The sequence below is a fragment of the Poecile atricapillus genome, chromosome 16 (assembly GCF_030490865.1).
Source record: "Poecile atricapillus isolate bPoeAtr1 chromosome 16, bPoeAtr1.hap1, whole genome shotgun sequence".
Taxonomy (NCBI): domain Eukaryota; kingdom Metazoa; phylum Chordata; class Aves; order Passeriformes; family Paridae; genus Poecile; species Poecile atricapillus.
Window position 1 is genome coordinate 9,736,412 of NC_081264.1, and position 140,103 is coordinate 9,876,514.

Sequence of the window (140,103 nt, forward strand, 5' to 3'; positions counted from 1 at the left end):
GCAAATTCCCATTTTTCTGGAGCACTCTGTGCCCAGGCAGCCCCTCTGATGGCACTGGGAGCACTGGATGTGCTCAGCCCCCTCCACTTCAGAGCTCAGCAGGGCTCTCCAAAGAGCTGGAATCACTTCCCTTTTCTGGACCCAGCTTTTTATTTCCTGGTGGTCCCTGATGATCCCTGCTGCTTGGCTCTGAGCAGGACACATTTCACCAAAGATTAGGATTCTTCTTCTCCAAATCTTTACCCCAGCATATGGACCCAAATCCTAATTCTTCCACAGTGGTCAAAACATGGCAACACTCAGTCTCATTTTTGCTTCCATGGTTGAATTTCTGCTTTCTAAGGGCTGTAATCAGCATCACCTTTCCAGAAGAAATCCCTGCTCACCTGGCCTTGCCATTTTTCAGCTTTTTGGTGTTTTTCTCCTCCAAAGTTTTGAACTTTGCTTTCCCAAATTGTTTAACAAGTAATGTTTAATGATGGGAAATGACTTGGAGCTGCAGAAAAGCCCCTCCCACCTGGCAAACTGTGAAATGCAGTTTGCAGACGGAGCCTCCCCTTTGGTCCACGTTGGATAAACTGAAGCCTTTGTTGGGGAGCTGCTTAAAGGGTGGAGTTTGAATTTCCAAAATGTGGGAAGGGCAGGATTTTCTGCCCTGCTGCATCTCCAGTGAGTGATCACAGGGCAGAGTCCAGGCTCGGCCTCGGCCTTTCCCAGCAGCCATCGTAAGACGCAAGGACACGAGAGTCCTGTCCCGACTTCTGACACAGCCGTGGGCTTTGCACTCCCATTTTGTGCTCAGAAGGATAAGCCAAGCTCAGCTCAGCTCACCTGGCTCATCCAGCCCCTGTCTGTCACCCCCAGCCAAGGAAATTCCGTGTGGGATGGATCGGGCTCAGGCGGGGAGCGCTGAGGGAAGCTCCGTCCCTGCAGGCCCAGCATGGCTGGGTTCACCAGTCGGGTTTCTGTGGGATTTGGAGCTGCTCTGAGGCTGTCTGGCAGTTCCAGCAGGGCTCAGAGGGAGGAGAACACCACGAGGGATCCCTCCATGTCCCCCAGTGCCACCCCAAAGCGTGTCCCCACAGGCAGCAGCCAGGCCTGGCCTCACCGTGTCCTTCCATGCCCCTTCTCCTCCTTCTCGACACATTCTGAACCTGAGCACTCGCTTCAAGCTGATCCCAAGTTTATTTTGGAGCTGGATCAGCCTCCCCTGAGGCCAGGCCCGTGGCTGCCTCCTGCCCAAGTGGCTCTCTCAGGGCAGCCTTTATCTCTTTGAAGATTAGGGGGCTTTAACATGTCTTTAAAGTGAATTTCATCCCCCCCCCCCCACTCCTCTGTTTTATTATGATAATTGATGACCAGCAAACTTTTCTTTTCCTTTATCTCTTAAATATGTTTCTTTACCCTTAAAAATGCAATATTTCTTTTAACTGGGAATATGGATGGGTCTGTGTGGAATGGGGCTGCCTTGGAATCATCTGTCAATTTGATCATGTAAAGCCTCTGTTTTCAGCTGGCATCCAGTGCAGATTTCAAAGCTGTGACTCACCCCTTCTTTGCAGAGTTAGGAGGGAAAAAAACAAGGCAATCAAAAAAAAAAAATTAAAAATAAATGTTTTCCAAGTGGTCAATTGCTGAGTTTTAATTTTGAGCCTCTGTATCAGGGAGTTTTGGTGTGTGTGTTCAGGAAGGATTAAAAGCGCTAAAAGATTTCAGTAGCAGGGCCTACAAAATGAATGGTTGGCCTTGGAAAGAGGAGGTTAGAAGAAATAAAATTATTGTAAATGAAAGGGCAAAATTCAAAGTTTTTTAACAAAGGATAAGGCAGGAAAGGGGAAGTCATGATGATAATTTAATATATAGTCAAAACATTGTATTTGAGTATAATGTAGATAAACTCATCTAGCAAATGCTTGGAACTGGAACTGCCTTTTCCCTCCCTGCAATAACTGTACAAATAACTAAATAAATCCATATCTAATGGATAAATATATAACTGTAAATCTAAATAACTAAAATAAACCCATTCTCAGACACAGAGGACATGTTAAACTGAAACCCAGATATTTACTCTGAACATGTGAACATGTATTTTTTTAAAGCAAATTTTCCCCCTCAGTTTATATCACTTGACCTAAAATGCCATTTTCATCAGTGTGATCACAGCTCCTCTGGGAACCAGTCTGTGTTTGCTGGGCCTGATACCCCAGCCCAGAGTAGCCCAGGGCTCTGAGGGCTCCCAGGAGGTGACAGTGGCTCTGTGCTCCTGCCACCAGTGGTTTCTGTCCCAGAATCCCAGGATTTCCCCAAGCCAAGTCTCCAAATGGTGTCAGGAGAGAGGGTGAGCAGCAGCTCTGGCTTGTCAGAGATTTTTACCTTATCCTGGGCATCTTAAATCCACGAGGAGGCATTAAAGATGAGCATTTGTGAAGCCTGAGGAGCACCAGTGATGCTTCTGGGGCAGGATGATTCCAGCAGCAGGGATGATTCCTAAGGGCTCAGGGCTTGGCATGCCATGGCTGGCAGTGCCAACTTCCAGTGCCTTATTCCAGAATATCCCGCTCCAGGATGGGGTGAGCCCAGCTCCCTGCAGGCTTTGGGAGGTGGAGATGGGGTGAATCCCATGGATGTTTGTGTTTGGAAGCTCCCACTGGGATCACGCTGTGCTGGGAGCACATGGGACCCAGCAAGGCAGAGTCACCTCATGATTAAACCACAGAATCACAGAACTGTTGGGTTGAAAGGGACTTCAAAAAATGTCTCATTCCACCCCTGCCATGGCAGGCACACCTTCCACTAGACCAGGCTGCTCCAAGCCCCATCCAGCCTGGCCTTGAACACTTCCAAGGATGGGACAAACCACCTCTAACACCTCAAAGACCCCAGAAAAACCATGGGGCAGCAGAGCTGGGGTGGAGCTGGGGGTCAGGAGGTGGGTGGGATGCAGAAGCTCTCAGAGCACAAATCAGGACATTTTAAACCCAAATTTGCAAGCAGCTGCTGATGGGAAGCCCTTCATGATGCCGAGAAAAGCTGGGATTTGATGGCTGCTCAACCTCTGCAGTCAAGAGTGAGAGGGATGAGAAATGGAGAGATCCCACGTGTCCACTCTCATTTACTGAATTTACCATTCCTTGCACCAAGGCAGTGTCTGGAATTATTCCTTTCCTCAAGCAGTGATGTTTTCTCAGGTGTTTTGCAGGTTGGCACCTCCAGCCTCTCTTCTGGACCTGTGTGGGGATTGCTCCTTCCCAGCTCTGCCGGCTCTTCAGCCCACAGTGATCACCTGAAGTGAGCCCCACTCACCTTCCCTTTGCCATTGCACTGCCAAAGGCTGCTTGCTCAAAAATTCACACCAAGCTCCACTTAGAAACAGCTTCAATGCTTTCTGAGCCTCAGGAGACCAAGAGCTGGTCACCAGAAATGTGCCAGGGGTTCTTACACCCTCTGAATGCTGCCTAGACCTGCTGAGAGCAGCAAATTAGCAAAATTAGTATTTTTCAAAATATGGTGCAGCATGGCTGGCAAACCCAAAGTGAAGTAGAAGATGGGACGGGGAGTGAACATTGGAAGGGGACAGTGGGGTAAACAGAGAGGAAGGAGAGCAGAACTACCAGACTGAGCCCAGAGTCTGGGTCTAAGAACAGGATCTTTGTGGTGACTCTGCATTCTCTGACTGCTTTCCATGAGTGAACTGTTGCTACTGATGCAGTTTGGTCCTGCACACACCCATCTCCTCTTGGGAAAGGTGATGGAGGTGGAACAAGAGTTTGGAAAGCAGAGCCTGAGTCAGGCAGAGCTGGGAGAAGCTCTCCTGAAATCCCCCCTGAGCAGTGAGGCACCCTCTGCTATCAGGAGGCTTTTGGGGGCTCCTCCAGCAGTAGCAACTGGCTCAGGCTGGATCTGAGCCTGTGGAATTAGGGATGAAAAGCTGCATTACAGGTCCAGGGAGCCCACCCAGGGCCCTCCAGCCGGCAGAGTGCCAGCATGAGGATGGATCCAAGGGCCATTGAAAGCCCTCATCCAGCGTATATTTGGTTTGTCTTGTGTGACACAGAGAACCTGAGTTATTATTTGATCCTGCTCTGAGTAATAACCAGATAAATGGGCCTGCGGATTTCCAAATAAACATTTTAATAAATGAGGGGGGAATTAAAGGAGAGCTGCTCCCCCCCTCTCCCCTGCTGCCAATATTAATGTTCAAATGAAGGCAGGCAGTGTCTAACAGAGCCCCGTGTACTGTAAATACATTTCTTGCACTGTCACATATAAACACAGCAGAGACGGAGATCAAAAGGTCTCGCTGTGCCGAGCAGAGCCGTGTGATGAAGTGAACATGTTGCTTTGTGCCTGGGGTGGGGTGATGGGACGCCTGAGAATAACAGACTGGCTGGAGACGGAGCAGCCCAGAAGGCCTGGGGGGCCTCAAAGGGGAAAAAAAAAAAAAAATCCCCACTAGCAGCAGGAAAAATAAATAATTCCGTTATCTCTGATGAATTTCTGCCTTTGATCTGGCTTTTCCTCTCCCTCGCGCTGCCTTCTCGTTCCCTCTTCTCCCCCTTGCTCGCAGCCCCCCCAGCTCCCCTTCGGACAATTTTTGCCCCCCTTTCCCCTCTGGGTTTGATTTATCCACGGCGGGCTCGGGGAGCCTGATGGGCTCTGATGGATGGGCAGAACTCGTCTGCCCAGCCCTGGCCCCGGCGTCTGCCAGGACATCCCTGCTTTCCTTTCATTCCTGGGAACCCGGAGAGCCCCGCGGGGCAGCCCCGGGCGCTGCATTCGCTCCGGGGCTTGTGCTTCCCCTGGGGAAGATGCTTTAGAGCCTCTCCCAAAGCCCAGCCTTCCCCATGCCGGGGTTATTCAGCTTAACCCTGACAGCTGCTAAATAATTGGGTGTTTCTTCCACGGCCAGTGCCTCCTTCCTGAGCCACATGGGTGCCTCTGATATTTCCCTGCAGCATTTGCCAGCAGAAAAAGAATAAAGGTGGGGTTTGGAAGCGGCAGAGTGGGGTTGGGATGGTGGAAGAGCCTGCTGAGGGGATGGATGGGGAGCAGGGATGGGATGTGGTGGGATTCACTCCCCTCAGGGCTCCTCACTGAGCCACTGGGATGGTCCTTGCAAGGACAAGACAGAGGAGCAATGCCAAAAAATCGCTTGCCCGCACCTTAGGCTCAGCTCAGCTCTGAAAGTCAGGTCTTAGAGAGGCCCAAATCACAGAAAAAGTCAGCACAAGGGAGTGACTCAGTCAGTGCCCAGGTGGAGATGTCCTTTAAAAACCTGAATTTTTCTCTCCATGCTTAATAATCCATCAAAACCACCCCATGGGCCTGTTGCAAACCCCCACCCCTGCTCTGCAGCTACAAAGGCAACAAAATTGTGTGGCTCAGGCTGGAAGAAGCTCTCAGGAGATGTAACAACCCCCCTGGGCAAATCCCTCATGCTCCATCCACTGTCCCACCCCTGTCCTGATGCATTCCCTGTTTCCTACTACTCAAACCCAAAATTCACACAGAGCCTTGACCACTGGTTTGATAAAAGGTCCATTAAAAAACTGCCTTGCAGCTTTGCTTTGACATCTCCTGTCTCCCAGCCCAGCTGGTTAAACCCTTTGTTTCTACCTCACATTTAATATGAACCATTTTCCTAAACCCCCTGTGGAATACAGGACATTTCTGATCCAAGCACATAGATCCAGCCCAGCTTGGACAGATGTTCCCTTCCTCTCTATTTCTTCATGCCTGTGGTGCTGTTCTGGTTGATCATTCCTGATTTTCCATCCTCTGGAGATGTCTCAACAATGGCAATCTCTCCCTTTGGGCTCTTTGGCCCTAAATGAACATAAGTTCATTTTTTCAGAAGATGATAATTTTAAAAATTGATACTTTAAAAATCATCTTTGGTGATTTGTATTTTAAGGTGTTTACATCGATACAGAGTTCACTCATCCACTCCCTTTTGCAAAATCCTCTGTCCTACAATCCTTTTCTTTATGCAATTCCCTATTTTTGCTACCTATGAAAAGAAGTTTTTGCATGGAAGAATTTTAAAGATTTTTGTCCAGTGTGCTCATGGAACCTGCTGGCAGTGAAATCCCCCCAGATTTCTCATCATCACCAAAAACTACATAACCCTTGAAAATTCCTACATAACCAATATTATAAAACCCTAAAATCAGTCTCACTGATCCTGCTGAGCACCGTGCAGGCCCTTCCTGCCCTTAATGCTCCCAGCAAGGGCGAAGAACAAAAATCACAAGGAGAGGAAATAACTCCGGTAAGAGCCCGGAGCAGGTTGGAAGCAGAGCTGGGAGGAGAAATTTGGTCTCTCCAAGTATTTTTTGTGGAGCTGCAAGGTGAACAGTAGCAATTCCAGCGCCAGGGAAGGTCACATCCAGCCCCTGGAATCATCCAGATGTGCTTTGAAGACATCCAGAGATGGCAAATCCATCACTTCCCATGGAGAGCTGTGCCAGAGTTAATCACCCTCACTTAAATATGCGTGCCTTGGCTTTGCTTGGAATTTGCAGGGCTTCAGCTTTTGATTTCAGTTTTCCTTGCAGAACACAGAACCTTCCTGGCCTGACACCCTGCCTTGGAGAGCTTTTCTGGGCTGCTTATCTTGGATGCTTGATTGATTCACTTTTTTTCTACAGATTAATGCAAAACTCTGCTCTCCCATCACAATCTCCTTTATTAAGAAGGAATCAAGAATTGCCCTTCTAATTTAAATAAATAGATATATTTCCTTACCCATGAATATTAATTTTGCCATTCAAAAAAAAAAGTTCTGATTTAAATAGATTTCCCCAGCCACTGGATTTCTCTAAAATGATCATTTGCAAAAAAACACCCAACAATCAACAATCAGGGAGGTGCCCACTGTGTTTGTGTGGCAACATTTTGATTCTTTGGGTTTCACTTGTCCATGTTTCCATGGTAAATACAATACTATTTAGGGAAAATGCTTTTTAAATGTCATTTTATTTCCAGCCATGCATCACACACCAACTGTAGGACTCCACACACTGGACAGATACGAGGAAGTTGATCTCCACTCTGATTTTAACAAAGAATGGGATGTCCTGATGAGCACAGCAGGTAAAACACCCAGGAGGGAAGGAGAGAGAATTAATTAGCTGGACAAGCTAGCAGTAATTAGAGAAAGGGCAGGACTTTCCCTCCCTGGGGTGGTAAATCCCATATAAAGCCCAGGGACTGCAGTAGCTGCTGAAATGCTGCATTGGGTGCTGGCAAGGTGAGCATTCCCTGGGCTCAGTGGAGTTCTTTCCCACAGGGAGAAGGGGTAGGAAGGTGTTGTTTGCTTGACTGTGTTATTTTTGGGGTAGAAATGCCCTGCCCTGGGTGCTGCTGGTGTTTGGGAAGCAGCATTCAGAGGGATGCCCTGCAGGAAATGCTGGGCCCAGGGACAGAGTAAAGCTGAGTTGATTCCATGGAGTCCCTTCCTCAGGCTGAGGCTGCTTCGTGCTTTTTGTTCCTGCTCCAGCCAGGGCAGGAGCTAACACACAAAACCGACTGGATAATCCCTAAAAATCCTCAGAGCCTCTGCCCTGGGGCTTGGCTGGCTCCAGAACAACAAGTGGGAAGGCAACATGGATGTGTTGAGCTCCAGTTTTGGGGTATTCCCTTTCTTGCTCTCCCAAATCGAGGTGAAGCAGGTTCCAGGGGCTGAGTGAGGCCTCTGCCCCAGCGCCCTTCACTCAGCTGAGCTGGGTCTGGCGTGTCCCTGAGCCCTGCTGGGGACCAGGCACCACGATGAGGGTTTATGCCTTCCCTCCCCACCTTCAGAGGTTTCCTGGTTTTGGGAAAAGCCCTCAAACTCTTTGGATGAAGCAGCCCTTGGTGAGCAGAGCACTCAGGGGCAGCAGCAGCAGCACAAGCCTGCTCTGTGAAATAACTCCTCTAGCACAGATTTCTTGGGAAGTGACCCGAAACCTCTGAGGTTTTAACTCCAGAAGGTTTTTACTGTGCTTTAACTCCCTGAACCTACCTGAGGCTTTGCTGCCCCTGATTTTCGGGCTCCATGGCACAGTGGAGGTGAAGCTCTGGGAGATGCTGGGGACCAGCTGAGCAGGCTGGAGCTCCCTCCCAGCTGCTTGGAGCAGCAGCCTGAGGAGGAGATCAAACATCTGGGAAGGAGCAGCTTGGTGTGCACTTTGCTGAGTGACTCTCCTAAAGAGCCCAGGGCCTGGCGGGGAGCGGCCGCGCTCGGCCACCGCGCCGGAGCCTTATCTCTCCCCCAAACATCAGAGACCTGATCTTGCTCCTGAGGCCAGGACCTGACAGCTTTGTACATTAGCACTTTTTTAAAGTGATGTCCACTTTTGAAATAGTACCTGTCCCAAGAGTGGTCACTTCATTTGACAAATGCCAGTGATGACAGCTGGACGTTACAAACTCCAGCCCAGCTCACACAGAGCTCAGGGGGGAGAGCCGTGCTCCCCTCGGCTGCTGGAGTTATTTGGATGTGGTGCCCACCCTGAGCCCACAGCCATGGTCTGAGGCCAGTTTGGACCTCAGATAAGGACAGTGCCCATGGGATAGGTGCCTGGATCCATCCATGATTTGATCCATCATCAAATGGGGCAGCTGAAGGCAGGCTGAGAAGGTAAATGGGGATTTTCCCAAAAGAACAATGGGGTTTTGCCACCCTCTGTCTGCTCAGAGCAAGGAGTGAAGCCAGGCAGAAAACCCACTCATCTCCTCCTCACACAGGAAGGTTTGAGCTGAAAGTTTCTGGATGAGGCTCCAGCTCCAAAGCAGTCCCTGGATATGTTTTGCCCTGGAGAGATCTGGCTCGGGTGGCCAAAGGGACTTGTCTGGCTCCATGGGGCTGCTGTGGGCACTGTGCTGAAGAGCTGGGGCAGCCTGGGTGAGCTGAGACAGGGCTGAGAGACCCCACAGCTGAGAATTCCCTCCCTGCTCTGCAGAGCCTGCCAAGTGCCCTTGTGCTGTTTCTGGCCCATCCAAGTCAGCACTAAAAGCTGCGCTGAAACAGCACGACTGAAGTGACAAATAAAGAAAGCTGGGAAACACCACAATTTGGGTTGCTTGATTAATTTTCTGCCTTTTATTTAAATAGGAGGTTAAATACATCCTCTCCCTTGGACTGTGGTGCCCTGCTGAGGATTTCTCTGACAGATGCCTGGGGGTGCCACAGTGATGTTCGGTGTGAATGGGCGACTCACAGCCCCTGGCTGAGGGGTGCTGGGAGCAGCTGGGATTTTCTGGCCACTTGCCTGCACTGTGGGATGCCCACCCACTGCTGGAAAAGTGAATTCTCAGCCCTGGAATTCAGCCCTGGAACAGGCTGTGGAGAGGAGCAGAGGGAGCACCTGGCTGTCAGCAGTGCTCATTGGGGTCTTTTCTGTGGCTACTGAGCCTCTCCCCAAAGTTTCCCATATTATTCCCATATTCCCAGCAGGATTTCCTAGAGAACAAGATGTGGCTGGGTGTGTGAATGCTGTGCTCTGGGAAACACCAGCTTTTCCCAAAGTCTGTGTGTTTACCCCCGCAATGCTGCGGCTCACGGGCAGCAGCAGCTGGACCTTGGACACCTCAAGGCAGCCAGGGACTCCTCCCAAAACCCTTGAGCATAGAAACATTTTCAGATAGAAGCAGACAAAACCAATATTTTTTGGGAAGCTCAGGCACAGCTGAGCTCTTCTCTTGCTGATGGACAGAAGGAAGGGGTTTAAGTGCTCTTCAGGCATCTCCCTGGCCACTGTCTCTGCCCTGTGGGTTGATGTTCCCCTTTTCCCTGCATCTCTGGCTCTCCAATTTGGTCCCACACTCTTTCTCCTCTTGCAGCCCTCTCTCACCTTAAAAAAAATGTTCATAAAGAATAATAAGATATTCAAAAAGAATATCAGAAGCTGATAAAAGAAAATGATCCACAAGGATCTTCAAGTCCAGCTCCTGGCCTTACACAGTCCAGCCCCAATAATGCTACCCCGTGTTGGAATGGGGGGAACAGGTGCATGGAGAGGTGTCACCCTGGGAAAGGATGGGTGTCCCTGCTCCCAGCTGGCCCAGGAAAGTGCTCCAGGCTCCTTTGTGCCCCTGGCAAATGGGGACTCTCAGAAACTTGTTCCAAACCCATCATCTTTTGGGAAATTGTGGGTGGGAAGTGGGAATTGCATGAATTTGTTCTCCCTTCACAGGCTCTCAGATGTTTTCCCCAAGCAGCAGCTCGATGTCTTGTAGCCATCCCTGCACCTCTTGGTGCCCACCTTCCCATGCAGCTGCCACATCTCCCTCCACCTCCTCACCTCCACCGAGACCCAAGTTATGATGTGAAACTTGAACACTTCTGGACAACTGGCACAGCCCAAGCTGAGCCTGCAATTTCCTGGCTCATAAAAACACGAGCTTCCTTCAGGCCCAGGTCTCTGCCAGGTCACACTGATCCAAGTCCCACACCACCTCCCCAAGGCCTCTCCACCCCCAAAATATTTTGTGACACCAGCTATGAGCTTGATTTTTCCTTTTTTTTTTTTTTTTTATTGTTCCATATGTTGGAGACACATGGAAAAATGCATAGGAGAAATCCCCTCAGTCAGGGAGCAAAAAGCCCCCAAGTTTACAGGGTGTTGCAAATAATCTGAGGCAAAACAAATGTTTAAGGCTGCCTCAACTGCCAATTTTGAGTGCATTGTTTTAAATCTGGGAAAACAGGCCAAGGGGCAGTTGTTAATGGGCCAGTAATTTTCTTCCTTTCTAGGCACCCCAGAGCAACAAATATCAAATATTCCTTGGGAAAGGAATCAAGTGTGGGGGCCTTTTTTATTGAACATCTCCAAAGCCTTCATTGCCTCGCCCTTGGAGCGCTGCTGCTTCCAGCGAGGAGCTTTTACAAGCAATAACCTGTTTGGGAAGCAGAGCAGGGAAGCCACACGGCCCAGTTTGCAGCTCATTGTTGGGGCTGGCTTTTACAAGCCACAGTGGGGGCTCCCAACAGCCCAGCTTTTTGTAGCCCAGTCCATTAAACACGGCAAGCAGAGCTAAAGAGCGGCGGGGGACGGAGCCCCCGGGGATCCTGCTGAGCCAAGCCCTCTCCTCCTGTAATAAACTCAGCAGCATCCCTCTTAGCATTCCAGCAGCGAGCAGCCTGGCCACAGAGGCTAATGTATTGCTGAAGGGAAGGTCAAGTGTGAAAAGAGCCAGGGTTGGGATTTTTCCACAGGGTTTGGTTGCTGCTACAAGAGCAGTTGGCCAAAATGCTGCTGGTTCTGATAACGAGCCAAGCTTTGTGTGTGTGACTTTGGGATCCTTGCTGAGGTTTCTGTTTCTGAGATCTTGTGGATGGTACATCGGTGTGCAGTCCAGGAGGTGTGACAGGACCCAGGGAATGGCTGGAGCGGTGTCAGGGGAGGTTTAGGATGGATTTCAGGAGCAGGTTCTTCCTCCAGAGGGTGCTGGGCACTGCCCAGGCTCCCCAGGGAATGGACACGTCCCCAAAGCTCCAGAAGCATTTGGACAACGCTCCCAGGGACAGGGTGGGATTGTTGGGGTGTCCTGGGGTGTTCTGGTGGCCAGAAGTTGGATTTGATGGCTTTTGAAAGTCCCTTTGCACTCAGGATATTCTGTGTGTGCTGGGCAATGTCCCCAGCCCCGGTTCCCACAGACCCATCTCTCCCTGGACTCAGCGTGGCTGTGCTGGCTCTGGTGGGAACACCAACATTTCCTGCAAAGTGCCTCAAACAAAGCCAACCCGAATTTTGGGGATCTGTTATTTCTCTTTTGGGCTGGAGGAGAAGGAAGGGCTGTTGTGTCCCAGCATCAGGTGAGGGGCTCTCGCCCTGTGGTGCTGTTGGTGCCGTGAGAGGGGTGGTACAGGAAAGAGGGGAGACAAAGGGATAAAGCACTTGGTTTTTACAAGTCCCAGGTGCCCTCCCTGTGTGCCAAGGGCACAGGCACTCCCTGTCTTGCTCACTTGCTGGATTTGCTGGAGTTTTCCCAATAAACAGCCACCCAGAGCAATGAAATTCTTCCCTCAGCTCCAGCCCTTCCCCTCTCAGGCATGGAATTCCTGCCTGCTGGGCTTGGAGATCACCTGGCTGGGGCACAACTGATGTGGACTTAGTGGGGGGCAGAAAAAACAAACAAACCACAACTTTTCACATTAAATTTGGCCTGGCTGAACCCTCTGGTGTCCTTCCTCTGCAGGGGCTGCCCTTGGTTCTCAGCTGCTGTCACTTGAGCTGAACATCTTCGTCTCATCAGAAGAGGACCCATGTCTTCTTGTCCTTCCCCCAGAGCTTTTGGTGTGTCACATGGAGGCTTTTACCTGTTGGCAGCTCCTTTTCTCCCTGCCAAGGCTGGGGGAGGGAAAGGAGTCGTTGGACAATGCCCAAGGACTGTGGGCTAACACCGAGGCTGGTTGAGTTTTCATCAGTGTTTTTAGTCAGGAAAAATAGAGATCTGACAATCTGGGAGTGCTGTGGGAGCTCCAGGCACATTGCTGGAGAAAAGTGAATTTCCCCTTGAATCCAAACTGTTCACCTCTAGTGTTTGCAGAATTGTCCTGTCTCCTGTCTGCTTTGGGGCAACCTTGTCATTTAATTGCTTTTTATCTTTGATTTTGAGGTTTTTGTTTGAATTACATTGGAGGAAAAATGCCTTGAGTCTGTGCTTTAAATAAATTTCTGATTTATTTACTTGCAAGCCCAGTGTGTTCTGGTGTGAATTGTGATAATTCCACTCAATCCCTGTCTGTGGTAATTCAGCTGCACATTTTTCTGTACGGGTACCTGCTATCATCCCATCCTTGGAAGTGTCCAAAGCCAGGCTAGACAGGGCTTGGAGAAACCTGGGATAGTGGAAGGTGTCCCTGTCCATGGCAGTGATTGAAATGAGATATTTAAGGTCCTGTCCAATCCAAACCACTCCATTATTCTATTGCACTCCTGAGGCAGAAAGCTTAAAATTACGAGTCTGAAAACCGCTTCTTTTTTATCTAAAAGAGTCTGGGTTGCAGTTCTCCGTGCAAACGGAAATTTAAGGAGGAATAATGGTCCTTCAGGCCTGTGTTCAGGACTGGACAGGGATGCTGTGCCGAGCATCCCGTGCTCCAGCGCTGAGTGCCGCAGCCGGGGGTTGCCATGGGGACGGGACAAGAGCCAGCCTGGGATGCGATTGGGTCCCCCCCGATGCTGCCGGGGAGGAGGGGCCGTGGCCGGGGACCCCTCGGGGCGCTGCCCCAGCCCCTCTGGAGCCGCGGCCCCGTTCTCGGGGGGCTCGGGGCGAAGGGGGCGGGTGACACCTTGTGGTGGCGGCTCCTCGCCGGGGCTGTGCCGGCAGAGCAGAGCCTGCCCAGCCATTCCGCTCAAATCCCGGCGGCTGCCACGGGAAGACATCCCCTGGGAGCTTTCCTGGCCGGGCACAGCCGCGGTGGGAGGATGGAGCTAAGCCAGGAAGCTCCAGGAAGCCCCGGTGTCCTGCAGGAGGCTAAAAGCCATTTTTTAACCCCTTGTGCCAGTCAGGATCCGTGCCGGGCAGTGAAAATTTCAGCCACCCTGACCAGCACAGCTGTGGATGGATTTTCCTGGGCTCCTGCCTTGCTGGGAACACGGGGTGCCCAGTCTGGCCCATCCTGTTCCCACACAGGGGATCCAAACCTGCTTGGCTCTAGGATCCAACGGGACCTGTCTGCTGTGGGATGTCAGGGAAGCCAGAAATATCAGCTCTGGAAACCCTCAGGAGGCAGAGGGCTGTCTGTCAGGGGATGTTAAACACCAGAGCTTGGAGATAACTCGGGATGAGATGTCCCTGGATCAGCAGCAGCTGAGGCTGGAATAACTCTGTGCATGCATCGCTCCCTTGCCTGAGTGCCTGACTCTGGCTGGTGTGAGGAGGATGCTGAGCTCTCCAGGTGTCCAGACCGGCTCCTTGCTGCTGGTTTTTATGGGCTTTGTGTCTTTTGGGAAACTTTTCATTCCCAGAGGTTGAGATAAAACATTAGAGCTCTGAAAATTCCTCAAACTGCAGGCAATTCCCTTCCCTGTGCTCCAGCACGGGGAGGAGGGACAAGCACTCTGCTTTCCTGGGAAATGGGGAGGTTTGGAAGCATTTGGCTCTTTGAGGTGCTTATCCTGTGTGGCAAAATGTTCATCCGTGGGAAAGGGAGGGTGGTTTGGACTGGGAGTTTTTATTCCACTTAAGTGTAGCTTGGCTCCTGGCTCCCAGCACCCTCCTGCCACTGTCGTGGTCCCCGTGAGTGACAGGGACCTGCCTCCTCTGGGATGCTGAGGGAGCAACCAGCAATTCCTGGTGTGTCCATCCCTCCAGCTGCAGAGAATTCCAGCAGAAGTCAAGGAATAAAGAGGCCCAGGGGGGTTTGGTATCTGGAGGTCACTGGGCTCCTTCTCTTTGGCTCAGACATCCCTTCCCTGGCTGCCAGCAGGTCCCTCCCCTGCTCCGTGTGTGAGTTTGGTGGCACAAGGTCCCTGGTTTGAGTCTCTTTTTGGGGTGGCACCTCCCTGGTTCACCCAGCTCCGGGTGGGAGCAGGACGTGGAGAGCAGCTGGGATTTTGTATTCGATGGGGGACTGTAGATACTTCAATGCTGAATTAATCAAGTGGATTTTGTAGTGCTGGAGGGAAGGAGATATGGAGTGAGACCCTGCTTTGGGGGTCGTGGTTCTCTTTCCCCTCATGAACCCCTGATGGGGGGCAGGTTGTCTCCACAGAGGCTTTTGAGAGCTCCTCTCTGGGCAGCTGAGTTGATGGGCAGTTAATGATTCGAGAGGGATGGAAAGGTTTAACTCTACCCTGCCTCAGCCACCATTTTTCTGGTCGGGTGGGCAGGAGGCTTAAAATGCCACTTTGGCTGGCAGAGAGATGGGGGCCAGGGGAAGGGCAAAGAAAAAAGCTTTTATTTCCAAAAATAACTCCAGAACAAAACGAAGGGGGCAGAGGGCAAGCAGGGAAACAGAGAAGTGCCTTCTCCAGGGACCAGCCCTGGAGTTCTCATCCTCTGAGCAGGAAAGCTTGGCTGTATTAAAGACAGTCCCCAGCTGCAGAGCTAAAACAGGCACGTGTGAGAGCAGCAGGGGATGGTGGCACCGCACTGCCCTTCCTCCACTGGATGTTCCAAGCTGAGCATCCTCCCAACAAACTCTTCTTTTCTGGTTAGTCAGGGCTGGGACACACTGGGACGTGGCCATGGCACCTCTCCCTGCCTTGCCTCTGGTGATGCCTCAGCTGCTTCCCACCCCCAGCCCTGCCGTGACTCTGGCACAGGGAATGAGAGGGGGCTGAGCGGCTCCTGTGCTCCCTCAGCCATGGCTGTGCTGCTCCAGGCCCATGGATGTGGCTCCTGGAGGTGAAGAATGGCATTCCCCGAGGCTGGGGAAGGCTTGGGGTGTTCACCAGGCTCAGCAGACAGGGAGCAGGAGTTGGGATCTGCTGGGCACAGATCCAAGCAGAGCTGGGGACCTCTGAGGACATCTGAGGGCTGGGGACACATCTCCAGCCCCCTCACAGAGCAGGGTTTGATTTGGACAGAGGGAAATGCCTGTGATGGTCATGGGGAGCTCTGACTGGAAGTGTTACAGGTGGGACAGGAGGAACCTCCTGCTTTATTGGCTTTTTTTTTGTCCCACCCCATTTGATCTAAACACTCATTTCCCACCCTCAGGAACTCAGGGCTCCTTGAAGAACCCGTTCTCTCCAGCTTGGCACTGAGCCTGCCACATCCCCCCTGTCAGAGGGAACAATCCCTGATCCCTGAGACCCAGGAGCTGGCAGCTTTTGAGCACCAGGACACGGGGGAAAATGGAAAAATTCCTGCACCAAAATGGCAAAAAGTCAGAATAACAGCCCAGAGAGGATCTCCTGGCCAAGAGCAGCATCCCTGCAGGGCACTGAGGCCTGGTGAGCACAGGGGCTGTCCTTGCTCCCTGAGCCCTGCTCTGTGAGTGTCCTTGCCTGTATGTCCCAGTGCCTGATGCTGCAAAAGCCTCTTCCCTGCACAGAGCCCTCCCACCACAAATGGGACTTTCAAAGGGAGATGCAGGGGGTATTTCTCAGAGCAAGTGTTGGTTGGGTATTGAATTGTCAGTGCTGGCCAGGAAATGCTGCTATTCCTTCCCTTCCCAGAGCTGGGAGATGATAAACACTGGGGACTGCCTCCATTCAGCTGTGATCCATCAAAGAGGGGGGGCCTGGCCCCAGAGAGGGGGTGAGGGGAGGTCAGTGATTGTGTAAACAGGCACTTTAGAGTTCACCCCGAGCTGGTATTACTGTAATTCATTAGAGGTGTCAGCCTGCTTTGTAGTTCCTCGCTTGGAGAGCCTCTTGCCTGGCAGCTTCCAGCATCCAGCCTTGCCAGCAGAAAAATAAACCTTTGCAGGAGGCAAAGTTGCAGTTGCAGCACCACCCTTAAATAAAATAAAAATGAAAAAGTGAGGTTTGGTGTCTCTGCTCATTTCCTGGCCAGGCTTTACTGCAGTCACAGAGGCTCCTCGTGCAGTGGGGAATCTGGGCTTGGAGAAGGCTCTTTGCTCCTGCCAAACACATGGAAGTGAGGTGCAGCGTGGTGCCTGACCACCACTGCTGGAATTAAGGGGTTTGTTAGGGGAAACAGCATGAGGGCACAGAACACACTGTGCTCTCCTACAGCTAGCACTTGCTTTGAGGAATTCCAAACCCTTTCTAGGCAGGACCTCGGGGATCACAGGAGCCTCTCCCTGTGGGCTGATCCACCTGTGTGGAGCCTCCTTTCCATCTTGGAGCAAACCACCTGCGCCAAACCTCACCAAATCAACATCTTTGTTCTGCCCAGGGTGAGGAACAGGCTCCTCTGCAGCCCCACCTGGATGCTGGGCTTGGCAGGGAGCTTGGTGCCACTTGTCAGCATCTGGGGAGGGAGTAGGGAGCCTGCCAAGCCCTGGAGGAGGAGAAGGGCTGGAGCTCTGTCCCCTGCTGGAACAGCTTGTTCTGCTCCCCTCGCCAGCTCACGCTGCTGCAATGCTTCACCAGCACAAAAGGACATTCAAATTCCACCCCCCCAGCAGGGAGGAAGCCCAGCATGGGATATAAACTACCAGAGGTGTCCAGGGAGGGGCTCATGTGCAGGCTACAAACCCTAGGGAAGATGGAGCACTGTGGGGACAGCTCCACCAGCTCAGGTGGGTGTCCTGGCACAGGGCTGGTGATGCTGAAGACAAAGAGAGATGGAGAAAAGTGATGTTCCACCCACCCAGAGGGTAATAACAGCTCCCCTTCCAGCCAAAATATCCCTGCAGGTGTGGCTGGTACAGCAGAGGCAGGATGCTGCAGATGGAGGTGCTGGCTGGCTGCTCCTCCCTGGATCCTGCACCTGTGCCCAGGGTGCAGAACACTCCCCAAGAGGGATTAAAGCCTCAGCCGAGTGCTGGCAGGACATGAGCTGAGGACTGGGAGTCCTCTGCGGGTCCTGCTGGGCTCTCCAGTTTGGAGGGTGTCACTGTGTGCATCCTGGTCACATCCAAGGTCACCTCCCAGTGATGGTGCGAAGATCTGAGAGGAACAGGCAAAAAAATGCAGAGAATTCGGCTCTGCAAATGTGAGGGCCTGGTGAATCCCTCTACAGAACTGGACATCATCATCATCCTCCAGGTGACACAGCAGCCTTAGGTTTGCAGGTCTCAGGCACTAATGAGCCGCACTAATGAAGGTTTCTCCTCCCCTGGGGTACCTGTTTGCTCTCACCAAACCCATGCTAAGGGAGATGCAATGTGGTGCCCGACTATGCTGAAGAGAACAGACCCCCCCCCACTGCTGAAATTCCAAAATTGGCTCAGTTGAAGGCTGGATTTGATGATCTTGGAGGCCTTTTCCCACCTTAATGATACCATAATGCCAAACAAATGACTATTAACTCAGGTGACAATTTCCATTTCTCCCTTATCTGCCTCCTAAATGCCACAATCTGCTCCAATCCCCCCTCTCCACTCACCAAACTCATTGCTGTGATATCAGAGTGCTGCATTCCCAAATAAATCCAACCTCTCCCGCCCTGCTGCCAGGAAACGTGTGTGAAACATTCCGAGATGGACCCATTCCTGATGCCTTGGAGCTGGAACGAGAGAAGTGGCAGCTCCCAACTCTGTAATTGCTAATAAACCATCTGGCCTTGCTTGTTTTAATTGTGTGCTGCTCCCACGGAGGGTCACAGAGGAGAGGGGGTGCCCTACATTCCCCCACGTGGCGTTTCCCCAGGGATAACTGTGCCGTGCAGGGATCCCAACTGCAGGATCCCAAGGCAGGCAGGTGCTTCCAACATTGCCCTGCTCAGCCTCTCCGAGAGGGAAAAGCGTTTGTGAGACTCATCTGGTGGAGGGGAGGCAGAGGAGGGAGTTCAGCCGGGGTAGGTGGCCAGTCCTCGGTGGGGGCTGCCCCGTGGCCTCGTGTCACAGCCGTCCCCTGTCACATCGGGCCCTCCCCGCGCTGCTGTCACCGAGTGTGGCACTCCCGAGGTGGCAGCGGTGGCCTGTCACCCTGTGCTGCCTCAGAGCAGCCTGAGCAGTGCCCAGCGCTGTCCCCTCGCCTCCCACAGCTGTCTGTCCCTCACTGCTGCCTCTCCGAGATTCCCCCTGCGCCCATGCCTGGTGTCAGCTCTGCTTTGCCCGGCTGGGATGGGATGGGATGGGAGCCAAGGGTTGATTCCACAGCTCGGGAAGCCTCTGGTCACTTCCATAACCCCCACAAAAGTGAGGGTCCTTGGGTTGTCCTCGGTGCTGGAGCACAGATAGTCCAGGTGTGGCATGGGGAGGCTGTGGTGGCACTCTGGCTGTGTCACCCTGTGCCTCAGTTTCCCTCCCTGCTCTTTGGTGCAGGACGTGGCTGTAGTGGGGGCTGTGGATCTCGGTTTGTGGGGGATATTTTGGCAGGTGAGCCCTTCAGGCTGGGGCTTGTATGATGTGACTGTGCCTGTGGGGACGTGGCAGTGCTGATCACAGCATCCCTCCTGCCCTATTGACGCTTTCTGGGGGCTCATTTTTCTGGCAAGTCTTTCCAAGGAGTCTTCAGGTTCATTCGCTCCCTGGGAAGACCCAGCACCTCCTCAGCCCCATATTCTGTGGCTCTGGCACAGGGACACCCCATTCATTCCCTGCCTGCTGCTTATCCTGGTCTGGAATGGGCCACCTGTGGGGAAAAGGAGACTCGGGAGGAGCTTCCTGCTGTCCACAGCTCCCTGAACAGAGGCTGGAGCCAGGTGGAGGTTGGTCTTTCCCCCCAGGTAATAACTGACAGAGAGGAAACAGCCTCAAGTTGCACTGGAGGAGGTTTAGATTGGATGTTAAGGAAAATTTCTGCATGGAAAGAGTTGTCAAGCACTGGCTCAGGATAGTGGTGGAATCTGGAGGAATTTAAAAGATGGGTGAATGTGGCACTGAAGGATGTGGTTCCCATAACCTTGCAGAGTTTTTCCAATCTAAATGATCCCATGAGCTCAGCCATCCCCACTCACCAGGCAGCCTTGGGGGATCTCAGCCCTCAGCCACCCCTCCCTGCTTCCAATTTCCCTCTGTGCCACCCCCATCAGCTCTTAAACCTCAAACTCTCCATCCACCCCAAAAAAAAATGCTCATCCCTACCAGATTCCCAGCCTGGTGCACGAGCATTTTCATGCCTTTATTTTCCCAGGGTTTGCTGATAAATCGTGTCTCCGTCCCCCGGCCGCGATGGACTCATTATCAGGCACCGCAGGGCGAGGAAGCGACCTGTGACCCTCCCGGGGACACGGGCTGACCCCGAGGGAGCCGCCCTTATCGGCCCTTTTTAAAAGCTTCCCTTTTTAACATGCCAGAGGAGCCTCGGCCAAGCCTCAATAGCCACGGGGAGGAGGAAGGTGAGTCCAGGCAGGGCGAGGGGCTGCAGAAAGCATCAGGCACGTGGGGTGGGATTATTCCTGCTGGGAATGGAGGGTGTTCCTGAGGTTGGGAAGAGCTGGAGTGAAACCCATCCTCTGGAAGAGCCGAGTGGTGCAGTGGAGAGGGGCTGGGTGTAGCTCGGGGGAGGCTGGGCTTGACAAACGCCTTGCCGGGGTCCACCTGCTCCTCCAGCCAGGCTCCCCACCGGGATTATCAGGAAAAGCCGCCGGGAGATAAGAGCGGCCGCGGGGGAAGGTGACACGGGACATCCTTGGCATCGGGGCCGCCCTGCACCGCCACCCACACACCTGGGAGGGAGCAGGGGCTGGGCTGTGTCCCCGCTGTCCCCAAACCCCGGCTGCCTGTCAGGAGGGGCCGATCTGTCTTGCCTTTTCCTCCCAGCTGTTTTTAGAGCAAATGACCTTTCCATCCATCTTTTTGGAGGTGATAAAAGTCTCAGGGCATCGCTGCCCCTCTTTTCCTTCAGCTCCCTCTCCAGGGAGGAGCTGCAGGGTTTGGAGGGTGCCGGGATGATGGAGAAGCGAGGCAGAGATGGGAATCCCGTTTGTTGTTGCAGAGAGGATAACGCCGTGCTCAGGACAGAGCCCTGGGGCAGATGGAGCAGCCCCGCTCCCCTCACCCCGCCGGGACACGGATCCATCCCTCTGACGGGCTGAGGGCTCTCCCTGTGTGGGTCCCTGAGCGACCCCCCAGCTCCCCAGCAAGGATTAGCCGCGATGGGTTTTTGCCAAGTCCCGGCTGTCACTGTGTTCCCACCTTTGATCAGGAGTCGGCATTCCTGAAGTGCTCCATCTCCCACATGTTACGCTGATCAAAGGCAGCCGTTGCCTGGACCCTCCCCTGAGCCCATTTGCACACACACACACACCCAAAAATACAGAAATGAAGGAAACTCAAGGCGGTGGAAGAGGTGATGGATGAAGGAGAGACCCAGCAAGGGCAGCAGCAGGAAAATCCCTCTCTTCATGGAGGCTCCCATCCACACCCACCAGGAAGGCTGGTGGGGAGTCTGTCAAGGTCTGAGGGGAAATGTTGCTTGGAACAGCTTGGAAAATGAGTTGGACCTTATCTGTCACCTGGAGGAAACAGTGTGCTGGGTGGGTGACAGCAGCAGCCTGGGCCAGCTGCAGCAGAACACAGCCAACATCTCCCCCAGCTTTAGGTGAGGTCAAGAGAGAGCCTGGATCGAGCTTTCCTTTAATCCCACCCCAGTCTTGGCAGTGTGTGTGTGTGTGTGCTCAGTGCCAAAGCCCAGCCCAGCCCCTCTGGAGAACCATGGAAGGCTCTGCTGGGAGACCTGTGGGCCATGATGGGTGGAGTGATGCCAGGAGGGATTTGATCTCATGGATCATCTCCTTCAGCTCTGCCAGCCACCACCATCCACAGCTCCAGAGGGAGAGGAGGAAGGTCTGAGACCTGCTCTGGTGGTGGCTCCTCTCCTGGGCAGGTGTGGTCCCATCAACTGTTCTGGCAGATGAATTAATTATTAATTATTACAGATGGGGTTTAACCTCTGTTCCCCAGCTTCTGTAATGCAAAGCACTTGGATTATCTGGATTTCCAAGTCCTTTGTGCATCCTCCTCCATAGCAAGTCAAGCTGGCATCAGCAGCTTGATTGTGCCCGATGTGAGGGGGAAAATCCCTCCTGCCCTTCCTCATCCTCTCCCTCATCTGCTGATCCTCAGCATTGCAGTTCAGCTGGAAGGCTTTGAAAAGACACAATCTCCACCAAAAATCCTGCAGGCAAAAAGAGGGCAGAGAGCAGGAGCATGGACACACTTCCAGCCTGTCCCCTTAGCTGCAGGTTCAGGTGAGGGTAGGTGTGCTCCGAAGCCAAATGGTGCTGCCCACAGTGACACTGCAGCAGTCACACCCCCAGGCAAGGACAGGATCCTTGCACCATCCTGTCCCTCTAGCAGAGGATCTGGCAGGCCAGGCTGGGCAGAATCCCAGGGATGAAGCCCTTCACAAGGGCAATTTCTCCTCCTCCTCCTCGTCCTCCCTTGGCTCCATCCCGTTGTGCAGCACACAGTAGGGACAAGTGTTCCGGGCACTGCCTTTCCAAGCACCTGCTGTATCATTAAAAGCAGCCTTTTATCTCCTTCAGGACCATCAGGACAATTTGCTCACACAAGGAGGCTCTGGCCATCTCCCCTCCCAAAATTTAATGTCTCCAGCAGCAAAACCGAGGAGTTTCAGGCAGAATTTCCCATGGTGCTGTTATTAAAATAATGTTACCCACTGAAGCAGGGTCAGCACACCAAAAGCAGGCTGTGAGTGTTGCTGGGTCCCATTCATCCCTGTCCTTGCTGCTATCTGTGGGTTAATTTAGCCACCAGAAGGTCCCCAGCCAGGTGACAGCCCTCTGCAGAAACACCCTGAGGCTGAATTCTGCTTATTTCCCATATCTAAAAGAAGAGGACTCAAGGTCTGGGTGCCAAGGAAACCGAACACCTTGAGTTTCTGCCATGGAGGGGGGTGTGGGTACACTCAGAACCCCTCACAGCCCCCAGAGCTGCTCAGCAGCATCCCATGAGCACCAGAGAGGCTGCCTGGCATCTGTCACAGCCAAGGTGACCCGGGCTCAGAGGGATCTTTTACCTTCCCTGTTCACCTCCAGGAGCGTCCGGCGGTGGCCGAGGCACTCCCGATCCGACAGGCATGAAGGGCACCCCGGGGCTGTGCTCGTCCTCCTCGGCAGGGCTGGCAGTGCCAGGGCTGTCCAGGACAGGACACCACAGCACAGCAGCTGCTCTGGCTCGGGGTCACTGCTCTGCCTGCCTGGCATGGCATGGCATGGGTGGCACCTGGAGAAGTTGGGGGAAACCTCCGGTGCCCCTTTGGACACTGTGGGGGCCACAGAGCAAGAGAAGCATCTCTCCAAACACCACAGCAGCCTTTGCATCTGACCTCTGCCTTCTCATACCCAGGGGCAGGCAGGCTCTGCAGCAGCTTCTTTCTTTTCTTTCCTTCTCAGTAGCACTTTCCCCACCCCCCTGCCCTCACACCCCAGAGCACAACATCCCTTTGTCCCTCTGCCCACACCTGCCTCCCTCCCATCCCCACAGAGCGATGGCCCTGATGCCGTGGTCCCCTGCTTTCCAAAGCTCAGTTCCCTGGCTGCAGGCAGCCCATAATAGCAGCTCACAGCCAGGTGACCCCTGCTCTTTGGCACTGAGGGGCTGGGCAAACCCTCCAACAGCTTCCCTGGCTGGAATTCACTGGGACCTCATCCTGCCCTTCCTCCGTGGCTGATGGAGCCGTGGGTGCTCCTCTGTGCCCAGCACGGATCTGGAGAGTGGGGGAGAAGGGACAGTTGTCACCTGGACCCTGCCACCAGTCTTTGGGGACCCCAACATGGAGCGGGGAGACAGCAGACAAATGTGGGGCTCTCTCTGGACAGCACCTGGCTGGGGGGATGTGTCACCTTTGCTGGGCCTGTCACCTCCCAGTCACCCTCTGCCTCTTGCTGCTCTAAGCCAGTTCAGGAAACAAAGCCTGGGCACAACCCTTTCCCTTTCCCTGCCCCACCCAGATGCCACCTGCATCCACCCCAGCACTGCTGTGGGGACAGGTGACACACAGTGACACCGGGATGGGGGTGTCTCATACTGCTGTCATCAAAGACAGCAGTTTCCACAGGGAAAAACATCCCAAATAATTTGTTTGGACTCTTTCCCTGCCTCTATTTTAGAGCATGGGCTGGGTGATCTGCCCCCAGTGAGCCACCCACACTGGCTCACAGTGCCTGGTTGGTCTCCTTCCTGTGCTCTGTGCCAGCAGCAGAAGGGTTAAGGATGATTTTCAGAGCAGCCATTCAAGCACTGGGAACTTTCCAAAATGCCCTTTGAGCCTTCTCAGGACAGGGCCTCAGTTTCCCTCATCTGCCCAGGGCTGGGATCTCAGGTTGGAACTGAGCCTGCCTTGGGGAAGGCTCTTCCGTGGTGCAGCACAACCCCCTGCTGAAGGGGCAACTCTCTTATCTCTCTGATCCCCTTAAAATCCCCAGTTTTCCAGAAAAAGGATGTTCCCAATCCTACATCTGCAAACTTAAAATCTTGAGGAGCAGAACCCACAAAGGAAATCAAATCTGAAGTCAGCATGTGTAAATCTTGTGCTTCTGTACTGAAGCTTTGCACCTAGGGAGGGATAAAATCAGTTGTTTTCAATTAAGTGAGAGCAGCAGAGCTGAATATCTCCATGGTCTTTGCCAAACCCACGTTCCTGCGTTGGCCACTGCAATCAAGAGTCAGTTGGGTACCTGGCCCGGTCTCAGTAAAGCAGTGCTCCCCCAAACTTCCTGGAGAAGAGGCTCTTTCTGATCCCAGTCATCCTTGGGGGTCACACCTGTAGCAACCGAGCACTGGGGCCAAGCTCCCACCTGGGCAAAATCAGCCCTGATTGCAGAAAAGGCACTGAGGAGGCAAACTGCAGCCCCAGGCACAGCTGTGGGGGGAGGTGAGGCCCTACACTGAGCACAAGGGCCTGACACAGCCAGGCTCCATCCCTGTCCAGCAGGCAGGAACAGCCAAGGTCAGCGCTGGGCAGGAGCTGGACACTGCTGCCAGCTGCACGCAGCAGGTGAGGGGGACACGGGGAGGGAGCCAGGGGGACAAGTGACAGGAGTGACAAGGGCAAGGTCTGGATGCATTAGTGATGGCGTGAGGGTCCTGTCAGTGCCAGCCTTCATCCCAAGTGACAGCCCTGACAGCCTGGCCAAGGACGAGGCAGGAGCAGAGGGTGAGGGGGGAGGGAGCTGGCTCCCTGTGCTGTGACACCTCCCAGAGAGCCCTTGAAGGGCAGGAGAAGGGACAAAGGAGCAGCTCTCCTGGGAGCCCCAGGGCTGTGGGGAGAGAGGGGCTTGTGCTGTGCACTGTCCCTCTGAGCAGGGCACCGATGGTGTTCCCAGAGCATCCCGCTCTCTCCTGCTCCCCCTGCCCTGAGCCTGGCCTTCTCCTCTGCTCTGCCTCCCTGGAAAACGCATTTCCCTTGCTGTTCACCCCGGGGGAGAGCAGAGCTGCACCCCAATCCTGCCTGGACACTGCCATGTGGCTGGCTTGGGGTTGTCTCCCTGCTGCCTTCAGCCTTTGGGATGGGCTCAGGCAGCTGGAGCAGCCTCAAAGGGGCATAAGGAGATGGTGTGAGGGGGGTGGAATTGCTCCAAGTCATCCCTGGGGTAACTCCAAACTGTGACAAGAGTGAGTGAGGGCTGCTGCTGAAGCACAGAGCTGTCCCGAGCATCTCCCTCTGGGAATAAAGGTGTGAAGTTGGATTTCTTGGCTCGTGTGAGACAAGCAGAGCAGGGCTGAGGGGCTGTGAGCAGGAGCAGATGCTTGAAGAACAGTTCTGCTCCCCCTGATATGCTCAGCCTCCAGCAATAGATCATGGAAGCATAAAATATCCTGAGTTGTAAGGGACCTACAGGAATAATGGACTCCAACTTTGGGCCCCCCTCTGGCAGGAAGAGCCTTTTTTCCTGATATCCAAGCTAACTGTCCCCTGGCACAGCTCCGGCTGTTCCCTCGGCTCACAGCAGAGATTGGAGCTGCCCCTCATGGAGAAGCTGTAGGTGGACGTGCAGTGCTCAGTAACCCTCAAGGGATTTATTTCATGATTTTTGCTCTCTTTAATCCTTCAGAGCTCTCACAACATCCTCTGGCTGTGGGGATATTTAGCTGTCCCTTGGAGGGAAGCTGCTTTTATTCATCAGAGTGGTTTGGATTTGAAGGGGCCTTAAAGCCCATCTCATTCCACCCCCTGCCATGGGCAAGGACACCTTCCACTGCCTCAGGCTGCTCCAAGCCCCGTCCAACCTGGCACCTTGAATATATTCAGGGATCCAGTTTCCCTGGGCCAAGCCCTCTGTCCCCCTTCCCTCCTCGCTCCCTCATGACTTTTAGCCGTGACATCGAGGTCCTCAGCGCCATCCCCCCGCGCAAACTCAGCATCTCTGGAGGGGCTTTGGCTCAGCGGCCGCCCGGAGTCCGGAGCGGCGGGCGCGGAGCTCCCTCCTGCGGCACTGCCGAGCAGCGCGGACGGGCCGGGAAGCTGCAGCCGCGCTCTGAGGGACAACCCGAGGGTGATCACCCCCTCCCCACCCCGCTGCCCTGCCCTCCCCGCCGCTGCCTGTCCCCGGTGCCCCAGCGCTGCTCCCGCGGGCCCGGCCCCGCAGGCCCCGTTGCTAAGGGGCCGTTGCTAAGGACCAACATCCGGGTCCCGCCCGCGCATGCGCGGTACCGCCCGCGGACCACGTGACCCGGGGAAGATGGCGGCGCCCGTGGCGCGGCGTGCGCGGCGCTGAGCGCTCCCTCCTTGGCTCCCGGCGCTGCCATGTCGCGGCTTATCGTGAAGAATCTCCCCAATGGGGTGAGGCGTCTGTGCGGTGGCGGGGGTGCGGGGCCTAGGATGGGTGTGAGGAGACGCTGAGAGGGGAAGCGGGATGCCGGGCAGGGAGAGGCACCGGCAGGGGAGCGTATGGTGGGGATGGGGGAGAGTGAGGAGACCGCCTGCGAGAGAAGGTTTGAAGTGGTGGGAGGATGAGGTTTTGAGGGGGAGCGGCGAATGTCCCGGGGGAAGGGGCTGTGAGGGGATCCGGGCTCGTGGTCAGTGCTGGGGTGGGGAACACGGGGACGCTTCTGGGGGGAGAATGGTGGGAGAGCTCCTGGAGGAGTGAGGAAGGGCAGGAAGCAGCAGGAGCGGCACGGGCTGGGCGGGCGGCAGCCCCTCAGGGTGGGCAGTGGGTCTGGTTGTGGTCACTGTGCCCCCCTCGTTGTCCGGGAGCTGGGGGCGGGTGCCCTCGGTGCTGCTGTGCCCGGCGGGATCCCGCCCTGTTCCCCATCCCGTGTGCGGATTCGCGGGGAAGATGAACAGCTTTGGTGGCTGAAACAGGGGTTTGGTTCACAACGTGGCTCCTGCAGCCTTCCAGAAGCTGCTTGAGACAGAATATTTTGGGGTGGACTTGTCCTCAGAGCCTCTCTGTGGCTGATTTCCCTTCCTTTCCCAGATGAAGGAGGAGCGCTTCAGGAAGCTCTTTGCTGCCTTTGGCACGCTCACTGATTGCTGCCTCAAGTACACCAAGGATGGAAGGTTCCGGAAATTCGGCTTCATTGGCTACAAGTCTGAGGATGAAGCTCAAACAGCCCTGAACCACTTCAACAAAAGCTTCATAGACACTTCCAGAGTCACAGTGAGCTGATCTCTACAAATATCTCCCTGGGATTCTTAAGGAATGGGATCTTAGGAAGAGATTCCTCCCTGAGAGGGTGGGCAGGCCCTGGCACAGGGTGCCCAGAGCAGCTGTGGCTGCCCCTGGATCCCTGGCAGTGTCCAAGGCCAGGCTGGACAGGGTTTGGAGCAGCCTGGGGCAGTGGAAGGTGTCCCTGGCCATGGCAGGGGTGGCACTTTAAGGCCCCTTGCAATCCAAGCCATCCCTGGATTCTGTGCCTGTCCACTCCTGGCTTTCCCATGGTGATTGAGTGTGCAGCTCTGTGCTTTTAAAACAAACTGTAAAATGTTCCTGCACACACCCTCCATCCCATCAGGGTTACAATAACTCCTGAGTGCAGTTAGCCAGCAGTTACAGCCCAGGCTGCTGAGCATGTGTTCATTAAAGACCTGACTCATTGCAGGTGGAGTTGTGCAAGTCTTTTGGTGACCCTACAAAACCCAAAGCCTGGAGCAAGCACTCTCAGAAGGCCCCTGCCTCAGAAAAGCAGACCAAGCAGCCCTTGGCAAGTGTTCCTGCAGGCACAAAGAAGGTGAGTCTGGCCTGATTCCTGGAGGCTCTGATGTGTGGCAGTGCCAGAGAAGGGTGGCCTGGGCTGTGGGGAAGGGGGCAGAGCTGCTGGGACAGCGTGTGCTGGAGTCCTGGTGCTGCTGTTTCCTGCCTCAGGGTCTCTGTTCCTGTGCTGTTGGGTCACCTGGAATTGCCTGTGCTTCTAATAAATCTCTCTGGGTTTTTTCCCAAGGATAAAAAGAAGAAAGATCCAGTGGATAACTTAAAGGAGGTGAGTTGAGGTTGGATTGCTGTCCCTGCATTCTTGCTGCTGAATAGTTCCTTTCTGTCCTGCTTTCCATGCTGTTAATTCAGGCTGGGACAGCCCAGTTCTATTGTAAAAATTTATTTTAACAACCCCAGTGTAGGGGTCCAACTTTTTAATGGTCAGCTATTCCTGTGAGCACACATTGCATCCAGGTCAGTTCTGTTGCAGCAGTCCTGGGCTTTAACCATTTGTGAGCTTTGTCACATTTAACTTACCTGGTTTTTCCTCATTTTATTGTTTTGTTTTCCTCTTTGAAGTACTTTCTAAACATCAATTATAAAAAAAAAGAGTAGGAATGGGACACCTTGAGAAGACTTTAATCATGTTGTCAGTGTAGATTGAGCTCCCCTTAAGGGATTTTTTGTTTTACACTGCTGGAAATGAGGTGATATCTTGGATTTCAGATTCACTATGAGTCTCTCTTCACAGCTTGTCTTTTTTCCCACCCCTCACAGCTGGAGGAAGATAAAACATTCCAGGAGTTCCTGGTGGTTCACCAGAAGAGGTCCCAGGTGGCCACTTGGGCTAATGACACTTTGGCAGAGCAGCCCAAGAAGGGAAAGTCAGCAGCAGCTGATTACCTTAACTTTGATTCAGATGAGTCTGAGGAGCTGAGTGAGGATGGGGATGAAGCCTCTGAAGATGAGGAGGAGATGAAAGGTACCCGAGGGAGCTGTCACCCTTTGCTTGTCTCAGGCACAGGGACTGTGAGTGACAGGGTTGGACTCAGTGTCACCAGGAGAGTGGGGTCTCACCTTTCTTGCTGGGAATGTCTGGGTTTTTCCCCAAATTTGGGGAAATGTGGCAAATGCAGTGTGTGTTATTCAGGGGGGTGGCATTTGTGCTTTCCCAGTGTCATAGGGAGGAGTAACAAGGCAAACATCTGCAGCTTTCCTTCAAGTGCTTTGCTACTTGCAGCCCCTTTCATCTGCAGGATTTCCAGGGCTGGATGTGGTTTCTGTGGGTTTAGGGACCTGTGGGTGTCTGTCAACTTGTCTGGTTTGCCTTTGATGCACATTTCTGGGAATTGAACCTGCCAGGGTTGGTGGGAAGGGACTCCTGGCTCCTGAGAGGAAACCTGGAGTAGTGGGTTCATTCTGAAGCCTCACAAGTCTGGGCTGCAGTGTGGTGTGTGTATTTTAGAATTCAGTGTCCCTGCAGCAGGGATGGGTGTGGGTTTGGAGCTCTTCTCCCTCCCTCCATGGCATTTCCTCAGGCTGTTCTGGTGGAGCGAGTGGTGCTTTCCCTGCTGCTCCTCATCTCTCCTTGGGTAACTCAAATGTAGGTGTGATTGTGTCCTTTTCCCTGTAAAACTAAACACCTGAAACCCTTCTCTGGGGCCTGCTTGGGGTATTTAGTTAAAATTGTGACAGAATAGTTTTTCCTGGAGTACCTCAAACCCCCTTCTAACATGTTTTATACATGAACTGTTGCCTTGAAATCCAGGCTCAGTCTGGAGGTGCCAGGATGAAATTGTTCTGCTGTTCTCAAGCCTTTCCCATGGAAAAGGTAGAGGATAGGGAGGTGATGGTCATGATTGTGTCAGTTTTCAGCTTTTTCCTGGCCTGGGGGGAGAGCAGCAGCATCTCTATGAGAAAACCTCTCTGCTCTCTCCTCTCTGCCAGGAAAGAAAGAAGGGAAGAAGGCAGCTACCAGCAAAGACCTCTCAGATATGGATTACCTGAAATCTAAAGTGGTGAAGGATTCTTCCTCCTCATCCAGTACAGAGGAAGAAACAGAGACTGAGGAGGAAGAAGAGGAAAGTGAGACTGAGGAGGATTCAGGCATTGCAGAAACACACCCAGAGAAAAGGGAGAAGCCAAAAGCCCAACAAACAGAGCAAAAAACACCAGCAGGGAAGAAGAAAAAAGGATCCACACTAAAGGTACAGCAGAATTAGACTTCTGTCTTCTTTGAAGCAGCAGCTTTATGGATGGCAGGTGTCTGTCAGTCCCTGCAGGGATGAGCTGACAGCCTGGGAAGGCTGCAGGGCCCACTGGGTACCAGCTTTCTTGGCATTCCTGGTGTGACCCATTTACAAATCTTGTTGAATCTCCTCAGGGCTGACTAAATTCCCAAAGATGAGGCTTGCTGCTTGTGCCCTTTTCAGAGTTTTTTTTTCCAGGAAATGCTGTCCTGGAAACAGCAGAACTCTGATTTTCATGGCAGTGCAACTTCAGCTGGCACCTCCTGCCCCAGGCTGCTGCAGCAGCAGTGGGAATCTCCTGATCTTCCCTCCCACTCTTCAACCTCCTGTTTGTTGGCCAAGCCCAGCTGGTTGTGCTGTGATTTTTGTTCTTTCATTCAGCTTTTTCTCCCTTTTCTTCACTCCCCTCTGTGCAGGGCAGCTCAGGGGAAGCCAGCACTCCATTCACGGTGAAACTTCGTGGGGCCCCCTCGAACATCACTGAGGCAAGTTTTTTTTCCCAGCTGGGGAGGGGGGCTCAGGGGTGTCTCAGAGTGTACCTCTGCGAGATGTTTGCAGAAAATTGTCACTTCTCACTCTTCTGAGGGTTGTGTGGGTGATCAGGGGAACTTCTGTGCAGAGATCTCTTTGTTGAGCGGGGTGTTTTATATATAAAAACCTAAGCCTGTAACTTGCTGCTTCCTGTATCTGAGAACTTACTCAAGCAATTCTAATTCTTCCCACAGCAAAAAATTCGGGAATTTTTCTTCCCTCTGAAGCCAGTGGCAATCCGGATGGGAAAAAAGGCCCAGGGGAAGAATTCAGGTAAGAGCTGTGTGTGGAAGGGGGGTGGGATCTGTGAGTTTGGGGACCTCTTGATCACCCCTCTGCTCTTGTAGTCTGCAGTTCCAAATCCCTGGCTCATGGCCTGATTCTGTGAGACCTTTCTGTGACTTTGCAGCTCTCCTGCCCTACTTGCTGCCCACAGGATGCCGTGGGCAGAGTAATGTTGGCTGTGCTCCCTTAGGAGTAGCAGCAAGAGCCTTTTTTTATTGAGCTGCATCCAGAATTTTCTATTCTAACCACCCTAAACCATGCCAAGGAAAAGCCTGTTCCTCTGGGATAGCTGCAGCAGCCCAGGGCACTGTGCTGATTTGTGTGAGCAGGTCCTTGGAGCTTTGCTCTGTGCTCTTTTCCTTTCATACTCCAACAAGGGATGCACCTTTTATTTGCTCTTGGGAGCACCTGTGAAAGCCTCCTCCAGCTGCTAAGTCAAATTTTTTTGATTTGTATATAGAGAATAAGCTTTGAAAAGGCAGCCTTCCAGTCTGACATGGCCATTTCCAGGCTGGATTGAAACTTTTCATGGGAGCTGAATGCTCTGTCTATCGGAATCTATATTAAAGCAAGCCCAATTCACCCTTAATTACCCAATTAGTGGTTGTGTGTGTTCCCCACATGATGCTCAGTTGAACCTTCCCTTCCTCCAAGGTTACATCTTTGTTGACTTGAAGAGTGAAGCAGAAATGCAAAGGGCCTTGAAGCGGAAAAAAGAATTCCTGGGTAAGGGCTGTTTGTTCCTCCTCGTTCCAGCCGTGGGAGCTCAGCTGCTCGAGTGTTCCCTGCACAAGTAGCTCCTGTGATTGGAGTTTTTCCCAGGCAGATGGGGGGTTGTTCCTTGGGATAAATCAGGTGCTGTGACAGGAGTGGGGTTTTGGGACCCTCGTGTTTTGCCGTGTGCTTGAGGTGGTTCTTGCTGGGGTAAAAATAACTCTGCTCGAGTCCAGCTTTGTACAGACAGCGCTGCAAGGCTGGGCTGGAGCCCTGGGCTTGGCCTAAGCCTTGGGGTAACTTCTGAAATTCTGTTTGCAGATGTTGTGTGTGGAGTGGGAATGGCTGCTTGGTCTAGGCTGGGGGTCCCTGAAAGGAAAGGGGGTTGGTGTTGATACCCTGATTTTTATGAACACTGACTCTTACAACCCCACCTCCCCCTTATTTTTGAGTCCTGCTCGGAGCCCGTGGGGCTGTAATTGTGTCTAACCCTGGGCTCTTTGTGATGCCACAAGTTTTAGCTTTCACCTTACCCAGATTGCATGCTGCATTAGTTTATAACTCTGAGCTTCATGTAAAGTGTCAGCAAGTTCTCCTCACAGCTCAGTCAGACAAAACAATCCTTTTCCAGCCCCAGAACCAAGGACACCATTGCAGCTTCAGGCCCAAACAGTATTAACAACAGCAAATTGAGAAGAGCAATCTGGGAGGATTCTTTATAACCTGAATATTCTTTATAACCTGAAGCTGTAATTGGACAATTAATTTACTGAAGTGTGAAAACTCATGACCGAGTGTCCGTCTTGAGTGGAGCCTCAGCCAGGCTCTTGGACTGCCCAAGGTGCATCCTTGGAAGACCTTTTAATAAATCCCTGCTTTATTCCCTTAGCTCTGTCAAGCCTCTGTTCTAGGCAGCCTGTCAAGGCATTGCTTGCACACAGGGGTTGTTTGTTCATGGCCTTGGGAAGCTTCCAACATCCCTCTGTGTTGTTTGGGGGTCAGGTGGACGCTGTGTGGAGGTTTCCCGGTGCAGGAACACCACAAAAGAAACTGTCCCAGCAAAACCTGAGCACCAGCCCTGGCAAAGGAGGCTGAGGGATGATGAGGAGGAAGAGGACTTGTCTGAATCAGGGAGGCTCTTTGTCAGGAATCTGCCGTTCACCAGCACGGAGCAGGACTTGGAGAAGATCTTTTCGAAGTACGGTGAGTGTGCCACAGGACTGGAGCTTGCAGGGCAACGCCTTTCCTTTGTCCAGAGGTTTTCCTGCTGGGTGGGAGTGGACAAAGCTCCATGTCCCATATCTCTTGGATGTGGCCCAGCTCCCATCATCTTCATTTTCTGGTGTGATAATGTGAGCCTGCTTGGCAGGAGGCTTCCTGCAGGTTGGAGGTCAATCCTTGAGATCCACATGACATTCCAAACAATACCTCCAAATTAAACACGTTTAAGGTTATCTTGGCATCCTGGGGCAGAGAGGGTGATGTTGTGGGAGTCTCTATCCCTGACTGAAGCTGAAGGCAGCTGCTCAGAGCTCGCCTGGTTTGTGTCACCTGTCAGAGCCCATGAGCTGCCACACCTGGACTTGGGGTGCTTGTGCTGGGCCCTCCTTGTCCCTCTGCAGCTCCTGGCCCAGGCTGGTGGCTCAGCACACATCCAGAGCTGCTCCTCTCATCCCTGCTTGTGTCTGGGAGGTGCCAGTTGAGAGCTGTGCAGGGACATCTGTGACCACCAAGCCTTCCCTCCTGCAGGACCCCTCTCGGAGATCCACTTCCCCATAGACAAACTCACCAAGAAACCCAAAGGATTTGCTTTCATCACCTACATGCTCCCTGAGCATGCTGTGAAGGCCCTGGCAGAGCTGGATGGGCAGGTGTTCCAGGTACAGCAGCTGGTGCTTTTCCTGTGCTTTGGTGGGAATGATTGGGAATGTGGCTCAGAGTTTGCTTCTGGGCTTTGTTAAAAAGCTTGAGGCTCTCCTGCAGGCTCTTTTGGGTAGAGTAGCTTGCTTTGAACAGCTTGGCAGACACCAAAATCCTGGTAGAGATGGGGAAGGTGCTCTGAGTCTGTCTGGCTGCATGGCTGCTTGGACTTGAAGCTGTGCTCCTTTGGGAAGGAAAATTCCCTCCTTCCACCAAGGTCTGACCAGAAAAGGTGCCAGGAAATTTCCTCCACATGGACATCTGTGGATTATTCCAGAGCTGCTGAAACTCCTCTTCCTATCTTGCAGGGCAGAATGATGCATCTTTTACCCTCCACCATCAAAAAGGAAAAAATGGAAGATGGAGATACAGAAGAGTCTTCCTCCTACAAAAAGCACAAAGAGGCCAAGGACAAAGCCAACAGTGCCAGGTAGAACTGGGAATTCCAGATTCCCAGGAAGTGGCAGGAATGGCTGTGGGATCTGCACAGGGGCTGTAGAGGTGCCCAGAGTTGATGAAGCATTTGCTGTGCAGCTCTGTTTCCTTTCTCTCTTACCTACCTGACTCCTCTGCCCATGTAGCTGCAGTAGCTCAGTGGGCAGCAGAAATTTGGAGCAACAGGGGTTTGAATGGCTTTGGTATGAGTTACTTCTCTAGTAAGGGTTAGTCTGATTCTGTAACTCTTCAGGGGAGTGGTTTCAGATCAGTTGGGCCTTTCTCCTCTGCTTGGCCACCTATAATTCTAAGTCTTGTAGCAGCTTTTTCTTGCTGTGGGACAAATCAGTTTGAAAGAAGTGGCTGATACTTTTTGTCTTGAGGGGAAAGAGTACAACCTTGCTTGCATGGGGTTTGTGGGTTTAGGAAACCGGTTGGAAAGGTGTGTTCCTCTGAGCCAGTACCTGAACTTCAGCTGCAGAGCTGTGACCAGTCAGGTCTGGGGAAGCAGAGCTCAGCTGCCTGCACTGCTTTCTGTTTGCTCTCCAGTCACATCTCCCTCATCCTGTCCCTTCTCTAGGTATCTTCCACCCTTCTTGCCCTCTCTCTTCACCCTGCCTGCTCATGGTGGTGCTCAGAGCTGCTTTTTCCCAGGATTATTGCCTAGAGGGGCCCCATGACTGACCCTGGCTGTGTTTTCTCTCTCCAGCTCCCACAACTGGAACACGCTGTTTGTGGGGACGAACGCTGTGGCTGATGCCATGGCCCACAAGTACAACGCTTCCAAAAGCCAAGTGCTGGATGCTGTGAGTTGGGTTGTGGTGGATCAGCTGGGGTGGGACATCACTTTCCTGCCTGTTTCTTGGTGGGCAGGACCTTCCTGGGTTTGTACAGGAAAAGCCTCAGTGCATTCATGGGCACCACACAGGCTGAGGCCTGTGGTGCTGTAGCACCTCTGTGAGGTCTGAGCCTACTGATCCCTTGGTCCCCAGCCTTCCTTCCCACTCTGCTTTCCTGTGGCTGAATTTTGCATTTCTACATAACTGGAAGTTGGGTGGGAATTTACACCCTAAAGCTCAGTTCCTTTCTGGAAACTTCATTTTACTTTGGGATGTATTCGAATTCCAATTTCCAGTGCAATTTCCAGCAGCTCCAGAGGAGCTGGAGCATTTTACCCTCAAGCTGCCTGCCACATTCCCTTTGCAAGTGCTTCTGAGAGCAGCAGGTGACTGAATTCTTGCCTGCAGGAGAGCAAAGACAGCGTGGCAGTGAGAGTGGCTCTGGGAGAAACGGAGCTGGTCCAGGAAATCCGCCGGTTCCTCATGGAAAACGGAGTCAGCCTGGATTCCTTCAGCCAGGTGAGAGGTTCAGCTGGAGGCACCAATGGGGATCCATCTCTTCTAGTCCTGGTGTTCTCAGCTCTCTTGGGAATTGGTAGTTGAATCCTCAGCATCGTGCAGGATTGAACCCTCCCTGATGAGTTAGGAAATGTATCCATTTGAAAATGCAGCTGCCCTCGGGTTGGGTGAGATCCATAACGTGATGGCTTTGGGATGGTGGGCAGTTTGCTGTAGGCAGGGAAGGAGCCCTGTGGATCTCCATACATGAGATGTGGTTGTAGTGGGATGTGGATTTTGCAGGGAGCGTTTCCTAAGTGACCGTCGGCCCTTTTGGAAAGGGAAAAGGAGTGACACGGAGAGAGGGAGAGCACAGCCTGTCAGATCCAGAAAACTGCTGGGTTTGCTCTCTTTCATCCCATATTGTTTCTTTCCCTGCTGGCTGTGTCAGGCTGCTGGTGAGAGGAGCAAGACAGTGATCCTGGTGAAGAACCTCCCGGCCAGCACGAGCGCCATGGAGCTGGAGGAGCTCTTTGGCAAACACGGCAGCCTGGGCCGGGTGCTGCTGCCAGAGGGAGGCATCACAGCCATCGTGGAGTTCCTGGAGCCCACAGAGGCCAAGCAAGCCTTCACCAGGCTGGCCTACTCCAAGGTGGGGGCACTGCCTGGGGAGTGGGACCTTGGTGAGTTGGGAAGCTGTGGAAGGGCTCACTCTGAGTGTGAGGGGCACGGGGAGTTATCCCAGAGGCACCGACGTCCCAGCCTTTGGATTTAGGGAGGTGCCTGGTACAGCAGAGCAGGGCTCAGCCTGCAGAGGATGCTGGAGAAGGGGCTGTGACACAGCTGGAGGATTTCTTTTCCCTTTCACAATCCAGGAGTGACCCATGGCAGGCTGTGGTCCTGTAAGGCTGGATCCTTTTGTGACAGAGTTTAGGCTGTGGTCCTGTAAGGCTGGATCCTTTAGTGGCAGAGTTTAGCCACTTGAAAAGGTCACTCAGCTTTTCCACTGCTGTTTTCCATCACAGAATGAGGTGAAAATGAAGCTGAGAGAGTTTTTCATTCGAGCCTTGCCTTTCACTCCTCATTTCTCTCCTTCTCATTTCTTCTCTTCACAGTTTCATTCAGTGCCCCTGTACCTGGAGTGGGCTCCAATGGGGGTTTTCCTCAGCCCAGCCCCTCAGAAAAAAAAAGCTGGGGTTCCAGGAAAGGAGGATGAAGCAGGGCTGGTACCAGGTAAGAACTTTGACTGACTTGCTGGAGGTCTCTGTGATTCTCTGCTGTTGTGTCAAGCCCCAGGATATGTTTTGTCCAGGTGACTTCCCACTGTGAGGGCTGATCTCCCCATCCCAGGGGCTCCCCCACAGTTTAAATGGGCAGCTCCCCTAAAATTTGGCTTTGTTGTATCTTACAAAGTTGGATTTTTTCTTCTTGTTTCAGGTGAAGCTATGAAAGACTCAGAGGAAGCAGCGACACAGGAAGAAGAGGAGGAAGAAGAAGAAGAGGAGGAGGAAGAAAATATTCCTGGGTGTACCTTGTTCATCAAAAACCTGAACTTTGCCACCACAGAAGACACACTGAAGGAGGTGAGCAGTCAGGACACAGTGTTTAAAGGATTTCAGCAGCAGCCAGTGTGACCTAGTGAGAGATGAGAGAGCACTGGGTTCTACTGGGACTGGTAACATCACTCCAGGTGTCAGTTAAGACAAATGCATCTGGAACTGTTTTGATGGGGTTTAATTCCACCCAGAGACAGGTGGAGGCAGTAGGAAATCTTTTAACATTCCTGATTTCTCATGTTTTCTGTAATGCTCTTCCTTGGGACAGGCGCTGCTGCAGCTCTGCCACTGCTTTGTGTGTGAGAGGCAGTGAATAAATAAATGATGATTTCTGAATGTGCTCTTCCCCTCAGCTTCTGCTGACATTGTGCTGCCTTGTGCTGCTTCACCTCAACAGAGCACCTGGGAGTGTGGCATTCCTGGAGTTATGTGGGGTGTTAATACCAAAATAAGGAAAAACAGCTGAATTTCCCATCTCTGGCACTTCTTGTAGCTGTGTAAAATGCCACATTCCATGGCCCCAGAATCCTGGATCTGTGAGACTGCCTAGAGACTCTGGTCCAGCTGAGGACAGATAAATGTCCAGTGGAGGGCTGGGATTTCTGGCTTTACAAGGGAGTCAAATAAATAGTTTGCTACCTTCTAGCCCCCCATTTTTGGGAAGAGCTGTGCTCTAGGGACATCACAGGCACCACCCACCCTTAAGGCCTCTCCCTGGCTGAGGGCATCTTGTAATCCAGAGTGTTCCTGCAGAGCCATCTCAGATCTCTCACCCCTTCTGAGGGGTGGTGGAGGATTTCTGGGAATGTGTGTGTCTCCATATCTTTAGAACTGTTTGTGTACATTTGTACAGAGGTAATTTGGTGAGGAAAGGCTCAGCTGCACTGCCTGGCAGGTGTGTGCTGGGGGAGGTGGGCCACGCTGGCAGCTGAGTTGTGAGCCAGTGTCAAAGGGAACTGAATCACGTGTCCCAATTCCTTGCAGACGTTTTCCAAAGTGGGAGCCCTGAAGAGCTGCACAATATCCAAGAAGAAAGACAAAGCAGGTACTCTAGATGTTGCTGTTCAATTCCTTCCCTCAGCTTCTTGCTGAGGGCTCAGGTGTGGCGTTGTTTCAGCATTCATCTGCCTGAGCATTTGTGTTCCTGCTGGCAAATGCCTCAGCGCTTCCAGAAGCATTCCCGTCGAAATGGCTGCAAGCAGCAACCAAACCTTGCCCCAGGGTTGGGTCTAGAATGTTAAGCTCCATGGTGGGATTTGTGGAGATTGACCTTCTCTTGAGATGGGAGAAGCCAAACTCCTTCAGGATCACAGAAGAGAGTGGGATGCTGACAGGAGCCGGTGCCCTATGATGATTAAACCCGGCATTATCCTGGAAATGGCCAGATCCTCAAGGATGTCTGGCTGAGAGCTGTGCTGAGTGGGCTTGGTTTGCCTTCTCCCTGCCAGCCCTGAGCCCCCCAGGCTGCAGGGAGGAGTGGCTGTGCCTGCTGTTGGCTGCTCTTGCTTCCTGAAGAGCTGGATTAAGGCAAGCCCTGGCTGGAGGAGCTGTGGCTTCTCTGGGAGCTGCACAGCTTCGTGGCATTTCCCCTTGACAGAGCTTCCCTGTCAATGTGATATGTGAAAACTCAGATTCACTGGGAGATAAAGTGAATTCTTCAGTTCTGCTGGTGGGTCTGGCTGTGGGTCTGAGCAGGCAGCACAAAGTGTGGGCTGATCTTGTAGCACCTGATCCCTTCTGGCACGGGGGGTCATCTCTACACTCTGCCACTACTGAGGTGCTGAAGATGAAAATGGGGTGGTGTTTTCTCCCCCTCACTATTAATTGTCCCTTCATTCTGGCTCCTGAATTAGGCAGCGTGTTCCTCAGGGGTGTGGTGTGACTGCAGGTGCTGCAAACCTTTGCTGTGCAGGGAGGGGAGGAGATGTCTCTCCTTTGTTGTGGAGGTGGCAGCTGCCCACCCCAGCTTATGGAATGTCTGTTTCCACAGGGGGATCGCTTCCCCTGATTGTGACCAGCACTTGCTTTGCAGTGTTTTCTTTAAGGAAGCTGCACTGAGATGATAAAAAGCAAAACATGGATTCTGTGTGCAGCATCTGTTATCCCCTCTTCACATCAGCACCAAAACCAGCTGGTCCAGAGCAGTGCCTTGCTCAGAAAACTCAGCCTGCTCATGAGGAGCATCCAAAGTCCAGCCATGGACAGGCTGGCCCTTCTCATGGGATATTAAGCTTTTGCCCCCCCAGCTTTGGCAATCAGTGCTTGCTCCTGGTTTGGTTTTATCATTTATATCATCACTGCTTTCTTAACAAGTCCCCTTTCTCTCCCAGGCACTTTGCTTTCCATGGGCTTTGGATTTGTGGAGTACAAGAAGCCAGAGAGTGCCCAGAAAGCCCTGCGCCAGCTCCAGGTGAGCCTGAGCCTGCCAGGCTGGAATTCTTTCCAGAGGCTTGGATGAACCTGGCAGTTCAAAACCTAGCTGAAGGTGTCAGTGCTGTGGGTTGCACTGGACAGGAGGAGAAGCCTCTAAAATGGGCCAGGTTTTTGTGGGAAGAGGGTTTGTAAAAGGACAGAACGGTTGAAAAGTTCTGTTTCTTAGTGCTGGTCCAACCTGGAAATCCCAGAAAATGTACAAGGACTGAACTTTCTTGAGTTTTCCTGTCAGGTGCCCCTTGCAGGGGGCAGAGACCCAGATATCCCCTCTCAGAACAATCACTGATTAATGTTTATTTAGTGCTGTTTTAACTTCTATTTCTTTTATATATTTATTTCTATTAATGATATCCTTTTTTCCTGCTGTTTCTCTGTTTGAACTCCCAGGGCTGCACTGTGGATGGCCACAAGCTGGAAGTGAAGCTCTCAGAGAGAGCTGTCAGGTAAGGCTCACCTCTCACCTCAGTTACAATCCAGCTGCAGTAATCCTTGGGAATTTCTTCCCTTCTTCCCCAGCATCTGCATCCTGAGGGATGTGACCAGGACTGCTCCAGCTGTTGAACACATCAGCCTTTGCTCTGCTTTACTCAGAGTCAGTTTTGCTTGAAAGGAACAAATAAAATTTTAAAAAAAGAGGAATGAGCTGAAGTGGGGCCCCAAAACTGAGCCCAAAACCAGGCAGAATTTTCCTCCCTGCTCAAGGAAGAATCCTCTGCTTTGGGGAGAGGTCAGGCAGCACTGCGAGTTGCCAGGGGTTTAACAAGTTCTTGGAGAGAAATCCTGTCTGAGTAATGAAGTCTTTTTACCTGTTCACATGAGAGAACAGGAGCTTAAGAATAATATTCAAAGCAAGACAAAACCAAGTCTCCTGCTTGATAATAAAGTTTGTATTTACCTCCTTTTCCCTGGGCAACCAGGCACTGAGGAGATGGTTACATGTGAGTGAATTTACTTGGAATCAGCCTTGGTTTTTAGGGATTCCTTCCTAGTTTTTGCTCAGCACAGAATATTCTAACTGCAAAATTGCAAGTTAATCCAGATATTTGAATGTTGGCACCTAAGCACCGTCTTTAGACACTCTGGAAACCCTACTGCAAGCAATATCTGTTAAATGTCAAAATTTGTTTGAAAATCTGGTTCCTGGGGACCACGAGCAGTCTGACAGCTCCCTGTGTCTTCACTTTGTATTTGAGTTCTTTCATAAACCATTTTTATCCAGTTTGATTTTGAAAATCCCTTCAGCAGGTATCCAGGCCACAATGGGAAGTGCTTTGCTTTATGGAATAAGCTGCTGTCTTTTGTGTTAGGTAAATTCTGACCTTGTCCAAATGCAATACAATTCCAGAGGTAAAAAAAAAAATTAATACTCTGTTACAAAATTTCATTTGCTGTTTTATAACCCAGTAAGAAAAAGAATCAAAATTAGCCTACATTAAGCTAATTTTTCAAAATATATTCATTAATGCATTCTCCTGACAATGAAAGGGCAAGATTTGGTGACAAAACATGAGTTAATGGCAAATCTGAGTTGAGGACTTAAATTGTAGCAAGATGGACTATTTAATTTTCAGATGTAGGATTTAAAGGTGTTGGGAATTTGATCTTTCTTGGTGTCCTGTGACTGTCACAACCAAGGATGCCAGTGTAAGCTGGTGCCTCAGTTTTCCACTTTCCAAATCCTGAGGGAGCCACAGTTCCAAGGGAATTTGCTGCCCTGTGTTCTTTACCTGCCTTTCCTGTTGGCTTCCAGGCCTGCTGTGAAATCAGCCCGAAAGAAACAGATTGCCAAGAAGCAGAAAACCTCCAAGATCCTGGTCCGAAACATCCCCTTCCAGGCCACTGTCAGGGAAATCAGGGAACTCTTCAGGTAGGAAAACGCTTTGCTGGGTCTGTGGGTTACTCTGAGGGGAGCTGCTGGGATTTTCATACATAGTCTTTCTCAGATTGTAAATATTGGGAATTTTTTGTTGTTTTTGTGGAAGAAAACAAGGATTTTGGGATCACCTCTGTGATCTGTGTCCCCTCAGCCTTTTGTGCTGTGGTTTAAGCCTTGCTCCATCCTGAAAAATAAGGGAGACTTTGTGAGAGGAAAATCATCTTTACTGCTCCCAGGACAAGAATGCTTTGCTCACTGCCCCAGGCCATGGTCCCTGCTCTGCTGTTGGTTTGTAGGTGGGATTTTTCTGCCAGCTCCCATCCACAGGGTGCTGTGTTGGAGCTGGCCTCTGTGAGCCTGTCCTAGCAGAAGTTGGGTGCTTTTGTCACAGCTGGGGCGTTTCTTTCCAAAGGGGAGCTTTGGGGTATTGCTTAACCCTTTAAAACCTCCTCAGAGCATGAAGCGAAAAGCCCCTGGCAGTGATTTGTTTGTGTTCACAGAATTCCAAGTCCTTTATTTGTGTGAAGGTGTGTTTCCTGGGAGGCTGTGAGGAAAGCTCTGTGTCACAGCACTCACTTGGGATGAATCCCAGGGATTTCACTGAAGGCAAAGCCTGGCTTGGCTTTTGGACAGAGGTGTGATGATGGTCACAACAACGAGATGCCTCTAGAAGAGCAAAAGGATTTTTTTGTGCTGTGCAGCTTGGATGCTTTTACTTCAATTCTACCCTGAGGGATTGAGGCAGAAGCCCCCAGGGGCTGGCAGTGCCCATGCTGAGTTTCCTCAGCAGTGGAGCTCTGCTAATTTAAATCCCAACACTCTGAGCTACAGACGTGACCCTCACAAAGCTCCAGCCAGCAAAGCCAGGACAGAGGTGAAGTTCAAGGCGCTGGGAGGGTTTGTACATCACAGGCACGGAGCCTGTGGGGGGTTTTTGGTGTGGGCTTTTTCCCTCCTGTCTTGTCTAACACCTCAGAGCTGTGGAGAGGAGGGGCTGGGGAGCATCTGATGAATATTGCAGGGAATGTGCAGCTCCCAGCTGGTGACAGCGCTCTCGGAGCATCCCTTTCCTTCACCTGGGGTATTCTGAGCTGGGGCTTTATCCTCAAAACAAAAACCAGCAGCTTGTGGGGACACATTCCTTTCATTCCTGCCATCTCCCCTCTGGAGCAGCCAAAACCAGGCACAACAGGGCACTGCCCACCACCTCACCCTCCTGGACTGCTTTCTTTGTGCCTTTAAATCAGCTGCCTTTGCTCTGGAGCTTCGGGCTTGCTCTGCATTTAGAACCTGCCTGAGTTTGTCTTTTGTTCGGGATTTCTTGGGAATGGCAAGCAGTCCTTGGCAGTGGAAGGGCTGGCAGGGCTGCAGGGGGCACTCTTAGCCTGCCCAGGACAGCCAGCCTGGGGACAGCAAGGGACAGCCAGCCTGGGGACCACCAGGCCACTCAGCCAGGCATCACCACACAGGGTGACAGCCCCAGGCCCCAGGTTTTACAGCATGAGCATCTTCCCTATTGTTTCACCTGCTCCAGAGCCACCTTCCAGCTGTGCAGCAGGAGAAAAAAAAAATATCTATTTTTAAATTAATATTTCTTTCTTTTTAAATTAATATTTCTTTCTTTTTAAATTAATATTTCTTTTTAAATTCATATTTCTTTATTTTTAAATTCATGTTTCTTCATTTTAAAATTTGTGTATTTTTAAATTTAAAAATATTTATTTTTAAAATAATATTTATTAATATTTTAATAAATATTAATTTTAATATAAATAATAATTTAAAATATTAATATATGTGTGTTTATTTTATGTGAACACACATATTGTGTACATCCATGCAGAATCTATGTATATGTATGTATTACCCCAGAAAAATACATAGATTATGCCAATATTGTTGAAAAAAAAAATCTATAACACATTATGTGTGTGTAGATATATTTATTTTTCCCCCCAAACAAATATTTCCATGTTTTGAGCTTTGTCAAGGAACTCAGTCCCCCTTCTCAAATGGCCCCCCAGAAGGTGTTGATGACCCTGGAACAGCAAAACAAGGGAGCTGGGTGCCCTGAGCAGTGGATTTTTCAAGGTGTGCTGTACCTGCCCAGCACTGGCAGTTCAGGGATCCCTGCCCTGGCTGGTTTTCCACTTTTGGATCTTGTTGTTTATGGATCTGTCACTGAAATATCCCTACAGCAGCTTGGAGGAACCTCTTCCTTTTGGAATTTGGGGACCCAGGTTGTTTCTTGGATTGGAGAAAGGTGGTGCTTAATTAAGGTGTTTGAGGGGAGTCAGGAATGTTCTGATCAACAGCTCAGGTCCTCTGCCTGCAACATAATCCTCTTTTAGCAATTCCACAAGCCTCAGGTGCTGCCCTGCTCCCACCGCAGCCCCAGTGGCTTTGCTGGGGTGTGACACTGGTTCAGAGCATGTCCTGCCACGTTCTCCTGGAGGTTCTGGCCTCTCTTGCACCCTCAAGGGATTTATTTATCTTTTTTTTTTTTTTTTTTTTTAAAGATAGGTGTTACCTCCTTCAGAGGGAGAAATGCTGTTCAATTATAGGGGCTGCTTTTGGGCAAGGTGTGAAGATTAAGCTTTTGTGGGTGTGTTTTTTTCACCCATTTTTGTTCTTGATTAGCTCCCACTCTTCTCTTTACTACCTGGAAAAACAACAAAAGGTAAATGGTGCTTAGTTCTTTGCAAAGAGCCACAGTTAGGGGAGGAGAGACAAAGGGATTGCTATCCCATGAGCACTGCTAATTTTTGCTTCCAAATTGTGGGGCTTTCATGGCAAGACTTTTTTATTTGATTTTTTTTTTTTTTTTTCAAAAGGAACTCTAGTCGTGGCAAGCTGAATTGGAATCTGTGAAAGGCCACACTTTCACAGATTGGAGCCCTGGCAATTTCTGAAAATTGGGCTCCTTTAAGAATCTATCACATGAGATCCATGCAGCCTTCATTGAGAGTTCCAATTAACTCTTTGTTTCAGAGCATCCCCTTCCATCCTCCTTCCCTCTGCCTTGCACCAGCTCCATGAAGATTGAAAATCTGGCTGTTTTGCAAGTAGTTTATAATGCTCTGATGAGATGGGGGTTTAATTTTCCTCAAAAAGGGAATGATAAAATTTAGAAAAATGCTTCCTAAAAGATTCCTGCCCAATCTAAGGCAGCCTGGGGGATGGACACAGTCCAGAGTTTGGCAGAGCTGCTGCTCATCCCACCAAAGGATGCAGTGCTTGGAGTTGTGTTTTTGGGGGATGAAGTTTCTTCTTTCCTTTGCACAATATATATGAGAACTTACCCTTCTGGTTTTATCTTTGATTTCTCTGCAATTTGCAGCAATTGTTAGTTCCAGCCCTCCCCTGCCAATTAGCTGTGGCAGACAAAATTCAGAGGGAGGTCAGACTTGGTGTGGAAGGTGTTTTATCGTCCCTCTGGCCATCCCTGGCCTTGCACCTGTAGGACCTGCAGTCAAACACCTTGCACAAAGCTGTTAAATCACAAAATCATTATCAGCTGGGAGAGTGGACTTTAGTTTGACTAAAGAAGCAGCGAGCAGAAAAGCGATTGAAAGGTATTGCAGAGCAAAGAACAGGTTATCTGTGTATTTATCTCCATATTCTGATTTTCCTACAGAGAAAGTAACACTGCTTCTTGCAAAGACCTTTGGGGGTGGGTGTCTCTTTTAATTTTAATTCCTTTGCTGACTGTTTTCTCTGTCTTGACAAAGACATGGCATTTATTGCACCTGGCAAAGCAAGTGGCTGGGCCTGATTAGGAGGAAAAAGAACTGTTCCTTCTGATGGAGGGGAAAAGTGAAGTGGGACAAGACTTGGGAGTCAGCCCCTTCTGGGAGAAGAAAAAAAAAAATCTCTGCAGGGAGATGCAGTGGATAAACTGGCAGAGTTGTTTTTTTTTCTTTTTTTTACGCAGTCTTTATGAAGTTAATTTTATAAGATGATGCCTTTCACTTCTTCTGACCTATTATAATAAAGTGTAGTTACCAGAATGGGCTTTTCATTTCCCATTATAAAGGACACGGTGGGATAATGAATCCGTCTGCCAGACATGCTTGCTGTTCACACCTTTCTCCCAGTAATGGAGTCTACATGACTGGAGACAATTTTTCCTTCCCCTGTTGAAGATGTGGAAAATCTGTGCTGGTGAAAGACACAGGAGGAGGAAAAAAAATTGAGGAAAAACGTGAGTTTGTTAAGCAAGTGCTGGGCAGAGTTAATTAGAGCATTCCATGCAAACAGAATGTCCAGTGCTGCCAGGATTGCTGGGTTTCACTTTTAAAACCTTCAATATTGTGCTAGAAATGGCTCAGAACCAATTGCTGCTGCTGCTTAGCTGCTTGACTTTTGTTTCTGTGCTGTCCCCCTGCAGTCAGATGGCCCAAGGGCTTGGGGACAGCTGCAGAAGTCACTGGGAGCATCTCCCTGGGGTTTGAGGGGGGCAGCACAGGGGGCTGCAGGTGCTGGATGACATCTGGAGAAGCCAGGAGGAGACATGTGAGCCAGGACAGAGCTGCTGGTGTGCTGGGGTGGCAGGAGGAACAGGCAGAGCAGGGGAATCACTGAACTCCCCTGGAGCACTGACACTTCTGCTTGGCACTGGGTGCTCTGCTTGCAAGAAGGGAGTGCCCAAAAATGAGTGTTGGAGAAGCAGAAAGCCCCTGGGGAAGCAGCCAGGCCCCAGGGCTTGGATCCCACCTTCCTGGGCTGCCCTGAGCGCTGGAAGGGCCGTGCAGTGTGCACCTGGCCTGGAGGAACACGCTCAGGTGGAAAGCTGTCACGAGCAGAGCAGGGAGCAGAAGGTGTTTCGGTGCTCAGGTGTGGAATGGCAGCTGGGAGGTGCCTCTCAGTTTGGTGTGGGGGTGAGGGGGATCACCACACCGTGTTCCCCAGGGCCAGGAGCTCTCCAAAGCCCTCCCCAGGCTCCTGCTCCAGGGGTTATCACGTGCTGCTCAGCATCCCAGCGCTGTGTGTGGGTGTTCTGTGGTGTTTCCAGCACTGGGCTGCATTCCCAAGCCTTGTCCTTTGGGATAACAACATTTTAAGGCTCCCTTCTCCATGCTGGGAGCTCTGGGCCAGGGCTGCTCCCGAGGCACCAGGTGATGGCACAGAGGATGTGGTGCCTGCCTTAACGCTGGATTCCAGCTCCTCACTGGAATGCAGGGGCTGTGCTGGGCTGCTGAGTGGCTGAGGAGGAGCTTGGCTGGCCCTGGGAGCTGCAGGATGCTCCTCAGGATTGAGGTTTTCCACCCTGGCATGAAGCTGTCCCTGTCACCCTTTGGCTGTGGGCTCCCACCCCTGCTGTTTGAAGGTTCTTGCAAGAATTGCACCTTTGGATGTGTTGAGTTTGTTTTTTGGAAGAAAGGGAGCTGCCTGGTTGATGGCTCCCTCTGTCCTGGCTGAAGAGCTCAGCTGTTTGCTTTCAGTGCCTTTGGGCTGTGATGGCAGCACAAGGCAGATGTGGAGCTGCTGGAGCGAGGCCAGAGCTGATGGAAGGGCTGGGAGACACAGGAGAGAAGGTTCCAGGGACACCTCAGAGCCCCTTCCAGGGCCTAAAAGTGCTCCAGGAGAGCTGGAGAGGGACTGGGGACAAGGCACAGGACACAGGGAATGGCTTCCCACTGCCAGAGGGCAGGGAGAGATGGGATTGGCAAGGAATTGCCCCATGAGGGTGAGGAACCCCTGGCACAGGCTGCCCCCCTGAACCACCCCGTGCCCTCTGCTCTCCCACACCTTTGGATTGTGTGCCCTGCATCTCCTGCACTGCTGATCCCAGCTGCATCCCTGCAGCCTCTTACCAATCCTGCTGTTTCCATGGCCAAACTGCAGTGCCAGGAGATGTTGCACAGGGTGCAGGAGCTTTTTGGGAAGCCAAAAAATGTGCACCGGCCTCATCAGCTGTAGGTGGGAATACAGGGACCTGCTGGGCTGCTTTATTTCTCTTACTGTTTCAAACAGCATAAATTAAACTCCTTTTAATTTTTTTCCCCCCCTTTTTGAAGTCCTCTCCTCATGGACTGGAATCCCAAACACAGCAGAATTGGGTTGATATTCAGAGCCCAGAAATGGAGCTGGCCACTTTAATTTGGCCACTCTCCAAAGCGAGCCATGGGGTGGGGGAGAGGGAAATGGGTTTGCAGTGCTGTTTTTCAGTTTGAATCATAAAGGTGTTTAACATAGATAAGGAAGTGTTTAACTCTGTGTTATCTTAGCAAAGTTGCTTTAAAAGGTGGCTCTTCCCAAGAGCAGAAGGAAGATTTTTTTATTTTTTTTTTCCAGCACATCCTTTTCCTGATATTCATTACATACTTGATTTTTACATTTCTTTTTCTCCCCTTTTCTGCTCTTCACATACTCCAGGTCCTTTTCTGCCCACCCAAAAGCTGGATTTGTCCTGTGCAAATGAAGGGAATTTCAGGGCTGCTTCCTCCAGACTCCTGCCACAGCACCTCTCTCCAGGGCATCCAGCCGAGCTTCCTGAGGGAACTTTAATTAGTTTTCTACACAAATTCCTCTGCTCAGCAGCGTGGAGGGGCTCAGGGAGGTGGAGTGAGGTGGGGAAGGGGCTGCTTTTGGAATGTCTTGTTCAAATGCCTCTCTGGGGTTCTGCTGTGGGGTTTTTGCCATTTTTTCAGTGCAAAAGAATTTCACATGTGGGCAGGTGGTTTTCCAGAGGGAGCAAAACCAAAGCCTGCTTGTGCTGTGGCCTGGAAATAACCCACTCAGGGTTCTTAGTGTTACAAGGTCTCTTTTTATCTGAATTAAGAAGAGTATGTGTGTGTCTAAGAAAGGAAAAACATAGGTTTTGGGGTTGATGCCGAATTTTGCCCCAAAAGGCGATGAATAACTGTCTAAGAGACGCAGTTTAAGTCAGATAGACAGGAGGTATTTTATTAGCAACGTGCACGTTGGGGAAATCTCTAAAGGGAGTTTTCCAAAGTCTTACAACAAAAGCATGCCTTTTATACAGTTTAGGTTTGGAATTACATCATATCAATGCATATTCATATGGGGCGTGCCGTAGGCGGGGCGTGGGCGGAAACTTCTATTTTGAGGATCTTTTCGGGGGTCGTTCCGGTCGGCCTTCATCGTGGGCGAGGGTCTCCGAGGAGTCTTCCTCCTTAAACTTTTGAACTTCTTTCCAAATTTGGTCCTTTCCCGGTGTAGTTGGCCGAGTTCCCAACCTCCTAGGGCCAACTTATCATATTGACATTAGGCATGCTTTAGCTTCGGCTTAAATTACGCTTAGTCCGGTGATTTTTTTTATCCTTCTCTTTCCCTCCTGTCGTTGTGTTTATTACTTCCAGATGTTCCCTTCATATTCTATGTTTTAACCCATTATTTCTCGAAGGCTATCTATTTTATGGCTTCATTCCCCCCTTTTCTTATGACTTACGAATTCTTTCGTCAAGGTCTGATCCTAAGAGTGCTGATGTCTAATCCTAAGAGCGCTGATGCGCTCGTACCATAGCCCAAACCATTTGGGTCCTTTTCATTATGATCCTTAGCTTCCACCACATAAAAATATTTGTAAAAGTTAAAACCAACAAGGCTCCAACTACCAATATCATTGGGGGCACCAGGTAATTGAAAACCTGTGTGGCTGTTGGGGAAAATCCTGTGAAGATATCCCACCAATGATGCTGGCCTACTTGTTCTACTTCGGTGAGGACATTCTTTATTCTTTCTGAATCATGTTCTACCTGCCATACCATCCGTGTAGTTGTTTGATTCACTCTTTGCACCAATTCCTTTACTTTAGGGTGTGCAAGCATTGCTTTGAGAATTTTGACATCCATCCCTATTTGCAATTCTGGTATTTCTCGATACAGGTTAAAATCTGTGTTAATTAGCTGTTGAGTAGTTATTGGGACAGTATAATGAAAATCGCAACCCACTACTTTGGTAAAGTTGCATACACAAAAGTTAGTATTGTTAGTTTCCTCTTGGCAATTATCTATAGTGACATTGTCACAGGCTGTCCGTACGCAAGCACACCCATTCCCTATATAGTAAACTTGTGACTGTGTTCGATTACGCAAAAGCACTTCAAAGGTGCACACTCTATTTTCAGCATCTAAGCATAAATCTTCTGCCTCTACTACAGCGTTTTCGCAAACATAACCTAGCTGTCCTCTAGGAATACATGCTTCTGTGCTAACCGATTGCCACTTATTTTTGATATAATCATAACTGGCCCAAACATTGTTTGCATTCCGCTGGTGGAGTGGTTTCTTGGGGCAAGTCTTTGGGGCTGTGATCCGGTTGGATCTTCCCGGAAATCACTCCACCGACATGAAATTGGGCCCTTTTGCTGCCTCCAAATAGTGGGCTTACCCATTTTTACCGGACTAAAGGTAATTAAGTTATGTTCGGATGCTGACTTCCCCAAGGATCGAATTGTCAATACTAGCTGCTTTGTTCTTCCTTCCACTGAGTCAAGCTCTCGACACCCAATTTGGATTTGGTCTCCCTTGTATGCTACCATGGAAGATTGATGCCATAATTTACTTGCGTATGGCTGATTGTTACGTAGGGCATATACCTCGAAATAGGGTCCCTTCGCTCCCCATTCCGGGTGGGTACACTGGTGTGCGTGAGACCATGGATCTATCGGGTCAGAGTCTCGGGGAAGAACTATACTTATCGAGAGTCCAATGATCAGGGTTGAAAGGGCTTGAGGTGAAGTCAAGGTCATGATGTCCGTTCCTCTTGTTTACTCTCTGGAGCTTTCTTGACCCGCGAGTAATGAATCCACGTAGGTCGCTCCTTGATCCGGACCGCGGTGAAGGTAGTCAGCAGCACTTGGAAAGGTCCTTCCCACTTCTCTTGTAGGGGTTTTCCTAAAAGATTCTTAACATACACCCAATCACCGGGGTTAAACGGATGCAATTTACAATCAGGTTGTTTAGGTTGGTGCTCTATTACCACGGTAGCATTCTTATCCAATTGTTTCCCCACTGTAATTACATAATCATAAATGTACTGGTTACCGATTTGGCCTATGGCATCCCCGTTTACAACTTGCATAGCATAAGGTCTACCATACAGGATTTCGAATGGGCTTAGCTTCTCTTTTGACCTTGGTTTGACTCTCAGCCTCAGCAGAGCAATAGGCAAGGCTTGATACCATAATGCTTTGCTTATTGCTCTCACCACTTTCGCACAGAAGTGTGTACCCCTATCCGAGGAAATACTCTTCGGTACCCCAAACCGCGGAATGATTTCATTCAACAGTATTTCGGTCACTTCTCTTTCCTTGTTTGTCCTGCAAGGGAATGCTTCAGGCCACCCAGAAAATGTATCAGTTAATACCAACAAATATCGGAGCCCCCCCTTTTCTTGGGAGCTCAGAAAAATCAATTTGCCATACTTCACCTGGGAATTTACCTCGACTTATGGCTCCTTGGTGTATCTTGGTTCCCGTATTCGGGTTATTTCTCAGGCACCGTTCGCACTGGGATGTTACGTGCTTTATAGTAGTAAATAATTTCGGTCCTGCTATCCTGGTTTGCAAATATTGGTAAAGCGGATCCAAACCCCAATGGGCCTTCTCATGTTCTGCTTTTACAAACTGCCACATCACATTTCCTGGTACTACTAACTGTCCTGTTTCCAATTGACCCTAACCATTTTCTAATATTTTGCCCTTATTTCTTTGAATCCATTTATGGTCTGATTCCTGGTAATCTGGCTTGATACTGATATCCAGGTCTCCTGGTATTAGGGCCATTATTCCCACTTCCCTAGACTTTGTGGCAGCCAATTTGGCCTCTGTATCTGCCTTTCTATTTCCTATTTCTGGAATAGTATTGCCTTTCAGATGTCCCTTACAATGCATTATGGCCACTTGAGCTGGGAGTTGGACCGCCTCTAGCAATCGCAGAACCTCTTCTGCATGTTTGACTGTTTTTCCTTGTGTAGTCAACAGTCCTCTTTCTTTCCAGATGGCCCCATGAGCATGTACAACAGAAAAGGCATATTTAGAGTCTGTCCATATATTGATTTGCATATTCTCTGCCAATTCCAGAGCTCGAGTCAGAGCTATCAGTTCTGCCTTCTGGGCTGAAGTTCCTGTGGGTAAGGGGTTCGACTCAATTACCCTTTCTGTAGTAGTGACCGCATAACCAGCCATTCTTACTCCTTGCTTCACGAAGCTGCTGCCATCTGAGAACCAGTTGTCCGCATCTTCGAACGGCTCTTCTTTGAGGTCCGGGCGACTGGAATAGACAGCTTCAATTGTCTCCAGGTAGTCGTGTTCGATGGGTTCTGCCGGGGCTCTTCCTTCTAGAAATGAAGCTGGGTTCACAATGTTAGTTCCCTGAATGGTTACGTCATCTGATTCAGCCAGAACGGCCTGGTATTTTAGGAATCTGGAAGGCGACAACCAATGGTTGCCTTTCTGTTCCAGCACAGCTGACACGGTGTGGGATACTAGTACAGTCACCTTTTGGCCCAGCGTGAGCTTCCTGGCCTCTTCTATGTTAATTATCACTGCGGCCACTGCCCTCGGACAGCCTGGCCATCCTTTGCTTACTTCATCCAATCGCTTAGAGAAGTAGGCCACAGCTCTCTTGTGCGGTCCCAGCTGCTGTGCTAGGACTCCTAAGGCCATCCCTTGTCGTTCGTGGGAGAACAGCCAGAATGGTTTTGATACGTCTGGGAGACCTAAGGCTGGTGCTCTCATTAGTTCCATCTTCAACTTCTTGAAGGCTTCTTCTGCCTCGGGAGTCCAAACTAGGATGCTCTTAGCCTCCTTCAACAAATCATACAGTGGTTTAGCGAGTATCCCGTACTGGTAGATCCATAACCGACACCAACCTGTCATCCCAAAAAGGCGCGCAGATCTCTCACCGTCTCTGGTTTGGGCATCTGGCAGATGGCCTCTTTCCTAGCTGCTCCCAGGGATCGCTGTCCTCTGGAGACTTCGTATCCCAGGTACACCACTTGTGTCTGTACCAGCTGTGCTTTCTGTCGAGAGACTCGATATCCATTTAAACCCAGGAAATTCAGCAAGGAAATGGTCCATTCAATGCATTCTTCCTCTGTCGCTGTTGCTATTAGGAGGTCGTCTACGTACTGCAGAAGGGTGCCATCTCCCAGCGGCCTTTCCCACTGTTCTAGTTCCTTGGCTAACTGATTCCCAAAAATCGTAGGGGAATTGCACCACCCTTGGGGCAACACTGTCCAGGTGAGTTGGGTCTTTCTTCCACTATCTACAGATTCCCACTCAAAGGCAAAAATCTTTTGACTCTCGAGAGCTAAGGGGAGGCAAAAGAACGCGTCTTTTAAATCTAATACGGTGAACCAGGCCAAATTCTCCTTCAGTCTGGTCAAAAGCGTGTATGGGTTAGCAACTACCGGATGCAATGCCTTAGTTATTTCATTTACTGCTCTCAGATCCTGGACTAACCTATAGGTTCCATTAGGTTTCTTGACTGGCAGGATTGGTGTATTAAAATCTGATTCGCATTCTACCAATAACCCCAGTTCCATAAACCTTCTGATTGTGGGCTCAATCCCTTTCCTATCTTCTATCCTCAGAGGGTATTGTTTCTTTCTCACCGGTTTTGTCCCAGCTTTAAGTTCAACGACAATCGGTGCTGCTTGTTTTGATTTTCCAGGTATATCAGTAGCCCACACCAATGGGTACATCTTGCTCAGGATTTGCTCGAAATTGTGGCTTTCAGGTTTAGGCTCCACACAACTGATCGTTAGGCTTAGAGCTGTAATCAGTTGTTCTTCATTTACTTGAAACTCCAATTGGTCTTTGTTAAACTTTATTACGGCCCCCAAGTTCTCCAATAAGTCTCTCCCTAGTAGGGGTTTTGGTGAATTTGGTAAATACAGGAACTGATGAATTCCCATTTGCTTCCCAATTTTGTATTTAATGGGTTTCAAAAGTAAGCCTTTTCTGGTTGGCCTGTTGCTCCCACAACTTGCACAAATTCATCACTTTTAGGTACAAATTCTTGATTTAAAACCGAAAAGGTTGCTCCCGTATCAATCAAAAAGTCTAATTCCTTTTTACCCTCCCCTAGCTCTATACTGCACTAGCCGTTGATAGTGTTCCGCGTTGCCCGGGTCCCACTCTGGTTTACTGCTGGGAAAATTATCTTCTAGTCTCCCCGATAATAGTTGGGCATGTCGCCTCCCCGTTTCCAATACGAGTTCCCTTTCCGTATCTGTCAACTCTGACAACATCACTTCTATATCCTCCCAATCAATATCTAAGTTCTTTGCCATTAGTTCAAACCTCTTTGCTACTCCCTCTGGATTCCTCCTGAAGTTCCTTGCCTCATCCCTCCAATTGTTCAAATCACTCGTCGAGAATGGCACCTTTACTCTAGTCTTTTCCCCTACCATTGGCATAACTTGTCGGAGAGGAGCTATCGTGCGATTCCCTTTCTCCCCTTGCTTTGCTTCCCCCCGTGCCACAGATCTGGTGTAATACGAGTGACTGGTCCCCTCCCCGGGATTTTCTTCCTGTGCCTCAATGCTTTCCCTATTCTTTCTCTTCTCTTTCTTCTTTCCCCCTTCTTGCTCTTCATTTTCCTCTCCTATCTCTATCACACAATCCATCCGATTCTCATCCTGCGTCTGTCGCCTCTTTTGTATCTGCCAGCTCTTATCCTGTCCCGGGCTGCGGTTCCTCTCATCCTCTGCTCCCCCTCCACTTCTCTTATCCTCTATCTGAATTACTATGTTCAGTTTCTGTGAGTTACTCTCTGCCTCCCTTTCGCATGCCTCATTATCATTCTTCTTGCTGTATCTCAATTTAGGGACGTCGCCTCCCGGTGAATTGCTTTTATCCCCAGTCCTTGGTGCACTGGTTTCCATTCTACAGACGCCTCCATTTCTGGAGGTGTTGCTATCTCCATATGGACTGAGCTCGGGTATGCTACGTGCCTCCCTTCGGCTCTCTGCTTCTGACCCACTGCCTTCCTCCCCCTCAACCTCCAGTGTGGGTGGGCTGTCAGCATCCATGTAGCTCCCTGACCCCTGTGGACTATCTAGTCCCTGAGGGTTGTTTTTTCTCCCGTCAATCTCTGATTTTAATGGGCTGCCCTCCTTCCAACCCCGGACTCCCTCCCAGGTCCTTCCAATGCTTTAGGATGCACCCTAAGGGGGTTTTCATATTTACGTCCTTACTCTGTTGACCTCCCATGACTATCCCCTGTATCTGCGTTTTCTGTTAACCGAAACAGTCCCTCTCTCGCAACCACGATATGCTGATATATTTTAACACTTCATGCACACAATCTCAATCGCTTCGTCCGTTTCCGACCTGGCTTCTCGCGAAGAACAGGAAATGCGGAGCAGGACTCCCTCTCGCTTCGCAGCTACGCTGCGTCTCACTCACCCTCACATACAACACACACTTATAAAATAAAATTGTTTTACCAGGTTTTGTCACAAAAAAAGTCGCCCTCAAACTGTGAAGTACCGGCTTCCCAAATTCAAGGCACGTAGACAGCACAATGCGCGTTTCAGTCTATTACATAAAGAGTGACAAGATGTCTCCTATAAAACTTTGCAACAAACACATAAAACGAACACACAAAACACATACAAACACCAATGGTACCAAAACCTATGACACAAAACACATACAAACACCAATGGTACCAAAACCTATGACACAAAACACATACAAACACCAATGGTACCAAAACCTATGACACAAAACACATACAAACACCAATGGTACCAAAACCTATGACACAAAACACATACAAACACCAATGGTACCAAAACCTATGATGTCCGAGATATCGAACACAAATGGTACCAATTAGGGACAAACACCAATAGTACCAAAACCTATGATGTCCGAGATATCGAACACAAATGGTACCAATTAGGGACAAACACCAATAGTACCAAAACCTATGATGTCCGAGATATCGAACACAAATGGTACCAATTAGGGATTTTTACCAGGGCGTCCCCTGGTTTACCCTTCGGTGGTCACGTCTGACCCCCGTGTCCCAATAAAGCGCTTTAAACCAAAACCAATAAACAATTAAAAATACCTCTTAATTGGAGCAGGAGATGCAGGGAATCCTTCCTCTGCCGAAGAGCGCTGGTCCGGGAGGGGAGTCTCTTCTGACAAAAATCCGTCAGGGGCCCCAGAGGGTCCCGGCCCCGGACCGGCTCTTCGGAGGGAACCCCTCAAAGTCTGAGTCTCCTGTTTCGTCCCATCTGGGTCGCCAGAACTGATGCCGAATTTTGCCCCAAAAGGCGATGAATAACTGTCTAAGAGACGCAGTTTAAGTCAGATAGACAGGAGGTATTTTATTAGCAACGTGCACGTTGGGGAAATCTCTAAAGGGAGTTTTCCAAAGTCTTACAACAAAAGCATGCCTTTTATACAGTTTAGGTTTGGAATTACATCATATCAATGCATATTCATATGGGGCGTGCCGTAGGCGGGGCGTGGGCGGAAACTTCTATTTTGAGGATCTTTTCGGGGGTCGTTCCGGTCGGCCTTCATCGTGGGCGAGGGTCTCCGAGGAGTCTTCCTCCTTAAACTTTTGAACTTCTTTCCAAATTTGGTCCTTTCCCGGTGTAGTTGGCCGAGTTCCCAACCTCCTAGGGCCAACTTATCATATTGACATTAGGCATGCTTTAGCTTCGGCTTAAATTACGCTTAGTCCGGTGATTTTTTTTATCCTTCTCTTTCCCTCCTGTCGTTGTGTTTATTACTTCCAGATGTTCCCTTCATATTCTATGTTTTAACCCATTATTTCTCGAAGGCTATCTATTTTATGGCTTCAGGGTTTTTTGCCTTATCTTGTGGCCAGTTCTTGTTCATTGCCAGAGTTGGCCCTCTGGGGGCTGGCAGCTGGGGCATTGCACAATCTGTACTGTTGAAATCACACTGGACTGACTTTTGAGCTTGTGTCTCAGCCTTTCATCAAGGTACAGTCAAGATGATTATTTCCTTGCTCTTACAGTTCCTCTGTCTGTTGGATTTCTTAGCTCCAGTTCTTTCCTGGTGCTGTTGATCCTTCCACCCCCCCCATCTTTCACTTGTGTGGGTATTTTTCAGTCTCACTTCACGAGAAGGTCCTGAACAAGCCTCTAATGAATCACAGCTTTCTCCTCACGATGACATCGTGTCCTTTATTTGCATCTCTGTTTGCATCATTACTTTTTTAACCTCATGCCTGCTGCAGCCTTTCTCCCTCTCTCAATCCAGGAGATTTTCAGCCTTGGGATGTGATTGCAATTAAAGCCCTTCCATTGCACAGTCTCTCACCCCCCTGAGGCAGTCCCTGTGCCCAGGGCCTTTGAACTGTGCTGGCTTCTGCAGCTGCTGGCACCAGCAGCATTTCTGTCTGCACGCTGCTCTTCCTGAAGAAATCAAGTTAAGGCTGATCAGGACGACCATCTGTCTTCTCACCTCTCTTTCCTCTTCTCCCCCAGCAGTATCCTGAGCACTTCAGGCATCTGGTAGAGGACAGGAGATCTTAAATTTGCTGCAGTTAAGTACAGGAGGAAGCTCCTGAGCCTTGTCCTCTCAGGAAGGTGCTGCTGTGGGACTGACTTACCAGGCACCCGGGGATTCACACCAGCTGCCTGTGAAGATGGGATGTTTTTCCTGCCCACATTTCCTTTTATTAGGTACCAGGGAAGCTGGAAAACCACTTCTTGTTGTGCTGCCCATCAGTGCTCTGTGTACATCAGGCTGTCCCCTCATGGGTGGGCTCTGGGCCTTGCCCAGGGGTGTTTGGAGGACAGGTTTGGACCTCCTTCAGCCCCTCATCTTTTCCACTTTTTTGACATCTCTTTGTGAAACCTCACGTGGAAAAGCAGCACTGTTGACTTCTCCAAGCCCAGGAGTGCCAGTCTCAGCATCTCAACAGGCTGGGGCTGCTCACAAGCAGCACCACTGAGACTTGTGCCGAAATCCACCCTGTAAATCCCATTTCAGGTGGGCTGCACGGCCCTTCTCTGCTTCTCTTCAACCCAGCTCTTGCTCTTCCCACTCTTTGATCTCGTGCCAGCAGCTGAGGGGTTAAAAGAGTCTGGGGGGCGAGGGGGTGGGGACGAGGTGTTTCAGCTGCTCATTACTCACTGCCAACTTCCCCCAAAATCATATTAATTTCACGCTGTCACGCAGGACTGCGCTGTCTCTGCCGTCAGCAGCCGGGAGGGTGACGGGGCTGGGGGGAGCGTGGGTGCCCCTGCTCCCCAGCACAGCAGCCATTTGGGGAGCTCCTTGGTGGCCTCTTTCCTCGCCCAGGGACCCACCCAGGTGGGCTGGGGCCGCTCACCTTGGGGGGGTCTGGGCGCTGCCTCCCGATGATCATTTTCCACCCTGCTGCTTGTGCAAAAACCCCATGAAATTGGGTCTGCTGCAGCAGGGAGGTCTGGAGGAGGAGGAGGAGGGAGGGAGGGGAGCTGCCAGCCCTGCCCTACCTGTGCTCAGCAAGGATGCTGCATAAAAGTTGTTTTTTAACCACTTGCCTCCCTTTTTTAATGCCAGCGAGCACAGCCCAGCTCTGCCTGTAAAGATCCAGCTGCCTTTCCCTCCTGTCTGATTTCTCCCCCTTTTCTGCTGTTTGCTCACTGCATCTGCCAGAGCTGTCACCTCTGCAGGGACTTACTGCCATCAGCTGGGACGCTGACAGCTCCCACACAAGCTCAGCTTCCTGAGCCCATCCTGGCTGAAGCTCCCTCTCCATGACAGATGTTCTGCTCTTTGCCATTTCGATTGTTCCTACCCCTAAAACCCATCTCGCTTTTTTTCCTGGTGCCTGCATTGTTTTTGTGGGTTGTGGCTGGAAGGGTGATCCCTTCCCCTTTTCTCTCATCGTGGCCCCACTTCTTGGAGCTCTTGGCAGTGGGGTTGGACTGGATGATCTCCAAACCATTTGCTCCCTGGGAAATTTCTGTCCTCTCCATCCAGCACTTGCTGAGATGGGTGGAGAGCGATGAGTTTCCATGGAATGGAGTGGAAACGCCATCACTGAATCCCGTGGTGGCTCAGACAGTGCTTGCTTCCCTGTCCTGTCTTTTGGGACTTTTCCAGGTGACCTGTAAAGACAAATCCCATGGCAAAGCAGCCTCTGAGCTTTGCTGTGGTCATGGCAGGAGGACAGCCACCAATCATAGCTTGGGCAGCAGCCACACCTCCAGTTTTGGGCACAGGATGGGCAGATTGGACTGTGAGCAGTGAAAATACAGCTCTGCTCTACCAGCATGAGCAGAAAATGGGATGTTCTGCTGTCTCTGGAGCGTGGTGGCTCCCAGCTGGCCTCACCAAGGAGCTCTTCTGTGCCTGCTGTTAATGCTTTGCCTCGTTCTGAGCCCTGGCAGGTGTCACATGTGGCCAGGCTGGGCTCCTGGGGACAAGCCTGGGCTCAGGAGAGCTCAGCAGCCTCGTTGTGTTTGAGTCACCAGCACAGCTACCGCATTCCCGCTGCGCTTGCGTGCATTTGATCTTCCCTCTGTGTTTCTCTGTTCTCCTGATGAAAATAATTAATCAGGTTATTTTTCTAAGTCATCCTGCAGCTTTACAGGGACAAGACTTAAATAAGGATTCTCTTTAAAGCAGAGCTGTGTTAAAATAGCTGTGTGCCTATAAATATCTCACTGCTTCTATTTTTATTCTCCAGCTCAGTGCAGGAGGTTCTACAGGTGAATATGAGATATATTATTATTTTTTGGATTGTTGATGCAGCTGGTGGCTTAACAGCAAGGCTTCCTTCTCCAAGGGATGCTCTGGGTACACCTTTGGCTTCCTTCTGTTTCCTAGTTGCTAGTTGTACAAACTTCCTCTTGTCTTTGAAAGGAGCTGACTCATAAGAATCCTCCAGGAGCAGAGAGATCTGCACCAGACCCTCCTGTGAGCACTATTTTTAGCATAACTTATTTTTTTGTCCAGAGCTGCACTCTGATCAGGATTTTCAAAAGAGCCCAGGAGAGCTAAATCCCTAAATCTCAGCGCTGTTGGAGCTGCGGGTTCCTGTGAAATCCTGACCCTCTGGTGATTAGGGCAGTGACTTGGTGCCTCCTAAGCCCTGGTCCTGCAAGGTGCTGCGTGCTGGGAGAATTGTGGCTTAGGACTGTGAGCTCTGGGAAAGGCTTTGCAGGCATTGGAGACTCTTGTTGAAGGCTGTGCAAGGATTGAGATTTCAGGAGGGGTCGTGGCTGCTGCATTTGTGCATCCCAGGGACAGCTGCCAGGGGAGCATGGTTTGGTCCTGGTGTGCTCCTGGGAGGTGATGTGGGGGAAGATGTCCTGGTGGAGCTGGTCCTTTCTCCTCCAGACTTGAATGACTTTTGTCTCCCCCAGAAAAAAATAAAAATAATTAAGTGATTACTATTAGGAGTAATTAGTGTTATTAGTAGGAATAAGAAGGAAGAGGTTGGATGGGTGAAATGAGGGGATTTGGTTGTGGCTGACCCATGACAGCAGAGGGGACAAGAGCCCTGCTGTGACCAGAACCAGCTCAGAGCTCTGTAAGATTGCCAAAGAGAGAAGCAACAAAACCTGAATAATATTAATAATGAATAATATTAAAGTGAGATTTTCCACCTCCATCCTGCTTCGGGCTGACCTCTTCCATCACACATCCACCAGTTATCTTTAAATCCTCTGAGTCACCAGCTCAAACTCTTTTGGGGTGGCTTTGAACTCCCAAACTCATTTCACTGTTCAAGTTCAGGAGTGCTGCTTAAACCTCCTGAAGCTTGTGGTGTTCCCTGTGCCAGCTCTGCACCTTCCCCTCTCCCTCAGGAACTGGAAATTGTAGGCATTGAGGTGTAAAATTTCAGGAGGAAATCTGTTCCTGCTTTCATTAAGCAGTGAATCATCGTTGTCTTTAAAGCACGGAAATAAAGGTGGAGAATAGGCAGGTGTCTTCTCCAGGAGGTGTCAGCGAGTCCTGGCTGCTTTTCCTTGGTGTCACCAAGTCCAAAGTAGATTTATGGCAAGAAGTGGATTAAAAAAATACTTTCTACCCCAATGGTGCAGGCTCTTCCATCAGCAAGGGCCAGGAAACGAAGCAGGGCATGTGCAAAACCCCATGGGCAGGCACAGGCGGGAAGGGATCTTGCTTTGCAGTGGGAGCAGAAGAAATACGGGAACAAATCAGGAGCTGACTACATCCATCCCTCCACCCTAAAGGTGTGTGAGGCTGCTGGGTGGGGCTCTGCACATCCCATCTCCTGCTGCAGGGGCTCCAGGGCTCTCATTCCTTTCTGCCACACTAGGATTCCATGGTGGGAGCCGGCTCTGGAGGGCGGGATGGCTGTGGCACTCACACCACAGTGAACATGGAAAATCAGCAGGGATTGGGAGGAGCAGGGGGCTGAGGGGCTGCAAAGGGACACAGCAGGGACACCCCACTGCTCCCACCAGCACAGCAAATCCAGGGAAGGGAAAGGCCCCTTTTCCTATCAGCCTTTAAAACCCATCTCTCCCGATGTTAAAACCTCCCAAAGTCAGATTAAACACGGCAAAATTAAGAAACCAAACCTGGTTGCAGCACCTGCTTAGAAATGACTTAAGTGGAGGGATATTAAAATTTTAAGACTTGCTGCTGTGCTGCTGATGGAGGATTTAAAAAAATAATAATTACTGTTGTGGTTTTTTTTTTTCCTTTCTGCTTGGTTTTCAGGATTGGTTTCTGTTTAGCGTGCGGCCTAATTGCGTAATTACACGATAGACTGGAGTAGAATTTAGTGTGTGTAATACCAGTTATAAAGAAGAGCCCTAATTATGTAGATCTTCTCAGGTAAATAATACATCAGGGGCATGGAGTGGCCTAATTACTGTTCTGAAAACCTGCCTAATGACTAATTTACTTGGAATTTCAGAACGCTTTTGATAAGGTCCCTCATAAGCAACTGTTAAGGAAAATAAATCGAGAAGGGATAAAATGTTTTGCTGTGTTTTTAAACGAGCCAGTTAAGCCACGGGAAGCAGGCACTGCCTCCTGAGCCAGCATCTCGAGGAGAGGGAAGATCCCCTGGCTGCCTCCTGCTCTGGGGCCAAAGCTGTTTTGTTCCTCATCCTGCTTTGCCACGAGCTCCGAGGGAAGCTGCTGCCACTGTCCACTAAAAATGGGATTTGTGGGTAAATTCCCAGCTCCTTGGAAGAAGCACATCCATGTCCACATAGTCCCTGGCACTTGCAGTAGTTGTGGTGTTGGGCAGCTAAATAATTCATGAAGCTCTGTACCAAAATTCGATAAGCTTGGAGTTTCCCACGGCACAGAGGGTGTGAGGGCAATCCAGAAGCTGGAGCAGCTTTCCCAGGACTGTTTTGTAGTGGATCTCATGGACTGCCTCCATGAGGAGGGAAGTGCAGAGCTGGGACCAGCAGCAGTGTTATCCCAGGGAACCTGTGAGATGCTGCACTGAGGGGAGCCTGCCTTTGCACCTGCCCTAGGAAATGGGGCTCAGGAAGGGATCCATGGCTTGGAGCAGGCAGCAGCACAAGGAAAAAGAGGAATCACATAAAGCAAAACCCAGCAGCAGATCGAGGGGCATCCAAACAAAGACAACGATGCTGCTGGGCAGAAGAGGAGAGGAAGCTGGAAAAGGCTGTCCTGTGTCCTGCTGGCTTTTCACATGGATTTTGAGGTGCTTTGATTATCCAGCAGGACTGGCCAGCGCAGGGAATGAAGGATCAGCTGTGCACTGGGCACCTGTTTGCTGGTGTCACTTCATCTGTGGGCCAGGGGGACACAGAGCCCTGCTCTGCTGCCAAATCCCTCCACCCACAGCTCCACCAGAGCCGGAGGGAGCCACGGTTTGACTCGGCTCTGGATCCACAGCTTTCCCTCCCACCTTGTCTTTCTGTGCCTTCATTTGCTGATTTTCAGAGGTGAAGGAGACATTATTGATGCTGCTGCTGATAATGGTAATAGGGGAGATGGGTGCCAGATTAATTCCTGAACTCTCTAACAGGATTTAAGCTAACAAGAGAGGAAGGCTTTTTTCTTCCCTCCTTCCCTTTCCCTTCCTCCTTTTCAGATATTTCCTGTGCTGGGGATAACAACACCAAGGAGTGTTAAATTGGCTCTGAATGTCCACCCCTGGCTGTCCACATTCTTGTAACGATTTCATTAGCTTGAATTATCCACGTTATTTTCTTGTAATGGGATTAGCCGTCCTGGAGTCAGCTGAAGTCCTGGAGCGGGAGGCGGGAGGGCCCTTCTGCTGTGTATTCCATTAACTCCCTCATGCAGGGGGTGGAACTGGCCATGGCTCAGCCCAGGGGCAAAACCATTTGCCAGGGTCCTGCCTTCCTCAAGGAGGAAGAAAGAAAAAAAAGGACCATTACTGTATTTTTTTTTTTTTCCTTCCCCCTTTTAATGAGCAAATGGGTGCGGAGGCAGAGCCTGGCAGGGCCATCGCTTTCTGAGGGGGGAAGGTCCTGTTTGGGGGCGAGCAGGGAATAAGAATAAAAGGGATTGAGTGAATTCTGTGTGGCTGCAGCCTGCTCCTGGGGCTGAGGCTGTGCAGGGAGGGGAGGGGAGGACTTGTGTCCCTTTTGGACTCATCATCCCTGCCCAGAGCCATTTGGGATGAGCGGTCACGCTGCCTGGCTCATCCGCCTGAGCTCCAGCCCAGGGCTGCCAGCAGTCACGAGGGGGGATTGGGGCAGGGCTTGGGAAAGGAAGGCAGCAAGAGGAGAGCAGGAGATGGTGGCAGTAGATGGCAACCCAGGAGAAAGGTCGGCAGCCTTGGTAAAGGTTGTCATAATCAGTTTTTCAACATGGTTTTGCTGTTTCGTTTTTCTTGAAGGACTGTAAACCAGAGAGGGGATTTAGGCCTGCTCTGTACACATCTGCAGAACGCTCAGGGTGATTTTTGTGGTTGTTTTCCAAGATGTTCTGTGGTTTTGGCAGTGGGAAGATTGATGGTGTCAGTTGTACTTTTCCCCCCTCAGAACGTGGCAACCCAAAATCAGCTCACAGCTTGGGGTGCACCAAGATCAACATCTGTGCATTTGGGACTTGAAAATTCCTGTCAGAGATGGACAGGTCTGGCCTGTCCCAAGGATTTTTGCAGTTTAAATGCTGCTCCTTGAGACAGGGAAGGGCTTGAAATGGAGGGAACACTTCCCAGCTGGAGAGATGTTTATAACTTCTTAGGATGAAATTCTTTGGAAGAAATTGTTCCTTGGGATGGTGGTGAGGCCCTGGCACAGGGTGACCAGAGAAGCTGTGGCTGCCCCTGGATCCCTGGAAGTGTCCAAGGCCAGGCTGGATGGGGCTTAGGGGGGGTGGAACTGGATGGGCTTTAAGGTTTCTTCCAACCAAACCACTGTGATTCCTCGATTCCTCTGCTCTGGAGGTACCTGTCCCGTGAACGAGCAGCCTTCGCAGCTGCCTGGAGCTGTGGGGTTTTCTGGAGACCAGGGAGGAAGGAAGGGGAGGGAGGAGGTTTGCTGGAGCCCACCTGTATGCCCATTCTCTGTCCCACTGCCTCTGGGCTTGGTGAAGGACGTGCAGGCTCCTTCTGGTGACCAGGCAAAGCCAAGCGAGCCGTGGGTTGTCTGCCGAGCTGGAATGTGCAGTTTAATAGCAATATAATGTCCTATAATTAGCAGGCAAAGGACTTGCCTCCCAGCTGGCCTGTGCCAGAAGGATATAATTACAATCCCAAGGAGTGATGTTCCTCTGACCTGCAGCCAGCTTGCAGTGAGGAGGAGAAATCTCCTTTTCCTCCCTGTGTTCAGCCAGGGAAGCAGGATGGCAGCTGGAAGAGCTGCCAAAACAGCAGGAGAGCAGCTGATAGCCAGCACTGCCGTGGAGAAATGCTGCATCTCTTGTGGGTGGGAGGGAGGGGATGTCCCTGCTGGCATCTCTGGGATGCACCCTGTGCTCCTGCTGAGCTTGGAGCGAGTGGCTTGTCAAAGGAGAGCTCGTGGCTGTCTCTATTCTGCAGCCCTGTGGATTGTGGCTCAGCCAGGGCCAGCACAGGCTTTTTGCTGGTTTCCCAGCAAATCTGGATGGGCACAAAACAAAGGTTCTCATTTAGGAAATGGGACTTGCAGTGTTTGTGGAGGCTGTCATCCCATCCCAGCCAACGGCAGGAAAACGTGCCAAGCCTGGGAGAGCAAGGCGTGAGGAGAGATCTGCCAGCCTGGCTGGCAGGGACAGGGGAACCCAGGCAGAGCCACGTCCTCCACACCTCTGCCTCCCCTCCTGGTCCTGATTCCACTTGGGATTTCAGGGAATAGCTGGTGGACACTATTTTTCATGGATCTGTGGGAAGGAAGCTGGGAGGAGTTGGAGCAGCCTTGTGCATGGCAGGTCACCAGGGGCTCTGCCATCCTGCTGCCTCTGCAGCAAAACTCTGCTTTTGGTCCCCCCAAACCTTCCTGTGGTAATTGTGAGCAGCTCCATGGGGGCTTCACAAGACATTTGGGATTGCTGCACACCTTGGTCACGCTGAAATCCCACCCCACTGTGGTGCCACCAGGAGCTGTGGGGGTGTCCTACCAGAAATCCAGCTCCAGGCCAGGCACAGGGGTCTGGTGGGCTCATCAGGACTGAGGCTCAAGTTAAGCCAGGCTGACTGCAAAAAAGTCAATGTCTCAAGCCTGGAAAGGTTTTGCTCTCACAGCCACAAGGTCCTTCAGCCCTGGTGCAGGGTCTCAGGAGCACTTGGAGAAGGCATGGATGGGTGGGTGAGTATAAAGCCAGGAACTCCTCTGGTTTCACACTCACTGATGCTGGAAACTTCCCTGTAAACCATCCTGCTTGAGGCTAGGAGCCTGGCCTGGTGCTGTGCTCTGTGCTGGCAGCAAGATTGCTGATCTCTACCCACTTTGAGAGGAGGGAGGCACCAGCACCCAGAGGAAACCCCACCCTGGGCTGCCTCTGGGGGTTTTAGCTCCGTCTGTGCCCATCAGAGCTCTGTGCTGGAGGGGGAAGGAGCTGGCAGCACCACCAGGTCTGAGTTGCTGTGACACCCCTGCCCTCCCCAGCATCCCAGCCCCTGGCAGCACATTTTCAAACAGCTCCATGAGATCTTATGGAAAAGCTGCTTTCTTCCCTCCCTTGCCATTCTGCACCAGTGTCATTTGGGTGATGTGCTCCATGCTTTTCCTCCTCCCATGCCCACTCCCGTGCCTTTGCCCATGGCACAATCCATTCCTGGCCATCCTGGGGCCTGGATGCAGCTGGAGTGGGAGCAAACATGTCACACCTGGCTTCCCTCTGGCTTCCCCGGGTACCTGCCACTGCGGGGGGTAATTGGGTTTCCTTCTGCCTCTGCCTCTCTCTCCCCCCAAATCCCAGAGAAATAATTGGAAAAGAGAGGTGTGAGTCTGTGCCTGGCACCGGAGAGGAGAACATTAAAGGCCGGAGCTCTGCGCTTCATTCGCAGCTCCCGGGCTGGTAATTGCTGTGTTGTGGTTTCTAATTAGCGCCGCAGTGGGGGGGACTCTGTTCCCCTGCACAGCCCCACCGGGGTCAGCCCTGTCCCCTCGGCTTCCCTCACCCCTCCACCTCGCCTGGTCCCTGGATCCATCCCTCTGGAAGCCCCTGCTGGCTCCCACTGCCCAGGAAAAGCTCGTGGCCAGCCCTGCTCAGGATCTGGATCAGGTCTCTGCTCCCTCCACACCTCTGCGCGTGCGGGTGGCTTGGGCTGCTCTGAGCTGGGGAGGAAGGAAGAGCCAGCTTCTCCCAGCTCTGCCCAGGCTGATGAGGGATGCCCAGGCTGACTCCAGAGCCATCCTGCTCCTGTGGGTCCCTCCTGGGCCACCCGGGGCACTGGGTCTTGGTGTCAAGAGGACACGTCGGTGTTTGGGTGCACAGACTGAGCGTTGTCTGAGACCTCCCTTTGAGCAAATACTCTGCTTCTGTTCCTTCAGCAAATACTCTGCAGCCCCCAGGCAATGTCCTTGATATTTTTCATGGAGAGAGAGAGAGAGAGAGAGACTGGAGCATGCCCATGGCTCCTACCTCCCATTATTCCTAGCTCGATGGGCATCTCCATGGCTCGGGAGATCTCTCCTCGCCTCTCCCTTCACCCAACAGCAGCATTTGAGGTGCTCCAGGGATCTTGGGAGTCCCTGTCCCCCCCACCCCTTTGCAGGGGCACCTCTGGTAACTGCAGGATGCGAGCATTCCCAGCAGCTGAGGCTGCTCCCTCTCCTGTGCTGGGGTTTGTTTGTTTGTTTGCGTAGCTCCAGCTCGGAGGGGGCAGGAGGGAGAGCGGGAGGGAAAGCACCGAGCGGGAGACGTGCGGATTCATTTTGAAGCTTCATAATGGTGCATTTACACACCACGTTGCCTAAGGAAATTGGGTGGATGAATGCCTGGTCATGCTGCCAGTGCAGCAGGTTAACTCCCAGGATTTAGCTTATATCATTTCACGAGAGCGTTTATGGCCTTTACTGTGTTTATTCCCAGGTGCTCTTTGGCACTGCTGTATCCCAGGCTCCTTTTGTGTATGCACGCCTGTGTGGAGATTTTCAAATAAAATAACACATCTCTTCAGACCTGGGCCACATTAGATATTTATTGCCTGCAGTTTGTGCATATGTGTTTGATAAATGGGTGTGAGGGGAGGGGAGGAGAAGGGGAAGAGGGAGCTTGGCAGCAGGGAAAGCGTCGGCTTTGTCCTGGAATTTCTCCAGGGGATGGCACTGGAGAGGGGTGTCCAGCATGTGCTGCCTTTGGGGCTGTTTTTAGGGTTTTTGGACAAACTGGTCCAAGTGCTCAAGCCACAGGTTCATTCTCTGGGATGGGAACACCCTTATCTCCCCATTCTTGGCTTTCCATTGACGCTGCAAAACTTGTCAGAAATGCTGTTGGATACAGAGGTTGTTGTGGTCTGCTGGATTTGCCTGTTTCCCATTCTACATTCAGAAAGCTTAGATAAAACCAGTTTATTCCAGCACAGAAGCTGCAGGCTGGGAGAGGCTGAAGGGTTAGAGCGAGGAAATCCAATCGTAAAAAATGCCCAGGATCCCTGGAGTCGAAGGGATGACACCTCTGGGGATGGAGGAGCTATTCTGGAAACAGATTAATTCCCTGAGGGGCCATGCTCTGTTTCCTGCCTGGATCCTGTGCACTCCAGCCCCTCTTTAAAGGTGCAAATGAATCTGGTTTTGTGGGATCTGGAGCAGCCCTGGTAACCTGGAGATGCTTTGCCCACCCTGAGCAAGGTGGCTGCATCTCCTGAGGGAAGGAGGAGCAAAGCAGTTACATTAAAGCAGGTTTTTGTATTGTTAAATTTTATAACCAGAACAATCCTTGAAATCCAAGCTGAGTTTTTAGCTGGTTGTATTTGCTTTGGAAATGGGGCTTGCAGGGGAGCAGAGTGGCTGCAGGACACATGGAACAAGACTCATCTGCTGTGAGTGACCCACTCAGTGTGGGTCTGCAGCTGGCACTGCCAAGGTTTGTGGGAAAGGGGTGGCTCTTCCCTTTATCTCACGCTGTCCCTGCTTTTCCTTGCATTCCCAGCACCTTTGGAGAGCTCAAGACTGTCCGGCTGCCCAAGAAAATGGCAGGAACAGGATCCCATCGGGGCTTTGGCTTTGTGGATTTCGTCACCAAGCAGGATGCCAAGGTGAGCTGTGCTCCTCCCTGCCCTTCTGCCACTGCCCCAGGTGGGGAGGGGAGCCTGGAGGCTCTGTCCCACTGAGGCTTTGCCCAGGCTTGGGGCAGGCTGGTAGCATTCCCCAGGAAATCTGCACTCAGGCTAAAACCCCCCTGTGGGCAGCAACAAAACCCACAACCCAAACCCTAATGGGGATAATTCGGGTGCAGCTGATGAAACAACTCAAAATTCTTGTAATACAGAAGGACAGGAGCTTATTTTTCAGATTTGTTGTGCAGCAAGGTGAGACAGGATGGTTTTGACCCAACATTAACACATCAGGAAACCTCTGCACATGTCCCACCTCCACCACCGCCTTGATTTTAGGGGAGTTTTGGATATTGTGGCTGTTTCCTAATTTGTAACCTGTGCAAGGCTTGTGTTCACCAGTTCTTCTGTGTGTTTTGAGAGCCCCCTGTGAGCAGCCTTACCCTGCTGCTTTCCCAGTGACTGTGCCAGAGGATCAGTAGCTATAAATTGGCCTCATTCATTTATTTTTTGAAAGCTTTCCTATATCTTTAAGTTCCATGCTTTTAGCAGAAACAAGGGGATTGCAGCCTGTCTGATGGTATCCTGCTCTTACCCTTTGCCAGAGGTTCTGGAGCAGGGTGGATTTCATCCTGCTGCTGATTCCTGGTGATTTGTGCAGGGTCTGGAAGGAAGTGGCTGTAATCACAGCCCACAGATGTTATTGCTGGAGGGAAGGGACCACATGAACCCCCAAAACTCCAGATTTTCTAGACTGTGAGCAGAGATGAAGGAGAGAGAAGGGGGGAGCCAGCCAGAGCCTGTGTTTATGTTTTTAGACAGCATTCATTGATCCAGGATCACAAGGGACTATTAGATCATCCCTTCCAGCCTGACCTCCTGTACAACACAGTACATGGAGTTTCTTTGTTAGTCCTGTATTGATCCTAACTCAAACTTCCCTCTGCTCAGCCTCCCTCCTCCCCTTGGGGATCAGCTGGGGGTGCAGGGATCCCCCCAGGAGCCTGAGTCCTCTCCCTGCACCTTGAGCTGTGCCTGTGGCTCTGCTCAAAGCAGCTTTGCTTTCACCTCTGCTTCACTCCAGAATCATCCAGGCTTTGTTCCTGGGGGTTGAATTAATCTTTTCCCAAGGAAACCTTCAGCTTTGGATGGGAAGGTACGTAGTAAAGAACCCGACTGGTTCTTTACTGCTGCTGGGTTTGGGGGGCAGCTTTTCTGCTGCTCTCTGGGGGAGACAGGCACAGGCTCAGTGTTTGCCTCCCATCCCTTTTCATCCCCTCAGGGACTGATTCCAGCTGCACTGGACAAACGGGAATCTCAGTGATCTCAGCCCATCTATGGTGAGGGGAGGGAGCCAGGCAGGGCTCTGGCCCAGGGCACTGCTGCCAGAGCTCATGGAGGGGAGCATGCAGGGAGAGAGCTGCCCTGTGCAAGAGCTCTCAGCAGGGTTTTCTTCTTTCCCAGCAAAGCAGCTCTTCTTCCTTCTTCATATTTTTTTTCCACCCTCGTCTCTTTGAGGGATTTAATTGTCTCACAAGTGGCACATCAAGTACACTCCATTGGCCGTCTGGAAAAGGATGCACGGTGTATTGATGAATAGGATCCTGAATATTGTAAACACGCTCATAATTGGCTTAGAGTTTATTGCTGAGTGAAATGAGAGAGGAGGGGAGTGGGCCTGGAGACCTCTGAGCTGAATAGCTCTGACTGTCAGTGATGCTTTTGCTCAGAGTGGTAATCTGGAAATTGCTTATAAGCATCTTATAAAACATGATGGGTTTGTAATAGAATAGTTAGGCTGCCTTTGTTGGGCATTTAAAGCCTGTGACCTCCCGTGTTTGTCTTTTTCTCTGAACAGCCACGGCTGCTGTGGGAGCACACATGGAGATTTTCCACAGCCAGCACGGAGATGGGGGGCTCCTCCTCCCAACTCCCCGATGCTGTGCCTGCAGATCTGCCCCATCAGGCTTGGCTTGATCTCCTCAGCCTCCCCTGGAACTCTGATGCACAAGCAATACCAAATTAACTCCAGTTAAGGAAGCACTAACCGTTTCCTGACATTCCCTGTGCAGAATTGTTGCGGAATTGTTTTTATTTTTGAACTATTAACTGGGAAGCCGAGTTCCCACTTTTCTCCCCTGTTGATATAAAAATACATCTGGTCTCCAAATAGAAATTGCCCATTTGGGAGAGACAGCCAACGCTTTCAAAATGCACGCACACGGAAGGAGAAATCCTTGTGTGCAGCTGGCATCGCGGAGAGCATCCTCAGCTGGGACCGGCTCTTGCGAGGGAGGGATATTTATCAATCTCCTAATGTTGTTGACCCTTTGTCCCTCTAATGATTCCAGCCTGGAGGCTCTTTGGCTTGAGTATTTAATAGGGCAAGGGGGAATGTGGAGGCAGAGCAGCACTGTCCTCCAAATGAGTGCAGCAGGCAGGGCTGGCGCTGTCACACCCGGGGGTGACAGACGCTGCGGTCCGGTCTCTGCTCCCGGCCCTGCCAGCACAGCAGGCTCTGCTCCAGAGCTCTGGCTGCCTCATCCCAGCAGCCTGGCCTTGCTGGGCCTTTACCAGCCCACCTCTTCACTTGGAAATTCTCTTCCTGAATCCCACGGACCTTTTTAAGCTGCTGTTCCAGCCTCTCCCTTTCCTCTACCTGCTTTTTCCCACCGTGCTGGGCCATAACGTTAAGCTTGAACCAAACTTTGCAAAAAGTGCTCAGAAATGGCATTTTTAACATGCTCACATCCCATCCTCTAGGAGGAAAAGCCCATAGTGTTTTCATGCAACCCCCAAAGCATCTGGAAAGCAAATGAGGCCTGGGAGAAGGTTTGCCAAGGATCTTCAGGCTTTGGGGTGGCCTGGCAGAGGGTGTGTTACCAAATGCAGCAGATTTATCAGAATCAGCTTTGGGCATTTCAAAAGGAGCTTTTTGTGGCAAAGGCTCTCCTTAAAGGTGTAGGAAGATATTCAGCCCTGGAAATTAGAAGGCTTTTGTAGTGAGTCTCTTTCTTGGATGAGCAGACACCACACGTCCCTTTATCCCTCATTTGGATACAACTCCACAAACCTCTGGCCCTTCTTTGTTCCTCCAAAGAGGTGTCCTGGGAAGGCAGATCCTCACATAGAGGAGCTGCACCCCAAAAATAGCTCCTGCTTTTTGTGAAAGCCAGCCTGCTTCTCCTCATTTCATACTCATCACCTAATTAAAATACATTTTTTCCCTACCTGTCTTTTCATTTGCAATAGCAGCAGTGGCAGATTTTCTCCTCTCCCTGGAAGACTTCCAGCAGTGTGGATGTATGGTGATGGCATTTCTCCCCTTCATCCCTTTGTCTTTTAAATCATCAGTGCTTTCTCTTTTTTATTTTTTCCCCTCCTGAAAAAGTCTTAATTCCTCTCAGAGCAATGAACAGCTACAGTTTGTCTTATAGCTCAGGTTTTGTCACCTGAAATGTGCAGCTTCTCCTCTGCATCCCCAGCTCCTGGAGCCCATCTGGAAGACAGGGAGCAGAGATTCCAATACAGGCTGGAGCTTTCCTTCATTGTGGGTGCAAACCAACTCATTTTGGGGATGTGTTTGGCCAGGAAGGGCCAGTGTCACCAGGCTGCTGGCAGATGTCTCTCACCCAGCGGCTTTCTTGCACATAACACAACTTGATGGCAGCATCTGCCTTCCCTGTTGCTCCATGACCTTTGTCAGGGCTGCCACCAAAACTAGAGGGTGGCGATCCCGTGAGGAGGAGGAGGTGGCAGAGAAGTGGCTCAGAGGACCAGAGCCCACCAAGTGCCACCTTCATCATGGTCTGCCCTCCTCCGTGACCTGTGGAGCACGGATGGGCTGTGTACTGTCACCCAACCTTCCTCTTCCTTGTGCTGAGGGAAGGAGAGATCCAAAAATAGGAATTAACAAAGGAAATGCAGTGTTTAGAGCCATGGGTTGTGTGCCAGGCTTTGGAAAAGGCTCCTCGTGCCAACATAAACAGCCCTCACAACTCCCTCCCCCCGAGTGTTTGTTTAAGCCAACACATTGCTCTGCTAATTGGGAGATAGGCCTTGAAAACACAGCAGCAACAAATAAAAACAGCTGGAGCTTGCAGCTCTTCCAGGAGGAATGTGCCCCTGGAAGAGGGGACACTCTGCCCTGCTGGGATCACCCCGGGGAGCTGGGGGTGCTGGGATAATGGGAATTTCACCCACGCCATGGACACGTGGAGCTGGTGCTCCTCGTCACTGTTTTTTACCACATGAGGGTTACATGAGCAGAAGAACTTTGGAAAGAGAGGAAAACTCAGGTTACTGGCTGCTGGTTACTGAAAATGGAGGGGTTTTTGTGAGTTTGATAACCCAGCATCTCAAGGAGGATCCTGAGGAGCAGCTGTGGGCAGCAAAGCAGGACAAGCCCCTGTGCCCAGAGATGTGGCATTTGGGGACAGCTGCAGCACTTCAAAGCTGCTTTTAGTAGGAGGCTCAGAGGAGAGATGTGGGCTTCTACAGGACAGCTTGGGAGCTGGTTTGAGGACCTCCAGACGGGAGCACAGGTCTCTGTTGGACAGCAGCATGTGTCTGACCCTAGAGTTTCCATTTTTGTTCCAGGGATATGAGTTTGCAGAGCTCAAAACCTGAGCTAATCCCAGCCTTAGCTGGGGATTTTAAAAAAGCATCTGGGGCATTTCTCTCCCCCTGTGCCCAGCCTTTACTGTGGAGCACTTTGTGGGCCCCTGGGGATAAAAATATTTGGCCAGTGTGTTTGTGCATATGTGCTGTGGGCCCAATCCTGCTCAATCCTCAATTTCCTTGAAATTCTGTGGGAAATAAGGACAAAATCAAACTTCCCTGGGCTGAGTCAGTGTTTTCTGGGTGTTTCTGCTGGTTGCCTAAGGACAGAGGAGGCCATCTGAGCTCTGGGCTAGCTGGCATGTTTGCATTCAACTTCACCAAGAGATTACAGCTGTATGGGTGTTACTGAACAGGATCTAACACCAGGAAACCTCTGGATTTCTGCATTAGAGCAAACCACCACAGGCAGAAAGAGCAGAGGACTTCTGTGCTGGCTTCTGCTCTGCCACATTTGCTGCCAGCACGGCCAAGTCACCAAATGGCTGGCAGGAGAAAGGCAGTTTTCCAACTTGCTTCCAGAGCAGAAAGGAACTTCTGTGTCCCAGCAGAGACCAGGGTGCCAGGGAGTCACGAGCTCCCACCGAACGCTCCAGAGGCTGCAGCATTCCCAGCTCCCCCTCCTGTGCTGGATTCCAGCCTGCCCCACCACGAGCAGCAGCCAGCAGCAGTGGTGATGGGAATTTGCTCTGCTGCAAGTACAGAGGAGATAAATGACCGAGTCAGAGCCTCTGATGGAGATGGATCCTGCCCCATCAGAGCAAAGCACTCCGAGTGCGATGATCTCCAGTGGTCGCTCCACTCCAGGCCAGAGGGAGGGACATTTTTCCCTTCCCTCCTGTGAGCTTGTTCTTATTTTCTCCTTTAATTTCTTTTTCTCTCTTTTAATTCTGCAGAAAGCCTTCAACGCCCTGTGCCACAGCACTCACCTGTACGGCCGCAGGCTGGTGCTGGAGTGGGCAGACACGGAGGAGACGCTGGAGGCCCTGCGCCGCAAAACCGCCCAGCACTTCCACGGTAACCGCTCCTGCCTGGCACTGCCCTGGCACACAGCATGCAGGGGGAGGCAGGAGGCATCCAGGCCAGGGCTTTGTCTGACAGCTCTGCCTGGGAGCTGTTAACTCTGCGTGTGCCAGCCATGCCCAGGCGCCACGGTGCCACCTGCCAGCCACGAGGCCTTTGCTCCCTCCCCTGGTGCTCCCGAGCTGGCTCTGTGCAGGTAGCACGTGGGTTTAAAAGGAAAAGCCGTGTGGTGATGGGCTGGGATGCAGAAGGGGCTGCTTGGCTCAGGCTGCTGGGAGTGACAGCTCCGCAGATGACAGCACTGCGGGCTCCTATTGACAGCCATCGACAGGCACAAATGCATTGCTTGGCAAATATTTATGTAGGAAGGGCTCCCCTGGGCTGCAGGGCTAAGCTGGAGATCAATGCTCCTCCTCCTGCATCCCCTCCCAGCTTCCCCTCTCCATCACCACATGCCCGTGGCCCGGAGGTTTGGCAGCAGTTACACATCCCTGGTGAGGGAGAGCAGCACATCTCAGTTACTCTGTGATCCTGGCTGATCCAGTGCTCCACTTGTTCCTGAAATAGTGCAGGGCTGGTTATTCCAGGCTGGGGAAGCTGCAGTTTGGTGGTGGCAGGGCTGAGGGTGGATGTGCCCACCCAGAACCCAGCACTGGAGTGGGGACACATCATGCTTGCTCACAGGAATGTGAAGCTCCACTTGGGTGGAGAAAACAGCAGGTGAGATCTTTCAAGCACCCAGTTTTATCTTCAGGATCTCCTTCCCCCCTTTCCACTCTGCTCAGTGTAGGGGAAAATAAACAGTCTTTGCTTTAGGGTCCTTGCAGACTCCGCAGGTGTGACTGTGAGGTCTGCCACCTCCCCCAAGCTCCTCTTATTCCAATTTTTTGCCTGCCTTTGTTCCAGCTTCCTCATCTGGGCTCTTCCTCACCAAGCTGGAGCCCTGGGGAGGGCAGCAGGGAGAGCATTTTCACATCCTGGCAGGAATGCAGCTTTGGAGCTGAAGTGGCTCCACAGTCTCAGCTGAGAAACAGGAGCAAGGATTTAGGGATGGGAAGGAGGATGGAAGCACAATCCCTCTGTGCTCCAGCCTGTCTTGAGGGGAGAGCAGGAACATGCAATGACTCCAGGCCTGGCAAAACTGCCAGTGGCTAATGCTATGGCAGAGCAGGGTGTGCCTGAGGGGATCTGTGCCAGGAAAGCCAGGCTGGGGCACACCCGTGGGCACCAGGATCTGGCTGCTGCCTGGGACCAGGTCTCAGACTCTCTGTGCCACACTGGAGGGTCATGAGTGGGGTTTTATTCCCTTGGGAAGTGCCTGCTCCTGATTTCAAAGCACTGTGGGGTGCCCAGTGGCTCTGAGCTGAGGCAGCAGCTGCACTCTGTCCCTTCTGTGGGTGTGCAGAGGGTGATAGCGATAAAGAGGGGGAAAAAGGCTGCCACCACTCTGCCTGCAGCCCCCTGGAAGGAAGGTGCTCCTTCAGCTTTCCTCCCTGGCGTGGCTAGAGGCTGCTTTTCCCACATGGAGCAGGGATGGAGAGGATGCAGAGCACACACAGCGCCCAGCAGCCAGGCTGAGACCATGCATCTCTTTTCACTGGTGGTGCAGACCTGAAACCAGGTTTTCTTCTGATCCCCAAGTCTCCTCCTCTCCCCACAAGGCACAGGAGTAGCTCAGACATCCCTGTGCTGTTTATCAGTGTCCTGAGTTCTCCTCTCCTAGCACAGCGTGGATGAATTGTGAGGGTCTCCCCCCACAGCTTGGCAGGCTGCAGTGGCCAGGTCCCCATCCCGAGCTGGGAATGGGAGAGAAAAGATAATTTCGGGTCTTCAAGCCTCAGGAAACAATCAAGACTGAGGTCTGTGGTGTCCCCAGCTCTAATGTCAGCCCCATCATCTTTGTCTTAGTATTTCAGAGTCCTGACCTGGGCTGTGACAGACGTGTCCTACCACTGACTGCTCTCTGCTACAATTACACACCTTATTTCTAGAGACCATTTAGAGAGATTGGGCTTCCAGTTCCAGGTCTCTGCTGTTATTTGTGAAGGAGAGGTCTGGTCTCCCAAATCTTTTCTCCATGCAGGCGTTTGTCATGGCAATCAAGCCACTTCTGAGCCGTCTTTTCAATAGGTCTAATAGATGCAATAAAATGGAATAGGCTTCCTTCCCATTTTGTGTAGTTTTCAGGTCATTCCTTATGGCTTGTTCTGAGGCTTTGTAATGTTCCAGGAGAAAGTGAGGAGCCCAGGAGTGGTCAGTGACTGACCACGGGTGGTTTCAGTAATTGTGTCAGGAGTGAAGCCACAGCCCAGCCCTGAGGCCTGGGACCTCAGCCCTGCACTCCACACCAGCTCCCAGCACAGCCTGGGAGGGGTTGGAGGCTTTTTGCTCCTTTCTGAGAGGATCTGACAAAAAAAAAAAAAAAATAAGACACTTTGAGTTTTGTTTGTACCCCACTTTTAATGTGGGGGACCCACTGCTGCAGGGTGGCTGGAGAGCCCAAGGGCTTGGCCTGGCACGGGCAAGGCTATGATGCTGCTGTGGATAAACTTAGTAGCTCTTAACGTGGGAAGGAGAAGCCAGGGAAAGCTTGGCCAGCAGCTGTCCCTGGATTCTCTAGTGCAGCCCATAACCTGGAGCAGGCTTGTGACAAATGCCACAGCAGGGCAGGGACAGGTGACAAACCCTGCCAGCGGCAGCATCTCGGCCCCGGCTTGGGCAGGGAGATCCTCCCTTTGGAAAGCAAGGATCACCGACGCTTTGCAAACCAGCAGGGTGGCTCTTCTGGCCCTGGCACCAAGGGCAGCTGAATTTGCCAGCCCTGGGGCAAGGGGCAGCCGTGGATCTGTACAGATCCTGCATCCCCAGATGATGGAACCGCAGCTCCCCCCCTCTCCCCCCGCAGCTCCATCCTGGAGGAACAACGAGCTGGGGGAAGGCTGCTGAGCACTGCCCATCCCCTCAGCATGCTCTGCTCTCTCCCGGGAGCCCAGGGCCGTGCAGGGAAGGCGCTGGCTCCCAATCCCACTAAATTACAATTACTGGAGTGCGTGCGCTCCGCAGAGCCCGCGCTCAGCCGGCTCCGGCGCGGCCGCCGCTCTCCTGCCAGGCCTAACTTGGGAAGCCAGCTGTGCCGGGCCGCTTTTCCTGCTCTTTCCCATCGATCAAAGAATTAAATTGACAGATGGGGAATTTCGCCACGCCGGGAGGGGAAGGAATGGCTTGTGTGGAGGGGGGTGAATGAGGGAGGCGTGTGAGGAGGGGGCTCAGTTGTGAGGGGCTGTGGGTGGGTGTAAAGCAGCCAAACCCCGCTGTGGCTCATCCCTGGTTATTTACAGTTGTTGCTGGAAGCAGGGGTTTGCCAGGGAAGGCATGCTCCTGATCCTGATCCTGATCCTGATCCTGATCCTGATCCTGATCCTGATCCTGATCCTGATCCTGATCCTGATGGTGGGGTGGGAAAATCATCCTGCCTCCATCACCTTTCCCAGTTTGCTCCTGCCTCCATCACCTTTCCCAGATCGCTCCTGCTTTGCCCTCACCTCCCAACCGCTGGGCTCCCTTTTTTCTCCTTTGTCCTTTCCTCTTTCTTTTTATTTTATTTTATTTTTTTATTTTTTTTTCCGAGAGCATCTGTAACTAATGCAAACACATGCCGGAGCCGGAGAGTAAAACCCTGCAGGATTAGCGTGGCATCCGCAACCCTGCCACGTTCTAATCCCGTGGTAATCCCCCTCCCGGCCCACCCCCACCGGCTTTGCCCATTGTTTAAAGGAAGCAAATGGGATCGTTAGCAGGCAAACCTTAACCAGCTTGGAGCAGCAGAACGGAAGGAAGTCGAACCAATTCGCTTCCCCACCCTCCTGGGTTTTTATTTTCCCCTTGTTTGATGAGAGGGGGGTGCTGCCGGTGCTCCCGTGGCCAAGCTGGTGAATCTGGGGGATGCAATGGGGGGAATTTCTCTGCCAGACCCCTGCCTGTGCCATGGCAGGTGCTGCTCTGCTGAGGGATGCTCCCTGTGCTCCCAGCATCCCAAATCCAGCTTTTCCTCTGCTCTGCAGCCTCAGCACTGTGGGATCTCCGTGTGGGGCCTGCCGGGGTCTGGCTCGAAGGGGTGGCAGCTACAGGACACGCTTCCTACAGTGGATTTGGGAGGAGAAAATTTTGGCATTTTGATGCCATTCCAAAGCAGGAGAGCTGAGTAAAGGAGAGGGAGAACTGCTGAGCTGGCACCTTCCTCCAGGATGGGTTGTCCCTCGTGCCTTTGGGTGATTGAACTGGGAAGAGCTGCTGCAGGGCCTTGGGGTGGCACCTTGTGGCCCCCTTGGCTCCCCTGAGCTGGTGGGGTGGCTGCTGGGAGGGTCCAGCAGCACCCTCATCCCCCTCCCATCCCCACAGCCCCCAGGGAGAAGGGAGGCAGGTTCTGGCTCTCTGACAAAGAATTAATTGAAAAATAAAATCATTAGATGGGAACTCCAGAAATGCAAAATTGTTGGGAGCTGGGGGGAGGCGGGAGAGGGGGGGGGGATGTGAGCTTTTGTCAGGTTAATTTCTTCTGTATTGATGTTTTGTGACATTTACTTGTTGTTTATCTCCCGCAGCAGCTGTAATACTAAAAGAAAATGCACAGCTTGTTCCATTTATTTATTTTACACCTTTTCTTTAGTCCTATGGTATGTTTGTTTGTTTGAGAAACCCAGCGAGGCTTTTGATGTCTGAAAGCAGGATTTAAACAGCTGTTCTCCATGTGCTGCGAGCGAGCTGGGGAGCCAGGGGGGGAGAGGGGGCTGTGCCACGGCTCCTGCCGGGAGGGCACCGCTTGCCCAGCATAAAGGAGGATGTCAGCCTCAGATCAGGGACCAAATGGCTTTGTCACCTCGGTGCTGGGCGCTGCTGGGATGTTCCCTCAGGTGCTGGCAGCCCCCAGGGCTCCCCCCTCTCGTGCATCCATTGGGAAGGATGTGTGCATGGTGCTGTGTCCCAGGGATGGGCAGTCCCAGGACAGGGCTGTGCTGTGGGACAGGAGGGGCAAAGCAGGGCCATGGTCCCACTGAGGTGAGGGATGTGCTGGGGTGAGCTCAGCAAGGATCTTGGTGGGGCTGTGTCCTGCCAAGAGCCCTGCTTAGGCTTGCAGCCACTTTTCCACAGGGAATTCCACGGTGAATTGGGGTCAGCATCACCATCACCTGTTTGGATGCTGTTTGCTCCCAGCCTGTGAACTAAAGCGTGGGTGGGAGGTGTTGGAATCCCAGCTCCTGCCAGGGCCTGGCTGGGCAGGAGAAGTAGATGATATTTGATGATCTGGAAGGGCATTCTGCTACCTCCAGCCCCCTCAGCACCTCCCAAGGTGAGTCCAGGTTGTAATTTTTGCTTTTCTTCTTCCCCTCTTTGCTCCCACCCGGGCCTGGACAGACTCCCCAAAGAAGAAAAAACAATCTGAGATTTTGAATGAGATCATGGAGCACCTGGAAGATGGGGACAGTAACAAAGATGAGGACATCTAACAGCTGCCTGGGGTCTGGTGAGGTGGGTACTGGGGCAGTGGGGCTGGGGTGGGCACAGCTGGCCCTATGGGTCACAATGTCCTGGCTTGCTGCAGGGTCAGTAGCACTGGGGGCAGGAGAAAATGGAATTCCAAAGGCTCAGCAGCCTCCAAGCAGGGATCCCACCCTTTGCCTCTCCCCCCTGTGACCCCACAGGCTCCTGGCTCTGGTCCCAGGGGTTACAGCCCAGATTCGGGCTCGGTTTGGGCCCCGTGTGGAAGTGAATCCATGCCCTGGGTGTGTTCTGTGTGCTCCCCTGGCTGTTGGCATCCCCCCAGGGGAAAGCAGCAGAATTGCTGCTGTAGCAGGAATCGCTGTCAGGGTGTGAATTTTCCCTCCCTGAGGCTGGGGGAGAACAGATGGGCTGCCAAAAAATCAAAGTCTCTGTTTGGACACCAACCTGCAGCTGCCACCGTGGCACAGATAGTTTGGCATAAGCCTTTTCCCTGCCAGCACCAAAAACTCCATGGCTTCTCTCCCTCCAAAAGCACCACGGTCCATGAGTCCTGGCTGCCATCACTCCTCCTTGCTGTGTCTTGGGGTAGCATCTCAAGGCTGAAAAGGTGGGATGGCAGGAGGGAGCTGGGATGAAATGGCTCCCTGAGGTCAAGGCCTCCATCCTGTCAGCCCCTCTCATCTTCTCGAGACCCCCGCGCTCACCCCGTGGGGTTTGGGAGGTGAGATGGGCTCATGGTGTCCTTTGTGTGTGTTTGTGTGGAAGCCCTGGTGTCTGACAGGAGCCCTGTTGACAGCATCTGAGCTGGGTTAAAGCAGCACTGCCTGCTCCATGAAGGGCCCTGCAGGATGCAGGTGACATCTGCCCAGCTCTGCTCTGGGATGGCTCCAGGTGTGTGCTGTGAGCACCTTGCCCAGCAGGCAGCCCGAGGCTGGAGCAGGGCTGGAGCAGCACAGGGCACGGGGTGCTGCTCACAGCCCAGCCCTGTGCTTACAGATGTGTCCTAGCCCACCTTTGCAGCAAGATTCCCAAGAGCAGGGCTCAGCACTGAGGCTGCAGTCCCAGGCTGAGCTCCTGCTCAGGGGCCAGGGGTGTGACACCCCTTGCAGCTCCAGAGCGCTGCTGCTGCCACTGAGAGGCTTCCCAAACCCAGCAGGAGCCACTCCTGCAGAACCTGGGAGTGCTGGCTCGGGGTACAAACCAAAATTCAGGGGTACCTGAATGATGTAAAACCCTCATCCTGTACAGCAGCACCAGCTGTGCAGCAGGTGGGGAAACTGAGGCACAGGTGTGGAAACAGCGCTGTCAGAGGGGGTGGCAGTGTCACCTGAAGTGGTGACAAGCTTTATTCCCCTTTTTTTTGCTCTGATGAGTGACATTCCTGTCCCTGTTCCCCACTGCCTTCACCACCTGCCCCACCACTGGCACAGCTCTGCACCAGGGGGTCACTGCAGGGAATCTTCAGCCTTAGCTAAATGAAATTCCAATTCATGTTTGCCCATCCTGGCTGTGCAGGACCAGCCCATGTCCAGCACAGAGGACAGAGAAGCCGGGCAGGGCCCCCTCCAGGCATCACCCAGCCCATGATTTCAGCAAAGCTCTGCAGCGTTGCAGGTTGGGCTTGGATTTTCCTGTGGGCTTTTTTTTTTTTTCCTGGTTTTCTTTTTTTTTTGTTTTTTTTTTCCCTCTTTCCCTGCATTGTCTTTTGTGGCAGGGCAGGTTTCTTGCTGAGTGTCTCTGAGGTCTGCAGCGGCGACGAAAAGGATTAGCACAAGCAGAGCATGTAGGCTTTAGAGAACAGAGCAGAGTTTGGTTTCAACATCTAATTCAATTTGTTCTGCCGAGATTGAAATATGAAATGGTTGCCAGTCAAATGTTCAAAGGGGGAGGAGGGAGGAAAGAAGAGAGGGAGCCTTCTCAAATTTAAATTTTAATGAAAATTAATTTAACCCTTTGATATGTTTTAAAACATGTTATTTCCCAGGCTGGGAACAGGCTGGAAAACATTCATGAGGGGTTTTTCTTTTCCCTGTACCTTCAAACATAATGAAGATTTTCTTTTTCCCTTAATGATACTTATCTTGTGGAGCAGTTTGACATTGGTTAATTTTTCAGGCAATTTGGTATCAAGGAAATCTGTTTGATGTGAGCAGGGGGGGGCTGTGTATGTGTACACAGATAAATATGTGCCTGGACATTAATTATGGAAGTGCTGATCACAGCTCTGGAGAACAGTTGGAGTTAATTCCTGCTCCACTTCTTTGTTACGTATTGAGAATCCCACACGTTGCACCCCTAAAATTACAGCAGGAATTTTCTAAAAACGAGCATACACCTGAATTAAAATGATCACTTAAGCAGGTCTGCAGAAATTCAGCACTCCCCACTGGCTGTTTTCTTTTTCCCCCCTGATCTGAAGCAATGCTAATGATAAAATAATGCAAACTCTCTTACCTGTGCATGGAGCTAAAGCAGGAACAGCCTCCCCCTGGTCCTTAACCTCGGCAGCGCTGCTGCAATGCTCTTGTTTGCTTTGGAATAGTTTCTTTTCTATTATTCAGGAAGGTTTTGTCTGTACCAAATGATTGAACACTGATGGCTGTAACAGGGCTGGGATGAGCTGTAGCCCTGTCCCCTGCGTTTTGCTGGCTCTCGACACCCCAGGGGCGGTGTCACCATGTGTGCCTGTCACCCCTCAGCTGCTCCCTGGGCAGAGCTGGGCACAGGGAGGCTGTGATGCTTGTCTGGGTGTCCTTTTTGGGGTGAGAGTGCTGGTGGCAGAGCAGATGAGCAGCTCCCAGCCAGAGTCACCATCAGCCCTGGCTCTGCAGGTGGGGGCTGGGGTCCAGCCAGCCCAGCTGAGCTCCAGAGGCCCCTGCTCTCCCCAGCAGAGAGCTCAGACGAGTGCTTTACACCCAGTTGTGGCTGCTGGGACGCGGTGCAGGGTCCCTGGGGGGTTGAAGCCCACTGCCTTGGCCAGTGGGTTTCTGTCAGCTTGTGACAGCTTCATCCAGGGCGAGACCTTGGCGAGCTGGACAAGAGCAGGAGCTGCTGCAGCTGCTCCCCAGGCACGCTCCAGATCCCCCTCCCCAGGGCCAGCTCTGCAATTGGATTAGGATATTATTCAAATGCAGCTTTTTTACTGAATGAGAGGGTTAAGGGTTTTAATGTAGAAGCAGCTCTCCCTCATTGCTGCCTGTTGCCAGAGGCCTGTGTGGGCTTTTATCTCCTTACGGGGACAGCCAGCAAAGCAAGGCGAGGCACAGAGCGTGTCCAGGGAGCCTGGGTGTGCTGGGCACTGCCAGCCCCTCTCCTGTGCCACGGTGCCCTGTGAGTGCCCAAAGTGACCCATTCCCTTTGGAAAACTCCTGACCACCATCTGTGTTTTCTTCTCTGTCCCAGAGCTGGCAGGGACAGGCAGGCAGCATCTGTGAGCTCCTGGTGGTTTTCTTCATCACCACTGCACTGCTCCTGCCTACAGTGCAGGAATTCCAGCTCTTCTCGTCCCTTCAGTCCCATCTGGCCTGATCTTCCTCCCAGGTGCTCCCATGGAATGAGGTCTGGGAGGCACTGGGAAGCACCTAAGGGCCAAGCAAGCACCGTGTGCTGTTCCTTTGCCAGGGCTGCAGGAAGGTCTTGGGTCCCCTTTTGGTTTCCCTGCTGCTTCCCAGCCCAGCTGCTGACCCCAGGAGCTCTGGAATCTTCAGAGGGAGGTTCAGGTTGGACTTGAGGAAGAATTTGCAAATGCAGATTGAGAGAGTTCACTTGGATGCTGGCTGGGAGATTTGGGGACCTTCTCCTTAATCGCAGAATCCCAGGAGAGGCTGACTCGGAAGGGACCAATATCCCAACAGATCTGGACTTTACCCTGGGTCACAGCACGGGCAGTGTTTGGCAGCACATTCCAGCTTCCACCACCACATTCCAGCATCCACCAGCACCTTCCTCAGCAGGAAATACAGCAGCAGGAGGAGGAGGCAGCATGCAGCTTCCCTGACAGAGGCACTCTGCCTCCTGTTTTCCCTAAATATATGCATTGGAGAGGAAGAGAAATCGCATGGCCGGGCTTGAGATCTCAGCCTTCGCCAGCCATGAATAATAATCAGGCTCTGTAATTCACAGTAAATAGGGATCCAAATTGGCTAATCAGGGAGGCTTTCACCCCAAACTGGAGCTGGGAAGGGAGGCAGAGCATGAGGGGTGTGCATGACAAACGGGAAGTGATGCCAGCACAGGAGCAGGGAGCTGGGAAGGTTCCTGGAGAAGGGAGTGTCTCCCCTCCCCTGGGAGCTGCAGGGGCACAGTCCCCACATTCCACAGGCCATAATTAGTGCCATTTAATTAGGTTTGTCCCTCTGTTGCTGCCCCAGGACCATGGTGGGCTGCTGGGGATGAGTGTGGACCAGGGGGTACAGAGCCAGTGTCCCATGTCCCCACACATGCCATCATCCCCAGCTCAGGGTTTAGCAAAGCTTCTGGGACAGAGAGTGAGGGCTGTGGTGCATGTCAAGAGAGGTGATCTGGGGGAAAAAATGTTTTTTTTGTGTTCCCTCAACTAAATTTTTTTGTTTTCTGGGCAATTTTCTCCTGCAAGAGCAGGCAGAGCAGTGGCAGGAGCTGTGTTCAGGTGCAGTGGGGTGGGGTTAGGGGTCTTCACCTGCCAGCAGCAGGCTCTGACAGGGAGGGGACATCCCAGGGACAGCCCCTGTGAGCAGGGAACGGCTCCCAGGTGCCCAGCACTGGACAGAGCAGTGACAGGCAGTTTCTCCCTGCTGCTTCCCAACAAATATTCTTCCAGCAGCATCTGCTGGCAGTGTTGGATCAAGTGAAGATAAAACCATGGGAAAAGCCCTCAGCCCAGACCCCCTGCAGACCTCAGCCCATGATTTGGGATATTTAAATACATGGAGTAGGAGCTGGAAGTGCAGCTGATGAGGAGCTGGAGGAAGGCTGCCCCTGCAAGGTGTTTTGCAGCTGCTAAATGACTGCTGAAATTGAGGAGGGAACTCTAGCCACGTTCCCAGTGCCCCCAGCTCCCCTGGATAGGGCAGCACAGTGGCTGGAGAGCATCAGGCTCCTTTTCCAGCTCTCCCAGCAAGGAATGGCTCTGCCTTCAACTGAACCACAGCAGCTCTGTCCAGAGGTGATTTCCCTCCTGCCCTGTCCTTCCCTTTCCCCATCTCTCCCTGCCCCACACCGTTGGATTAAGAGCACTCAAGAAATTCAGCACTGTGGGAAGGATGGAGCAAACAAACCTCCTTTAGCTTCCTTTCCTCTGTGACTTGGCTTCTTTAAGTGGAAGGGGGTTTGGGATGTGCAGTGCTTTCCTTTGGGGTGTGGTGGGTGCTGTTTGATGGCCAGAACCTCCCCATCCCTTCCCTACAGCTTCAGTCATCCCTCCAAGCCCAAAACTGGAGCTGGGGTTCAGCAGGGGTAACAAGGACAGCTTTGAAAGCCATGAAAGATGGAGTGAAAAGCAGGCTCCTGACTCTCCCCACATCTGGTGACCCCAAATCCTTCTGGAGATAAGTGTAGCCCCTGTTAGCAGCCATCCCCCTGGTGCATGTGGGGCTGAGAAATCCAGGGCTTTTCTGCTTCAGACTCAGAAATCAGACCACAAAAGGCAAAAATCTCTCCAGGAGAGATCTGGGGCTAGGCAGCCGTCCTGTCAGAGCCATCCTCTGCCCCCAAAGCCTGGCAGCAAAGCCCAGGCTTAACCTCAGCCTCAGCAAAGCTGAGCCCACACTGGAGCTGGGACAGGGATCCCTCCTGGTGTTTTGGGCAAGGCATTTTGTTTTGCATTTTGTGGTTTGATTTTAAGCTGATGACGTAGAAAACTTTGAAATTTCGTTTCTCCCCCAGGCTCTGGGTGGGTGTGTGGGATCAGCTGCTGCCATGGGCTCAGCCCAAGGCAGGACCCCGCTCCAGCCCAGGGCTGGGAGTGTCCTGCTGGATCTGAATTAACCTGGGGTTGCTTTGGTGGCCCCAGAGTCTCCGTGATACCCAATGGGGAGGCAGGAACAGACAGGTTACAGGCAGGAGCTGCTTTAATTCCATTTTCAGCCCAGTGGTCAGCCCCAGGAAAGGGTTGGACTGGCCCAGGAGCAGTTCCAAGCACGGGGCAGAAGGACTGGTGCAGGGCTGCAGAGGCATCAGCCTGGGGGGCTCACAGCCCATTCTGCCCCCCAGCAAGATAAACAGGACAGGCACATCACTCTGCAGAGCAGAGCAGGAGCTCCTCCCGCCTGAGATAAGTGCTGAAAAACGAAACCTGGCGAGTTTCTTATTTTAATTTCAAAAATGAGAAGCCAAGTCAGCCCAGTGTGGTTTCAGCTGGGGGTCTGCAGGCCTGGGTGGCAGCAGGAGGGGGCCACAGCAGGCAGGAGCCTTGGACTTCGTTAGGATTCAGCCCTTGGATCTCTCCTTTCCCTCTGATGGCTGAGTGTGATTGACACTTACAAATTACCCAGCCAAAAGTGTCGAGTCTTTGACCCCTGAGTAACATCTTTGGCAAGCCTGAGATTTGCCAGCATTTTGTCATCTAATTACTACAAATCCCTTGAAAATTCACTGGCTGGTGAATTTTTAATGCGGGACAATTTCAATGTGATGCATCGCCCAGATGGGCACGCGCGGGCTCCTTCCCTCTCCCCCCGCCGCTTCCCTGCCCTTTCTGCTCCTGCTTCCCTCCTTTCTTTGCTCCCCTTCCTCCCCCCATCCCATTCCATATCTCCTGCTGCCTCTGTGCATCTGTATCCATGGAAGTGCCCCGGGATCTCAGCCCTTCCTGGGCTCTCCAGCCCAGCTCGTGTCCCCTCGCTGTCTTGCTGAGGGAGCTGCTACCTGGAATTGATTTTTTTTTCCCCACTTTCTCAGGTCTCTGGCTGATGGATGGAGCAGGAGAAGCCTCCATGAGGAGCCGGCCCACTTGTTGCCAGTAGAGTCCCCTGTGAACCCAGGGGCTGATTTATGCTGTGTCCAGGTCTTGGAATTCCCAGCCTTTGAAACAGACTTTAAATTCAGAGAGGAAGGAAACCCCTTGTCTGCTGGCAGCTCCTGAGCATCACTTCTTAAATCCAGGCAGGGAGTGATTCCCTTCATCTCAGCCCAGCCTGAGGGAAGAGGAACCTGGAGCACTGGACCTGGGGACTCTGACAGAACCTGCCCTTAATGTCTGAATTCAATAATTCCTGGACATTAAAAACCACATTGTGTACATTAAAAGCCATATTTTGTTTCCCAAACTGAGCCACATCTGGGTTTTGTTTGGCTTTGTCTCTTCTCCACAGCCAGGTAGATTTTTGGGGCCGATGGGGAGATAAGAGCATTTTTTCGGAGGGAGGCCTGGGGTTTGCTGCGCTGGGCTTTGTGCCTGTGTCATTTCTGTCCCTGCTCCCAGGCACTCGCCTCCCATCTCTCCCTTCCCAGCTTTCAAAGGGAAAGAGGCTTTGCTTTTCAACCAGGGTACTGCTTTACATATGTAGGCAGCTGATAAAGTATTTTCACTTCGCCCCTTTCCCCTCTGGGAATCGCTGTCTTACGGCAAAACTGTTTTGTCTGACAAGGGCTGCAACAGATTACACGTGTTGGCTGCAAACACGGGGCCTTTTTTTACCCCCCTCCCCCCTTTTTTTTCCCTTTAAAAAAAAAAAAAAAGAAATCTCTATCTCTGCAGTGCCAGGAGGAGCTCTGCCTTTAGCCTCGAGCCCCCAGGAGCAGCCCCAAGTCAGGATCTGCTGGTGGCATCACACCCCTGGGTGGTGCCTCTGGCCAGATTGCTTCTCTCACCGAGCTTCATTTGAGCCTGAGTCCATGAAAATGCCACTGATTCCATCAGGGCTGAGCAGGGTTTGGGGTGGGAGATTTTAGGAGCCCTCAGAATCCAGAAATGCTGCACCCAGAGCATCCCTGGAGGTTGGGAGGACTCAGAGTGATGGCCTCGTGCTGCTGAGGGCCAAGCTCCCGGTGTCACCCTGACAGCCACAGCAAGGAACCACAGCTGATGGACTCAGCAGCTCAGGGACATCCAGGACACCCCTTCCCAGCCCATGGGCCAAGCTGGATACAAGCTGGGATAGGTTTACAATTTGCTTTTCAAATCGTCTGTTCAGGCATTGAAAACAAAACCTCTGGTGGCACCAGCAGGAGATGAGCAGAGCTGAGACACCCCTGGCCAGGTTTGTCCCCTGGCTCTGTCTCCTGAGCTGCCCCTTCCAAAAAACGTCCCTTGTGCCCCCAGCAGCTGGAGCACCCAGAGGGAGGGGCTGGGAGAAGGTGGGGTTCAGCAGCAGGGATGAGGGGAACACCAGGATTCAGGGATGTTTCACTGCACACCAGGGCTGAGCCGTGCCCAGATTTCTGAGGGAGAAAAATGAGGACACTGCAGTGCCCTGGAATGGGCACCCCAAGCTGGGGGTGCCACAGGGGCGTCTGGAGGAGCCCTGAGAGGGGGCAGCTCATCTCCACCTCATGCAGGCAGTGCCTCAGCTGCTTTAAAGGGGAAACACAAAAAGTTTACTGGGGGGTTTGAAGGATTAGGAGCTGGAGTCAGCCCAGGGGGCCTGGGAGCATCCAGCAGTGCCTGCAGCTCTCCCTGTGCCCTGCTGATGGACGGCTGCCTGCCCCAGAGAGCACCCAGCACACTTCACACACCTCCTGAGCTGTGTCACCACCCAGGATGCCTCCAGGGAGAAGCCTCAAGCACTGGACCCACCCAGCCTGAGGGGATTTCACTGACATTTCTGTGGGACAGGACCCTCAGCAGCACAGCCTGGCTCTGGGCACCTTGAGCTGGGCATTTCCACACCCAAGGACAGCCAGAAGTGATGTGAATCCTTTCCTGCTCTTTCCCACGTTTTCCTTTTTTTTTCCCCCCCCATTTTCACATCTTCACTCATGAAATCCCATGGAAGCAATAGGTCTGGGCCCAGGGAGCACTTTGCTTGCCCCGAGTTGTTTGTGGAGATAATTAACTGTGTGTTCTCAGCTGAAACCTGCCATGGCGGCGCTGAGTGAAGGCAGCCCGGGGCCTGTGCCATCCGTGGGGGATGGACTGGGAGAACTTGCCACAGGTGGAAAGCACAGGAGGAACCAGCTGAGAGCCACCCTCCCTGGGCTGCCTCTTCTCTCAGTCTGCATTTGTCCCTCAGCCCAGGCCATTCAGTTCTGCCCACATCCTTTGTGCCCTTTTCCAGCTTCTCTGTGCCCCACCAGAGCCAGGGATGGGCACTGCATCCCCCCTGCCCACGTGAGTGCAGCTCTGCTCTATCCCATGGTCCTTTTCCCATCTTTTCCCAATGATTCCTGACCCTCGGGCTCCCATGGCTTCATCCCACTGCTGTTTCTGGGGAGCACGGTGGGTACCTCAGCCCGGGGCACTGCTGGTCTGTGGGGCCACCCCCACCCCAGCACCTCCCCAGGGTGTCCCCAGGGCTGGGAACATCCCAGTGCCCCTGGCACCCCGTGAACCCCTGCTCCCGTCGTGCCTGGGTGAGGAAGGAGTAATTAGTGCCGCTTGCTCCAGCAGGCAATGCCCAAATGTCAGCGAATAGCAAAGTTATTAAACCTGGTTTTACTCCATGTTTGCTCCCAGAGTCTCTGTGTGTGTGTGTGTGACAGAGAGGAAGTTTTAGGGGGTTAAATCCAGCCCCAAAGCATTGGGAAAAATCCCTTCCCCCTGGATGTGCTGCCTGCCTGCCTCAGTTTCCCTTCCATCACCTCTGTGAGGGATCCACCACATCCTCCATGGGGAAAATCACAGGGTTATGTGATGGGGGGCCAGGTCCTGCCCCAGGGGGTGCGAGGGACCCCCAGTACCAGGGTTTCACCAGCTGGGGTGGGCCAGGGTGGCTCAGCAGCCAGGAAAAACCTTCTGCTCCCATTTAGAGCTTCAAACCAGACCAGCTGCAGTGAGCTGCCCTCGCTTGGGTGCCCACCCGAGCACTGCCACAGCCCAGAGCTGGGTGCCCGAGGCTGTGGGGAGGCTTTTGGGGCACGGGCAGGCTGAGGGTCCTGCAGCAGGACCGTGCTGCAGCCTGCTTCCCATCCCTGCACCAGGCAGGAGAGGGAGAGAGCGGGAGGGAAAGGACGTGTCAAATCAATCATATTTAAACAAAAGCCTCTTCGGCCCAAGGGCCCTTTTAAAAGCTGCTTATTTAATTAAAAGTCCCATTTTCCATATTTATGGCCCTTATTCAGTTAAATATTAACCGCCTGGGCCAGGGCTGGTTTATTCTTTGGGAAGAGGCAGAGTTGGGAGGTTCATTAGGGGTTTATCAGGCAGATGGATGGATGGAGGGATGGAGGGATGTGGGACAGCTCATGTGGGCTCCTGACAGTGCCTGGGGACTGTGGGGATGACACCACCACTGCCCTGTCACCTTCCAGGAGGACTCAGGGTTAAAAACAGGGGAACTGGGATGGTCTGGGGGACGAGCAGGGACAGCTCCTGCAGAAAACCACCTGAAAGAACACCACCAGGCACAGCTTGTGCACCCAGCTCCCCTAAACTGGGGCAGAATAATCATAAAAACACCTCAGTTTTTCCCTGGGGTCACTGGTTCCTGGCCAAACCCTTGCCAGGACTGTTTTCCCCCAGGATATTATTCCCAGCAGCGTGTGAGAAGCACGGCTGTGCCAGACCCAGCTCTGCTGGGCTCAACATCTCAGCGCTGGGCAGGACCTCACTGAAGGCTCATCTCAGTGTCACTGCTCCAGGCTGGCCTTTGGGACCTGGGGACAGGGACCTCTGGGGGGTCCTCGGGGTCATGGAGGGGCCCAGAGCAGCTGAGCTGGCTGCAGTGAGAGGTGCTGACTCCAGAGGATGTGGGGATGAGGAGAAGCTGGGCTTCATGTTTGGCTTGGAAGGCCTCAAGACCAGGAGGTTCCACCCCCCTCCATGGGCAGGGACACCTCCCCTGCAAGGGAAACCCACAGAGCAGAGGAGCAGCCGTGCCCCAGAAGGTGCCCATGGGATCCCCCTCAGCTGCCTGGGCACCACGGGGCAGAGGGGACGCCCTGGCAGGAGGAGCTGCAGTGTCCCCTCAGGGCTGGACCCTGCAGAACGCCCTGCTCTGTGTGCTGGGAGATGCCCTGGGAAAGCTGCAGGAGAGTGCAGCTCACCCGGACAGACCAAAACCTCGCTCTCAGCTCTGTCCACCCTTCTCCCCTTCATTTTTTTGGGAGCCAGCAAGTAGCACGGTGCAGCTGCATCACCTCCATCCCAGCACAAAGGCAGAGCTCCTCTCCCTTCCATCCCCAGCAGCGGGACGGGAGCGGGCAGCAGAGCCGCGGGGAGCCCTTGGGAGGCTGGGGAAGGGAACGGAGCCGGTGATGTCCTCCGGGGAGCGGGGCAGGGAGGAGAGGGGGGCTGGCTGCCGGGGAGGGGGTGGTGGCAGGAGAGGGAGAGACACCGGGTTATCAGAGAAGTGTGAAGACAATAATGCAATCTGACATTTCTGAAATGAGACCCCCCGGTTGCCCTGGCAACGGCTCACGTGGGACCAGCTCCCGGGAGACGGCTCCGAGATGTGCTATAAATGATGTTTGATTAGAATTTAAATCATTTAGGCGGAGAGAAGATAGGCCTTTTGTCAGCGCGGGGACCCGCGGGGGTCACCCACCCAGCAGCTGCCGGCGCGGGGACCGGCCCGAGGGGTCACCCCGGGATGGAGCCCGGGCTCTGACCCTGCCAGCCAGGACAGCACCGAGCTCCTGGCCACGCCAAACACGGCACGGGGGGAGGACGGTGCCCCTGAGCTCTGGGACCGGACCTGGCATCTGGACCTGGCATCTCGGCAGCGTCACCTGAGCTTTGGTTTCTCCCCAGCTCGGCAAAGCCACCAAAACCCTGCCATGGCTTCCTGCGGCTGGGAGCCTTGGCTTTTTCCGTGCTCTAATTGAGATAATGACACTTCAGAATTCATTCTGCCTCCCTGAAAGTTTCCTGCAGGTGCAGGGAATGCAGCACGGTGTCACCTCCAAGGGGAGTGCCCTTCCCCAGGCTGCCTCGGGGGATGCGTCCAGGTGTCCCCCACCACCTCCAGACCACAGCCTGGCAAATCCTCCAGCATCCAGAGCTGCTCGGGGGCAGGAATTCTGCTGGACAACCAGCCCCTGAGCATTCCTTGCTCTTTCCACACAGTGAAGCCCTTGTTTTGCTGCACAAAGCCTTCCCTGGGATGAAATACATTCCCCTGGCTCCGGGGGCTTGGAGGAGTCCCCGCACAGAGCAGCAGAGCCGGGGTCAGCAGCCGTGGTTTGTGTTCCTGCCGTGTCCCGAGAGCAGCTCCTGGGTTTCTGAGGGCTCCAGGTGACGAGGCAGGGCAGCCTCATCCCGGGACAAGGTCTCTGCCTGGCTGCTGATGAGGACACCGCCCCAGGCAGCACAGCTGTCATCACCCAGCTCAGTTAGAAGAAGACTTATAAAGGCACCTGGACCTTCCTCTGGGGTCTCATGGGTGCTGGCACCATCAGAGCCAGGAGGCCACCCCGTTTTGGGAAGCTTTGAGAAGCTGTTTATTTGTTTTAAACTCAGCCAGCCTGGGCCCTGGGCTGAGGCTGAGTGAGGAGCAGAAGTGTGGGATTCCCCAGCTGATGGGAAAACTGTGTTAGAAGCAAACCAGCAACTGGGCATGGGCTCTTTTCCTGGAAAATCTTAAAATTCCTTGCTCTTTAATGCCATGATTTAGATCCAATGAATCTTTAGAGCTTGCTTTTCAACTCCCCAAAAATGCCATCTGATCATGAAATTAGAGCTAAACTAATAAGTCTCAACAAATATTAATCTAATGAATTTAGCTTCTTTCTGTTTGTGGACCAGCAAAGAGAGGAATTGCAATGTTCTCATATTTATTAATTATGTGAATGTATTCCACAAACCTTTCCTGGCTGCTTTGGGCAGGAGCCTTGCTCAGGAATATTCTGACTTTTGTTTTGAGGTTGTGACCACATTCACCTGTGGATTTGGGGGATGAATTCAACCAAGGGGAGCCTGGATCTTAAAACCATTAAGTGCTTTGTGTTGGGAAGGACCTTGAAGCTCATCCCATCCCAACCCCTGTGCTGGGGATGGGACCCAACACCTCCCACCAGAGCAGGCTGCTCCAAGCCCATCCAACCCAGCCTTGTCTCATAAGCTGAGCTTTGCTGTAGAATTCCCCACTTCTGGTGGTCTTTTTCTTCCAGCAGACTCTCTGGGTGTCTGTAGGATGAACTGGGTGGGAGGAGAAGCCTTGGGTGATGCAGGTTCTGGGTGAGGGATGCACAGGGCTGGGCTTGGGGGCTGGAGGAGGCTCCTGGACACCTCTGGGAGGTTTTGGTGGGAATTCCCACGACTGTAACATCACAGAAGAGCCTGTGTGGTATCTCCAGCCAGGTCTGGGCTGTTGCACTGGGATTTATTGACAGATGTTGTATTTGGAGTGGTGGTGAGCTCTTCCTTCAGGAAGCAGCTCAGTTCTCATCAGGGCAGGGCAGTGCTCCCTGAAGCACCCCAGCACTGCCAGCCCAAAATCACTGCTGCTGTGCTGTGTGTGGCTGCAGAGCCAGCCCAGGGGTGCAGGGGGTGAGAACCTGCTCAGCTGGAGCCCTCCTTTCAGAGCTCTGCCTCTGGAAATGGGTTTTGGAGCAGGAGACTCCCTGGGCAGGGTCCCAGGGCCAGGGCAGGGCTGTTCTCACCGTGCTGGAGCAGCACTGGAATTACAGGTGCTCTGCTCAGCTCTGGAGCTTCGGGAGGGAGCCTGGGCAGAGGAGCCAGAGGGTTAGCACTGGGGATTTTTTTTTGGGGGCTGGATTTTCCATCCTTTGGGGTTTGGGCACCCCCTGTTTGGGGAGAGGGGCTGAGAGAGCTTTGCAGGGGGGTGAGGGCAGGAGGGGCCGTGCAGGGCCGACTCTGGCGGTGACACCTCGTTAATTGGCACGAGCTGGAAGTGCAAAACCACGGCAGGAACGGGCTTGTCATCACCCAGGAAGCTGTCCTGCAGCTCAGCATGCACACAACATGTTACTTCTGGGGGGGGACAGGAGGGAAAAGTAAGGGGGTTTGTTCCAGACCAGAAGGGAATTAAATACAGCCTCACCAGATCCACCTCCAAGCTTTGTGCCACTTCACAGAAATGCAAAACTGCTTCTTCTTGTTGTTGTTCTCTAGAACTTTGCTTTTGGGGTTCACCCTGCACACACCGACCCTGGGGACATTCCCTGGGTGCCACCTGCTCCAGCTCCTGTGCCCTCCTGGTTGCTGGTCCCTGGCAGACCATTAAGGAGCTGAAGTGGCCCAAGGTAATAAAGACTGATCCAGAACGGACATAAAACTAAATATACGGCGGTGAATGATTAAAGACAAATTATTTTTGGCAAATATTAATGTTCCAGCAGGAGTGGCACAGCAGCCACTTCAGCACTCCTGGGAAGAGCTCTTTATTTCCTTCCAGCTTTTCAGTTTGATGTTTGAAATACCCACCCAGGACTGGAGCATCCTCCTGGGGCTGGGGACAAGGACAGGGAGAGGCAGCTCTTGTCACCTCCCCAGCACCTGCAGCTCCCTTTTCCCTGCCTAGAAGTGCAGGGAAAAGCTGCATTTGTGCCTCAGCTGAGGTCTGCAGCACCTGGCTGGGCATGGAGAGGCTTTTCCCACTGGGAAAATCCCTGTGCAGGGAGCTGGGAAGGTCAGTGCCTTTGCTTTCATCACAAACCTCCTGGCAGTGGAAAGGGGAGATTCTGGGTGTGGTGGCCTTGGGAAAAGCTGGTCCTTGGGAAGGGTCAAGGCTGGTTGAGGGATGGAGCTGTTACACTGGTTTGCACTGGAGAAACCTGGGGAGGAACTGGTAATAAAGGCCTGGAGTGACAGGACAGGGGGGAATGGCCTTAACTTGACAGAGGACAGGGTTAGGATGGGTATTGAGAAGAAATTCCCCACTGTGAGGGGGGAGGCCCTGGCACAGGGTGCCCAGAGAAGCTGTGGCTGCCCCTGGATCCCTGGAAGTGTCCAAGGCCAGGCTGGACAGGGCTTGGAGCAGCCTGGGGCAGTGGAAGGTGTCCCTGCCATGGCAGGGCTGGAATGGGATGAGCTTGAAAATCCCTTCCCACCCAAACCATGCCACGATTTCTGAACCCCGAATCTGCAAACATCCCTGGCAGAGATGAGAGGTCCCAGCTCTGCTTCTGGGAAGGCTCTGAGCAAAGCACAGAGCCAAGAGCTGCTGCTGGGGCCGTGACCGGCAGCACCTCTGTCAGCCTGGGCCATCTCTGAGGGCCAGGGACCTGCCTGTGACCTGTGACCTGTGACAGGAGGAAGAGCCATGTCCCCGCTCTGTCCGGCTCCTCACACCGCCGGTGGCAGCCCAGGGAGGGGTGACATGGCCGGGACCCTCAGGGGAGCAGCTCCTCTCACCGACTGCAGCTCTTCCAGGCTCCCAAAGCAATCCTGTGCTTAACCCTTCCCACACCCCAGCCGCTCGGGGAGCCACCTCCTGAACTCGCCTGATTTTCACCTTTTTCCTCTTTATCTTTTCTTTATCTCTAGACGTTTGCTGCTTCCCCTGGTGCTAATGCAGGCATCTTCCATCAGCAGAACGCCTCCGGGGCAGAGGCAAATGGCATCGATAGCTCGTGTCAGGAGGAGGAGGGACAGCGGGACACCGCGAGCAGATGGGGCCGCTCCTCCTCCTCCTCCTCCTCCTCCTCCTCCTCCTCCTCCTCCTCCTCCTCCTCCTCCTCCTCCTCCTCCTCCTCCTGCTCCTCACCCCTGGCCAGCAGAGGCTCCAGCCGCTCGGTGCCTCTCGCTTCACCCACCCTCTGACCCCCTCGGCGCTGCAATTCCTCTTCTTTTCCCCTTTTTTCTTGGGAAATCTCCTCGTCCCAGCCCAGTTTGCTGCCCAGCTGTGCGCGCCTTTTGCTCCGGCCCTTTGGCTCATGAATATTCCTGCGGGGAGCGCAGGTTCGGGCTGGAAGAGGCTCCCAGGCGGTGCCCGTGTCCTGCTGCTTGGCGTGGGGATGCGGCTGGCTGGGGTGGAAGGTGGGAAGGGAGAAGAAAGCGGGTGCCTGGCAAAGCAAATCCATTTCTGCATTTGCCTCGCAGCTCGGGAGCAGAAATCCCTTCATTTCTCCGTGGGAAATCGGGGGTTGGATCCGTGTCGGGTGCTGCTGAGGCAGCTGTGGGGAGAGGAGGGGGATTTGGGGTGGTTCGGGGGATCCCACAGTGCCATGAGGAGGGGGCACCAAGGCCCGAATCCATCTCGCGGGGTCCGCAGGGAATCCGTGCTCCTGCTGCCAGGGGATGGGCACCTGGAGGGGCTGCGGGTTCTGCCTGCTTGGGGTGACAGGAGGCATCCAAAAAACCCCTCTGGAGGCAAGGAGTGCTTGGGTAGCCACGCTTCCCTGCTGGGCCGTGCTTCCCAGCCCTCCTCCAGCTGAGGAACGTCCCTCAGCATCCCCGGGCACGGGGCCGAGCTGGGGATGCAGCGGTACCCCAGAAAATAAACAACCAGAGCTTAGTGAAGCTGTTCTACCAAATTTACTCCCTTTCCCGGCGCACGGAGGGGGTGGCAGGAGCCGCGGCCGCTCCCCTTGATCGCCGCATCCATCACGGGATGTAAATGGCAGCGCTCCAGGAGCGATGGAGCGGGGCCGGGGCCGCCTGTGCCAGCTCCCCTCGTCCATCAGCGGCCGGGGACAGCGCTGGCAGGCTCGGGGATGCTTTGGGAGCGGGGATGAGCGGCAGGATCCGTCCCGCAGCTCTCCCAGCCACACCGGGAGCGGGGTGTCCCAGCGGGGCAGGGGCTGCACCCCACGCAGCCTTTCAGAGGGAGTTTTACAGGGATTGCTGCCAACTTTGTGGAGCTCGGCAAGGCAGCGTTGCTCCAGCTCCTCGGTTCTCTTGGAAGCCACGGTGCTTCCTTCCCTCTCCCAGCTCTTGTTTTGTCTCTGTTCCCATCTCCTCGTGCACGCACCATTCGAGTGCCTCTTACCTATTTATTTCCTCTAATGGCATCAGGCTACAAGTGGCTGAACAGTTAAAATGAGCACCACCACCATAGGTTTCTATTTTTATTTTTTTTCTTTCTCTCTCGCCTTGCATCCACTGAAAATGGGGATTTTTGCTCTCCTCCAGCTGCATTCCCAAGGGATTGGGCCTGTCCCTTTCCCTTCTGTCCCCTTCTGAGAGAATGTCAACCCAACTCCAGGAATGCAGGGATGCCTGGAAATGCAGAGCTCTTAAAAGGCGCTGCTCCGGTGGTTTTTGGCTGCAGGCTGGTGCCTGGAGAGAGCAGATCCTTGGATGTCCTCACCAAACGGAGCTGGAGGAGCAGCGGTGCCCACCCCTCCTGCAGAGAGAGGAGTTCCCGGGATTTTGAGCCAGAGGCGGGGGGTTGTGTGGACCCCACCTACTGCTTGGTGCTCCCGGTGTTTTCCTGGCTTTCCTCTAAATCCCTGCCTCCCATCCTGCTGGGATGGAGGTGCTGTGCTCCTGTGAGCCGTGGGATCCAGGCTGGGATCCCTTCTGGGAGCACCGAGTGGCCATGGAAAGCAGCTCCTGGATGGGCTGTGGGGGTGTTTGGGGGGACAAAGGATGGGGAATTCAGCCTGGAACTGGAGTGTGATGGGTGCTGCCACAGGCTGCTGTGACCCCGAGCTCTCCCTGCACCGTATAAATCCATATCCACATATTCCAGCTGCCTTAGTGATTAATGCAGCTCAGCCCCGAGCTTACTGCTCAGAAGTTCAGACCAACTTCACACCCCAAAAAACGTTGGTTTATTCCCCTGAACTATTTTTCTCTGCTGCTGACAACCAGCAACTGCAACATCCCAAACCTCGTGAGGAGGGTGAGGGATTCTCCTCCTCAAGCCAGGCTGAAAGAGGGAAAAACAAACGAGATTGCAAAGCAACCTCTTGTGATTTATGGGGTTAACAGGAACATCTCTGCTGGATTTGAAGGAAACAGATAACATTGCCAGCCCAAAGCTTGGTGAATTAAGTCCCCTTCCTTCTCCCCACTGTCCCCAAACAAACTGAGTGGCTCCACAGCTACAAGACTTGAACACTCTGAGAATTTAGTGATTCCTGAGTGCAGGGTGTGTTTAGGGAGAGGTGGGAGTCAGCTGCAGTCCCTCCAGCCAGGGCTGGCACAGCTCGGGGTGCAGGTCAGGAGCTGGGGATCATTTCCGAGGTGGCAGCTGCTGGCCTTCCATGGGATGCAGGCAGGAGCCGCTGGCCGTGAGCTCAGGGCTGGGCTGGCAATCACCGTGGGGTGATGCTGCACTCTGCACAGCGGGGACAGGGAAAATCCCTCTGCTGCTGGGATAAACGGGATTTAGGGGAGCTCTGGATGGTGCCGGGGGGGTTCCCCAACAACCAGAGCTCATTGTCCCCGTGTCCCTCCAGCCCAGACCCTGCACCCCAGCTCCTCATCCCTCCCCAGGCCCTGGGGTGGGCTGGGGCTGCTCCGGGCTGTTCCTGCCCTGGCTGGGCGTGCTCCATCCCCATCCTCCCCCACGGCTCTGCCTTCCTGCTTCTTCCCTCACAGCTGCTTTCTCCTTCTGCTCCTGCTCCCCTCTCGCTCCCTCCACTCTGCCTCAGAGACACACATAACTCTCCCGTGAAATATATACAGTGTAAATATATAAAAAGCCGGCGTTTGCCTGCTGCTTATGTATTCATGAAATAGTAAATAAATTTTATGGGATAATGTGAAGGCTGCCAGGGAGCAGGAGGATGAAAACTAACCCCTAATGAGGCTCCGTGTCAGTTTGGCACACTCGGGATCGATCTGCCGCTTCCATTTAGCGCCCGAGCGTGGGGGGGGAGGAGGCGCATCCCCGGCGTGGCCTCGGCAGCGACGCCCGGTGACGGTCCCGGGGCCCCGGGCTCGGCCGAGCGGGACGGGACGGGACGGGACGGGACCGGGGCTGGGGCTGGGGCTGGGGCTGGGGCTGGGGCTGAGTTCTGCGGGTGCTGGGCTGGCTCAGGGCCAGGCTGGGCACGGGGAAATAGGGTGGGGGAGGCGCGTTCCTGGGGAGGGGATGCTCAGGCTGAGCTTGAGGGCAGTGGCAGGCAGGGATGCAGGGAGGGATGCAGGAAAGGATGCAGGCAGGGATGCAGGGAGGGATCCAGGAAAGGATGCTGGGTTGAAACCAAGCTTGCACAGAGAGGGGTGCAGGGTTGGATGCGAGGTTGTGTGAGGAAAGATGCAGGGAGGGATGACAGGTGGGAAGCAGACTTGTACAAGGAGGAATGTGGGGAAGGATGCAGGAATGGATGCAGGGATGCAGGGAGGGATGCAGGCAGGGATGCAGGGATAGATGCAGGCAGGGATGCAGGGATGCAGGGAGGGATGCAGGCAGGGATGCAGGGATGCAGGCAGGGATGCAGGGATAGATGCAGGCAGGGATGCAGCGATGCAGCGATGCAGGGATGGATGCAGGCAGGGAAGCAGCGATGCAGGAGGCTTGCACAGGTTCCCAGGCCGCAGAGAGCACACTGCCCTCAGCAGGCAGGGGAGGAGCCCTGGGGTGACCGTGGGGAGGGCGCTGCACAGCTCGGGCACTGCCAAGGGAGAGCCAAGGTGCAACTCTCCTGCCCCACTGCTGATTTTGGCCACGCAGCCAGCCCAGCTCAGGGGCTCCATCCTTCCACTGAGACCCTCCCTTGGGAAGAGGCAGCTCCTGGGGCTTGCCAGGGCTGAGCAGAGCTGGGGTTCTGCAATCCTCCCCCGGGGAACAGCAGCTCCAGCAGGGATGGAGCAGGGTGACAGCTGCCCCAGCCGCTGGCACATGGAGATCCCCTCGCTCCCGTTATCTCCTCCCAGGAGCAAGAGTGGGGACACCCCAGGAAGGGCTGGGGTTTGGGAGGACCCACAGAAGCCAGAGAGACCCTGGGCACCCCACAGCCCTGTGGGGCTCAGCCTCCCCACAGGAACAGCCGGTGTTTGGAGGGCTGTGGGTGCAGGACAGCAGGATTTGCCCCAGTGCTGGGTCCCCCCCTGCAGCAGGGGATGGCTTGGGGTTATCTGGAGCATGACACAGCTTCTCCTTTAATTCAGTGTTTGGGGAATAGGGTCATACACAACAGGGGGAAAGCAGGAAAATCGAGTGTGTGCTTCCAAACACCTGGAAATGTGGGAATCATCGGGCACACCTGAGAAGCTCCCTCACCCAGGGAGGGATTTTAGGATTTTTGTAGCTGCAAATCCAGCCTGGGTTGGAAAGGAAGCAGAAATGTTGGCCTGGTGAACACTCAGAGTCAGCTGCAGGTCAGCAAAGTGGGAGCACCATGCCAGGCACTGGGCTAGGGCTGCAGCTTTCCAGGCATCCCTGAAAAATTTAGGGCTTCCTTAAGAGAGCAGCCAGAGTGCCTGATGGAATACCAGAGGGGATGAGAAATATTTGCACACATAAATACACTGAAGTTTTATCCTCTTTGGTGCACCCAGCTCGGTGCAGCACGGGGGAGTTCAGCAGTGCTGTGGGATGCAGGATGATGCTGCTGCTGGAATTTTGGCTTTGGATGGGTTTTCCATCAAGGTTCTGAGGAAAAGCAGAGCTTTTGCCAGCCTGTTGGGTGGAGCAGCAGCGTTTCCCCTCCATCATCACCCTGCCAGCGTCCTCCCAGGAGCTGCCTCACGCGAGGCACAGGGCTTTGCAAAGTCACAACATTTGGGGTATTTATTGCCCTGTTTCATTCCCAGTTCCCATCCTCACCGGGAGGGGAGCTGGAGCCTGGATCTCCGATGCTTTCTGTGCCTTGTGGGGAGCTGCAAACGAGCCCTGCACGGCTCCAGCCCCTCTCCCGCAGCCCCCGCGGCTCCCACGGGGCGGGACGAGCTCCGGGTGCCGCTGGCTCCCCGCAGCATCCGCTCCCAGCCCTCCCCTCCCTCCCTCCATCCCTCCCTCCCTCCCCCCTCGTATTTTTTTTTATGGACGGAATGAGATGGAGAAGTAAAAATTATTAACCCCGAGGTCAGCGCTGGCTGCCTCATTCCTCTCTAGCTTCAAGCACTTTCTCCCTCATCTGTTTCACAGACAGCGATGTTCGGCTCAACACATTTGCATATACTTATTGCATTTTTTTAGTCTTTATCTATTTATTTATTTTTAAAGAGACAGAGCTGCTCCTGCCTCTTTTTTTTTTTTTTTTTTCTTCCCTCTCCCGTGAGTTTTCTCCAGCCGCTCTTTGGGATTTGATTCAGGCAGGGGAGTGCGGGACCTGCAGGGATGCTGGGCTTCCCTCTCCTCCTCCCACCTTGATTTCACCGCTGCTTTTTCCACGTTTTCCCTAGAAAATGGCTGGGTTGTCCCTCTTGGCTGCTGAGGGAGCAGGAGCAGGGTGGAGGATGGCCAGAGGGATGGATCCATCTTGCTCTTCATGGCCGTATTTCCCTCTGGAGAAGAGATGGAGAAGGGACCCAGGAAGCTCCTGGTGCTCCAGTGCAGGGTGGAGATGGAAGCTGCTCACCATTCCAAGGCCGTTCCTGGGCTTTTTCCATGGATGCCATGGCCAAGCACAGCTGGCTCCTCCAAAATCCTCAGCACGTGGCAAAACCTGGACCCTCATTTAGGAGGCAGCACCCTCAGGCTCAGCATTCTCCTCCTCTTCAACACAGCGAAGCTTCTCCCATAAACCCCAAGGAATACCAGGGAGGGGGGAAGAAAAAAAAATAAATAAAAAATTTGGATTGTTTTATCTTAAACTGAGCATCTCCCCAAAAAAATCCCTCGCAGATATCCATTATGGTCCGGCAGCTATTAGAGGCGCGGGAAGGAGGGAAGGGAAGGAAATGAATGCTGGGTGAGAAGAGAAAATTCATAGCCCAGCTGATACGCCATGATAAATAATTATGAGTTATTAATTTTAAATTACATCTTTAATGCGTTGCATGATTTTAATTCCCACCACAGTATTAATATAGGGACTCTGGGTTTGATTAATTTAAAGCGGAACAGAAAGGTGTCGATTCCCAGCGCTGCCGGGGCCCTGGCGGGGCTGCACGGGGAGGGCCTTGATTCCGGGATGAGCGTCGGGATGGCTGTTCCTGCTCTGTGGGGTGGGTGGGAATAGCCAGAACCAGGGGGTGATCAGTGAGGTGAACAACAGCGAGGCGTTTAAGAGCCCACAGCTGCTTTATTTTGAGGGGAATCCATGAGGGAAGAGCATCCCAGGAGAGCTGGGAGCACCCATCCCGCTTCCCAGGGGGATGAAGGACACCACAAACCCTCCCTCAACTGCTGCACCCCAAATCCACACAGAGAAAACGCAGGGACCATCATCCCCAAAACCCTCCACGCTCACCCCACCCCAGGCACCCCCTCCACCGCTGAGCCAGGGCCGGGAAGCTGCTCCAAGTTTGCTTTGCGAGTAAACTTCCCCTGAGTGTGACAATCGCTTTAGCTCCCCAGCGAGGATTTACCGGGCTTCTGTTATCTCCTTGAAAGTCGGAGTTCTCCAAATGGGCATGAGAGAGCAGCCGGAGAGGTCAGAGCCAGTTAGGCTGCACAGCCGCTCAAAGCCCCCTTCCAAGCGGCATTAAAGACGGGATTAAGTCTAAGAGGGTTATGGAGGGAGGAGTAAAACAGCCTTGTCCTGCACACAGCGCCGAGATAAGGCTCTGTTCTCTAGGTGTGAATTCCCGCGTGTGCGAGCCCAGGCACTCCGGGCTTTGCGGCAGAAATTGGAGGGATAATACCGGAGGCGGGGGGATCAAGCGGGAGCCGAGGCGGCCCCTGGCAGGCGTGGGGCTGGGGTGGTGCCGCCGCGGCCGCCCCGCTATTTATGGGATTGTTTAATCCCGGGAGCCGCGGCACAAGCGGCTCCTTTTCCTCTGCTTCGGCACAGGGTGGGGGCCTGGGGCACACCCTGCTCCCATCCTGCCCCCGAAGGGAGGGGTGGGGATGGGTCTGGGGTCCAGGCCGGGTTGGATGCTGTCCTGAAGCATCACTTTATCCTGAAGGACCTTCTCCTGGAGCATCCCGATGGCCGACACCTCTGTAGGGCCACACAGTGTTACCCTCACCCCAGAGCGAGGCGTTTCTCTCCCTTTCCCCTTTCTCAGGGCTGGAACTGGCTTTGGAAAGGCTTCCCACATCCTCCTGCATCTTCCCAGGTGCTGGAGCCTGATGTAGCTCCTTGTGCTCTGCCCAAGAGGAGACACAACCCTGAAATCCTCATGGAAAGGGGGGGTTTGCTTGGGATGGGATGGGATGGGATGGGATGGGATGGGATGGGGATGGGATGGGGATGGGGATGGGGATGGGATGGGATGGGATGGGATGGGATGGGATGGGCATGGGGATGGGGATGGGGATGGGGATGGGGATGGGGATGGGGATGGGGATGGGGATGGGGATGGGGATGGGGATGGGGATGGGGACAGTTCTGGAACACCAGCTGTGTTCACCCTCCCAGCCCCTCAAAGCAGTCAGGGAAAGGCCCAGCCTAGGGGGATGCTCCTCACCAAGCACCCTCCAAGGACCCTGGGATCCTTCCCTGTGGGATCCATCCACGTCTTGTTTCCCCACCCTCCATGTGTTTCACAGCCCCGGGAGCTGCTGCCGGCAGAGGGAGCAGGAATTGAGTGGGATTTGAGCCTCTCCCAAGTACAGCATTTGCGTTTTCCCTTTTCTTGGCTGGGTCCCGAGGCCGCTCTCGGAAGAGCCAGGTGCCAGAGCTCTGTCTGCACGCTCAGAGCCTGTTCAATTAAACAGTTCAGGGAATTAACTGCGTGCCACGAGCTGCAGCAAACCTGCTCGCAGCCAGGGATGGCTGGATTTGCTCCTCTCCAAAAAAAAACCTAGGAAAACAACGCTAATAAAGAAGGATAACTGAGTCCCTGCCTGCTGCACGGAGCCTTTTCTTTCTTATTTTGCCTGGCTCGCCTCAGGAGGTGACCGGGATGGGGATGGCCGGAGCTGTGGCTCGGCTGGAGCCTCCCTTTTGCTCGGAGCCCAGCAGGGATTTGCCAGGGCTGGCAGGCGGGAGTGCTCCAGGCTCAGCCGGGAGCTCAGCCCAAGGTCAAAGCCTGGCTGGGTCTGTCCCAAGGCAGGCAGAGCTCAGCTCAACCAGGCCAAGCATTCTGGGTTTGCCTTCCCAAATGTCCCCTGGTGCTTTGGAGTATCCAGGGTGGCTTCATGCCCTGTCTGCTCACACCCCACTCTCTCCTCGCTCCTGATTTTTCTGTCCTGCATCTCCCATTGCCCTTCCCTGTGCCAGGCAGGGCTGGGTGCTCCTACTGCCATCCCAAGGGTTTTGGGTGCTCAGAGCATCCTCATCCTGCCTATCCCCAGGGCAGGGAACAGAACTGTTTTTTTCCCAAGAGAGCTCACGGGCACTTTTCTACTTAGGTTTTCTCTCCAAAGACAAAAAAATGAAATTTTGAGTGAAGGGTGGGAGCATTTCCACACCCACAAATCTCACCGAGGGGATTTTCCAGGGCAGGTTTTCCTTGGTACTGCCATGGGATGGCAGGGCTGGAGCCCCACTGTCTCCACACCCACCTTGTGATGCCCTTTTCATGCTTTTTATGCCCCCATGTTCAGACAAGGATCTCCAAGTATTTTGGGTGAAGGGACTGGTCAAGCTCCCTGCTTGCTCCCCTGCTTTTGGGATCTCTCCCCTCCCGGCCGGAGCCAGCTCCCTCCCCACGCCGCTGTCAGGAAGAAGATGTAGAGCAATCACAGCTCTGTGCTGCAAATATTAATTATCCACTAACTGCTCTCCAGGCAGCCATTAGATCTCAGCTCTCCGACAGCTGTTCCCAGGCACCCGCCCGAGGGACGCTGGCAGGGGGAGCAGCCGGGAGGTGGCAGGGGCTGCCACGGGAGGGGTCCCCACGCCGCCGTGTCCCCAAGGCTGGGTGAGCCACCGAGGGCAGGGGGGATTTGGGCACTGGCACTTCTCTTTCTGTGCAAAATATTCCCCTTCCAGCGTTCTGAGGGTTCGTTCTTCCCATCGGATTTCCGTCCCCACCGCAGGAGGATGAGGAGGATTTGCTGTCGTGAGGAATTTCAGCTTTCCTCGTTGTTTTATCTCACTGAACAGGGTCACAAGATCTTGCTGTGATCCCTTGTGACCTCCTCATCCTCTGGCTCACTTTCCAGATGTTTTTTGTTCGGTCCATCCTTCCAGCAGTGCCCCCACTCCCACCCTTACCCTGATGCATCACAAACCTCTTCCATTTTCCTGCTTCTTGGGCAAACCCAGATTTTTTCCCCATTGATCCCCCCAGGATGGGAAACTGTTGGCACAGGCAGGGTGAGGCCACACCAAAGCAGAGCTGCCCACAGCCCCCAAGTGTCCCTGGACCCCACCCCTCCATCACCTCACAGATTTTGGCAGCAAGGAGCTGCAAAGGAGGGGGAGAATTCCTCAGCATCCTCATTTTCAAGGATGGGAAGCGTTGCCCGAGCCTTAGCGGGGCACATCGAGCTTCCAGGGCTCAGCAGGTTGCACACCCAGGGATGATCCCACCATGGATCCCATATCCCCCTTTCCACCCATCTTCCACAGGCAGAGACACCAATCAGGAGCTCGTTAACGAAATAAATGAGCGAGGTGGGCCCGTGCTCATATAAATCTCTCTGAGAGAGCATTCAGACGTTCCATATTTGAGCTGGCCATCATTTCAATTACTGCTCTGCCTCCCCTCAGCCCAGCCCCTTATTACCAGGGGTTTAATGCTCAGGGCTTAATTGCGGCCGCTGGCGAGCTCCCCCTCCAAGCTCTCACCGGGAATTAGCGGCTTCTCCTGCCCACTCCTTATCCACCCAACCCAGGAGGCTCCAGAGGCAGCCAGGGAGAAGGGCTGGGTGGCTCCCGAGGGGTTTTCCAGGTTCCCTTAGCATGGGAGCAGCCTGGAGAGATCAAAGTAATTCAATGTCATCGAACGCTTTCCTCCCAGGGAGCATCTGGGAATGTCTGGAGAAGCTGCTGGGAGCAGGAGATATCTTCTAAAAGAAGCTGAGCTGTGGGGATGGCTCCCACCTTCCTTTTCTCACTATTTATCCTCCTGTCCTGGAGGATTTGCTGCCATCTCCCTTCCTTATCTACCAGAGACAGAAACTGTCACCCCAGAGCTGCAGCTGTCCCATCCCTGGAAGCGCTCAAGGACAGGGAGCAACCTGGGATAGAGGAAAATGGGCTTTAAGGTCCCTTCCAACCCAACCAGTTCCATGATTCTGTGATTCTGGGACAACTTTTTCCCCTCAAAAAGAGGCAAGAAAGTGGGGAGGGGTTGTGAAGCACCAGGATGGGAGCAGGGACCACTTGCTGAAGGAGGGAGATGAGACCAAAAGGGAACAATTTTGCCCCTCTGGAAAATGAGCCAGAGGATGAGGGGCTTGTGAGGGATCACAGCAAGATTTTGTGACCCTGGGAAGCTGAGATGGTTCAGCAAGCCAGGAGGGAAAACGGGAAAGCAATGAGAAAAGGTAATAAAAAAATAAGGAATAATCCATATCTTAAAAAAATACTCTGTGTGTTCATCTCTTGAGGGGGAGGATCCCAAAAGAGCTCAAAATTCAGGCCAGCTTTATCAAGGGGTCCAGCACAGAGCAGGGAAAAGACTATGAATGCCCAGAAAACGTTTTGGCTTTGGGTGTTTTCCAGTGGAAATATTTTCCCACCTTGTTGCAAACCCAGAGGTTTCCTTTACCAAACTCGCCTCTAACCCAGCCCAGATCCCCCCAAGCCCCAGCAGCGATTTTTGTGTGTCCTGCAGAGCCCCAGGGGAGCAGAGCCTCGTGCCAAGAGCCAAGCCCGAGGCCAGGCAGGTGACAGAGGGCACAGGGGGATGCCAGGGGAGCGTGGAGTGGTCCAGGGGATCCCGAGGATGCTGATCCCAGCACGCCAGAACCTGGCACGGGGGAAGGCATCAGTAATTGGCAACGTGGGCTCGGCTGCCCTTTCGGTGGCGTCGTGTTTAATTGCACTGGCTGCTGGTTCAGGGGAAGAGCTGCTCGGGGGCCTTATCTCTGCTTTCACCATTTTTCTTTCTGGGAAATGAAGTTAAAAATCCCTTCACAGCAGCTCCAGCGGAAAAAAAATTAGTCCCATATCACTATTTAACATGCACTGCTAAAAACTAGATAAACACAGGCCGTCACTTGGAGATTAGCTCCTCACATGACTAAATGATTTATTTAGAAGATTCCTTCTTTTCTCTCCCGCTCCCTTTCTCTCTCTCGCTCTCCCCTTTCCTTGGCTAAGAACATATTAATCAGAAATTAGAGGCAGGCTGAGGGATGGAGAACAGGCTGACAAAGAGCAAACAGGGAAAAGGGGGAAAGGGGAGCAGGGGCTGAAGAAAGGAAGGATGTGAAGAAGGTAGGGGTGAAAATGGAGTGGGGGAAGGAGACAGGACCTGAGTGGGACCAAAAAATGGATAAAGAGGGAAATTTGAGAGAGAGAGGAAAGAGGACTTGGGAAGTCATTGGGGTGGGGACCAAGCAGGGAAGAGGGGGCTGCTGCAAAGGTGAAAGGGTGCAGGGCAGGAATGAAAGCAAGGGAAAAATGTATAGAGGGAGGGGGGAAAGAGCCCTAATTGTGTGCGGCAGGAATGCGCAGGGCTTAGCCCGCGCCCCGGGGGACTCCTGGCCCTGAATGATTAAGGTACTTATCAGGCAGGGAGCTCCGGAGGGGCGCGGAGCAGCCCCCCGCCCCTCTAAGCCTCCCTGCCGGCCGGGGCCGGGGGGATTTGCGCCCCCAGCTCCGCTCCCCGCTCCAGGTGCTGGCGATAAGAGCATCCCTGCTCAGCCCTGCCCGGCCTTTCTGCATCCCTGCTCAGCCGGCAGGGACCGCAGCGGGGCCGGGGGCTGCTCGGCGGGGATTTGCGGGAGCGGGATAAAGGGAGAAACAAGGGCGGCAGGATTAAAGGGGAGGGGTCTCTGCTGGGATAGGTGCTGTGCACTGTCCCTTTCCTTTTATCCACACAGATAACCAGGCCCGGAGGCTGAGGCCTACAACGATAAGGAGATTAGGAGGATTGGCTCATTTGTAGAGAGATCCTCCAGCAGGGATGTTGGGCTCTCTATAGAGCCAGCAGAAGGTTATCTAAATAGGCTGGACTTGAACTAACCCCGAGCCGGGCCCCGGGGGACGCTCCCAGGACAAAGCAGGGAGGGACACGAGGGACACGGGCCACAGCCGTGCCAGGGACACGCTGAGCATGGACAAGGAGGTTTCCACACGGCCACTCCTTGCTTGGCTCCAGCCGTGCCCCTGCTCCTGCCAAAAAGGCGCTTTGGGATGCTCCGGGAATGGAGGCTGAGGCACGGAGGAAGAGTCTGGCACCGGGCAGGAGAACGGGGAATTCAGCATCCACTGGCACTGAGAGGGATCAGCGCTGTCACCTCCTGTCACCTGCCCCAGCTCTGGCCACCCCACCCCATGCCATGGACGGAGTTCCCGGGAATTTTGTCCCCAGACCTGCTCCTGGGGGTCACCGTTGTTTTTTCTGTCAGATCGAGCCCCAGCGAGATGGCAGCTGGAGTTCAACATGTACAAAAATAGGACTTGGCTTTTTTTTGTATACATTAACCAAATCTTGTATGAGCTGAATAGATAAAATAAGAATAAAAATAAAATATAATAAAAATAAGAATAAAAGGTCTTGCATTTCCTACAAATTAAACAGGATAAATTCTTGGAAGACTGGGAATGTTGTCTGCAGCAAGGGACCCAAACCTCTCAGCAAACCACTTGTCACTCAGCTTTATCCTGCTCTAGTGGGAAGACAAAACCACATTTTCCTGCCTTCAGCCTTCCAATTCCCTTCCCAACCTGGACAAATCAGTCTTTGAGCAGTGCCCATTGAGGAAATTGAAATAAAATAAGAAGTATTTTACACACTGGAAGTTATTAGCATGGGCCACTCTGGTAATTTGGGCTTTAGGTACTTAACAGACAACTTTTGGATGGTTCAGTAATTTAACTTCCTTAAAAATTTCAGCAGCAAATATGTACAGACATCTTTTTATATATGTATATAAAATTGTACATATATATTTAATTTCAATGTGAATAGATTATACTAACTTCAGGTTTTAACATAGGTTTACCATAATGTTAACTTTAATTTTAACTCAATTAAGTTTTTAAGGCAAATGTAATTCATTTAAATTAAAAAGTCCAGCTTCAATGAAAAATCAGCTTTTAATTATAACATCCACCTTTTCATTTCTTTTCTTTTTTCAATTGAGTTTGAACCCCACTCTTTGCTCAGAATTATAAGCAACTGTCCTTGAGCATCGTGGGGGTGACTGTGGTCACTGTGGTCAGCCACCAGTCAGAGCCAGGCCAGCCTCAAGATCCTGTCCATGGCCTCCTCTGGCTGCATCTCCTTTATTTCCACATCCATGGACCAAATCTGAGAGGAGGAGCAGGGATTGGAGTGATCCAGCCTGGCCTTGGGCACTGCCAGGGATCCAGGGGCAGCCACAGCTGTGCCAGGGCCTGCTCACCCTGCCAGGGAACAATTCCTGCCCGATATCCCGTCCAGCCCTGCCCTCTGGCACTGGGAGCCATTCCCTGGGTCCTGTCCCTTGTCTCCAGTCCCTCTCCAGCTCTCCTGGAGCCCCTGGAAGGGGCTCTGAGGTGTCCCTGGATCCTTCTCCAGGGGATCACCCCCAGCTCCCCCAGCCTGGCTCCAGAGCAGAGGGGCTCCAGCCCTTGGGGCTTCTCTGGTTCCTCTTCTGGATCTGTTCCAGCAGCTCCAGGTCCCTCCTGTGCTGGGCCCCAGGGCTGGGGATGTCTCACCTGGGCAGGGCAGGGGGGCAGAATTCCCCTTCCTCCTGCCCAAGCTGTGGGATCAGCACAGGGAAGGATTGATGGGATGGTGACCCCCCAAAACTCTACCAAGAGGATCCCAGTGCTGCTGGAGCTGGGACAGGGCACTGGGAAACAGAACTGGGAAAGGGCACTGGGAACAGAACTGGGAAAGGGCACTGGGAAACAGAACTGGAACACAGGCACTGGGAAGCAGAGCTGGGACAGAGCACTGGGAAGCAGAGCTGGGACACATGCACGGGGAAGCAGAGCTGGGACACAGGCACGGGGAAGCAGAGCTGGGACACAGGCACTGGGAAGCAGAGCTGGGACACAGGCACTGGGAAGCAGAGCTGTGCCCCCAGCACCCCCCGGCAGCGCAGGCATCGCCCCATTCCCGGGAGGACACGGGCAGAGATCGCGTCTGCAGCCGCCCGACAGCCTCCGTGCCGGCGCTTATCTGCACTTGTGACTCCAGGAGCCGGGGAATGATTTTTTTTTCCATGCACACCAGGCCTTTCTATTCCTCCCACGATGTTTTTCCCACCCTCCTCCCCGTGCCCGCCCCAGCCGGGAGCGCAGCGCTGCTCGGGCCGCTCCGCACGCAGCATCCTCCCCCCGCCGCTCGCTCCTCTTCCCTCCTTCCCCCTTTTTCACAAGGATTTTTTTTGTTTGTTTTTTTTTCCTTACACTCCTTTCCCCTTCCTCTTTATTTTATCTCGATTTGCCACAAATCTGTCCCTCTCCAGAGCAGCTGCCATCTTTGTTGTTGGCCATTATCAGCGGCGGCGCACGGCCCGGCCGCGCTGCCGAGCACACAATTGCTGCTGAGAGAGACTCTGAGAGCCTTTGTGAGCACCGGGGCTGGCACCGGGACTGTCACCCACAGCCAGCCCCACGGCACCGGGACTGTCACCCACAGCCAGCCCCACGGCACCGGGACTGTCACCCACAGCCAGCCCCACGGCACCGGGACTGTCACCCACAGCCAGCCCCACGGCACCGGGACTGTCACCCACAGCCAGCCCCACGGCACCGGGACTGTCACCCACAGCCAGCCCCACGGCACCGGGACTGTCACCCACAGCCAGCCCCACGGCACCGGGAAAGGACCGGGAACCCGGGAAAATGGGAGGGGAGGAGATGGAGATGGAGATGGAGATGGAGATGGAGATGGAGAAGGAGAAGGAGAAGGAGAAGGAGAAGGAGAAGGAGAAGGAGAAGGAGAAGGAGAAGGAGAAGGAGAAGGAGAAGGAGAAGGAGAAGGAGGAGAAGGAGAAGAAGAAGAAGAAGAAGAAGAAGAAGAAGAAGAAGAAGAAGAAGAAGAAGAAGAAGAAGAAGAAGAAGAAGAAGAAGAAGAAGAAGAAGAAGAAGAAGAAGAAGAAGAAGAAGAAGAAGAAGAAGAAGAAGAAGACAGAACAAGATCAAGAGAAAAGGAGAGGGAGAAGGAAAGAAGAAGGAAAAGAAGGAGGAAGAAGAAAACCAAAGAAGGAGAAAGAAAGGGAGGAAAACAGAAAAGGTAGGGGAAAAAGAAGAGCAAGAAGAAAAAAAAGAAAAAAGAGTGGGGGAAGAAAAAAAAAGAAAAGGAAGGAAAAGAAGAAAATCCAAGTAGAAGGAAGAAAGAAGGAAACAAAAGGAGGAAAAAAGAAGGGGATAAATCTTCTGTAAAGAGAGAAGATAGTGGAAATTTGAGGGAAAAGAAGCGGGGGGCAAAAAAAGATGAAAGTAAAAAGAAGAAAAATAAAAAAATAGGAAAATGAAAAAACAATGAAACGAGGGGAAATGATAGGGAAAGGAGGAAAATAAGGGAGGAAATAATTTAAAAGGGAGAAGACGATTTTTAAAGGGTGGGAAAAGAGAAGGGAAAAAGGAAAAAAAATGGAAGGAAAATAAAGAAAGGGAAGGAAGCAGAGTAAAAGGGGCAAAGGTGCGCTTTGGATGCTCCGGGACAGGCGGGAGCAGCTCGGGCCGCGCTCCCGGTGCTCCCTGGGATGGCGCTGGGACATCCCTCTCCCGATAGATGCCCAGGGCTGTGCCGGGCTCTGCCCGAGCTCTCTTCTGCCCTCAAAGGCAGCTGCCGTGGGTGGGAGCCAGCTCAGGCTGCGGGAGGGGGGCAGATTTTGGGGGCTCAGGCTGCTGAGCTGGGCCGGGCTCCTCTGGTGGCCAGTGTGGTGTCACCCCACAGTTTCCCGGTGTTTTCCCTGGCTCCCACCTCCTGCCAGCCTCTGAACCCATCAGCCCCTCGGCCGATGGAGAGGGAAGGGCTGATGCCCCAGTTTCACCCGTCCTGAGGCTCAGCAGGCCCCCGGGAAGTGCTCGGGCTGCAGTTCGGGTCCGAGACAGTGACTGCCCATGCAGGGAGGGGAGCGGGCTGCCAAGGCCAGCAAAGGGCACTCACGGTGGTCCTGGAGGTGCTGGGGGGTCTCCACCTGCACCCTGGAGCACAAACCATCATCCCACGGCTGGGAACGCGGCCTCGGTGCCCCGTGTGAAGCGTTGTGGCAGAGAAACCGCCGGGATCCTCACCCAACAGCTCCTGGGGGTGCCGGGGTGCTCAGGGCCGAACCCCCACCCTGGAGGGCTCCGTGGGATGATGTCCCGAGCCGGGCAGGGTCTGCACGGGAATGTGGGGCAGGAGCCCCTTTGGTGCCCCCAGCATCCCCCCAGGAGCTGCCCAGCGCCCCCCGACTGCTCCCTGCTGCCCGAGTTCCCGAGGAGGGCAAGAAGGAGAAAGGGGAAAGCTTTTGGGCTGAATTCTTGGAAGTTTGGGGGTTCAATTCCCTCCCTCACCCCTGAAAGGAGCAGTTCAGTGCCGACGCCAGCCCCGTGAGAGGGACCCTGCCTGCAGGGCTGGAGGGACACGGGGAGGACACGGGGGACACGGTGAGGACACAGGGGACACGGTGAGGACACGGGGGACACAGCAGGGATGGAGGGACACGGTGAGGACACGGGGGACACGGTGAGGACACGGGGGACACGGTGAGGACACTGGGGACACGGTGAGGACACGGGGGACACGGTGAGGACACGGGGGACACGGCACCGGGGAGCTCCGGCGCTCCCTGCGGGATGCATCCTGCGGGATGCGCCGGGGCCAGGCGGGAGCGGCGAACGGCAGAGGGGGCTGCAGGTCAGGAGGAGCGGGGACACTGCAGGGACACGGCAGGGGACAGCTCTGGGCACCGGCACGGAGCGGCTCAGGGCTGCCAGGCCATGGAGATGGGGGGCTGGATCTATCCCGGGCTGGGATGCAGCCGGGGGGGCACTGAGGACACCAGAATCCCGGGATTCAGCGGCAGCGCTGCCGCTCCTCGCTGCAAAACGCTGACATCTGTCCCCCAGCGGGGCCCGGGGGGCTTCGGCAGGGTGCAGTTGGACCCCAAAAAGCAGCAGGGTGGTCGGAGGCAGGCCGGGGAGGCAGCCTGGTGCCGAGCCTTGCTGCTCCGAGCGTGTGCACACAAGGTGAGAGGAGCTGAATTGCTGATTTCCCCAGCGGGTTTTGCTCCCGCTTGCTGCAAAGTTGTGAACAAAATGACCGGCCATGCATTGAACGGGCTTACATCGCTCTCCATATGGAAATGAAGATAATCCAAGTCTCAGCTTTGTGTTCTCCAGGAGGGAGCAGGGAGGGAGCGGGGGGCCGGGGGGATGGGGCAGGCTGGGAGCTGGGGGATGGATCCTGCCCCAAACCTCCCTCCCTGCTCAGCCAGGCTTCACCCCGAGCCAGCACTGCCTCGCTGGGGTGCCAAAGACTCTTTGGGAACACATCAGCACCAGCTCCCAGAGCCTGCACAGCCCCACTGAAAGCCAAGCCGGACCGTGCAAACACTTAAATCCGAGCCTCCTGTCCTGACATCCCCTCTGGAATATTTAGTTGCATAATTCAGCTGGTCTCTCCCTCTCGCTCACACTGAGACACACACACACATCCCACCCACCCACGCCTGTTTGTTCCAAATAATAACAAAGAAGGATTATTCTCCCTAAACAAAGTCTTGCTAATTAGAGGGACTTTTTTATTTGTCACTTGTAAAACCCTTGAAGTGCTGTTAACAACTCCTTTAACAAAGACAGAAAAAAACCCCAATGAGCAAATAAATAAATTATTTGGAATTATGTCCGAAATGAAATCATCCTTCACTGGACAGTTTTGGAGGCTGTGGTTTGTGTGTTTGCCTCTGGATCTTGGTTGATTTGCTGGTGGAGAGGACTGTGTCCTGCAGGGCTGTGTTGGCTTATGCACTTTGCCATTTGTGGGGCTCGGTTTCAGTTCAGTTCCTCTCTTTTGGGTCTCTTTTTGTCGCACAAGCCTGCAGGAGCGCACCACTGACATCAGCAAGAGCTGCTGGATCTGCCTCGAGGAGTAGGAGGGGGTCCAGGGATGGGAGATCAGGATCCTGCCCTGCCCCTGTGTATTTATTACCTGTGCCATGGTTTTGATTTGTTTTGGCCGCCCCACAAGTGTCACTGGGACCCTCACTGGCACCAACACTGCTGAATCCCCCACACAACAGAGGTCAGGGGTGGGGACACCCTGCCCTGGGAGGGCAGCAGGTGCGGGGGTGAAAGGTGGGCACGCCAGGCCAGCACCTGGCTGTGCTCCAGCAGCAGGGAGAGCTTTGCCCTGCAGGAGCCATTCCCCAGGGCACTGGGATGCAAAAATCCCTGTGGGTTCGGCAGCTCTTCCCCACACCCCCAGCCGGTCCCGGTGGGAGCACGTCCCCAGCAGGAGCTCTTCCCACCTTCCTCCAGGGATAAAATGCACATCCCAGCTTAGCTCGATGTCTTGGCTCCCCCTGTAGCCGCTGCAGAGAGAGGCACCCCCAGAACCCCCGCAGCAGGGGGGTGCCCGCTGCCAGCCCAGGAGCTGCTGAGGGGCCACCAGCTCGCCCTGCACCCCAAACCCCTCCTCTGGGGGCTCCCTGCACCTGCCCAGCCCGGAGCCACCTCCCTGGGGTGGGGAGCTCAGTGAGGGGCCCACAGCCGGTGTGGGGGTCCCTGTGCTCCCCAAACTCCAGCAGGGACAGCTCTCAGGAGCCCGAGCTGGGCCAGAGCTGGTCCCTGGCACGGCGAGGGGCGGTCCTGCAGCCGCAGGTGCCGCTCCACGCTCGGGGAGCCTTGGCACCACGGCAGGGACACGGAGCTGGCTGGAAATGGGGACAGCCTCTCCATCACACCACCCCTCGCTGGCAAATTGCCGTGACTTAACAAATTCCCGCTGCCGAGCTGAGCTGTGGAAATCGCTCCAGTGCACGTTCCCAGCCCCTGCACATGTGCGGCCAGCGCTTTCTGCTTCAGCCGCATTTCCCTGCGCCCCTCGCAGGGACCCGAGGGCTCACCTGGCGGTCAGAGCCTCCCCAGCCGATGGCTCCTCCTCTGGGAGCTGGGCTGAGGCAGCCGGGCACGGTCCTGCACCCCTGGGGACCCCCCAGCCCCGGCTTCGGCTGAATCCCATCCCCATCCCCGTCCCCTTTCCCAGGGGAGCCGGGTCCAGCCTGGCGAGCGCCTCACCCCGCCCCAGGGAATTTTCCAGGATCGCTTTGTGCCTCGTGTGATAACACAGCCAGGCTTTGTAGTAGATCAGGGGGGGTTTGGAGCAGAATCTTCCCCCCCATCCTGAACTTTACTTCCTTTAGGATTGTCCTGTGGGGTGAGGTCTGCCCACATGGGATGGGCTGCTCCTTTCTTTCTTTTCCCAAAAGAAAAGGGGACAAAATCGAGCTGAGCAGGAGACTTTACCCAGGGCTGTGGCAGCTTTTTGTGTCCTGAGACAAGAAGATGAGCGATCCTCAGGGAAAATCCCCTTCCCTCAGCAGGGAGCTCCTGCTCCCACACACCCAGGGCCGGGAGGGGAGGCTGACAAATGACCTGGGACAGACAGCATCAGAGATATTGATAAAAGCCATTTGTACACGTTCCTGAGCCCATGGACGTGGCAGGATCACACTCTGCCCAGCCAGGAGTCATCCCCACTGAGCTTGGGATGGAAGGAGAAGGGGATTTGTGGCAGGAGTCCAACAAAACCCAGAATTAATGGGATGAGTTTGTAGAAATTAAGAAAAATGGGCCAGCTCCTCCTCCAAGGGCTGAGCTCTGAGCCTGGGGGTGGCAGTGCTCAACCCCTCCTGTCACCCTGATTTTGGGGACACGACTGGCAGGGCCAGGCTGGCACCTACAGGCCGGGTTTTGCAGAGGAGGGGGAGAGCTGATGTCTCCAAGGTCTGGGCCACACGGTGACAAGGTGGGTGTGCACCCAGCCCTGCTGTGAAAATCAAAGCTGGCTGGTTAATTAAAGACTTGGGCACCGAGATCTGCTTATTCAGGTCTGTGGTAGCACGGCCATAAAATTGTCACGCCCCATTTCCCGGCAGGGACTGAGGCAGCTCCTGGAAGCCTTCGTGTGGAAGGGGCTCCTCTGATCCCCCCGGGGTCATTTCTCATGTGCTGCACCATCACAGTCTGGTTTTGTCCTGGGCAAGCTCAGCAGCAGCTCTCACCCTGTCCAGGTGGGCCTCAAAGCCTGGATTTGGGCATCCCTCCATCCCTCCATCCATTTGTGAGGCCGTCCCCAGGAGAAAGCGGCCAGGAAACCTTGGACCTGCCCACGGTCCCCTCTCAGCACATCCCAAAGAGCCAGCTCCAAACACAAACCCCCGTGGGATGTGCCCACCGCTGAGTGCCCCCCAGAGCTGGGGGGTTTCTCCTCCTCAGCCACCCCAAACCAGGGGGTTTTCACCCAAATCCAGCTCGTTCCTGCAGAACAAGAACTGTTCCTGCAGCTCCCTCTGCCTGGGCATCTCCGTTAGCATCCCAGCCCCTCGTTCCTCGGCTCCAGAGCCGCCCCCAGCCCCGCTCTGCACCACATGACCCCGGGAGGGGCGATTTGGGGTGGGGGAGAGCAGAGCAGGGGAGGGGAGGGGAGATGGTGGTGGTGGGGGGGGGAGGTTTGCCATGTATGCTTTTTATTTCAGTAATTCTTTTATCTTGTTCTCGCACCCTGAACAGTATAAGCGTTCATCAAAGTAATTGACGTGGATGAAATTAGCGCTTCCTGCTATGTCGGACAGATAAACTTTGCTGAATATTGATTTTGCACAAAGAAAATGACATGTGCTTGGTCCTCACCCTTTATCTGGACGGAGCAGGGAGATGCTGGGGGAGGCAGGGGGGAAGGAGGCGAGCCTCCGCTGGAGAAGCATCCATAAGAATTACTTTTATCTCTTCTTCCACGAGAAGACAACAGCAGATAAGGCTGGGAGACAGTGGGGAGGGGGAGGCGAGAGGGGGGCGAGGGAGAGGAGCCCAGCAGAGACCTCCACTGTGGCTGGGCACCGAGCTGGGAGGGGCTGGGGGCTCTTTGTGCCTGGCTGCCCCGGCAGGAGCAGGATTTGGGGAGAGATAATTCCAGGGGTGGGAGACACTGGGAAAGAGCCGGGAGAAACGCGGGGCTGTCTCTGCCCTCCCGCCCTGTGTGGAGAGGCTGGCGCTGCCCTGGGGGGACAGGGGTGCTCTCGGGGAGGAGGAGCAGCTCCCTGTGGGGATGGACACCCTGAGGGACACGGGACAGGGATGTGACAGCCCCTCCGTGCCCCCTGGGAGCAGCAGGAATGGTGTGAACACCTCCAGTGGGAGCAGGGGGGCTGTGGGAAGGGAAAAGAGAGCCAAATGTGGGCAGGGAGCGCTGCCAGGAGAAGATTTGACTTTGGAGTTTCATTTCCCCTGGTTTGAGCCACTGAAAAGCAAAACCTCTGCCTGATCCCACCCTGCTGCTTCCCTCTGGCCACACGGGGGGCAGAGCCAGGGGACACCCACCAAAACACCCCAAAAGGTCTCTCTGCTCCCTGAGGGACCTGTCCTTGCTCCACCCCTGCCACATCCAGCCCTGAGGTTTTAAATCAAGGCCAGGCTCCTGGGAAAGGTGCTGGGGGAACCAGGCTCTGCCACGTGCCTGTTTTCCCAAAGGAAGGGGCAAAGGTGGCCTTGGAGAAGCACGTGGAACGTCTCACAGGGGGAACAACAAACCAGCCTTTGATTTCTTTCAAAGGCTTCAGGGAAATCCATTCATCCACCTCGTCCTGCCCTCGGTGCTGAGCCCCCCTTGGGGGAGCCAGGCAGGGCCAGCTGCTGACTCGGGCTGCCAGTCCTGGGGGCAGCACCTGCTCAGGGCACCCCAGGGCTGCCCTTGCAGAGTCTGACTCTCCTGACAGCACAACCTCGCTCAGGGAGTGCTCAGGGAGTGCTCGGGGTGCCCAGGGAAATGTTAAAAATCTCCCTGTGTGGGGCTCAGGGAGCCACGAGGATGGACCTGGGGAAGGACAGCCCGGGCAAGGAGCAGCTCCTGCTCTCTGTGGTGACCAGAGGTGATTTTATAGCTCATTTATGGATATTTTTAATATAGAAAGGCTGAAACAGGGGGGGGATGTAGAAAGTAATTATCCTGAATTTGCCACCTCGTGCTGAGTAGAGCTGGGATGGAGAAGAAGGCAAGAGGGGAGGGGCCTGGAGATGGATTCTGGGGGGGAATTCACCCCTTCTCTCTGCACATGTGGTGTCATGAGTGGAGCTGAACATTTTGGCTCAGTTTTGAGGGAGAAGTGTGGCTCAAATGAGCTTCTCTGGATGATGGTGGGAGGTGCTTGGATTTACTGAGAGATGGTGGTGTAAAGCTCCAGCAAACCCCTCTCCCTCAGCAGCTTTGCCGAGGACAGGTTCTTCCTGAGCAAGGTCCTCTTGGCCTCAAATTATTTTCTGCAGCCTAAGCCACAGGCACTGGAATCTTGTCCACACATTTCCAAGGAGCTGGGCTCAGCACCCCCTCACCTTGAGCTGAAAAATCCGTGTTTAATGGTTAAAAATCCAGAGTGTCACTGCTGGCCTGGGGATTTCCCAGGTGGAGCTGAACCCCTCAAAGACCCCGAGATCTTCCTTCAGTCCGGCTGTGTTGGTGAAAAGCTCTGCTGGGTCAACCCAGCTCTCCTGTTTCCCCCAAATCCTGCTGGGAGCAGTTCACATCTTGCCAGTGCAGAGCCAGTAAAAGTCTACAGTGTCCCACTGAAAACAGCTCCCCAAAACACCGTGGGGACTCATTTAACTTCCCACCATCCCAGCAGCAGCTCGGGCCACCAGCAGAGCATCCAGCTCCTTCAGTTATCCTGGGAACATCCACACCTGATCCCATCTCACAAATCACCTTCCATCTGGGAGATAAGGAGCTGTTTCTGTGTCCCCTGGGTGATGCTCCCTGGGGGAGGCTCCATTTAAACCCTTTGCACCCTCACACAGCAGCAGGGAATTCACACCCCTGCTGGATTTGTTCTGTTTCCCACTTCCCGTGGGGGTTTCCTCCTTCCCCAGCTAAAGGGAAGCCGGGTTTCATCTCAGCTGGATCATTACAATTTCTGACTTCTCTTTCTTGACTTTTTTTTTCCCCCCCTAGATATATTAGGCCTTGGGAAAAAGAATAAAAAATGCAGCCTTTAGTTGCTGCCTGTATTTTCTAGACACAGTGGCCTGACATTGAGAGCAAACAGTTATTAAATAAACGCATTGTTAGGCATGCTTTTAGTCCTGACACCTCTGGTAAATCTGCATTTATTATTTAGTGAATTAAGTGGTTTTAAATCAAGTTATAATCGGTGGGTGCCCTTGTGCTCGGTATTTTATATCCTCCTGTGCATGCTTTGTTTGCAATTTCTGTATTATTTCTTTAGGTGCATTATATATTTTCCTTGAAATAGCATCACACGCCGCTCGTGTGGGTCCTCAGCTTCCCAGGAATTAACATCACATTAACAGTGTGATGTCCAGCCCTGTCCCCTGTCCCTGTCCCCACCACATCCCCTCCTGTCCAGGCCTATCCCAGGAAAAGAGACCTTTGTCAAATCCTCTTTATTGCTGAATTTCATTTCAGCTGCCCAGTTTGTGGGCTCACAGCTTGGAAAGGTTTTCCTGCAGGAGACAGAGGATGTTCAGGGATGCTCGTGGAGCCCAGGAGAGGTGACCCCAGGGCTCGTGATGCGAAGGGGAGGTGCCACCTGGCCTGAGCCAGCACCAGCTGAGCTGAGCCTGATCTCAGCAGCCCTCTGGGTCTCTCACTCTACTTTTCCTCTGCTGGAAAGGTGCTGGGGAGCAGAAGCTGAGTGAGAACTGGGTCACTTCAAGCTCAGGTTGGTGTTCTGGCCACCTCAGCAGCACCACAAAGGCCACCCTGCCCATGATTGTGAGGTCCCTCTCTCCATGGGCTGGAGGCCTTTCTCTCTCCCCCATGCCCAGCAGCGATGTGGCTCCCTGAGGAAGGGGACACTCCTCCTGGAGGGCTCTGTCCCCTCCAAGCCTGTCCCTCTCCACTCTCCCCCACCTGCCCTGTGTCCCTGGAAATGCTAAGCACATTTCAGGAGGAAAGAGCTCCCAGCTGCTCTGTGCTCCCCAGGCTGCAGCCACCCCTCCTGTCCCATCTCTGTGTCCCACATCCCACACCTGAGATCCTCCCCACTTCAGGCTGGAGCAGCGCTTGCACCACCAGTTCCTGCCCAGAGGTCCCTGCAGCCAGAGCTGCAGCTCCTGCCAGCCTGAGATCACCGGCACTCTCCTGTCCAGGATGTGGGCTGATCATCTCTCCATGGCATGGTCACCTCCAGCTCCCCAGGGTTGTCATGTCCATCTCTCCACGACACGGTGACCTCCATCTCTCCATGCTGTGGTCATCTCCATCTCTCCATGCTGTGGTGACCCCAAATTCTCCATGGTGTGATCATCTCCATTTTCTATGGTGTGGTCACCTCCACCTCTCCATGGTGTGGTCACCTCCACCTCTCCGTGGCCTCCTCTGACCTGGACTGGTCAGACAGAGCCTGGACACATCACCCAGCACGACACCACCCTCTGTGCCAAGGATCAGGAGTAAGAACCATCTCACCCAACTTTTTGGTGTCCTTAGTGAGCTACCAAATCCTGACCTAGCTGAGCCCTGTTTTATAACCCCACCCACGGTGCTGCTTGACTCACAGACGTGCAGAGGAAAGGCCTTGACCCAAAGCCCATCGTTTTCCAGGGTGATTTCCTTCCAGCCTGGCAGGAAATGCTGCCCTCCCTCCCCTCCTGGGCCTTGCCATTGCCCAGGTGCTGTCCTTCCTCCCCCTGGCTGTGCCCACACACTGCCCCTCCTCATCCCACCCTGGGGTTGCTTCATCCCATCCTCTCCCCACGACCTCCCTCCCTCCCCGTCCCCCTCTGCGCCTGTTTTCCCATTTATCTCCTTTGCCTGGTGAATATACATAAATATGAGCAACTGTGTCTGCCAGTGACCTTACCTGCCCTGACTAAATTCATGTAGTGTCTGTGAAGATAATTCGAAAGCCATAAGAAGATAATAAAAAAAGGAAAGATAAAAAAAAAAAAAAAAAGGAAAGAAAAAATAAAAAAAAAGGGCAAGCATTGTGGTTTGTATTCTCTTATCTAACCTTCTGCAGGCCCCGGGTGGGAGTGCAGTCCCTCGCTGTTTAAAGGGATGCTGCAGTTGGGAACTGCACGAGGCAGCTGCTCACAGGGACAGGGATGGCACAGCCACAGGTGCCACCAGAGACAGGGCTGCTCCTTGTCCCCTCTGCAGTGCTCATGGTGTCCTTCTGGGTGGGGAGGGGAAATCCTGCTGCCAGCAAAATCCTCCCCCCAAAATATCATCCTGATCCTTCCCCCTACCCAAATCTAAGGGGACATCCCAGCAGGGAAGCCCACGGAGGCAGCAAATAGATGTTGGACCCCAGCACGAGCAGCTGTTGCAAAGACCGAGCTTGGAGAGAGAAAACCACATCTCTGGGGGTGATTTTTATGGGTTTTTTCATCTAAAAATCCCTCTGCAGCTGAAGGCAGGAGGGGGCATTGATTGCAGGGACGGAGGGAATTATCGCAGGCGTCATCGCAGCCGTGTCATCTTGGAGCAGAAGGGCTTGTCAGATAGACGGGAGCCAAAATGATCCAGGGGAACAAAATACGGCATCGAGACCCCGAGGAGATAAAGCAGCAGGCTGGGGAGAGAAATCCTGAGATTTCCCCAGCTCCGAGGAATGCTGCAATCTCTGAAATCGCTTCCCCATGGAATTTAACCTCTGCTGTCCGAGCCGTGCTGCAGCCACGTGCTGGGGCCTGCCTGTGCCCATCCTGCCCTGTCCTTGAAGGCATGAGGCTCACATCAAAACCATCCCAAGCAACCCCCAAATCGCCCAGAGCTTTGCCCAAAACCACTTTGGGTTTTTTTTCCCCTTAGCTTTGTGGCTTTGCACCGCTGGGATCTAAGCACGGTAAACCAAACCATCACAGAGCTGGGAATAAAAAGCTCTGGAAGAAACAAAAAAAACCCAAATGTGCAAATAAAATTTGTGGTTATTGGGGTCACCACAGCTCTGGGTCTTGGTCTAGCAGGTCTCAGCCCTCAGGAGCAGAGGGATGCCTGCAGGGAGCCAGGTGCCCATCCTTCATGGCTCAGGCTGCGATGCTGAAGCACCCAGAGCTCCTTGGGTGGAGACAATCCCTGGGTGAAGCTTCTCCCTTGCTCTGAGCCTGCTGCCAACCCCAATCCCCAGAGGAAGAGGAGATGGGGGAACACAGAGCTCCCCCTCCCCGCAGCCAGGGCAGCAGGTAGGACCTGATGGAGAAGGAAGGGACAGGGACAGCCCCGAGCTGAGGGACACCCACACGAGGGACACCGAGACATGTCCCCCTCCCACCCCCCGGACACGGCGGGGCCTTTCTGCCGCCTTTGTTCGGCAGCTCCGGAGCGGCGTGGCCACAAAGGCGGAGGTGAAAGGGGTTAATTCGGGGGACAGAGGTAGGATGTGAAGATGCAGAGCAGGACAATGGGCCGCCTTCCTCTTTTGTCAGCGCGGCCATTGTGCCGCGTGTGAAAAATGAAATCTGTTTCATTTTCCTCCCAGATGCGATCGGGCGCCTCTATTTAGAAGCCATCAAAAAAAGCAATCCAAGTGCTCCCGGGGGTGGGGGGCAGATCCAGGGGGGGTGCAGGCCTGCCAGACACGGGGGTACCCCCACAACCGCCTTCATTCATTGATTTATTTATTCATTCATTTATTTATTTGCCGTTTAACATTAATTTGGATTTAACCCGCTCCCTGCCTCGGGCGCTCAAGTGGCTGGAACAATACTGGGAGTCAGCGGGGCGAGGTTTGGGGAAGCACAGGGGGTTGGCAGGGCAGAGAGGTTGGGATGAGCCCGGCTCCCAGCTCTCCATGCCCATCCCGTGGATCCCTCTGGGTGTCCCACCCCTCAGCCCCCTCTATTTTCGCAGCTCTGGAGCAACTGATCATCAATAATTCCACTTCATCCTTGCAGAAGCAGATGAAAGTGGAAGGAAACCCAGTCCCACTGCTCTCCCCCCACCCCTCCTATCTCTCCCCAAGCCAATCCCCGGGTTTGCTACCGACGTGAGAAATTTTCACCTCCAGAGAAGGTGTGAAACTTGGCAGTTTTGTTCCCTCCAAAGGGAATTACAGCCCTTGCAGAATGCAAACAAACAAACAAATGCAAATTAACCGGGAAAAGCATGCGTTTTTTTCAATACACGTTTTAACATTTGCCTCAAATTAACAAATCCAGCTGGAAAGTCTCAAGTTTTGTTGTTTTTTTTTCCCATCCAAATCCGCAGCTGGCTGTCCCTCGAGATGCTGGTGTGGGTGACAGTCACCTGGCAGCAGGGGGAATTTGGGTGGTGGGCAGAGCAATCCCTGAACCCAAATCTGCTCCAAGAACCACCCCAAAAAAACCAAAAGAAGAACCAGAAGGGAAGGTGGGCAGAGCACGGGCAAAGCAAGGGATGCAGGAGAGGGGAGTTGGAGTCACCATCCTCCTGCTGCTGGGAGCTCCCTCCTGCTCAGAGCAGCCGTCTGAGACCAAAAAACCTCATTCCAGCCCTGCCAGGGGGCCCTGCCAGCTCCCTCCTGTGTCCCTCGGGGTCACAAGGAGTGACAGGACCGTGCTGGTCACCTCTGCACGGCCACCCCGGCCAGCCCCATCCCCGGTGTGGTTTGGGATCTTCCCCAGCCACTGGGGATGAGGGACACTGGGCTGGAGTCAGGGCTGCTGGCAGCTCCCTGAGGGACAGCTTTGGACACTTCCAAAGGTCCTTGCAGGTCTGTAGCTGCCACATCAGCGTGGTGATGGGCAGGGAGGGAGGCTCTGTGGGGGTGACAGACATGCCCAGGGCTGTCCAGTGATCCTGGGCGATCCTGGAGCAGAGGACAGCATTTATCTGCTGCTGGGGCCACCGGGCCTCTCAGCAGCTCCATTCCTAGTCAGGGACACGTGTCCAGCTCCTCATCCCATCCCCAAACAGCCGCCCACCCACGGACAGCCCGCAGTCACCACTGCGGAGGGTGACAAGAGGACGTGACTCAAATCCAACTTTTCCCAACCTCCTCCTCCCAGCGACAGCAGGTGGGACTGGAGGGAGGGAGCACAGGTCAGGACCATCCTCCTCCTCCTCCTCCTCCTCCCTGGCTCTTTGTGCCAGAGCCGGGCAGATGGGTGTCCCTGCCAGCTCGGTGGCCACAGCCCCCTCCAAGGCCGGCTCATGTGCCAGCCAATAACCCCGTGCTCGCCGCCACCTCGCCATTGTGTCCCCACACGTGTCCCGGCCTTCTGGCAGCCCCGGCGGGCTCCATCCCCTCGGCATCCCGGCACGGGCGGAGCATGGGAGCCCACGGCCGGGGGAAGGCAGGATGGCAACTTGGCAGAGAGACCGTGGGTGTCAGATCACATAAATCAAGCTCCAGAGCCTTCCTATTTAACACACTCTTCCCCTTCGAGTTGTCAGTGAAACCGTTAATTAATTAGCTAATCCCGCAATGAAGTGGATTCTAAATGGATCTCCCCTCCCTTCCCCCCATTTAGGTAATTACTGCTGAGGGAGCTTTTGTCAGAGTAATTTTCCAGCAGGGACAGCCCCGGCTGGCGGAGGGAGATGAATTTAAAGAGGGGGGGGGAAATAATAATGCAGGAGGGGGGATAAAGGAGGGCTCCTCCTGCAGGGCAGAGCACTTTGGCCACTCCCGGCCAAGGAGGTGACCAGCACAGGACATGTCCAGCACCCACGTGTGGGTGGGAAAAGATCATCCCAACCTACTCTAAGTGCTCCAGCAGTGGTGCCATAGCACCAGGCCAGCTTCTCTTTGCTCACACACGGGCTCCATCCTCTCCCTGCCTCCCCCAGGACATGTCCAGGCTCTGGACAACACCAGAGTGCTCCATCCAGGGCCATCAAATGCGACTCTGGGCAACCTGATCCCATGGGAGATGTCCCTGCCCATGGCAGGAGGGGTGAACAAGATGATCCTCAAGGTCCTTTCCAGCCCAAACCCTTCCATGACTTCTTGGCCCCTGCAAGGGCGGTGGCGAAGTCCAGATGCCAGCTCACACTGTCACACCAGCTCACACTGTCACACCAGGTCACACCAGGTCACACCAGGTCACACCAGGTCACACCTGGTCACATCTGGTCACATCTGGTCTCAGTGTCACACCAAGTCACACCTGTCTGTCTCCCCTCACCCAGCACCTCCCAGCTACACCTTAAGCATGTCCCCCTCTGAAGAGCTCCCCACAAGAACCTGGGCCATAGAAATGAAGGAAAAACCCCAAAGCCTCCAAGGGGGTTTCTTTTCCAAGCCAATAGGGATGGGGTTTCCATGGCTGAGCAGAGGAATCAGCCAGGAGGCCTCGGCCCAGCACCTGTTGGGGCATTTATTTCAGAGTCAAGGCACCAAAATAGCACTGGCACATCAGGAGCAGCACTTCTCCTTCATATCTTACTCTTTCCATGCCCCTGCACAGCTCCAAGTCCTTTTTTGTTCCTCACTATGTCAAGCAAAGTTTCTAAGTGAAGATTTTTCAAAGGCACGCCGGGTTTTAGATCCTCGCCTTCACGTCCCCAAGTTGTGCTGTGTCCAGCAGAGATAGGGCAGGAGTGGTGCCAGCTGCCTGCTGCAGCCTTTGAACTGCTCCGAGCCGCGCTCCAAATCAAAGGATTCTGCTGGAAAATCACAGCTCGCCTCTCATCCGGCTGCAGAGAAATCTCTGGGTGCTGACAAATCCCAGTCCTCCCTCCCCCAGCTCATTCCCGACCCCCAGGCACGAGGGGAGCTCTGATGGGTGGCAGAAATGGGAGTTTTGGGGATTTATCCCTCACCCTAAAAATCCCCCTGGAGTATTTCTACATGCTGAGCTGAGGAAGAGGGGTGAGAGCCCCTTTCAATGGGTACCAGAGCTTCCAGGGGGAGTTTCCTCCTCACTACAGGAAAATCTGTTCACTGAAGGGAGGTTGCTCTGATTTAACAGGTGCCTGCAGCCTGTCTGTAGGGCAAACATTCCCATCTCTTCAAGAGGTTCCCTGAGCCAGCCTGCACCTGGCAGAGAGAGCCACAGTTTCCATCCTTTCCCACATACTAATTTCCCCCGGGACACAGAGCAGCCACGTCTCCTTTTGGAAGCTCGCTGGAACCTACCAGGCTCCCAGAAAAACCTAATTACTACCCTGAATGACCTGAGAGAAGGACAGGTGGTGAAGGCAGGACTCCTCTTTCTGACTCTGGGGGTGCAGCCAATGGGGTGGTACAGCTAAAAGTGTTTTAATACCCTATTTTCCTAAGGTTCTCCCCAAATATAGCTTCAGGGAGAAGGGATACAGCTCTGCAGCTTGTCATGGCTTAGTTCTGCTGGTGGTGCAGGACTTCCCATTCCCATCCTTTCATATGGCAGGGGCAGGTCCTGGTTGTTTCTCCTCCCAAGGAATGGATTAAACTTCATGATTTCCCTCTAGAAACCAAAAATAAAATTAAAAATACCATCCCAGGACAGTCTGGAGGAATGCTGGAGGTAGGCTGGGCACAGGACCTGCTCTGGGGTGTTCTGGTCCAGGAGCGGTGAGGACCCCAGAGATGCTTAGGAGGGGACCACGAGGCCCTGCTGAGAGCATGGAAGATCTTCCACAAGTTGTCATGGAAAATTTGGGTGTTTTTAGAGTTAAGGCCGGGACATCTGAGAGGCTGAGCAGGATACAGTGGGGTGCTGGCTCAGATTCAGGCTGTAAAATCAAAAACCAAAACAAGGCAAGGGCTTAATGCTGCACTCAAGGGACGCTGTCCTGGGCAGCAGAGTGGATCAGACAGTGTGAGGGGTGCTGCTGATTCCTGATGGGAAACCTCACCCAAAACCTCACCCAAAACCTCACCCAAAACCCTGCAGCTGGGCCCCAAGTGCCTCTGTGGAAGGGCTGCTCCCACCAGGACAGCAGAGGGAGTGTCAACCAGCCCAGGCCAGTTGTTCTCCATCCTCCAGCCACACTGCCAGAGGCTGTGACTGGTTTTAATCTCCCCTCTCACTCCTGACACAACCGAGGGCACTCAGCTGGAAAATTAAGACCCAGGGTTGAACCCGGAGGGGCATTCGGAGCCAGCAGCGAGGCAGAGCAGCCGGGAGCTGCTGTGTGGCATCGCTACCGTGCCCCTGGCACTGCCCGTCCCTCGGGGGCAGACTGCTGTCCCCTCTGCCTGCTGTCCCCTCTGCCCACTGTCCCCTCTGCCCTCTGTCCCCTCTGCCCACTGTCCCCACTGCCCACTGTCCCCTCTGCCCACTGTCCCCACTGCCCACTGTCCTTTCTGACCACTGTCCCCTCTACCCACTGTCCCCTCTGCCCTCTGTCCCCTCTGCCCACTGTCCTTTCTGACCACTGTCCCCTCTGCCCTCTGTCCCCTCTGCCCTCTGTCCCCTCTGCCCACTGTCCCCTCTGCCCACTGTCCCCTCTACCCACTGTCCCCTCTGCCCTCTGTCCCCTGCTGTCCCCTGCTGTCTCTCTCTGTCCCCCTCTGTCCCCCTCTGTCCCTCTTTGCCCACTGTCCCCCACTGTCCCCCTCTGTCCCCCTCTGTCCCCCTCTGTCCCCAGTGCTGCTGGCCCTGCACTCTGGGCCAGCTCTGCCAGCGCTGTTCCTGTCCCTGCTCGGGGGCAGCTGCCTGGGGCAGGGGTGCAGGGTCAGCTGAGTGTTTAATGGGCCCCCTGCGAGGAGCTGCGATGAAGGCGAGCTGCAGAGGGGGCCAGAAGGGAGCACATGTCACCAGCCGGGCTCCCGGGCTGCTCCCAGTGACGCAGGGATGCTTCCCGTGCTGCTTTCCCGAAGCCATCTCCCTCTCCAGCAGGGACTGCCGTGTGCCTGTGGCTGGGGTGGGGGTGACAGACACCTGGGTGCCCAGGGCACAAAGGAACTGCTGCTCCCAGAACAGCTACGGCCACGGAAAAAACAAAACCACCTGGCCAAGCAAACCCAAACCAGGCCCTGGCTCTGCCTGCGAGCTCCCTGCACCGATTCAGACCCAGGGCTGAGCAGGAGCAGGGAAAGGTGAAATGTGAAATGATCGCATTTCCTGTGATCAGGAGAAACACGGTGAGAACAGTACCTGGACCATCATGGTCCTTCACATCCCTCGGCCAGGCACAGCTGGAGCCAGGCAGCCCTGACGCCTCAGCACGGTGCTGTGCCACAGGGAAAACACCTTTCCAAGCTGCAGACAGCAATTAACCACCAGCTGCTTTAATGGTTGGACTTGGGGATCTTAGAGGGCTTTTCCAACCTTAAAGATTCTCTGATTTCAGCAGAATAACCTCACTGCCATCCCAAAATGAAAAGGGTGTTGCACTCTGACTCAAACTCAACATTTTGGAGTTGCTGAAGCATTTTGGCATCTGAGTGTCCCCTTGTTAAATGTGTTGGATTTCATTACCTTTACCTCTCATTACTGTAACTCTTACACTCTGTAGTGCCTCCACACTGGTGGCTCTTCTCTATAAAACAATGTTTGGATGAATTTGGTGATTTCAGGTTGGTTTCTTGTGTCTGGCAGTTTGATAACTTCAAACAGACACTCTCTTACCCTCCAGCCAAGTAAAAAAACCTTTTCCCACTGCTGCAGCCAAAGGCTCAGGGCTGTGTCCTCACCAGGGCCACTGGTTACAAAGAACCATCCAAATAAAAAAAGGCTCCTGAGCCCAATCAGAGCTGAAGTCCCACCCACTCCTTTGCAAAACCTCCAAAGGGAAAAAGGAGCCATCTCTGCCTCTGTCCCACACCTGTCTCCCTCTTCCACCCCTTCATAACCTGGCCCATGACCAAACCCACACAGAATCGGGGTTGTGCTCACCCTGATCATCTGCCTGGAGCTGCTGCCCTGGCATGGGTGACATCCCAGGAAAACACTGCCCAGCCTTGTGCTTTCCCACGTTCCTGAGGGCTGGCAGCAGAGGAGAGCTTGGCTGCAGTGGATGCTGCTCCATCATCTGCCCACAGTGTGCAGCTCAGCCTGATCTCACACGGCTCCCAGATTTCGGGGTGGAAAGGAGGAGCAGGGGATGTGGGGAAGGGCAGAGGGCTGGTGCTGAGCTGCACGTCCTGGGGTGAAGCAGCAGGGAGAGGAGGCCTTTGGGGACGTGGGATGTGAGGTTTGCTTTTGCAGACTGAATCAAACGTTGGGAAGCTGGTGAATTAGCTCTGTTTGCTGAGCAAACGCTGCCAGGGAGGGATAGGCAGAGCAAGAGTGTTTAAGCACACAGTCTTTTATTTGCTAGCAAACATCTCCAGCTCCTCCTCTCCCTCCCCTGCTCCTCTGCACGGCCTCCCCAGCTTGTGCTCCAAAGAGGCTGGATGGTGCCTTCCAAGAGGAGGAGGGGGGAGATCCCCCTGGGAGAAGCATTTTCTTTCACCAAGGCCCCTGCACCAGAGCAGCTGAGAGGACAGTGATGGCTTGTGGCCGGAATGTTTAGTGCAAAATAAATGATTCAATACACTTGTGTCCAGCATGATTTCTTTGGGCTGTTTTCCACCTCAGAGGAGGCTTGAGCTCTGGATGGAGATGCTGAGGGTGCTGCAGGACACCAGGCAGCCACAGGGACTTGGGTGAAGCTGGTGCTGCTGAAGACTTGGGGCTCAGCTGCAGAGCAGAATTGCTCCTTGGCAGTCAAGATTGGATGGGGTTTTTTGGCCTCTTTGGGTTCTGATCTCAAATCCCTCTCCCAGCTGCAGTTCCACTGACATGGAAGAAGTAACGGAGCCTGTTCTGGAGCTGCTGTGGGAATATGCCCTTGTCCCTTGGCTAGAGGCAGCTGTGCCAAACTCAAGTGCCAGGTCCCCGCTGTGCTGGGCCCATGTCCCGGTACAGGATGAGAAATGTCATCTCTGGGACTGGCAGGCGAGGGTGGAGCTGCAAAAGAAGAATCTGGAGGAACAGGTGAAGGCACCAGAGAGGTGAATTCTACCTCATGGCCAGGGGTTGATCAGCATTCGACTCGTGGGGAGCTGCCAAAGTGTTTTCTCTTGAGATGTCCATCATTTCATGGAGTGCCTGCACACTGAGTGTGATCTTCACCCGTCCCTGTCTGGGCATCGCCAGCCCCTCACTGGTGTGAAAAACTGAGCCTGCACCTGATGGGCTGAGCAGCAGCACTGGGAGCTCTGGAGTGACCCTCAGCACGTCCCTGCCAGACATTTGTCCTGCTCCCTGGGACTTCTGATGGGTTTTCCTCAAGGAAGGGGGAAAAAGATGGAACCTATGCTGTCCATCACTTTCTGGCTCCTAAGCGAGCCCAGACACATTTCTGGGACTCCTGGCTGGAAAACTGGGCTGCCCATCCACCCTCAAATTCCTCCCAGTTACCTGTTCAAGTCCCACATCCCTTCTCTCCTGGGTGTTCCTAAACCTCCTCCCACATTCCTCAGGCCACCCCACTCCGGCCTGCTCCAGCCTTTGGCCAAGGAGCACATGGCACAAATCATCCTCCAGCTCCTGCAGAAATGCTGGGGCCCATTGCCACCTCCATTCATAAAACATCCTCCCCCACCAGCAACTGCTGGGCGGGCTCTTATGGAACAATCTTAATGTTCATTCACCCTTTGAAGGCCAGGTGCTTGGACAGCAGCTGTGCTCCACACGCTGCTGCCCGAATTACTCCTGGCTGGCAACGTGCGAATCATTCATTATTAAACTGCTCATGTGCTCGGCCTGAGGCTTAATCCAGTGCCACCACCGTGGATACAGGAGAAATCCAGCCATCTGGAAAAGCAGGAGCACCCTTTGTGCCTGCCTCTGTCAGCAGTGGCGCTGACCTTGGTGGCTTTAATGTGCCTCCAAGGGAAAGCTGTGTCCTGGCACCCCACAGGAGGGGAGTTAGAAATGAAAATGCACCAAACGAGGCTTTCTCGAGGTGTAGATTGTTGGTGGTGACAAATCTTCACTGTAAAAGTGGAGCAGTGCTGGTCTACAGCAGCTGGGAGCTTTGTCTGGGATTAGTGGGAGAAATGGTCGGGGAGGGGAAGAGTCTCATTACCCTGTCCTGGTTAATGCCTTGCTTTTCTCTGCTGCACGTTGTTGTTGGGAGCTGGATCTAATTAGTCATTGCAGGAAATGCCTCAGCTTCTCCCGTTCCCTCCTGCTCGGAGGGGAAGGGGGGGAGTTAATCCAGGCCAACGTGGGAACAAACCCTCTTGTGAAAGCAGGTCCTGATCCCATAATTTGCTCTGCAAAGGAGCACGTGCCCAGGCACACCAAACCAGCCCAGAAGGCTCAGACAGTGCACCTGAGCTCCCTCACCAAAAAAACACCCTGACTGTCCCAGGCAGCACCACCCACGCTCTGAGGAGGCAGGGAGAAGGGATTTTCCCTGTGCCTCATCACTGCTCGTGGCAGGGGAAGGGGAAACAGGAACCTGCTGACCCCCAGGCTAAGGGGAGCTCAAAGCATCATCCAACAACAGCCCCAGGCACACCCAGGGCATGAACCAGAGCAGGCTCTACCCAGGGACAGGGGAGAAGCTGCTTACTGTAGGTCCAAGGAGGAAGAACCAGAGACAGGCAGACCTACAACAGAGTCCAGGGAGGAAACAAAGGCACAGGGACATCCTGAAGTGGAGCTCCTGGGCCATGGGCACAGGTGGGTGACCCCAGTGAGGCTGGTTAGAGCAGGGAAAGGTAGGCAGTGCTCTCGGGGCCCTGACTCTCATCTCTGCATCCCCATTCCTGATACCCATCAGGTGTCAACTCAACAAAGGTATGATCCCCACCATGAGATCTAATTTAGGTACCTGGGCTGGGATTAATTAGCTAAAACCCCTGACCCTGTTCAGTGTTGGAGCCAGGCTGAGCTGGTCAGCTGAGGTGTGTGTGCTTTAACTCACACAGCTGCTGAGCATGGCCTGTTTAGTTCCAAACATCATGGTGGTGGTCAGGGCTCAGACAGCCCGAGGAGCCCCTCCCTGTGGGGATGGCTTTGATTCAGTGCAGTGTACTCAGCATTGGAGGCAAACCCAAGGCTCTGATTTACTCCGAGGTCAAAAGGTGGGAGAGGAGAAGAGGAAGGGATTTATCACCTCCTGCTGCAGAACCAGCACTGGGAAATGTCTCCCTGTGCTCCATCATCTGCAGTGCCCAGCTGGACATAAAGGCACATCTCCCTTTCTCTACTGGAGCAATGGCCTCCAGGACCAGGGCACAGCAGACACGTGTTCTGCTGGCCTGTCTAACGCTTGTACTGAATCATGGAATCATGGAATGGTTTGGATTGGAAAGATTCTAGTTCCAGATCCAGTTCCAAACTCCTACCATGGACAGGGAAACCTCCCACTAGGTCAGGTTGCTCAGAGCCCACCCAGCCTGGCCTAATTCCATCTGCTCTTCTTCCTCTCCCTGTGCCTTCTCCAGGCTTTCCTGATGCCTCCATCAGTCCCAGCTTCCCAGGCAGAGCTGGAAGAAGGGAGCAGTGACTGGAAGGGACATCACAGCTCAGAGAATTGTTCCACAAACGCCAGCTTTGGTCCAAATGTTTGTGCTGCTGCCTGGCTGTTTGCAGCTCTAGTGCCAGTTTAGAGCACTGGCTCTCATCAGACTCAAGTACAGCTCAGAGAGAAACCAACTGGGACTGGGTTGTACATTCCACTGGAAACCAGTGCAGGATCTCACCCCCACTGGGGGATGTGTCAATCCCTTCCCCTCTTCCAGGCTTTCTATCTCCAGGAGAGCCAGCTGGGTCTGGACCACGCTGGCAGCAGGAGCACCCACAATCCCTGAGCCATGTGCCAGGATGGGGGACTGCTCCTTCTGCAGTCAGCTCAGCATGGTCACTTCTCTTATCAGCCCCTGAAGGCTGATAACCACTGACCTCAATCAGTGGTGAGATCTTGGAGATCACACCTGAGGCTCCCCGTGGATAAACCCCCCCGGGGTCAAAGGGTGAATGCCAGCAGATTCAATCTGTTTGCTGTTCTTGTTTCCAGCCATGAATCTGAGCAGCTGCCTGAGCTTCTGGGACTAAATCATGGGCAGATGAGCCCTTCTGATCCCAGGGAGCTGGGCAGGTATTCCCACCCCTGAGCTTTGCAGAGGGTGGTTCACAGCCTGCTGCTGAGATGTTCCCCCACAGGTGAGTCTCTCCTGGATAAATGTGGCAGAAGACCAACCTCTTCCTCAGTGTCTGGTGTCTGCAGGGGCTTCTGCTCTGCTGGCCTTTGTACCTGTGCAGGTACACCCACTCCAGCTCTGTGGTGGAGTCCCCAGCCCATCCTTGTATCCTGGGGACACTTTCCAGCTCCAGCAGCCCTGGGTGTGAGATCCGTGCATCCTCCAAGGCTGGCTGGCTCCTCAGCCCTTTCCTCCTGAAGGACTTTGCCACGTGCCCTACACCTGGAGCTGAGCAGATCAGGAATAACAGTCTGGGGATCAAAACCCACATCAAAAACAGCCAGAGAGAGCCCCCGAAGCCCTCCAGGGTGGCTCAGGTGTGTACAGACACACGTGTGTGCACACACACGCTGCTCCCCATCTCCTCTCCCTCCTCCTGCTCCTTCTCCCTCTTTCATCCTTCTGAAAGGAAACCTGATGGCTTCTGGGCTTTGTTGGTGGTTAGGAGGACACTGGATAAAGAGTCTAAGAAAGTGAAAGAGGGTGCACAGGGCTGCAGGAGGAGAAGGAGGGCAGAGCAGGAGAAGGAGGGATTCTCGGTATCTACAAGGGAATTAAGGCGCTTTTACCAGAGTGAAGAAATCAGCTAAAGAATGGCAGGCGAACAAAAGCAGCAAGGCTATGGACAAGTCGCTCTGAATAGATCCAGATCCCCTTAAGTTTGTAACACCCCCTACACACTTCTTTTTTCCCCTTCCCCCCCTTAAGCCTTTGCTCCTCACTCCTTCCAAGAACAAATGCAGAGCAAGGGGAAAGAAAAAAAAAAAACAACAAAACCCACACCACCACAAGGGAGGGGAGGAATGGAAGAAAGCTAAAAAAAATCAAATAAAATAAAAGGTAATCCTCAGCCACTTTGCCCCTCTGGGGGCTGCTCTGGGCCAGATTAAAGGTCCGGTGTGAAACCATTCTGCTATTCAGATGCGATAAGCAGGATTTACAAGCAAAGAGAAAGAGAGAAAAGAATGGGCGAGAGGAGAAAAGGAGAATTATTTGTGTCTCTTAATACTTGTTAAGCACTTCTCTTTTGCTGGACCAGACAAGACACAGCTATGCTCAAAGTCCGTGCACAATCCTGCCCGCTTGTCCAACACCCCCCTCTCCCTCCCTCCCTGCCCTCCACTTTCTTTGCTCTCCCCTTACCCCCCTCCAAAGCAAGCAGGCAACACTTTGTTGCTACTGAGCTGAAATTGGTCTCCTCTCCGAGCGGCACACAAAGAGAATGGCAATTAACCTTCCTGTTCCCTGGTGACAGCGATCTAATCAGGGCTGCGCCCAGGCACTGCCAGCGGCTGGAAGGCAGCGCCTTTGTGCGGGGCGGGGAGCGGGGTCCGGGCCAAGGGCTGGGTGCTCCTTCCAGCTTAGATTATCCCAGCCTTGGGCTGCGAGAGAAGGAGCCAGCCCTTGGTGGCTGCTGGGGGTGCGACCTCCCCGAGAAGTGAGGCACGGACCTGTTGGAGCAGCCACGGAAAATTCCGACAGAAGCGGGGTCGTTCAGCCTGGAGAGGAAGAGGAGACCTCAGTGCCTGAAGGGGCTCCAAGAGAGCCGGGAACAAACTGCTCGTCAGGGCCTGCAGGAACAGGACAAGGGGATGTGGTTTTAAACTCAATTCTTTTAGTTTAAGGAGATTCAGGAGGAATAAAAGGAAGAATTTTTTTTATGCTGAGGGTGATGAAGAGCTGGAGCGGTGGCAGATGCTCCATCCCTGGAAACACTCGAGGCCACGTTAAATGGGGCTCTCAGCAGCCTGGTGATTGGTCTGGGTGGCCTTCAGAGGGCACTTCCAAGCCAAACCACTCCTTGATGCCATGAAACTGTGGCTCAGTGCAGACCTGGCCCAGGTTGCCCTAATTGCTGGTGGCCCACTGGAGGCAGAGGCACTGCAGGAGGAGTCTGGGGGTGACCTGGTGGAACCCCAGGACCATCCTGTGGAGCTGACTGCTCCAAGCAGTCCTTATGTCCAAAACCAGAGTGTTTGGCATCTCCTCAGCACTGCTGCTCATGGAAGAGTAATCAATCCTCGCTGCTTCTTCATGTTCCTGGAAACGGGATGATGTGAGAACCATCCCTGTGGGAGGAAAGAGGGAAAGGCCAGCCCAGCCTCCCATCACCAGCACTTCTCTGGATGAGGAAGGCACTTGTGGTGCTTCACAGGCAAGAACTACATGCTGAGACCTGCAAACAAAATCCTTGGGTTTCAAACTTCTATAGAAGCTGTCTCCTTTCCTTTCCTATTTTTTTTTTATTTTCTTTTTTTTAAAGTGGAAAATAGGGTTGTTCAAAAAGCCACAACCATCCTTTACAAAAGAACCACTATTCACCAGGGACACTTTTCAGCAATACTCCTCCACTGCAAATTTTTTTCATTTTTGTGAGGATTGGAGATGAGGAACAGCCAGTGCATTACTGTAAGAACCAAGATGTAAGTGCTGGGTTTGTGCTGCATTTGAGGGAGGAAACATGAAGGTCGGCCAAAAATGGAGAAATGTTTTCTTTTCTTTTCTTTTAAACCTCTGAAAAATCCCTCTGCTGACCAGTTCTCTAATTGTGGCAATGGGTAAGGTGGAGGTCTCAGAATCAACCTTTTGCTTTCTGATTAGCCTTACCTTAGATCCCAGCAAGGCAGGAAAATGGGAGTGAATTTTCCTCTTGCACACACACAAAAAAAAATAATCTAAAAACCAACCCAATAAACACTGCCACTACCGCCCCAAAAACACCCAAACTCAAATCACATTTTTTTCTTCTCTTGTTAGTCCTAAGGGAAAAAAGGAGTTAGCTGTTAGTTGTTAGTCCTAAGGGGGAAAAAAATATCTTGAAACTGTTGCTAAACGGGTGAAAATTCACCTCTTCCTCATGTATTAGAGCTAAACTTTCCTTTTGTGTCCAAGCAGAAGACCTGCACCTACAGCTCGAGGACGACCTGGTGGGAGATGGATATTTCAGCTTGGTATCATCGCCCATCCCACCCGTACAGGAAACCTTGTCCATAAAACAATTCCTGATAATGTTTGGAGAGTTTGGAGCCTTCTGGTGGCCAGGGTTGTCCTCTCCGAGGCCTGGCACACCTCAGTGACAGCTGCAATCCAAAAAGGTGCCAACAGCTGGAGCTTCCTAACTCTCTTAGAGGCCTCGGGGCTCCCCGGGAGCCCGGGGGAGCGGGGAGGATGGAGGGAATCCTCAGCTCACCTGGGAGCAGCCATCAGGAAGGTGAGCAAGTGGCTGCTCTGCCTCTGTGTTCCGCGGCGCTTCGGGGGATGATTGCATCCACCTCCGAGAGATAGGCACAAACATCTCAATTACACCTAAGGAGGAGCATAATTGAGCCTAAATTGATTCAAACAGAGGCAATTAAAGCAAAACTCGGCCTCCCGCTGGGACGCCGAGGCGCGGCTTATTTTGAACTCATAACCACAACAAAAAAATAATCATTACAGGGCAGGACGGCAGCCCTCCCCTCCAGCCAGCCTAAGCTATCGGGGGGATGTCCATCCCTTCCCCGCGGGCTCTCGGGGAGCGGAGGGGCCGTTCAGCACCATGGCCAGCGCCGGGGCTCTCCCCGGTCCTCTCCCGGCCCGCTGAGCCCGGGGCTGCCCACAAGGGATGCTGCTCCTGCCGCTCCATCCCGAGCCAGCAGCGTTCCCAGCACGGACCCGCCGTGTTCCCTCCACACCAGGAGCGGCTGGGATGATTTGGGTTGTTCTGCCTAGGGGAGACCAGGGAGAGACTCCTCGGGGGCTGCAGCTTCCTCAGGGCGGGCAGTGGAGGGGCAGCTCCGATCTCTGCTCCCCGTGAGCAGGGACAGGAGCCAGGGAAAGGCTGGGGCTGTGCCAGGGAGGTTGAGCTCGGATATCAGGAAAGGTTCTTCCCCAGAGGGTGTTGGCACTGCCCAGGCTCCCCAGGGAATGGCCCCGAGGCTGCCAGAGCTCCAGGAGTGTTTGGACAGCGCTGCCAGGGATGCCCAGGGTGGGATTGCTGGGGTGTCTGTGCAGGAACAGGGGCTGGACCCCATGATCCCTGTGGGGCCCTTCCCACTCAGGATATTCCCTGGTTCTGTGATTCCTCCATCCCATCACAGTGCCATGGCAAGGGCTTGGTGAACGCTGCTTTCTGAGGGTGTTTCTCCATCCTGGGCTAGGTGGAAATGGGATGGATCCCCAAATCCCCAGATCAATGGCTGGGGCTGGGAGGGACCATTGGAGCCCATCTGCCCATCCTCCCTTCCCAAGCAGAGTCCCCGGTCACTCAGGATTGTGCCCACACAGCTCCTGGTTATCCCCAGAGAAAGAGACCCCACCAAACTGAGGGAATTCTGATGGAATTCTCCCCGACATTCAGGTGGAACTTCAGTTTCAGTTTCTGCACGGCAGAGCAGAGCCTGGTCCATCCTCTCATCACCCCCTTCAGACATCCATGGGATCCCTCCCAGCCTTCCCCGCTCCAGGATCGGATCAGCGTTGCTCTGTATGGAGAGCAAACAAGAAGCATCAATTAGAGGTAATTACCACCCCCTCCCCATAACTTAAGAGGCTAATATTAGCCTTCATTTTTAAGAAAGGTAATTTGACGACCATAAATTACAATTATAAAAACTTCATTAGAGTCGGTAGCAATCCATCCACCATTGTTCTAATTACACACTGTAGGAGTAATGAATGCTAATGGTTTAATGTACAATAATTACCACAATTGAAAAATAATAATAATACAGAACAACCTCAGTTATCCAAATGTCATGGGGGACGTGGAATGGGTTGGGGTAATCATGGTTTCAGATAATTGAGGGGCTCTTCAGCGTGATTAATAGGTGATGTGACCTCTGGGTGGGGAATGAGGAGTTTTAAATGAATGCAGCGTGGTCAAGTGAGGGAAGGCACCGCGCAGGGAAGGAAAATCAGGCATCTTCTGTCTTAGCTTGGAATTTCACTGGACATTTTCAACTTGAAGTAAATTCATTGTGTTTGCAACCCAACTGTGCCGCCTCCCGATGATTTCTGGGTGGGGTTGGCAGGGTTTTAAACAGAAACACGGGACCATGTTCGAAATGATGGGCAGGGCACAATTCCAGCCCCTTGCAGCACAGAGACCACACTGGATGGAGGTTTATTCCAGGTGGGATGGGGCTTCAGGAGGTCTGTAATCCAACCTTTTGTACAAAGCAAGCCTAACACTGGAATCAGACCAGGTTTTCAGTGTTTTTCAGACATTTTTCTTGAACCTCCAAGGATGGGGATCCCACCATTTCCTTTGGTCCCTATTCCACTGCTCATTTCTCCTCATGGTGAATTTTATTTCCTTACATCCCATCAGATCCTCGTGGAGCAGCCCAGGCTTAGACATCAATTCCCACAGCCCTGGTTTTGTGAGACATCCCTGGAGGCTGAAAGAAGATCCCATCCGTGTCCCAGGGACTGATTAGAAACAATGAATTCTTGATACGCTTCCTCTTTAATAGCATCCTAATTTATAAAAACGCAGATAATATATCAATGGAAATTAACTTCACACTTTCCTTACCCTGGCAGGTTGAGCTGCAGGTGAGTGCAATGTAATTAAGAAATTAAAAGGTAATTTCCACATATGCTTTCTGCTAATCTAACTCAGCAATCATTTAATTTACAGCAGGGGAACTGGCAAGGAGGGAAGCCAAAATAAATAAGATAATAGTGGTTTTAATCGCTCCGTGGAATGGAGAAGGAGTCGAGAAGTGTCTGCGTGGAGCCACAGGGAGAGGTGAGGTGACCCTTCCTGTGCTGCTGATTGAAAGCCAGGCTTGCTTTTAATTTCACTTCCAAGAGTTCAAACTTTGAGCCACCCAAGTTTTCTGATTTCTAAAGTAACTTTTTTAAAAGCTAGCTTTACATTTCCTCTTAAAATTTTTGTTCTGTTTCCCGCAAATAATTGTTTCCACAGCACCTGACAAATTTGACTTCAAGATCTCCACAGAAGAGTAATTTTTATTTTCTGGAGCACTGAATCCTCTCCCATTCCCAGCAGCCGAGGTGTACAGAGCGATTAACGAGGAGTAGCTTTGCTCTGGGGAAACTGAGGCACGGACTGACCAAAAGCATTTTCTCAAAGGCTTCGGCCCCCAGCGCTGCTCACAGCCAGGGATTTCCCTCCCTGGCCCCTCCACGCCGCACCTCCCTGTGCCCCGGGGAGGATGCAGGGATGCAGGGGAGAGGATTTGGGCTGGAGCACCTGGAGCCATGCATGCCAGAGCCGCCTCAATAGAGGCAGCGGCTCCAGCCGCGGGGCCTCAGCAGGGGATGCTCCTCATGGAACTCCGGCTTTTTGTTCCCAAACCTGAGCTGGGCAGGGGGGCTCCTTCCCACCCCCTGCTTGAGCCCATCCCCTCCTCCACCCCCTGCGCCCCTCCATGCAGAAGCTGAGCTGCTTCCTCTCCTTCCCCGGGGTCCCAGGAGCATTCATATGGGAGCTTAATCCTCCAGAGATGTGGGGACATGGGATTAGCGGTGGTCCTGGAGAGAGGAGGCCCAGCTCCCCTCCCAGCAATCAGCGATGCACCATCATCCCACCAGGGCCTCCGGGAGCCCCTGTCCTTGGGACAGAGGGATAACAAGAACCAAAGGACCTGTGCCTCTGTTCCAGGAGCGCTTCGGTGGCTGCTGTGCCACCCCTGAACGGGGCTGCATTATCCCCTCTCAATAATTTATCTGATGAGTTGCAGCCTGCTTTTGCCAAATGAATTATTCCCAAAGCAGAGGGAGGTTATATTTGTACTCTTCAAGCAGCTCTAGAAATGGTCAAATAATATTTGCCCAGCAAATTGTTAAACGGCAATTCCTCTGTCACTCACCGAGTAAATTATTCACTGAGCACTTGTTTACCTGGGGCCGGGGCTCCCTGCCTGCCTGTGCCCTGCCTGATCCCTGATCCCTGATCCCTGATCCCTGATCCCTGTGCCCTGCCTGATCCCTGATCCCTGATCCCTGGTCCCTGATCCCTGATCCCTGATCCCTGGTCCCTGTGCCCTGATCCCTGGTCCCTGATCCCTGATCCCTGATCCCTGGTCCCTGATCCCTGATCCCTGATCCCTGATCCCTGATCCCTGATCCTTATCCCTGATCCCTGTGCCCTGCCTGATCCCTGATCCCTGGTCCCTGATCCCTGATCCCTGATCCCTGATCCCTGGTCCCTGATCCCTGTGCCCTGCCTGATCCCTGATCCCTGATCCCTGATCCCTGGTCCCTGATCCCTGATCCCTGATCCCTGCCTGATCCCTGATCCCTGATCCCTGATCCCTGGTCCCTGGTCCCTGGTCCCTGGTCCCTGATCCCTGATCCCTGTGCCCTGCCTGATCCCTGTGCCCTGCCTGATCCCTGATCCCTGATCCCTGATCCCTGATCCCTGATCCCTGATCCCTGATCCCTGGAGCAGGAGGGCACCTGAGCAAACAGGCAAAGGGGTGCACATCTGCCTGTGCCCCTGAAGCCTGGCCAGGGCCTGTGCTTCCTTAGGAACGGGGATGGGGAAAAGCTTCTGGGAAGGATGTCAGGAACTGGACAATGCCTTCAGCAGCCCTTCCATTCCATCTCACCTTTCCTCCCCCTTTTTTCCCCTTTTCTTTTCCCTTCCCTTCCTTTTTCCCCTTTCTCCCTTTCCCTTGACTTTCAATTTTCCCTTTTCTCCTGTTCCACTCTTCCCCTTCCCTTTCCCATTTTTCCCCTCCCCTTCCATTTCTCCCTTCCCTGCCCTTCCCTCTCCCAAATTCCGTGCGGGTTGTGTTTCTCACTGCATTTCCCCATGCATGGACTGGGACAGCCTGGGCTCCCCAGCCAGTAATTCCCTGATTGGAAAATGTTCCAGGGCAGGGGCTGAGGAGGGAGAGGCAGGAGCAGGGAGCCAAGGGGAGGGGGAGCCAGGAGGGATGAGATGGGAGTTCTCAAACTGTGAGCCCTAATACCAAGCATGTGGCCATATATTATTTTAATAAAGCCAGCACATCCTGCTCTCACGACAGCTGCTCTTCCCTTTCTCTCATCCTGTGAATCTCATTTATTCCTCATTAGCAAAATCACCTGTTTGTCAAATAGGGACAGAGCTGTAAGACATTAAATTGTGTGAGGGCTGCCGGGGGCCTGGGGAGCGCAGGGAAGAGCGGGAGGAGGAGATCCTGTGCACAGATTGAAGCCAGGA

The 140,103-nt window shown here is 53.3% G+C and overlaps 1 protein-coding gene and 1 long non-coding RNA gene across 2 annotated transcripts; one reads left to right on the forward strand and one right to left on the reverse strand.

Annotated features, from left to right (window-relative positions):
* The first annotated feature begins 26,130 nt into the window (after positions 1-26,130).
* On the forward strand, positions 26,131-85,928 carry RBM19 (RNA binding motif protein 19). The gene is made up of 25 exons (XM_058851955.1): positions 26,131-26,264; positions 26,902-27,084; positions 27,527-27,655; positions 27,866-27,904; positions 28,396-28,600; positions 29,566-29,825; positions 30,284-30,352; positions 30,593-30,671; positions 31,338-31,409; positions 32,400-32,600; positions 33,147-33,277; positions 33,626-33,747; positions 34,462-34,558; positions 35,000-35,110; positions 35,541-35,741; positions 36,205-36,322; positions 36,527-36,672; positions 37,630-37,690; positions 38,976-39,055; positions 39,466-39,521; positions 40,829-40,945; positions 67,419-67,524; positions 73,059-73,179; positions 78,598-78,711; positions 85,561-85,928. Exons 1-24 carry the CDS (start codon positions 26,229-26,231, stop codon positions 78,687-78,689), a joined length of 2,832 nt encoding a protein of 943 aa, XP_058707938.1. The 5' UTR covers positions 26,131-26,228; the 3' UTR covers positions 78,690-78,711; positions 85,561-85,928.
* Positions 49,742-55,097, reverse strand: LOC131585642 (uncharacterized). Its single transcript, XR_009278999.1, has 3 exons — positions 55,009-55,097; positions 54,377-54,467; positions 49,742-49,825 (listed from the first exon to the last, which is right to left on the reverse strand). It is a non-coding gene; the product is annotated as an uncharacterized LOC131585642 (long non-coding RNA).
* Positions 85,929-140,103: the final 54,175 nt, after the last annotated feature.

Bases quoted from the DNA above. Each gene is read 5' to 3' on its own strand.
- RBM19 (XM_058851955.1), top strand. From the start codon at position 26,229: ATGTCGCGGCTTATCGTGAAGAATCTCCCCAATGGG. The intron at 36,673-37,629 runs GTGAGCAGTCAG...AATTCCTTGCAG, and splicing joins CAGAAGACACACTGAAGGAG to ACGTTTTCCAAAGTGGGAGC. The intron at 73,180-78,597 runs GTAACCGCTCCT...GGGCCTGGACAG, and splicing joins AACCGCCCAGCACTTCCACG to ACTCCCCAAAGAAGAAAAAA.